Source organism: Anser anser (assembly GCF_964211835.1).
Source record: "Anser anser genome assembly, chromosome: 4".
Lineage (NCBI taxonomy): Eukaryota > Metazoa > Chordata > Aves > Anseriformes > Anatidae > Anser > Anser anser.
The window spans coordinates 24163335-24282405 of NC_139724.1; the positions used below are offsets into that span (position 1 = coordinate 24163335).

At 37.2% G+C, this 119071-nt stretch overlaps 1 protein-coding gene and 2 long non-coding RNA genes across 5 annotated transcripts; 1 reads left to right on the forward strand and 2 right to left on the reverse strand.

The window, feature by feature from the left end:
* Window positions 1-21171: 21171 nt before the first annotated feature.
* LOC310899204 lies at window positions 21172-31628 on the reverse strand. The gene is made up of 3 exons (XR_014584067.1): window positions 31482-31628; window positions 28374-30646; window positions 21172-21238 (listed from the first exon to the last, which is right to left on the reverse strand). It is a non-coding gene; the product is annotated as an uncharacterized lncRNA (long non-coding RNA).
* On the forward strand, window positions 31439-113114 carry VEGFC (vascular endothelial growth factor C). Its single transcript, XM_083835343.1, is given in 9 exon segments — window positions 31439-31544; window positions 31547-31621; window positions 31624-31895; window positions 85637-85850; window positions 87173-87363; window positions 103602-103753; window positions 107501-107610; window positions 108042-108372; window positions 112594-113114. Coding segments are annotated over 9 exon segments (1551 nt in total). The 5' UTR covers window positions 31439-31453; the 3' UTR covers window positions 112709-113114.
* LOC310899201 lies at window positions 85621-103589 on the reverse strand. 3 transcript variants are annotated; one of them, XR_014584061.1, is made up of 5 exons: window positions 96718-103589; window positions 95276-95455; window positions 92438-92544; window positions 91938-92186; window positions 85621-85843 (listed from the first exon to the last, which is right to left on the reverse strand). It is a non-coding gene; the product is annotated as an uncharacterized lncRNA (long non-coding RNA). The 3 variants fall into 3 exon arrangements; XR_014584062.1 differs by having other exon boundaries at window positions 95398-95455; window positions 96718-103582; XR_014584063.1 differs by lacking the exon at window positions 95276-95455 and having other exon boundaries at window positions 96718-103576.
* Window positions 113115-119071: the final 5957 nt, after the last annotated feature.

The window sequence follows — 119071 nt, forward strand, 5'->3', positions numbered from 1 at the left end:
TCTGTAAGAGTAATTACAGTGCAAAAAATGGTTTATATTTGTGTCATTTTTAAATTAAAATGAAGCCTGAATGTATAAGTTAACCTTGGAAAAAAAGTTTATTTTTTCCCTAAAGGAACTTGTTATTCCTGCAGTCATTAAATCAAATTGTACTTAATCTGTTCTAGATTTGTCCCCAAAATGACTGAGACACTTAACTATAAGGGTAATATTATTTAATGTGATAAACAAATGTTGATTAATAGACAATAAGATTTCTGCTGTGTAACATGTGGGAAAGGAGTTTAGAAAAGCTTAAAAGGAATTAGTCCATATGTTATTAAGGGAGTACATGCCTGCGTGAACATTTAGGACCTGATATTATTATACTCATAGGCAAAGATCTTATTTCAGTAGAAATATGTCTGGTGACGTGAGTAGTTTAATAAATATTTGTGTTCTCATTTAAGTGCTTTGTTTACTTCTTTAGGTAGGGAGTAGGGAAATAGCATAAAATAGAAAGAATGGAGGAAAAAGTAATGTAAGATCATGAACAAGAAATATGCTTATGTGGAAAAAGTATAATGAAACATTTCTGGATTAATGTTTCTGTGATGTGAAACTAGATCAACAGAAGTGAATATATAAATTATGTCATAACAATTTGCAAGCAAAATCAGTACATCTCATGTTAAGACAAATGTGCTATTTTACAGATTGGCCTACATTTTCTTTCCCTACACTAGTGAAATCAATCAAGCTTATTACCTTGCTCTGTAAAATTATGTTCTAGCTAGACAGCTGTTTCTGAAAACACTTCGGTGAATGTCTTCTTACTATGTCTAACGCTGCACAACTTACTACTGGTGACTTTTTTTTTCTTACAGTAATATAATTTACAAATGGAAAACCGTTTATAGTAGGTGCTATCTAGGGACTTTCAAAGCAATTTTTGCCCTTCCTTCCAATATCTTTTTAATTAGCGAATGTATTTCTGGAATTAGTAGGTAAACAGAATGAGAAACAGAGCCATTTCAGGAGCTGTGTGAAGGTATGTTAATCCTTTGGGATTCACTGATTGGGTCAACACACAGGCAATCATAGTACTCTGATACAGTTTCCTTTAAAAGAATTTTCAATAGATGTATCAGATGTATTATAATGCAATTTGAGTGGCCCAGGTCATTTAAAAAAAAAAAAAGGTGGGGGGGGACTGAAGTTGAATGGTCAAATGAAAGAAATTAAACCTCAGTTGATAATTGGTAACTGGAGGAAAACTAATGGAGTAACTTAAGAGAAAAAATCAAATGAAATGAGATCTTCCTGTGAAAAAATGCTATTCTTTCTTCTCAGACTGAAAATATGGTCATTAGAAAGGTGTTTTTCTTACTTCAGATTTTAGTGTTTGTACCTGTTTTACACTGTTGTCAGGTTTTTTACTCTTATTAACACTTTAGGACATGAAAGTCTAAGAAACTACTGTACTGTGTCCTGCTCAGTGGATTTGGGCAAATTAATACAAAGCATACCATGAAAAGGCAACTTTAGATGTGCAAAATGTGCTATTTTGTAATCTGTAATTTGACTCTATCCTTCATGGTGAGCAATTAAAGTTCAGACATGGATAACAAATGCATAAAAAGCAGTAAGCTTATTATTTTATTTTATTTTTTCTCCTCATATTTGCAGATATGGCAGGTTAACATCTAATTAACAAATACCATCATGCCTAAACAGATAATTATTTTTAATTCCTGAAAAGTTCAGTGGAAGAGATCAAGAAAAACAAAATGTAATTTCTTATTTTTTCAGGCTTAGTGCTATTTTTATTAACTCCTATGCAGCCTCACAGTGCGGGATGATTGTGTGCAGAGAGAATTTTGATCAAAAAGACTAAGCAGAAAAAAGGATGAAATAGAAAGGGGACTAGAACATCTAGGAAGATATTTTTCTAAAATGTTTCATTTAGAATCTTCTACCTTGATTCTTAATTTGCCATGTCTGTGGTTTTTTGGGTTTTGTTTTTTCTTTTTTTTTTAAAAAGAGCAGCTGGAAATATCTAACATCCCCCCTTCTCATTGACTTACACAACATGTTATCACGCTTCTCAGGAATGATGCTGAAACAGTTGGTCTGAATGTACTTGCATTTTCAGTAAGAAAGGACATGGTGTTAAATAAAATAAAGAGAGGTTGCTTCTGAATTTTAAAATGTTGTTACTTCATTAAACAAGTATTATGAACTAAAAAACCCAACCCTAGTTACTTAACAACACTACAAACTTTTGATGGGAATACATGCAGTGAATCTGTGGGACATTTGGGATCTGGAGAGGGAATCTAGTATTCCCTAACTGATAATCTGAATTATTTTTGGTTGAAGAGACATCCTTACCTCAGTTCATTTTTGGATATGCTGATCCTGAATCAGATAAAAAGAATGCCTCTTAAGCTAATAGTCTTGTCACATTAATTCTGTGTTGTCCTTGCAGGTGCTCATGTTGCTGTTGTTAAAGTACTTCAGGTGATATTAATCTAGGAGCAAAAGACCAAAGATTCAGATTGTATTTTGCTGATACTCTGTTGGTATGCATTTGTGCCATCTCTATCATCATGTACATCATGGAAAACATGTGTTTAAGTCCCTTATTAAAATATCAAATTTTCAGTAATTTTTAGTTAATAAGGTAATAACACAAGTTATGTAGAGTTTAGAGGTATCAGAATACTTACATGCTAGAAAAATACAAAATTTGTCAGTCTGAAGGTTTTTGTGGCTCATTCATTATTGCAGTAACAAGTAAATGTGTGACAATGCACTTGAAATACAATGCTTTTTTTACCACCTAAAAAATTAATTACTTAGCACTCAAAAGGTCACAATACCTATCCTGTCCTCAAACAAAAATATCATCTATCATAAGCCTCTAGCAGCTCTACATAGACAGAGAGACTGTCGCAATACTGAACTTCTATAATCACTGCAGGAAGACTTTACTATTAAAAAAAAAATCATTTTGTGTAAACTTTCTTCATGGGTTTTTACGTGGTCAGTTAGGTGACTTTAAGACAATCAATAAGAAAAAGGTAATCTCTTTGTCATGTAGGGTTTGTCCAACCTTATTCCTGAAGTCTCCTAGATAAGCCTATGCTTTTTTCAGTATTTAATGGAAAGGCAAAACAGAGAAATTCAGAAAGCCTGAACTGGATAACGGATCTAAAATGTAACATGGCTAGTAAATGGCTGAAATAAATGGCTTAGGAACTGTATTTTAAAACTGAAATCTTGTAAAATGTTTAAACGCTTCATATATGGACTGTGTAACTTATGGGAAATGAAACATAATAGCCTATAGTAATGATATAAAAAAAAAGATAAATAGAGTAATACTATGTTCTGTATACTGTGGAATAAATTACTCATTCTTAGTTAAACCTTCTTCATTTTATCTATGAAAAGTCCCCCTGATTATAGTTATTTTAGGCAATATGTGAGAAGTTTGAGGTCAGTTAATATAGTCCTGAGCACTCAGACTAACTACCCTATGACATTGCTAACTGTACCTGTAACATTCCTAACCAACGTTTGTCTAGCAGTGTTCTAAAATCATCTAGTGTCAAAGACTTCACAACTTTTCAAAGTAATGTTCTGATGCTGAGGTTTATTTTTTTTGTTTTGTTTTAAGAAGAAGTTTAGTCTGAATCTTCCTTTCTGCAATGTAAGACTATTTCATCTTGTCTTATTCCTGAGAGCAAAGACTGGCCTCTTCTTTTCATATTTGCAACAGCTTTTGGATGCAAACATGTCTTCCTCCTGTTATCTCTTCTGTTTGCTGTACAGTTTTCATTTATTCAATTTTTCCTTAGAGGTCAATGAAGCAAAGAGAACTTGGTTTGGGGTGTGGGAAGTACTTACGTACTCTTCAAGATGTTACATGCTCAGAAATATTTATACCAGAATGGACTGTTTCAGAGATATTATTAACAAAATTCATCAGTGACATTCACTTGAAAATAGGATCTTAAGACTATGTACACTCTAAGTATAACCTGTGAAATAGGTTTTGTAAATTGTTATTTAGCCTAGGTTTACCTAAAGGGATGCTCTTTGCGACTGGGATACCTCTTATTACAACATCTAATTTTGTTACATCTGTTTAACTTTCTTTTCTAGCATAATGCTGTTGACCTTACTGTTTTGTGCATACAATGAAAAGACATACTCAGAAACCAGGTATCACTTAAGTTCTTAGGCTATTAGATTTCTTAGTGTTGTTTTGAATACCACAGTTAAATTAGTGTTCAAAAAAGTTAAAACTTTATAAAGCTTATCTGACTTGGTAGACTCCTATTATGTTTAGTCAGAAATATAGAAAGAATTGAAAGTCACAAATTGATCAGCCATGTGGATTTCCTTTAATTTTCCCTTTTCTTAAGGGAAGATAAGCAACAAAATTATAGAACAACATTTTGATGTTTGAACTAGATAGTAGAATAGGGACCAAGTAGTACCAAGCACTCAAGAAACAGTTGCTACTTTGAAAATAACTGTAAAAAATACCGAATTATTTTTTGTGGTGATTTAGAAATACTTAAAAATAAGATTTATCTTTCTGTTGCAAGAATTCCATTACGTAATCTCTCTCTCTCTGATAAGCCCTCATTTTTTTCTTTTACATATGGCTGGACTTATTTATTTTTTAACATAATTTTCAGCATCTGACATAGAAGAAAAAACATTCTTAAATTAAGGACAGGAAAAAGACAGTTTTTAATGTCATAATAGCACTACCAGATGTTTAGGAAACATTCATTAAAATAGGAAATTATTTTCAAAATATCAGCATTAAGCTTTGTGCAAATTATTCAAAAAATAAGCATTTAACTTTTGCATTACCTACCCAAGGAGTAAACATGATTTCTGTTGCATAAACCTTGGGGTTGAGGGGAGGATGATTTCAGTCTCTGGACTCCCAACAAGTTCCCCATTCCCAATAATGAGTACTGGATATGGACATATCTATTAATTGTTGGTGATTTAATTATGGTTTGCAAAGGCACTGAACTGAAGGAAAAATGAATGAGATTTAATGGAATTTAAGAGGGAATGATTCCAGCAAGAACTAACTCATTTCTGACTTTATCATCTACTGAAATACGGCAAGGTTATATATGCATATCATTAGATGGAAAAAAGTGAAATAGTAACTATTCCTTTCTACTGGTGAAAGTGTGAGCTTCTTTTTACCCCCTAAAATGCAAGTTACCTTATTTTAGGTTGTTGTATGCATAAAATTAACATGCTTCTGAACTCAGTAGCAATATAAATTAGACACCTAGACAAGCTGCTATTCTAACCTGCATTTTTTTTTCCTGATTCTACATTAGATTTTAAGTATTTATTAATGACCGCATACAAAGTGAAATACTGAATTCAGCTAAATCAAAAATCACTCTACTAAATTAGGGATGGAGAGCTGATGGCTTCCTTTTCATCTGCTATGTAATATTTCTAACAAATAAACAAACTCGAATTAAATGTTTATGGTAACTCAGACCAGCTACATTTCTGAAACAAAGCAGCATCACCATTACAATTCGAAAACTAAATCGTCATGCCATTGCACAGGCGTTATTTAAAAGGCTTAAGCAGACTTCCCAGGGAGGCTCATTTCCATCCAAATCAAATCTATCCCAAATGTAACCCTACTCTATTTGTAGTGCCTGGTGGGACACTTAGGGCTTCTGTTGTTTATGAAGTATTGCAGTGTAAGTAATTTGCCTGCATAAGAGATCTATAGCTTGAAGGTCAAAGGTCTTGATCGCCTGTGACCCAGAAACAAGAAATGTTTAGCCTTTTTGTGTATATATAGTATGGCCACTTCAAAACCTTTTGAATGTGCCTGTGCTGTGCTCCTGCAGCTTTATGTGAGCCTTCTCTCAACACTAATTGTTTTAAAAATTCCTTTAAAAGTAGTACTTCCAGGGACTGCTTGGCCTCCTAGAATGTGAACGGAAAAATTCACTTTCACAGTTAAGCTCTCAGAAGTGAATGATATACTTGCCTAGTAATTTGTTCCTAATTAATAATTCATTTGTTACCCAAAGCAGCAGCCTACAGTGATTTCAGCGATAGAAGTGAAACAGTGATTTCACAGATAGCATTTATCTTCATAGTTTTAATGATCTGTGCAACTTGGGATATGCCTTAGTGTTTTTTCCATATTCCTTAAAATCTCAGCTCATCTTAATGCAGTATATATGAATAACTTGCGCATCTTACCTGAGAAAAGGAACAAATTTGGTTAACTTCAGGTATTTCTCAGATGCAAGAAAGGATTTTGCCAAACAATCTGGAATTTATCACTGCAGCTGCTGGATCAAGGAGCAAGGAAAATAATCCAAAAATATGCTAAAAATCTGAACACAAACAGGGATTTTAATGCAGTCTCCTACCCAGTCTTGAGTATGATCTGAGCAACATTTTAACACTTTTTACTTAAAGTATGCTAAACACCGTAAGATGGTCTTTCAAGACTCTTGGCAATGAGATTTTAAGGGATATTTAAATCTCTTCCTTGCCTTGGGTTCCATGTTAGTACTAGTAATAGTCTTTTTTTTTTTTTCCAAAGTATCACTATTTTAAGAGCTGTATTAATACATATATGTACATATATCCTAGATCAATAGTAGGTAAGAATGGTCACGCAAATTTATTTAGGTATCCAGTTTGTAGATTAACTTCTTATACCTACTGATGAAGAGTCTGGTAGAAGAGCAGGATCCTAAGAGTGCAAAAATCAACAACAGGGAAAAAAAAAAAAAGATTATGTTGTAGAACTAGCAAATGGTGGGTTAATGGAGAGAGGGTGGTTTTTGTCCATCACTTAAAGGTACAAATTTATTTTGATTTGTAAGGAAAAGCCCACCTTGACATTGCTACAGCAAAGAGCTTCTCTTACACAGCTCTGCTGGTCTCTTTCCCTATATATTGCTGAAAGTGCATGAGGTACAGTAGGCAAGTCATGGTGAAGTATGATTAGGATGAGAGTTTATACCTGGGACCTTGCATCAATTCTAGAAGTCATCCAGACTTGTTTAATGGACACTCCATTTCTGCAGAATGTCACTGTTTTTCCAGTTGTATGTTTATTTAGCTTTTTTAGTGTATAAGCCAAATATATTATTTGACTTATGTTTTTATATGGGCCAGATCTCTGAGCTTTTTTCTCAGACTCTTTGCAAGCATTTCCTTTTTGCCACCTTTTCTTATGGAAATGGGGACTAAAAAAGAAGAGTATATTGTGACTCTGAAAGATTTAATATCTTAATTTGTAATTAATTTAATTTCCTTTTTAAATATACTTACATATTTTATCTCAAGGGTTAAGGCAGGGATAAGAGAAGAAATGTGACTAAATAATTAGTAGTCAAGTAAAGCAGTACTCTCATTTCATTAGTCTACTTCACTGAAAATCATTTATTTTTATCATTATTTATATGAAAATCATGTTTCAGTTCTTAACTTTGCTCCAGTTATCTCAAGTAAACTTCAGAAAAATATTTTCATGAATGAGATTACACTAAATATTTGCTTATATTATACAAAGCCCTGTGACTGAGAAAGCTTGCGTGTAGTTGAACAACAATCCTGAACAGTGGGGTTGAACGTACATACTTAGTGTTTTAAAAGGTCTCTGCTGCCTTGAAGCTTTTTGTTATATCCCAGTTGAGCAAAAGTAGAATGACAACTGACAAACCTAGACAGAAAGAAAAACTAGTATCACAATAGCGACCAGGAGCGACTTCTTCTGTGTGGTGTGTACATTATTCACATTGCTATTTTATTTATTTTAGTGATATTGCTAACTTGCTGTAAGAAATTACAGCTGTTAAGAAAAATGCTTTAACTTGGAATATAATGTGTTTTTCTAACTGCAGCTTATTTACACAGCATAACATTCTTTAGCAGTAGATACAACTGTAGTCTTGCATGGAAAATGTAAAATGAAGAGCAAATACTTAAGATAACCAGTTTAATTGTAATTCTGAGATGGATGTGGCACGCCTGTGTTTACTGATTGTCACAGCTTAACTTTAATTGTCACGGCTGACAATGTTTTATCTCTCTTATACATGGCTCATAGTTCTTCATAGATTAGATCCAACTATTAATTTCCCTTGAAGGGATGGGCACTTGCAGGTCAGAGTGCTCACTTTTAAAATACTATTTAGTTTCACAGAAAGTTGAGTAGCCTATTGATCATGTGGGCTGCTTCTCACTTTGGAAGATACCCATAATTGTAATGCTATTTGTCATTTCATGAGTTGGAATATGATCCAAGTTCCTAGGCCCACATACCAACACTCATACCTCCTGGGAGTAGTTCTGCTAGCCTACTGCTAACTTTGGCTCATTATACCAAGATCATTGAATGTTTAGTCCTTTTGATGTACTATGCATGTGATATATGAGAATGAGTAAGTGGGTGTTGCTTGGAAATGTCCTCTGTTCATCTGTAATATAAACAGGCCATACTTACTAGTCCCTAGGTAACTAGTTTCTGGCTCAGTGTTTAATCTGCAGTCTTCTGGAAAGATCATATTTTGGACCTCATTCTGTTTGTATTAGAAAATTATCTAGAGTTTGTAGAAATTATGATTTACTGTCCAGGATTATACAATAATATATATAACCTAAATTGAATGCCCTGATAATTCCTTTACGCTATGTATCATAGACACTTAAGCAATAAATCATTCTAATCTTTGGGTTAGGCAGTATACAGCAGACCCCTACAAAATCTTTTCTTTGTATTTTAGAGGCTATATCCAGTAGACTGAAGTTTGTTAACACATGAGCTAACTGTGCTGTACTTTGTTGCTTTTTCCTAACTGCTTGCTCTGTAATGCTGTTACAATTACGTGCTTTTATTTATATAATAAAATTTATTAACTATTTATATACAGTAAATCACCTTATGATAGTAATTTAAAAACATTCATTCTTGCTTTCAATTCTGCTATTCCAGACTCTTAGAATTAGAAAACCGGAAGCTGACAGGGAGGAGTTTGTGTTCCATCAATTGTGTTTTTTCTCATGATGCTCTTAGTGTGTACTTGTATTGCATTTACCACCTCTTGTACTGATAGCATGACTTCATACTAGCTGTTCTACCTTGTCTCCAAATGATAAATGATCTCTCTTCTCAATACTGTGAAAAATTACACTTTACACTTTCTTTTCCAACTAGAGTTTGGAAAATGTGGTCAGATGCCTAGTTAGGAGAAACAGATTCCTATCCTTCTGTATTTGCAGAAGGAGAAGATTTTCAAGGTGGGTTTTTAGGTCTTCCATCTTATGAATGCTTTAAGATCTCTGAAATGTCTTCATCTGTGAAGTCCTGCTAAATGGTGCATGGTTAATGTTCCAGCATGTGCTACTGTATGCAGATGACTTCAGAGTCTTAATCACGCTTGTTTGTTGTCTCTTCTATTTTGTTCAATTTGGATTCTATGCTATCCATCTGTTATGATGGTTATTAAACAAATAAAAAAACTTCTTTCTACTATGGAATGAAACATCTGTAGAGTGCTAGTTGCTTTGCTCCTTTGAGATTGCTAAAAAGTATTTTTTGGTAGCTTCATCTGACAATGTTTCCTTACTTTAAGCAGGAATGAATGCCTCCTCCTTTCTCTGTATTCCCTCCCTTCTTGAGCACAAACTACCAGCCTATACCCCCTAGTTTCTGTGTACTGTTTTTCCTTATTGCTTTCAGACATGGGAAAGAAAAATCATTGGCACCCAAATCTGTTTATTCAAGTCTTCGTTTTCTCATATGCTGTAATGCTTACAAACTATGCATCTTTTGTATACACTAGCCTGCACTTCATACATGGGGAAGATGTCCTTTTATTCAAAAGCAAGGAAATGATTATGCATCTGGAGTAGCTAAAAACATTTTCTCCCTTGTCTTCTCCACACCTGTCGCCTAGCGTAAAGAGAGAGAGAGTTTACTGCAAGGAATCATTCTTCCATTCCAGCATCTCCTCAAATGGTCATCAAATTGTCCTCTCCAGCAAATTATACATAAGATTTTGCTGCTTAGCAGCTTGCCACAGAATGGTCAGTCCTTCAGTCCTCTGAGGACTGGATTTAAGGAAAAAAAACAACAACAAAAAAAACTTCCCTTGACAGTTTGTTTCATAAGCTATGCAGCACAAAGGCGAAACACAACAACCTAGATGTTACTCCCTGTGACACAGTATTTTAGGGTAAATACTACTGTAAAATACAACTGTAAAAACCAAGCAAGAACTCTTCTCCCCACCCCCTGCAAAAAAAATGCACCCAGTCTTCTAGCAATACCTATTTAATTAGCAAAGGCTTGTCAACAGCTATGTCTTTCTGACACCTGTGTTCCTCTGTAACAGCACAGCTTTAAACGTGTGGGCAGAACGCAATGCAATATACAGTAATCTCAACCAAGGGAATTGGTTGTGAAATGAATTTTTGGAAAACCACATTACTCAAGCATTTTGTCTGAAAAATGTGGCAGCTGTTAATTACTGTTAATTAGCTGTTAATAAATATACAGGCTATATTACAATGAATGGAAAAGCCTTCATGAATTTCACCTAAGACTGCAGATACTATTGCCATCAGAAAAAAAAAAAATACACACTGGTCGAGCTGTAGCTTAAAAAATTCTGGACTTTTGCTAGAGCTTTTACTTGGAGTTGTTAAACACTCACAGCACTTTCTTTCCTTCCCTTTTTAACTGCTGGGGAGGAGTTAGCTATTAGACTCTCCTTCTAGTATAACTCTTGGTGAATTCACTTGTTATGCAATGTGCCATGTATCTTTTCTCAGATAGCCCTCCTATACTGACTTAGTGTACATAGAAGGGAGGACAAGGAAAGTCTTATCACCAAAGAGGATAGTTTGTCTTATTCTTAAGTGACAATAGTAAGTTGCTTGCAAGTCCAACTAAAAAGGTATAAATGAAAGCAATCATAAAATCCTCTTGTTTAAAACTGAAGGCTCTTCTGGTTAAAAATAAATCACTTCAGGTGAAGTAACTCATACTGAAATACAAGAAAACTACATTTCTGTGTTTCAGTGAGAGAGAAAGCATAACCTGCTAATCTTTCAAATATATATATATATATATATGATTTTGATCTTCCAAATAATCAGAAAGGAAATTCAAAGGAAACCTTTCATAATTTATAGCTTGACATGTTTAAATATATTGCTATTTTATATTGCATGATTCCATAAAGGTAATAGAAACTCTTGATGGTTCTCTTTAATTATATTCTACTTCTATGAAGTTCTGTTTCGGTATTAACTTCAAAAGTCTTCTTGTTAGGTAGGGTTTCAGAGGTGCTACAAATACTAGTCAAGAAGTAAAGCATGTCAGAGATGGAGCTTATTACCCACTTGTTCACTACTCACTTGAGCAAATTAATTTGCTAGTTTAACCCTTAGCACATACGGATCAATTTCATAGAATCAGTGGCTCGGGTTGGAAGGGACCTTAAAGATCACCTAGTTCCCACACCCCAACCCCTAACAATGGGCAGGGATGCCACTCACTAGATCAGGTTGCCCAGGGCATGTCCAACGTGGTCTTGAACACCTCCAGGGCTGGAGCATCCACAGCTTCTCTGGGCAACCTGTGCCAGTGCCTCACCACCATTGGAGGGAAGAATTTTCCCCTAACCTCTAATCTAAATCTCCCCTCTTTTAGTTTAAAAGCATTTTAAAACCATTCCCCCTTGTCCTGTTGATATCTGACTAAGCAAAACGTTGCTCTGCATCTTTTTTTATAAGCCCCCTTTAAGTATTGAGAAGCTTAAATGAGGTCACACTGGAGCCTTCTCTTCTCCAGGCTGAACAGCCCCAGATCTCTCAGCCTTTGTTCACAGGAGAGGTGTTCCAGCCCTATGATCAACTTCACTGCCCTCCTCTGGACCTGTTCTAACATCATCTCTTTCTTGTACTGGGGGCCCTGGACCTGGACGCAGCACTCCAGGTGGGGCTTCAGAAGGGCAGAGCAGAGGGGGACAATCACCTCCCTCACCCTGCTGGCCACCCCTCTGTTGGTGCAGCCCAGTCTGTACATGTCTGGGATTGCCCCAAGCCAGGTGCAGCACCTTGCACTTAGACTTGTTGAACCTCATTAGGTTCACATGGGCCCACTCCTCAAGCTTGTCAAGGTCCGTTGGGATGGCATCCCTTCCTTCTGCTGTACCAACTGCACCACTCAGCTTGGTGTCATCTGCAAGCTTGCTGAGGGTGCACTCAATCCCACTGCCTGTGTCGTTGATAAAGATATTAAATAGTACTTATTTCTGTCACTTACTCTGTGTTTGCTTAAGTTTTCCATGATGGGCAGATGAAAAGGAGAAACAGAAAAGTAGTGAGAACAGGAAGCTACAACTGGCAGCTTGGCAATTAATGTAGCTGGAGCTTTTATCTGAAAATCGCACAGCTTGTAAGGTGACAATTGAAACCATACTGAAATTTCTGAGTCCATATTACTCACAAGCATGAGTGATTGTGGGCTTAAACAGTAATGAATATTTTCTGTTTTATCTCCTTTTTTGCTGAATATATTGGTGCCAAAATACATTAAATAGAGCATGTTCACACCTATGGATTCTGAAAGAAAGATAACGTACCTTTCAGGCCATTACCATGCACTTTGTATTTTCTCAGCAATAAGAGCAAGACCATCTGATTAAAAATACTGATAGCACTAATATTTTATCTTCCTGGGAAGCTTTCTCTGGGGGATGGGTGAAATGAATCCTATGCTCCCAGATTTGAGTCTGATCAGGCAAACATAACAGAGCATATAAGAAGTTGTTACCTTGTTAGCCTAGAGTATGTATTCAAAAGTGTCCACATCTGACTGGAAGATCTGTAGGGGTAGTTTGTTTCAGTGAGTGTCTCGCCAATTACAAACAGATGATTTATTTTCTTTAGCACTTGCTTTGGTTTTCAGAGTGTTGTTGGTGTTATATTTCTACTAGATAAAATTCTAATTTCTTGACTTCCATTGTTTCGAGGATTTATCTTGCTTGTTTTGAGCTTTTCAAAGCTAAATGCTCAAAGCAAAGGCAACACTATGTTTGCAGCAAGCCTGAATATGTATCCTACATTGTACTTGATCAGTTAAGTTTTTCTGTTCTTTGGCAAACCCTAAAAGCCAAAGCAAGAGTGCTTAAAATTATCTTTTATGATAATACATAACTCAAACTGAAAACTATAAATCTTCTGAGAGCTGGCAGCCACAAACGACCTCTTACCACAAACCTAACTGAACACTTTATCTTACAATTGCACATTTTTGTTAATGAATGTAATTTCCCAGAAATGACCGTCAGTTGAATGACTTTGACAGATGTCACTGTCAGTTGCTGGTCAGGCAAAGCCTCCTCTGATACGCTGATCAGTACATCACCTTCAGCCTTTACAGAAGGTGAATGTGCCTCTGCAAATGTATGTAGTACACTTGGATCTTACAGGTGTTTACTATAAGTTACTGTCCATTACATAGCAAAAGGCTTCTAGTCCAGCAAGGTAACCTGGGGAAAGAAGAGATGGGAATGGTAGCAACTATTCTGATTCTACCAGCGAGAGTATTGATAGCTCCCTTCGCGTGTTATAATGCAGTTTTGAGTCTTATCAGTAGAGTAGAAGCCTAAATTATTAATATGAACATGAGCTTCTTAAGAAATGAAGATATAAGACATTTCTGGATGGCCTGTATGAATAAGATACGATTTCAGGAGAAAAAAAGATGTTGCACCATGACAATGCAATACTGAAAATGCTAAAATCTAGGAAGAACAGGTTTTGCAATATATCAAATAATGTTTGGAGGGTCTTTTGGTTATTTTTTTTCCCATCAGACGCTTCGTAAAAGACCATCTAAAATCTTTGTTTAAATGCTAAAAAATAGTCAAGTGTTATGTCTCTGTAAGGTTACAGACGCTATGGCTTAACATAGAAAGTAGGCATAGTGTGATATGTAATTAGCAATACAACCTATGGTAGTACAGAAGAAATAAAGCCAATTTTCCTCCTTTGTATGTTCTCCCAAGAATACGTACTTGCATTTGAAATTCACTAAATAAAAATCACTTATTCTTAGAAAACAAAGCAGATATTTTCTTACAATTTGTAGGATAAGTTGCATGTTGTAACCTGTCATGACCAAGTAACCTTAGCCTGACTCTGTTGATTCTGTTTCACCAGTTCCTGTTGCAGGTCTTTAAAAATGCACAAGAAGTAGAAACAATCCAACCCTTTGGTATTACCTAAATAAACAGTTCTTGCAGTATATTCACAGTAAATTAATTCTTGCATGCTGTAATAAACAGAAGTGTTTTATCACCTTTTTCAGTAAAATATTTCAACAAACAAGGATAGCAGTTTACAAATCTAGTAATGTCAACTTATGAAAATGTACCTTTCTGTAAAGAGATTGCATCTTAAAAGAAGGAGGACATTAAAAGATCTCATGTATGTTCAATCAATGAATTCAGTATATGTTTCTCTTCCTTGAACCCTAGATAGTATCAGCATGTATAATTTTAAAATCTCTTTAACTTTCTCTTATTTGTACAACAGAAATAGATATTGTTTTTTTAAACTTATAAATTTTCTTTTTAACGTAAATTCTGCAGAGTTTTTCATGGTCATATGCTTCACCTGAAGACCTATAATTTTTCATCTTTATTCAGCTTTCAAATGTCTTAGAAAGAAAAGAAAAAACAACTATCTTTTCTCAGATGTCTGTACACAATTGAATTTTGAATCCATATCTAAGTAAAATTCCTTTGTCCCACACCATGTGGTTGGTTGCATGTGATCTTGAGTTCTGTAAAGGTTTTGGTTGCTATGCATGAATTTACACTGGGAATGACAGAGATTAGAAGTACTAAATAATTACCACATCCAGTCAGTACTCTCATGTAAAATTAGTTTCTGCTTTGTGCCATTAGTAGTTGAATATAATGTCTTTCATAGTCATAGACTAACTCTCCACCACTGACCCCTGAAACGGAGACATTGTTTAGCGTCACTAAAGAGAGACTTTTATCTAGGAACTGACACCTAAAAGGTACCATTTCCTCCAAAAATTTCTGCAGTGAGAGAAATTGCAGAGATGGTGCTCAGTCCCCTTTTGTACTATATTAAACATTCTGATTGTGTTGCCCAAATCTTATATGGTACATATGAAGAGGTACAGCATGTAAAATACACATGGAAACATCTGTGATTTCAAGTCAAACTACCATTAACTTCAAGGTTGCTTAATTTGAAGTTTGCTTAATTTTCTCAAATACATGTTAATGGAAATTTTCTAAGCAGTAATAAATATCAATACCACTTTGAGACAGAAGTTCTTCTAAGGCTATTTTGAGATAGCCTTAATGTTAATTTGACACTTCTTGTTTTATTATTTTTGGTTGAGTGTGTGTGTACAATGATGGGTACCTTTCAGTACATGTGATGTTAACTGACTTGTCTCTAGATAAATCCTGGAGCTCTACAAAGTTTCCTGGTTGGGGGAGTCTCAGCACTGCAAGCCAACAGGACTCTTTGTAAAGTAATAGGTTCAGTTATGGAAAGCTCATTATGGGAATAAAGAAACAAGTATGGGATTTTAACAGTATGATATTACAATACTTCACTTCCCTCCCCACACACACACCTGAAATAAATGTTTGTATCAGATTAGGGACTGCATGCCTGAATTTATCAAGTATCCTGAAAAGACACAAAAACTAGTCAAGGAGTTCTAGATAATATAGCCTACTTGAATAGTCAACAGGGTGCCTCACCCAAGGCACTTAAACTAAACATCCTTTTAATAAAAAAGACAAGAAAGAGAGGGAAGTGGTCAGTTTTCATGCAGAAAAGAAAAACTTTGGTGTTCTTCAGCAGGGGTCTGTATGGTGATCCATCACTCTCCAGCATGGTCACAAAAGACCTGGAGCGGAGGAAAAAAATAACAAGATTATTAAGTTAGTTAAGGATTTATTGAGGTTTATAGAGCTCAGACCAATTTTGAAGAAGGGCGGGAGAACAGAAGAATGAATACATGATACATTGAATTTCATGTGTTAAATGAATGAAAAATATTTTATACTGAGGAAAACTTCTAACATTCTTGATAAAATGATAGTCTTTTAGGTCATCAGGAGCATATCCTTTTGTATAAGGAATTGTCCTTGACTCAATATTTTTTAATAATGAAAGAAAGCAACCAATGTTAAGAATTACTAGGAATGTAATATATGAATTAAATAGAAAACACCACTGTGGGATGCTTTAAATCTCCAGCAAACATACAAGAACCATGTGCAGGTCTCATTTGATGAAAAAGGGTTTAGAGAATGATGACACAAATGTACAAAACTATCTTTTGCATGAAGAGAAAGTATACTACTAGGAACTTCCACAGTTTAAAAAAAAAAAAAAGTGAGAGGAAAAAGTGGGTATGTGGAAGGAAAAAGTGGGTATGTGGAAAGAATTTTATGAAGTCAAATTACAGAGGAGAAGGTAGACAGGAATTGATTTTGATTCCTATTCCACCATAACAAAGAGAGGCATGAAATAAAATTAGTAATACTCAGAACTAGCCAAGGAATATGGTTTACACAACATATAGTGAAAATTTTCACTATTTCAAAGGGTGGCAGTTCGACCTTCTGGAAGAAAAAAAAGAAACTTAAATGTTACTTTTTAAAAATATAAGTTTTTCTGCTCATAAAGGTTTTGAGCTACATCTTGCTAATGTCTAGAAAAGTATTATGGAGAAGTACATTCACATGATTACCTTCATCTCCCCCAGGCACCTGCTATTGATTGCTATAAGAGTCAAGATAGCAGGCTGGAGAGACATTCTTTTGCCACTGTAATCAGTTTTTATTTTCACTTAGCATACAACCTGCATCTCTTACAGAGATATTTGAGGTTGCTTAACTGGAAAATAGAAAGTAGTATATCATTTTGTGTATTATGTCAGAATTTACCCCGGGTGGGGGGAGGGGGGAATTATCTGAGGAAAAAAACACTACTTTGAGGTGATAGCTTTCAGAAAAAGAGTTCAGTGTTTGTTGCTTCTCAGTCGCTTCAGGTCCAAACAGTCTGTTTTGTTTTGCCGGGGGAAGGGGACAGACAGGAAGGGCAGCAGGCTATTGTGTGTTCTGATAACCATTAAGTTAGGCTGGTAAAGGTAGGCATAAGATTTGGGTTTATTAGTATGACTGATACAAGTACTGTTAGGTATTTCTCATGTTAGGTATTTCTCACTGCACAAGCTATATTAGCTACAAAGGTAATTATATGTTGATTGCTCTGCTAGTTTTTCAATGACTAATATATTGCACCAAATGTATTTTTGCTCTTTCTAATGTGCTCAGATTCTCTCAGATCTTTATTGGTTTCTTTGTGAACATTTCATATAATTTTCAAAGTTGAACGACAATATATTTTGTATTCACCGAAAAAAAAAGTTCTATTAGTGTCCATTACATATGAGCAAAATAACTCATCTGTTACATGCTGCCTGAGATACTACTATAATTGTCATGTTCTCTCTTTAACATAAGTTAAAATACTGTGGCCATAAGGGAGATGGAATAGTTGCTTTATTTCCTTTAATTAAATCTTTCAATCTGTCATATGCTGTTTTTTTAATTATTTTTGTCTTAACTGAGATTACTTTATTAATCATTTTTCTTACTAGCTTTCTAATTCTCTTATTTTATTCTGCCCTAATTCTTTTTTCCTTTTATTTTTCCTACTTTTCAGAGCAAGAAAGTTTCTGTACAGAATCCCAATTCATTTCAGAGAATTTCTTTTAAGAATCCACACAAAACATTTCCCAGTTGTAGGATTAAATTTTGACAGCACTGAACTATGCACTTCACATTTTTCCTCTGTCTAATCAAATTAATTTCATTAGAATGGCTTAATGTACAATGTTACAACTAAGTGCACTATCTTAAAAACTCCTGGACCTTAAGCTTGGGAGCCTTAAGCTTGTGGACAGTCCATTACCTTTGAAAATAAGACTTCTCCTTTTCAATTCATATTTATTACATGCTTTGTCATGTAACAGTACCTACTATTTCAATACCTTATTTCTATTGATAGAAATAAGAGGCAATTTTTTGTGACCTTAGAAAATAGGACCAGATTATACAAGAGACGAAGTTTCAAATAAAAATTACATTTTACGTGATACTAAGTAAAAGAAACTTCGTAATATGTGGTTTTGGTTTCAGGTTTCTGTTCTGTAGCGGCTTGCTGCTGGTTTCTGATAGTCATTTGTCACTGTATTGCTCGAGAAATACAGAGGCTTGTATGGTTTCACTGCATCTGATGAAGTTTTATGGCTTTGGAAACACTACAATATTACCCTTACTTAGCATTTTAACAAGTGCATAATAAGTTAAAAGAAATTTATTAATTCCTCTTTGAAAAGGGGAAAAAAAAAAAAGTAGTAGTATAGGAAGTGTTGGGTATCTGAAGAGAAAACTTGCGGTTTTGGAGCCACTTTCCTGTATTATAAACTGTTTGCTTATTACTGTTCTTCTTCTTCAATGTTGCGAGATAAAGTACCATGCTACTTATTTTATTTGGGGGAGGAAGAATTTTGTTCCTTTGATTTTCTTTATATCAGTAATGAAGTATAAGTATATCCAGAAGCTTAGAGTCGTATATCATGTTGTTTCCCTCCTCCATCAGCCATTGTGTTGGGGTGGGGGAAAGTCCTGCTTTAACAGAGGGAAATGAACCATTTTAACCTTGTCCTTGCTTCCTGAATGCATGCACCTACCATAGTTTAAGATGAATATTTCTGTGAGAGCTGTTTCTTAGAATGGCATTACATGCCTAGAATCTTTTCTTTCATTGTTCTATTCTAAATAAATAGTATTTTTTAAATAGGGAAGAAAACACTTTTGTCATGATAGAATCAGCTTACTGTAAGCCTCATCTTGTCCTTAAATTACATTTTCATTTCTATAGAATGAAGAAATAGAAAGTTATGTAGCTGAGTATGCCAAGCTAAAAGAGGAACACTTCCCTTGCTTCCAATACAGGACTGAACTTGATGGAGAATCAGAGATTGTTTTTGCAACACAAAATGCTGTCAATTTTGTCTTGCCAAGACCAAGGTATTTGGAAATCTATAGATTTCTTCATATAGTGTTCTGCCTAGTGTTCTGAGGAATTAAATTTCTCAGTGAGGATAGTAGAAAACTGTTAATATTATTGTTAGGTAAACTGGCTTTTACTAGCAATAGTATTGGAAAACCTTTTTTTTTTTTTTTCTTTTTTCTTCCTAAGCAATAATGAAAACAGGATTCTAAACCATAACACTGATCGGAATCAAATTCACAGATAAAACTTGGTAAGTGTTTTTACTACTTAAGTATAAAATTGATTCATATTTCATTTTAACACTTTGGTCTTTGAACACAAATCAAAGCCTCACTGAAGGGAAACCATGGCATGGAGAGAACTGGGGAAGTGGAGAAAGCAAATTTTAAACCAGAACAAAACAGATCTTTCCTAGGTAAATATCAGATGTCAAAGGGAAAACAGATATTTGTTTAAATCTCTTAATTTTAAATTGGATTTAAATTTATATATTATAAATAGTGTGCAGGGTGGTGTTTTTTTTGTCTGTTTGTTTTTTTCCCTCCCCACCCCTGTGGGTTAAGCAACATTTTAGTAAGTGCCAGTTACCAAAACACATGGCTACATGTTTCATTAATTCGATGTTACGTATTCTAGTAGCGTGTGTATGACTGAGCAGCAGGATGTCTTTCATGTACAAAATACTCTCCAAATATTAATAAAACTGCACTCCTGTCAATCTTGAACGTAAGCCAAAAAACTTTTAGGCCCTAGAAGATCTAATAAAGGTTTGTTGCTTTCTACTTCTGCTGGATGATTAGAAGTCTGTGAGGATATCAAGTTGAAAATTTCTGACATGTAAGTGTAAACAAATAATTTCATGAAGTATGAATGTACTGTACACGTATTAGTGACATATTTTCTACTTCCTGTAGATGCATTATGACATTGTGTCTAATCTTTGGAAACCATAACTGTGACACTGATGTATTCAGTGCTATTGTGCCTGTTGTATTAAAGAAAAAGGAGGAAAAAAAAAAAAGAAAACAACACTTGGAATAAGATATTCTGTTTGACACTTTTTGGACGAGCCAGGGGGTAAATCTGCCTGGGAAAATGGGATTTAAGTGTCTAGAAAACAAGATTAGCCTTTTCCATTTGATCTTTGGTGAAATCATGTTGAACTGAGATGTTTCAGAGCTGACAGCTCCTAGTGAAATCACTTTTTCTTCATTTTACTGAATTGGAGAGCAGAGGCCACAGGCCCTGCTGCCCTTTTATTGTCTCCTAGCTCTGTTGAGTCAATTCTCATGCAAGAACTTCTGCTGCATGTATTGAGTAGCTAAGGCTTCACTAATAGTATCCGACGTTATAATAGCTTTCCAGCCAAAATTCTCGAGAAAGATTAGATAGACTCAAATCTCTGTGATTAATAGTATATGTTACTTCATGCAACTTTTTGCTTCTTTGAAGTAAGAATACATAATGAATGCCGTAATGTAATTATAGTCTGTGACCTTCTAGAATTACTACCTCATATAGGTGGAAAAAAAAAAAGTAAATAACAATCTCTTCCTTGTTCTAATAAAAATCGAGTATAAGCCTCTGTAGTGGATGTAAAAAGAAAGTTATGTGCTTCTCATTACTTAATTGTGTAATGATTAAGGCCATATACATGGTATAATTTAAAAGGGAATGAAAAGAAATATTAGCACAGCTGTGGAATTTATTTTGTGTCAGACCAACTAAATTCAGGAGAACAGAATGTCTTCAGTAGAATTATTGTCTGTTCATAATTTTGTAACAGAAATTCAGCGTCCTAAATGGAGATTAAAAGTACAATGCCTTGGAGGAACAAATCTCTCACATGGAAGTTATATCTCAGTTGGCTCTCTCTTTCTTCTCTGTTATTCAGTTGAGCGGTTTGCATTTATTGCACAAGAAACTTAGCATGGATAATTGTAGAATTTCTTCATCCATAGGTAGGCATGTTCTGTTTGCAATAAGAACTTCTCTTCAGACATGTCCAAAAATCATGAGATCTGTCATCCCTTTCTTTTTTTGATGTTGTTCAGTAAACTCTTAGCTAAAAAAGAATGAACAAGAAATAACTCTAAAATGAAGGCTTGAAGTCAATCAGTTGAGAAACATTCCTATTTGATCAAATATGCCATTATTACCTTTGCTCCATTTTGAAAATCAAATTACCAACTTAGAGACTGATTCCATGGATTTAATTATGTGCCTTAATTATATTCCTGCCTTTCCTCCATATATTTCTTTGACTTCCCCTTATAATGTGGGGGCTTCCCAAGGACAGGATGCAGATTCTCCATGTGAGACTTCTCTTCTGTAACTTTAGGTATCTCAAAGTTAGGTATATAGTGTAAGTTATGCCACCCCTCACCCTCTTACTACTAACTGAGAACGAATAAATTTTAGCACGTCCTAAAATAAATGCCAAAGAAAGGGATAATGAGTTCCCCTCTGGAAAGGGCCTATTGCTCTTCATTGACCAGACATTTGGCTTTAGGCTAGAACCTTAACTCTGAAATGACAGCAGAGAGGTAGGATCCTCTTCCCTGTGTTTTACTTTTCCCAGGTGTGGTTAGTTTTGTTGAAAATGTGCCCACACATGACTACTGTTGAGAACAATTGTAATTCTGCTTTTGGATTTCACATTCTTTGGCCCTGTGTGAGTTAGTGAATGCTGGCGTGATGTAAGAGGAATGTGGAATAAGGCAATGGTGCCCTGGAGGCATACTGGCATTTGCATGAATTTGGGGACCTCTGTGTATTGTACAGTTCAAGTGATGAACTGAAGAAAAGCTCAAGCAAACAAAAACTTTTTTTTTTTAATATTTGCAGAAATGTTAGAAAATATCTTTTTTTTTTAATTTATCTTTTTAGTGAAATAAAGTGTTAAATATGCATCAAAATGTCAGCTTGACGTATTTTTTGTTAAAATCAAATGGTTTAGCTTTGCATCTTGGGGTTGGGGGGGGGGGGTAGAAGAAAGGAGTTTGCTTATAAGGTCAAGTGTTCAAGCCAACCTGAATGAATGAGTACTGTTATAATTACTCCCAGTGCTGTGCAAACATGAAGCTGACTGAAATGAGCCTTCTTAATTATCAGCTTTGATATTGTATATTTAGGGTAACCTTTTGAAAACTCACAGAGTTTTGTCCCATCTCTTTTTCAACTTGACTGCAAATAGATTGAATTCAAGAAGTTGTTTTATTCCTGCTGGCACTGAGAATTATTACTTAATGAGGCATCTGCTACAGTTAAACTAAACATGTCACACAATAAATATGAAAAAAAAAACACCTCAGCTGCTATAGTGTGACGTCTAGTTCTGACTGGGGGGAGGGGAAGAGAACATGCTTTTCCTCTGTATTTTTAAAACTTAAATTTTCAAGACCTCCTGTGTACGTGTACAGACTTGCTGTTAATATCAATATATGAATACATCTCTTTCCCAACTGAGTGGGAAAGAATCTTATCCTTTTCAGATAGTCAACATGCTTGGATAAGGAAAATCACTTTTAAAAATTAGATATGATTTGAAAGAAGCCTATTACAATTTAAAATGATATAATTACAATTAAGAGCTGCTCCTAATCCCCACTGACTGCTTTTGAACATTTTGGTGCAAAACCTGTAGACTATAGATGTTAGGCAATCAGGTGAACAATACTCATCTCAGAATTGTGTGGAAACAAATGTGCTTTTGACTACTTTAACTTCTATATAACTTTGCCAACTAGAATATTAAGACTCCAAAGATCCACCAGAAAACGTCTACTTTATTTATAAAAGCAGAGTGATTTACTAGGAGTAACCTGAGAGCAAAAAGTGTGTGGTATGGCCCTCTGTGTACGCTCCCTCTGTGTGCGCTCCCTCATTAGCCTAAAAAGATTTTTAAAACTATGGTGTAGCTCATATCATCTCTTGAGTAGCTGCTTTTGTAGCTGGCAGCAGCAGCATGTAGTTAGGGACCAGGCTCACTGACAGTCTGACCTTCTCCATAACCCTGCAGCTGAGGCAGCTCAGAAGCCATGACCACATTCCCTGACCACTTATTGCTTCAGTGGTGAAGAAAAATGAGATGGATGTATGAGCAGGGCTTTTCTCTATCCTGTTTAGGTGAGGTAGCTATGAGTGGCCCTGTAAGTTATACAAATGGACAGGAACACAATTATGACTAACCTTCTGGTGTTATTAGGGAGGAAAAATAAAATCTGGCTCTAAAACCAGTGATGACTAAGCAGGCTCTTCTGATCATTCAGAGTGGTTTTTTTTATTTTTTAAAGTGAATTCTGTACATCTCTGAAAATTATTTTAATATAATAATTTATATTTTGGAACCTATCCTCTTATATAGAATATCTGCACATTTATTTTTTTTAATACATATATCTACCCGTTCTTTTTACCTCCTCCTTCCGCATCGCCTGGTTGCCCTGGGAAGATGCCATCGCTGCAGGGAGTCTTACTAAGAGGCTGGAGTTGTTTTGAGTTTTGAATACACTCAGGCTTATATTCATTATCAATAGAGAAGATTAGGTTGAGTTCCACAGCTGGAACCTGCTACTGAAAATGGTCTGTTGCTCTACCCTTTGCACTCAAGAGTTTTATGCTGGGACAGATTAGTTGAAGTGGCCCTGTGGAGTATAGCTGTAGGTTTGTGATGGGATAGGAATTTTTAAAATAGATTAGGCCCAGCATGCTACCCGCTTTTTAGATCAGTAGTAGCTGCTTAAATTCAGGTTACAAAGAGATAAGCAAGCAGAAGGACGATGGATGTCCTGTACTGAAGACTGCTTTGCTCAGTAGTGAGCTGGTTCCATGTTATATGCATCAGCTGCTTCGTCTAGCCTCAAGTATTGAAAGTCAACAAGAGGCTAAAGGAATCAAAGAATCGTTATGGTTGGAAAAGATCGCAAAGATATTAACAGGCTGTGCAGAAACAGTTGAGAACTGGTCTAACAATGTCTCACATTAAATAAGTTAATTAATGATGAGGGGTGAAATTAGCACAGCTTTTGCCATATTGCAGGGAATTAGGATCTGTATCGCTCAGTGTTAATGTTGTGTGATTAGGAAGACAAAATTTCCTGACTAGATGGTGAAGGAGGGAATTGTTTGTGGCCTCTGATGCAATCTGCATATCAATGCACCTTTGTTCTTTAATTCTTTGTCATCACGTTTGTTTTATTTTATTTTTTTAGTAGATTTTGGAAAATTAAAAGGTTGGGGACTTAATTTTGAGTTCTCACACATGGTGGATCCTCATCCTCTGGTCTTGAGCCCAGAATATATCCTTAGGTCTGATAGCAACAATAACACTCTTGATTCAGTACAAAACACAGCTTTTTGAAAGAAACATGTTATGTTTTTTATTAAGCAATTGTTTAGCAGAGAACAAAACCTTCATAGTGACCAAGTTAAGCATGGGGCCAATTCAAACTATTAGTAATGGTAACTTCCTCATCAAAAATGGTGTGTGTGTATATATATATTTCTTTTTAAGATGGAATGATAAAATCTATTTTTCATTGTGATGGCAATAGCACTTGTTATTAATTTCATTTTGGATTATAAAGAATATATTACAGATTGGATTTCCTGTGCACTTGCTTCCAACCCTATCTGTTGGACTGACTTCTGCTGCAATACTGATGTGTAAAAATAAGTGTTTTTGTTATGACTAAGTGTACGTGGTCTGAACATGAGACTGAAAGACAAGAACAAATTTACTTTGTGGTTTGGACCTGAATCAATGAGGAATTGATTCAGTTTCCCTCAAAATATAAGAAATGCCCTATTGGCTCAGAAAAATTGTCTGTCTAGACGGTCTATCTAGTTTTCTGTCTCCAACAGTTGCAATTGGAAATGTTATTTAGGGAGAGCACACAAGACTGTCTGCTTTCTGCAGTCCACTTCCCTCATATTCTTCCAGCATCTTCATCCACTGAATTAGGGATGCATGGTGGTAGTCTTCCACTCCTACATTATTTATTTATTTATTTATTTACTTATTCTTAGTACCTATTTATTGTCCTGATTTCCATTATTTTTTCTGATCTTTTTAACCTTTGTGATTGTGTGTGCCTACACAGCTTCTCACAGTATCAAATTTCAGAACTTTCTACCTGGTGTTTCAAACAAAAAACACACATCTCCGCCACCCCTCCACCCCCCCCCCCCCCAAAAAAAAAGTAAAGAAAAAAAAAAAACACAGCAAACCAAAACAGAACCCCCACAAACCTCCCTTTCATCATTTTTAAACTAATCTCTAACTACTTTCAACTAATTTCCTCGTGAAAAATGAAGAAGCAAGAGTCTTGGATCTGCATGTCTCCTGTTCTGTGTTTCACACTTCTGAATCAGTAAGATGGGCTGAAGTAAAATCCGAAGTCTGAACCAGTACGTGAAAAGGAAATTTTAGAACTTCAGCCAAACCTTGCAATATATCGCTAACAATGCTATTACTGACCCTAAGGAATGAAGGGCGACATAGGTGGAATATACTATTAGTTTGTTATATTTACAGAAAAGATCTAGCTAGCAGGAACGGCACAGACAGGTAGGCTTAAAATTGGAAATCATTTTCATAAAGTCAAGAAATGGCTGGAAGAAATGGGAGATAATGGACACCATTCTGTTGGGAAATGTGAATGCTCCACTTGCTTTGAAAGAGTCAGATCTACAACTGCAGGAAAGGGAACATCTAGCTGGGTAGAAATTCCTCAAAAAAAAAAAGGGAAAAAAAGAAAAATCCAGAAGCTCCATCTGACAACAACCTGAATATGAATCTGCCAAATATGCAAGTACCATATAGGAACGTATAGGCAGAAGAATGTTTTATTACTGTATTATTATCATCACTTTGTTTTGCTCAGTACAGGAGAGTTTTGAAGTACCCTTTTCCAGTGTTGGGCATCATCTTTCAAATGATGTCTGGATCAATTAAAGAGTATTCCAAGGACAATTATAAGGATGAGTAGAACTTCAAAAAATGAAAATCTGTGCAGAAATTTTGGAAAAACTGATATTATTTTGCCTAAAACAAGATGGCTTAGTAGAGAGAGAGGAAATGTTCAAATACATAAAAGGCTTTTATAAAAAGGGTAAGAGAAGAATTAACTTTGGTAAGGAACCTATTAAATAATAAGGAAAAAATGTAGATCATAACAAATAAGAACACATTGCACTGTTCTGAGCTTGGAAATGAATTCATCTCGATACTGCTTGATAATTTTTTTTGGTGAAAGACTGAATACTTCAGCAATTTGTAGTTGAAGGGTTCATCATATTCTTAACTCCCAGAACTGCCAAAATATTGAACAGAAGGCTTTAAGCGATGAATAAAAAAGTGGAGAATGCAGCAGAAGATATTCTAGTGGAGAAACAGTTAATGGAAACTGCATCTCTTTACAGAAATAATTAGTTGTGGCATTGTTTTAACAACTATAGAAAAAGGGGGGAATTGTCTTATTAGGTTGTCAGTTGGAAGGCTACTGCTGGAATGTTTGTAACATTGCAAGAGTTTGTGTGTGTAGTGGTCATATGGTGTTGAGTCCTAATATGTTTTGTTGAATCTAATTTTATTTATATAGTGACGTGGCTTAAGTTATACACAATTTAGTTTATGCACAGCTTTCAGCTAAGAGGTAACATAAGCTTACAATCTGTCATTTTATTGTTTATAGCCAGAGATTACAACTACAAACAACATCACTACATGGAGAGATTAATTTACAGGAAGTTGATGTTCTCTGCATGCCTGCTCATGTGTAAGACCTTAAACACAAGAGCAAAGAGACACTGTGGTAAAGAGAGAGATTCTAATGTAAGATGGCTGAATAAAATGCATGTGAGGGCCTTTTCCATTCTAATTGAGAGCAACTTCCAAGATATGTAACTTGGCTCGGGGAATTCAAACACTTTCCTTTCCTTGAGATGCTGCCTTGTGCTGCACCTTTTTGCATCATAACATCCCCTTAATATGGCCAGGTTTGATAGGGTTTTATGCTATTGCAGATGGCCAGTCAATAGCATAAAGAAATTCTAATGTTAAATGCCAATAGTCTTGATTTTAAGAGTTTAGAAAGAGGATCCCTGAGAACAAAGAAATCCTAATAATCCTGTAATCCATGAATATCAACGAGTGTCAAAGGGCTGAAGATAAAATATTCCTGTCTTGTCAGTTAATTTTCAAGAGGGATGAACACTTATACCAAAAGAAAGAGACATTTCCAGATGATGACAATGATTAAATAAATAAAAAATACCAGAAATAATAAAAATCCAGAAAATGAAAAGCACTAGGCCAAGCAAAGCATCACAGAAAATGACTTTGCAGATGTGCCATCTCTCATTAAATTAAAGCTATTCATCCTGTCAATATTTCTGGTTAAAGTTACATTTCAGAGTCCCTAGTTGGGGGTTTTGTGTAGAACAGTACCCCATGGGTTAAGTTGTACAGTAAGGATGCCTGATTAAAGTCAAGGAAAGATTTCGGTTACTTCTCGTGATCTTTAAGCCCCCACTCTTTAAATCCTTTTCTAGGATCGTATAAGGAAATACTAATTGAGGGCCTGTACAAATTATTTCTTTAAATCTGCTTGTGAGGAATGAGGAAGGCCATTATGCACACAAACAATGAAATTTCAGTACTCCAAAATGTTTTCAGTAAATCATATGTTTTATATAAACAAGAGGATTTGTGGCAGAGAAGTGGACTACAGCCTGAAATCCACTGCATTGTCTCTTTCAGTAGCTAAATGTTTCCTTGCATAGAACTAGTTACACACAGCAGATAAGTAATAGGATAAGAAATGTGTAATAAGACTTGGGGCTGAAAGATTCAATTGTCAGAAAATTCATTACTGATCAGCTGTTCTGATAGTTTGATGCTGAACCCTAAGTGCCTTCTCCCCTCCCTCCCCCCTCATACGTTAGGCTTATTTACAGTATTTTACATAGGACTTTGCTAGTTAAGGTACTAATTAACATCCAATTTTTTCTTCCATACTTTTGAGCACTGGAGGAACAACGGGAGAGTCATATCTGTAGGGGAATTAAGGACTAAGTTTACAACTGCACCTTCATTCTTTCGAATTACTCCATAATAGCACTTCAAGTTGCTGAGCTTGGGAAAAATATCTCTGTCTTTGAGATTTACATTAAATACAGATTCCACCAAAACTCACCAGTAAATATGTGTGTGTTGAAACAAAAGCAAACCTGCTGTTTTAACTCCCGGGTATGTTTCTGTCTATCTAAGAACAGAGCGCAAGAGAGATTGATTCAAACCAAATGCAAGGCTTTAAGTATAAGGAGAATGGAAATGACATTCTGTGAAAGGAAAACATTCAACAGCTTGTTTTTCAGTCCTGAAGGATCTAAAATAAGCAAACTCTATAGTAAGCAAACAGACTAAATTACAACAGCATGCTACTGATTTTTGTTGCTGCTATTGACACTTTTCTGTTCCCCATTCTTGGCTCACATTTCCTACGGTGGTTCATCTCTGACTTTGCTATCTCCATTCATTAGCAGTATGAAAGCAAGTATCGAAATATATCTGCCAAATATATTGGAGAGGAGTGTTAACAGGTACGTCTAGATACTGTAGAAGAATGTGTTTCATAGATATATGTTACACCAACTTCAGCATCAGAATGAGGCCTGGATATATTTTAAAGCAATTTTAAAACAAGACCAAGAGAATTCATTTGAAGGAATTTTATACCTGACATGAAAAATTTCCTTTCTTTGCCAATAGTAGCTATTACCACTGTTAAAGCATAACATGGCAAGAGCTAGAACTATATTTCTACACTACTGGAGATATCTCTTTAGTCATTTGTGTTTATAAGGTCAGTTCACTGCCAAGACTATTAAGAGCTGCTTAAAATTAATTAAATTGTCCTGTAGGCCTTGCAAGGATATTTTCATATAACTGAAAATGATTAAATAAACTCTGCATTGTAATTTGAAAATAAGAGGAAGGATATCTATCACTAGCTGATTGGGGAAACGGGAGAAGACTTTAAATCAGCAAACCTTTAAATTATCCCATCTTTTAGGGGGCTGAAAGAAATACGTCCTGAATTGACAGAAATCTGTAAAATGACTCCAAGCCAATGTAGTATGCATTTACTTGTAAACCAAAGATAGTTGAAATTTATGATACTTTTATTTTAGAACCCTTAAGCTTAGACTGTGACTTGAGGTGTTATGTGACTGTGATTACAAGCTTTCCATCATGGCAGCTTAAACTCGCTACACAGAGCAGTTGGTGGAAATGCTCTCTTGTGTAAAAGTATTTCATGCCATGAAGGATGTTCTGTGAATCAAGGGAAAAGGGGACAGAGTAAGAGTGCTGGTGAAGTGGGAAAATAGATGAGGAAGCCAGCTGATGTAGTGGTAGCATAGCATAAGCATTATGTTCCATTTCTTGTGATTTAACAATGAAGAGATGCTCCTTGCATGACACTCCATTGAAATATCTGTGCATGATTTTGTCATTTTCTGCAGCAATAGGATGTTTCTGAGAGACTTTGGAGTGTTTAAAACTCAACCAAGTAATGCTGTGTTTCTGTTTAGATGGGTTTTGCACGCTGGAGTATGCTTACTGGCTTTAATCCTGTGCTTTGATCTGTAGCACTGTAAGGGTCTATTGAAGAACAACAGGCTTTGTAAATTACTTATACTATTTGGTATCTTCATAGGGCTTTACTCAACTTCTACCACTGTCATCTATTCATTGCTTCACTGTGTCCTGGAGATATTAAATTGTTAGTGCTTCAATAACTTTGTAGTAACTATGAAAACTGTTTTAAAACATCTCTCTATCCAAACTCGAGATTTCCTTCTGACTGCAAGTGAAGTGATTGCTTCCTAGCATCAAAACAATTCCTTTGTGCAGCAGCAAGCTGCAAAATGCCATTTTGAGAAGGGTAAGGAATGACATAAAGACCAGAAGGTGCCTACAGGCCTGCTAGAGCCCCCCATGCGTAAGCCCTGGGATGGCGCTACCTGCAGAGTCACATACTGGGGCTCCCAAGGAGAGGAGCAGTGTAACATGAGCAGGGTGCCAGCAGCCAGCCAAGGCAGTCCGGGATCTGCCCACACAGCACATTCCCATACAGTCTTGTATCCAGAAGATGTTTACGAGGGATGCGGAACCGTTTGAAAAGCTTTTTAAACATTTATGTGTTTCAATAACGCTCTTACACCAAGCAATGGTAGAACAGGGAATATAACTTCTTCCGTTTGCATAGCAGAGGTTTGGGCAGGCTGTTCTCTATTATTTCATTATCACTGTGCAATTTGCTTTGGTTTAACGTTTGACTTTTTATTTTCTTGTAAGCTTTGATCAGTGTCACTGTAGCACAGCATCCGTGTTGTTTTACTTAGGGCTCTGAACGGGGTGGCACTTCTGTTCCGAGGTGGCTCTGAGCTGTCATTGATAGGGAGGCTACAAATAAGTAAGAAATACTCTGTGGGGTATTCGGTTTTTCACTTGACAAATGTTTTCTCTCCAGCCAAAAAAGCTGCATGTCTGCTACGCTCTCTCAAAGGGAGCTGCCAACGCCGCTCAACAAGTAGCTGGTTAGGATTAAAGGCAAATCTTGCAAAACTTCACACGGGCTCAGAGTGCATTGTAACCAACTTCATCCAGCGGTTTCGGGGCTGAACGCAGCTAGTGGGGAACTTTGATTCCGCATCGGGGCTGGGACCTAGAGCGGGCATTTTTTTTCTTTTTTTCTTTTTGGCGGGGGCTCAAGGCTTGGGGCTAGACAAGCCGGGCTCGGCCACCCGCATCTCCTGGGGCTCTCCCTCCTCTCCTCCGCTCTCCGGCGGAGCGGGGCCGCCTCTCCCGCTCTGCGCTCCGCTCCGGGGCCGCCGGCGGCAGGCGGCGCACCAGTAGCAGCGGCAAGAGGAGGAGGAGGAGGAGGAGGAAGGCCGGCCCCCTCTCTCCGCCCGGAGGTGCAGGCAGAGGGCGCTTTCGCCATGCGCGGCCCCAGGCGCCACGCACCCCCCTGCCGCGCCGCCGCTGACAGGCGTCGGACGAACGCTGCGCGGAGCCGCGCGGAGCCCGGCGGGCGGGGCCGGGCTGGGCCCCGCGGGAGGGCGCGCAGGGGCCGCGCCGCCAAGGGGGAGCTGCCGGCTGTGGGCGGCTGCTCCATGCTGCTCTCCTTCCTTCCCTCCCTCCCTCCTTCCTTCCCTCCTCCTCCTCTCTGCGCTTTCCACCTCCCCTGCTCCTGAGTGAGCGCGGCCTCGGATGTCCGGTTTCCTGGTGGGTTTTTTACCTGGCAAACTCCGGATAACTTCGGTGAGAATTCGCAAAGCGGCCGGGAAAGTTGGGAACTCCCCTGCAGGCGTCTAGGAGCTGCTGCTGCTGCTGCTACCGCATCTTCTCCATCCCGCGGATTTTACTGTCTTGGATATTGCCGGGGCGGGGGGGGGGGGACAGGACAGCGAAAGCCGGGGTGGGGAGAGAGAGGACGAGAAGGAGCCCCGCAGCTCTGCCCGCATTCCTTCGCCCGCCCCGCGGCCCCCCGCCCTGCCATCTTAGCACAATGCACTTGCTGGAGGTGCTCTCCCTCGGCTGCTGCCTCGCTGCCGGCGCCCTGCTCCTGGGACCCCGGCAGCCGGCCGCCGCCGCCGCCTACGAGTCCGGCCAGGGTTACTACGAGGAGGAGCCCGACACCGGGGAGCCGAAGGTAAGGCCGTGCCCCGCGGAGGATGCCAAGCTTGCCCGTCGGGGCGCCGGGCTCCGAGCCCCTTCGGGTGCGCCGCTCGCAAGTCCTACCGGCGAGGAAAAGAGTCCTGGGAGAAGGGGAGGAAGGGAAGGGTTGTTTTAGGAGGGAGGGAAAAGAGAAAAAAAGAAGGCTGCACAGCGAACAGCCGCGTTCCCAAAGAAACGCGAAGCACCTGATGGGCAGCCCAGAGGCCGCGCGTCCCGGGCATGGGGATGGGGCCGTGCCCGGCAGCCGCAGCTTTCCCTTGGCCGGCAAAGCTCGGGGCTTCTCCGCTGAGGGCAAAGCTGGGGGGTCCCGGCAGCGCCGGCGGCTCCCTGCGGTGGGCTGAGGTGTGAAGAGCCCGGTGCTGCTGGAGGAAGGGTTGCGAGAAGCAGCTGGGCGCAGGGATGGAGCAGCGAGGGAAACGTGGGGGACGGTGACAGCAGAAACAGAGACTTTCCACTTGTCGAAAAGTCTCTCTTGGAGCTATTGACACTTTGGATGACTTAGTACTGCGTGACAGCATGTACAGAAGGTGTGACGTGACACACCAATCTGAACCTTGCCCAGGTGTGCGGATTGGGACCTGCTTAAATCCTCCAGTTTCAATCACAGATACTTGCAGGGCTGCCTTAACTTCTATTTGCATAGGAAATTTTGTAACTTAGTGTTTGAGTACCTCTCAGCAGTCATTGTGGTTTTGCAGTTCTTGGTATGCTGATGCATAAAAATGATGCATAGAATGTGATTGTATAAGCATGTGACATTATTAGATAGACATCTGAAGTCTGAGCTTTATAACAGCTCTTCCCCTCATCTCATTGTTTTGAAGACTTGTGTCATGCTTTTGGAAAGCAATCAGGACCCAGTTCATTCGTTATTCACTTGGCGGGGGGAGTGTGTGGATTACAAGCTGAGCTGGTATTCTGACTTTTTTTTCTAGGTTTGCAGCAATAGTTTTGATCTGGTTGAAGAAATAAATGTAATGTAACAGTGCTGTTTGTTTTACTGAGCGGGAGTTTTTACAGTAGCTACATGGGAAGTCAAGTTTTGACGGTGTACATGTTAGCTGTACACTTATTTTGGATATCCAAACTGTTGCAGACCATATGTTGTTAACAGGCTTCGTGCATTTCAAGTAATATTCTATATGGAGAAGGTTGCTGAATATGCTGTAGTCTCCCTCCAGATATTTCAATTACAGATGAATGTTATCAATTTTAATGTTCTAAATGCTAGTATGCTGTCAGCTTTCATATTACTTAAATGTTTATTAGGTACTCTTCAAATCTAAGTATTAAAAAATAGGAACACAAAATAAAGCCAGCTGGTCACTTATCACTTAGGCTATTTATTTTAAAAAAATGTGAAACTTAAAAAAGTGTAAAAATACCTCAACTCTCTCCAGCCTGTGACTGACTGTAAGCCAGTGAACAGAGTGAAACTGATGCTTGAGGTGTAAACCCTCAGACTATCTTGTACTGGAAAGAAAAAATCAAAACCGGAGCATGGCGCATGCTTTGCACACTGAAGTGGCTGAGATCGAACAGCTGATTGTGAAGAAATGCCCCTGAGCGATGCCATGTGTTTTCATGCACGTGTTGTAGGCAGTCACTGTGTTTCTTAAAGAAACTTCAAAGTCTTTCGGAGCTGCCGCTGTAGAGCACTGTGCAGAAGTGCAAGCACTCCCTGGAAAGAAGGGAACCGTGAGCAAACCAAAGGAAGAAAGGTCAAGAGACGGGGAAGTGAGTGGGATAGCGTGTGTTAAGCAATTACATTAACAGAAAAGTGTTTTTGTGCCTGGCTACTGGTGAGTAGCAGAGAGTGAGAGAGACTGTGCATCCCAGCGGGCTTAGTCACGTTGGGAGACACTAGCTGGGAGTTTGTTGCTTCTGATGGAACTGTTGGAGTGAGTGAGTATTGTGCATAGTTGTTGCTGTGACGAGAGAATGTGGGATGACTGTCTCAAGTAATTAGAAAGGATTAAATAAGTAAACTCTATGTAATTGTTTCAAGGAAAATATGATTATATTGTCAGTAAAAAGACATTTGCTTGAACTTTCTGAACTTGAATGAAAAATGCATGATCACTTCTGTTTGTAGATACTACGCTTCCTCTGGTTTAACTTTCCACCCCATGCTGCTGCATTTTATACTGATGCCTAAGTGCAGGTTATACAGCCTTTTGGGTTGACTCTTTTATGACTTTTTTTATTCCTCTTTGCTTCCTATTTTAAGAAGGTCAGCCTTAGAAACGTTTTTTTAGAGTGTGGGTGAAGTTGAGGGTCCTCCAACACAAGAGGCAGAAAATAGCATTGTGTTTTTATGCAGGTGAGTGTTATATATTAGTTATATTATTTTTTTTCCTGGAGATGTGCAGCAACTTGGAAGCATTACAGATAAAAATAGTAGCGCTTCTTCATATATAGCTCTTGCAAGGGCATGCTCTGCTGCAACTGGGCACTGATAAGCTTGTGCAACACTGCCTCCTCTCCCCTCCCCCCTTTTTTTTTTCCTTCAGCCGTAGGGCAGTGCTCATTATTTGGCAAGATTACAGGGCCCAGATTAAGACTTCTCAGATGAACTGTCTGATCAGTGGATGGGGAGCGACCCCTGCCCGTAAATCATCTCCTTTGGATTTCCTGCACGGCCAGGGAGTTCCTCCAGCGTGCAGAACCTCATGCAGCTGGCTCTGCCACCTCGCCCCCTGGCACGCAGCCGTGCCCCCAGCGCTTTGTGCCTTTGGCACGTCTTTGAGTCAGCAATGTGCAGCAAATACGTGCTGTCTACCCAGGAGCTCAAAGTGTACTTAATAATAATACCTTATTGTTTGCTGAAAGCTTAAAAATGAGCTGGAGGGGCTATGTGGGCATTTTGGGTATGAACTAAAATTCTGAAGTTACTGAAATGAAGGCGTGACAGTGGCATGTACCTAGACTGAATTAATGGGAGTGTGGTAACAATAGCAGGAATAGGTTATTATGGTAACAATAATGGTAACAGTAGCACGGTAACAATAGTGGGAAAAATGCTAGTGACACAGCTAGGAAGGCTTTTTGAAGTCGCACCTTCGTCTTGCTACCTAGTCAAACTTTTAGGATTATGTGGCAATGCAAAAGTAGTATTGATCGATCGTTCCACATCAGTTTAGGAGGTTTGAAACTATAAATACCCAAGAATTCTTAGTTTTGCATTAAAATATGAATAACAACTGAAAATTTGAATTTATTTGACTGTTTTTAGGTGTGTCCCTGAAAGTGGCAATGGGGCCTCTCTGTGCAGACAGCTATACAGAACAGTCTTTGTGCTTTGATTTTGTGGATTTTTTTTTCTTTTTCTCACCCTCGTGAAAATAGGTGCCCTTACATGAGCTCCCTTTATCTTGGATGCTATCTCAGCTGAGACATACCTTTATCATCTTAATTATATTTTAAATCTGACCTAATCATAACATGCTGCTAGTTGATGGCTAATGGTATTTAAATACCATTCATGTGGGAGTGGGAGGAAAGCAGTCTGTCAGTTTCTGAGATTTCTTCCTTTCCCTACATCCTGATGGTGTAATCTCTAATCTACCGTGTCATAGCCAGCTCTAAGTTTATGAAGTATGCCTTACTCTGTGCCTTGATGCTTGCTACGCACACTGGTAAGAGATGAGGCTGGATTTTCCATGCTGCTGGAGCACTGCTACTTTTCATAAACCTCATGCCCAGTAGTCAATTAGTGCTAAAATGAGTAGGCAGAGAGAAGGTTTTTTTTTTAATGCTGTTACTATTTTGTCTCCAGCAACTTTCCTTTTTATAAAAGTGGCCACTCTCTTTTTGGATGAACATGCAAAGATGCTGTCTTTTTGGGAGGCATGACTTGGATCAAATGCAACTAGATGAACCTGAGGAATGTAATAGGACCTATTGTGAAGACTAAGTACAGCTTCTGCAAGTGGAATTGTTAAACCTTTGCCTAGCTTTTTCTGTGAGGAGAGTACAATACTAAGCTCCAAGAGCTCGTGGCACTTCCTAGTTCTTGGTGTAAGTACGTGCATTCCTGGGTATCTTGTGTAAGCACACTTATGTGTCTGTGAGGGATTTCACAGGATTGCTGCTGACAAATAACTGCATTTCTGAAGGCTCTAAAAAAAACCTGAGGATTAACTAACTGCAGTATTTGAAGGCTTACAGAAACATCCCTTCAAAAATATTATTTTTAAGCTCATTTAGGTTCAATGTCTTTTAAGCTTCTGCATGTTCTTCAAGGGTGTGTGTTCACTTATTTTAGAAAAAATAAACCATGACTTGCTGTTCTTGCTGTTGCAGCTAGAGTGGTGGTAATAACCATCTCCCATTGATACTCTGCATCCAGAATAGGAAGTCTGCCTAGAACCTCATGTTCAGCTGCTGCTTTTTTGAATGTGGTCAGTGATTCATTAAAACAAAATGCTTGGAACAAAAGAAATCCATATGAAGTCAGACTGGTATCCTATCAAGTTTAATATCCTTGTTTAATGTAAAAAATGTGCTACAGCTGTTTGTAGAATGAATTATAAGAAATTCCAAGTAAGGTTGTTATTTGAAAGATGTAAGCTCCTTCAGAGTTGCATAAGAGTTAAATATCTTATAAAGTCTTGAATTTAGTTTAGTAACTGGGATAAGTATAATTGTTTCATTGACTATTATAAATATTCAATAGCTGTACTTTGGGAGGAGGGGATTTCCATCCTGATTTTTAACCTGAGTGATGTGTAAGTACCATGCATATATAAGGATCTGCATCAAAGACAGTAATGGCTGCATAAATTGCAACAGAGTTTTAATTTAAAACATTGATAGCTTAGAGGAATCATGAAGGGGCTGTCTGAATTCTTATTTTATATGAATTTGTCAGCTTTTTTTTCATAGTATTAAAAAATTGTTTTCTGTTTATGTCACCAGAAGTTTTTCTGATGACTCAATAATAATGCATTGCTCTATTTTCTCTCCCTTGTTGCATTTCAGAATTTAGTTATGAAGTAGCTAAATCATAAGTCATTTACTCTTCTGTTCTTATGTTGTCATCATTGTAAATCAATCTATCTCTTTCGTATTTTTTTTTGAATTTTCTTGATTTTCTTTAGCCATCTTTCTAAGACGGCTAAAACTCCTTGCAGATATTTAGAGACTTTATTTGCTGGTGGAGTGAATGAGTATTTTGGTAAGGTGCTCCAGTTAGCAAAGTAACCAAGAGGAATGCAGTTCATTCAGAAGGAAAATAAAAAGCACAAGAAAAAACACCTGACAACTGGAGAAAAAAAATCTAATAGTAGTAGTTAGTAGATTTTGGCTAGGCTGTAGTTCTCCCCAGGTATGGGTGACTTCTGTTTTTGTCATCTTCTTACAGGATGGGTTGTCTTCCTAGGAGTGGTTACTGAGTATTACAGAAGTAGTAGTTTATCTTTTGTATGGAATTCTTGGTTCCTTGATTGGGGTTAACTTCAATGAAAATTGGCTGTGGAAGTTAATGACACAAATTATCTGATATCTCCGTCACCCTGAACCGTGTTGAAAGTGTTTCAAATCCTGTTCCTCATAAAAGAAAGCAAGGCTTTTTGTCCTGGGTAAGGGGGAAAAAAATATTGGCAAAGAGTTTGGAGAACTCTTGGAAGACACCAGATGGCTGCAGGGGGCAGTGGTGTTTGTGTCTGGTGTCACAGATGTTGCATCCCCTATGTTACCCTTGCATGCTTGTGGCTGTGTTGTGACATAAGTAATTTCAACAATGAGATGTCATCTGCCTGTGTCATTCAGAGCGAAGTCCTTTATACCATAAAATGTTTTCGTTCTTTGACTTATCCAAGAGCTGTGCTAAGTTGCCAGAGAAGAGAGAACAATTCAGCAGAGGGGATTACTTCTTTGCACAGTAGTAGTGCTTGATAATTTCCTCAGTCTTTTTCCAAAGGAGATCCCTAGCACAGCCACCGTCCCCCCCCCCCCCCATGTGAAAATTTCCAGGACTTCGTAAAGATGTAAAACTGTAGATTTCCTACTAGAGGTTATTCAGAAGAAGCAAAAGTAGTCCCTAGCTGCCCTTCAACTTTCTTTGACTGCAGAATTTGTCAGACCAGAATGTATTTGTGGTGGACTGCTCCAGCTGTCTAGAGTGTACTTGCCGCATCACGCTATTTAGAGCCAAGTTGCAATACTTAGAGCCAAGAGAAAAACTGGCCAAGTGAAACTTCACACGTTAGCTGCTGTCTACTTACTCATGTTTGTGATTTGGGGGTTTTATGGGTGTGGTTTTTGGTTTTCCAAATTGGCCAAGAGAGATGCAGCTAGTAATAACTTCTGCAGTCTGCTGAAAAGAACACATTCTCATCAGATAAACAAGGAAAAGCAATTGTAGAAGTTGAGGTATTACTTCCAGGTCAAACATTAGTTTTGGCAGAGCTTTTGTAATTCTGATACAAGAGCCATTCCCTCCTTTTCCAAATAGGTGGCTTAATGTTTGTTACCTCCAAGTATCCGTATACACAGCCATGTGAAGAAAGTTGATGGTTGTGTGAGATGTGCTGCCAACAGATGTTGAGATCCAAGTTCCTGCTCCACTGACTCTAATCCCAATTTTGTGTGATTCCCGCTGGTGAAGTGGTTGAGGGCAGCTTGCAGAGATTCCCTTTCATGAGCCCCCTGGGAGCCAAAGCCAGCCCAAGCTGACAATGCTGTGAACCTGTTTTCATTCTCAAGGAGCTCATAAGCATCAAGACTGGGAGCTGTGGACTTTTTTCACAGAATCACAGAATCGTCTAGGTTGGAAGAGACTTCCAAGATCACCTAGTCCAATCTCTGACCTAACACTAACAAGTCCTCCACTAAACCATATCACTAAGTTCAACATCTAAATGTCTCTTAAAGACCTCCAGGGATGGCGACTCAACCACTTCCCTGGGCAGCCCGTTCCAATGCCTAACAACCCTTTCAATAAAGAAGTTCTTCCTAATATCCAACCTAAACCTCCCCTGGCGCAACTTTCGCCCATTCCCCCTCGTCCTGTCACCAGGCACGTGGGAGAATAGACCAACCCCCACCTCTCTACAGCTTCCTTTAAGGTACCTGTAGAGAGCGATAAGGTTGCCCCTGAGCCTCCTCTTCTCCAGGCTGAACAAGCCCAGCTCCCTCAGCCGCTCCTCGTAAGACTTGTTCTCCAGACCCCTCACCAGCCTCGCTGCCCTTCTCTGGACTCTCTCGAGCACCTCCATGTCCTTCTTGTAGTGAGGGGCCCAAAACTGAACCCAGTACTCGAGGTGCGACCTCACCAGGGCCGAGTACAAGGGGACAATCACTTCCCTAGACCTGCTGGCCACGCTGCTTCTTATGCAAGCCAGGATGCTGTTGGCCTTCTTGGCCACCTGAGCACACTGCTGGCTCATATTCAGCCGACTGTCAACCAATACTCCCAGGTCCTTCTCTGCCAGGCAGCTTTCCAACCACTCATCTCCCAGCCTGTAGCTCTGCTTGGGGTTGTTGTGTCCTAGGTACAGGACCCGGCACTTGGCCTTGTTGAACTTCATGCAGTTGACCTCAGCCCATCGGTCCAGCCTATCCAGATCCTTCTGCAGAGCCTTCCTACCCTCGAGCAGATCGACACACGCACCTAATTTGGTGTCATCTGCAAACTTACTGAGGGTGCACTCAATCCCCTCATCCAGATCATCGATAAAGATATTAAAGAGGACTGGCCCTAATACTGAGCCCTGGGGGACTCCACTAGTGACCGGCCTCCAACTGGATTTGACTCCTTTCACCACAACTCTTTGGGCCCGGCTATCCAGCCAGTTTTTAACCCAATGAAGCGTATGCCATTCCAAGCCACGAGCAGCCAGTTTCTTGAGGAGAATGTTGTGGGAAACGGTGTCAAAGGTAGACCACATCCACAGCCTTTCCCTCATCCACTAACTGTGTCACTTTGTCATAGAAGGAGATCGGGTTCGTCAAACTTGGTTTCACACTTATTTGCACTTAAAAGTGCTCTAAAAATTGGACTCCAGGAACTGCCTTGTCCAGGTGTTCTCACTTTGAGCTGTATACATATTAGAGAAACTTAACATGGAGAAAGAAAAATTTCTGAATAGCTTAAAACATAAGGAGAGCCTAAACCAAAGAAAACTTTAAGGGGAAATGTGCTTGAACGGCTTTGCTTTCATTTATTCATTTGTGGGTGGGATGGGAGGAGAAGTATTTCCACAATTCTTGGATATTATTTTGGTATGTTTTAAAAGTAAAAATCAGAATTTCTCTGGAAATCTTGCCTGTAGAGCTCTGAGAACTCACCACAGACTTGATCTGTCACTCTTCTTGACCAACATCTGCTAAGTATTGCAAACTGCGGCAGCGTTGTATTTTCTGTAATCTGGAGACTAAGATGACACCATGACACTGGAAGTCAAAAAAAAAAAAAAAAGGCATTTGCTTTTCTTATCCCTAAAATGGTAGTTTATTTGATGTAATACTGATGACAAAAATCTCTGCTTGCTTCCAGTCTCTCTGTTACTTGGAGAACACCACTCCTACTGTTTCTCTTTATTTCTAATGCAGAAAAGGCAAATTATGTAACATCAGTTGTTCCGTTTATGGATGTTTGTATCTGGCAGCAGATAAACTTGATAGAAAAAAACATTGCCTGTGAATGTAATAGTGCCAAGACTCTTGATAGAGACAGTGTGTATCCCTTTTGTAGAATTCCTATTTACGGTTAGATTGACAGAGTAATTAACTAAGGAAAGTAAGAGATGCGCTTGTGAGGTAGCGGCTTACTGACATTTATCTCTTGCCTAGGGACAGATGTTTCCAAATAAAAGCAGAGCCTATGACTTCCTCTTCTCCCCATCCGCTCCCCAACAAATCTTGCATAACAGGCAGAATGCTGCTGTGGTACAAACATGACCATTTACTTTTTTTTTTTTTTATTCATGGATGTCAAGGCACTCTTGTTAACATTTCAATATTTCTTTTTGGTAAGGATTTTTTTTTTTTAATTTTCTTTATATCTTCAGTATTGAATATTCTGTTATTTGGAAGAAGTCAGATAACCTTGCTAATAATCAGCAGGTTGCTATTGTTGAATCACTGTAGGTTCAGTAAAGATGGAGAAGTGTTTTTTCCAGGAAGAAAGATAGCAATGGGCAATTATTTTGTCCTTCCACTTGGGTGTGTTTCTGGCTGGCTAGAGAGGAACAAAATGTCAGTTTCATTTTAAAATACCAAGAATCATGACATACAGGCTGCTGGGCACACCTTGTAGGAGAACATTAACAGTGACATGACTGCATATCATGACTGTTGGGCTGTGTCCTTTCTAAAGTTTCATATCCTTTCACAGAGGTTTCATCTAAACTGTCAGGCAGCAGAAGCCAAGAAGTTAGGCTCAAAATCAAATTCCCAGGGGATCTCCTTGCTGGACCATTAGTGGTGCTGAATCTGGGGCTTCTGCCTTGTGTTCCCAGGTGTACCTATGGCATGAGAACATACTTTATTGCACATACAATTCAGAAAGGTCTGCTCACTTGCTGCTCAGCCAGTGACGCCATAGCGCTGGGCATGTGAAATGGTTTGGACCCTGCTTAGGAGGGAATTTGCTGTGGTTGTGCTGGGGAAGGTGAGTTTGATAACAGTTTGGGCTCAGGTGAAGATCAGGCTGTCTCCGAATAGCAGATTGGGTTATATAGTGGTGTCTTTGCAGATACAGTTCCTTCCCAGGACCGTGGCACTCAAAAAGACTAAATGCAGCCTGTGCAACTGAAAGGGGTGGAAAGTGATGGGTGGAAAAAATGCTTGCTTTTTATGTTGTTTTTTCTCCTTACCCAGTAAGAGCCTACCTATTTAGCCCTGATCATCAACTGTGAAGAATGATCAGGATCCTTAAGATTAATGAGAACCCTGCTTCTTTTCTTCTCTGTGTGGCTGGGTCAGTGAGTGATCAAATCGCTAGAAACAAATGAAAAGAGTAAAGCCCTGGAGAGGAATTCTGAGTACTTTCTTTTTCCAAATAGCAGTGGAAGGACTGATAAGGCAGTAAAAGCATATTGAACTGCAATCTTGCAGCAGGAAGTAGGTGAGGGAAGTAGCAGGGAAGGATTTTCAGAAGCCGGGACCACATTCTTCAAAGGGAGGGAGAATTCGGCTGCTTTATTGGATGAGGTAGAACCAAAGAGTTAAGCAAACTCTGAACAGTCATTATTAATCTGGATTAATAGCATTAAAAAGGTCTTTGTAGTAATGAAACTCTTTGAATATCTGAGCATAGCTAACAGTTTCAGAAAATTAATGAAACTTTCAAATCCTCATCTCTTATGACAGATGGATGATCTGTGTTTTTCTCCTGAGCCTTTAAGTAGCTGCTTTACTCCATGATTAGTTGGCTTGTGTATGTATTTTGAGTATTGAAGTGACATAAGAGTAGAAGAACGGTGGCTGTACCTGGTCAGACAAAATGCCTGGTTAGCCCTTTACGCTTTTCAATAGTATCCAACGTGGGTGACTTCACTGCGCAGCCCCTGCTGCACACCCACTAAGCCCCGCTGAAGTGACACGGGATGACTTGGAGAGCGACGACATTCTTGTCAGAGACCTTGTGCGTGGCACATGATGAGGAGCAGTCTGTCATGCTCCCCTCTTCTCCCCCAGTTTGTTCCACCTGTAGCCATGGGCACGTCTCTTCCTGCAGGAAGACATTTCCCACTGAGTCCTGATCCCCCAAAATTTCTTTTCTAACCTCTATCTGGTGAGCTGCCCTGCTGCCCCCCTGCGCATAGCATCCAGCTGGTTTGTCCCCAAGTCATTCCCTAGAAACAGCCCAGCGGGTTCATGAGCTGTTTGCTTTGTTTCTTCTCCTTTGTGTCCTGCAGAGCGATCTCACGGGAATGTCTGCGGCCCTGGTGCATGAGCATGTACTTGCTGCTGGTTCCATGGCCAACTGGGGACTTAAGCTGGAAAATTTTGACAGCAGGCATTGGCAGGGGCAGTGGAGAGAGATGTTCACAGAGTCCTGGACTCATGATGTTTCTTGGAGTGAGAGGGCAACCATGGCAACATGCACCTGGCTGCAGTCACTCTGCTGGCCCCTCCAGTACCTCTTAGGTTGTTTTTTTGGCTGGGCTTTTTCTTTCCTTTTTTTATTTATGCCCTTACCATCCAAGGCCTTGCCAAATTACAGGACCTACTTGACAACCTCCTTCTGAGCACAAGAAATGGGAAGTGTCACTACATGCTTACAGACTGCTGGCAGCAGGGCAGCCTGTGGGCTTCTTCCCCTTAAATGATGGGGAGAGGTATTTTTCTAATGTTTCACTTGACTTTTCTCCTGTGTGTTCTCCTGTGTGTTATCCCACACAGAGGCTTTTGACATCAACACCTTTTTGTATTAAGAAGTTTAGTTTTGCGTGGCTGTTCTGCTTGTTCATATGTACGTATAAATGTTTTATATATATATATAATGTATATAATAAATATATAAATATATGTATATTATATGTATATATATTGTATATATGTATACATATATAAATATATGTATATGATAAATAAATGTTATATATATATGTGTATAAAACAACAATGAAACTGAAAGAAGTTTGTCTTGAGTCTGACACTTGTGAGTTATGTATGAATCTTCCCTAGTCCTTATCCTAGACAGAGCAGGGAGCAATTCTGTCCATGCCACTTGTGATTTTACTGAGTTCTCTCCTTAGTAGTTCTTTTCCTGGGTAACAGTCCTTCATTTATATAACCTGGTTTTGGTAATGAAGCTGTTCCTTACCTTTGATCATCTGACTTCATACGTTTCCTAATTCTCTGTAAGATGGCAGAACAAGGAGAGGGGAAAGCCAGGAGTGCCTGCGGTATTCTGGATGTGGGACACCATGGATGTGTGTAGGAACACAATGATGTTTTGTTCTTTTCCCTAATAATTCCACTTATTTTAAGTCTCTTGATTGGAGAGTATTTCATAACATGTCCAACACAAGTATGATTAAAGTGCCTCTTCTAAAGAAGTTTTAAAAGTATTTATATTGAAGAATTGGATGGGGGAAGACATTTTGTAGTTATTTACTTCCTCAAAATTCTCATAAAAGCTGTTCTTAGAGGCCTGTGTTAAGACAATGTATGGTTATTTAACCTATGTGTTCATAATGCTGTGAGTTTTTCTGCCTGCCACGTGCACACGAGAGAGGTTTAGTGGGACTAGCTATCTTCAGAGTTATAAACCATGAGTTGTATATTTAATGTTTCTAATGACTTTTTTTTTTTTTTAAGAAATGAGGTGTGTTCTCAAAATAATCTGTGAAATATACCAGCAACCTTGTAAAGGTTGTCTATACCAGTTAGCAATAAAATGTGACTCTCAGGCAATAAGTATGAGAGCTTGGTTATATGCACTAACTAGGTGCATATGACTAAGCAAATTTATCTTGAACCTACCCCTCCATGCTTGCAAATTTTTAGCTTTCTGCCAAGCCTGGCCTAAAGCATCAAATGTACAAAATGCCCTTCTGAGGCAGACTAATGGTCTGGCTAGACAAGTGTTTTGCCTTTAACAGTCTCAGCAGAGCGTGCTGTTTAGGGAGAACACTTGGGCTTAATCTCTTTCTGCAAGTCACTCATACCCTCCTAACATTCATAGTTGTTGGACTAAGAATATTAGAGGATACATCCCTGCCCCTTCTCTTTAGTATCTGTTTATGGATATCTTGTCCATGGATTTGTCTAGGTTCATACTGAAGACAACACAAATGGTTAGTAGATTTAGAGCTACTTCATGCCACGACTGTGACAGGAGTGTCTCTGATTTTGATGACTGGCAATATTTGTAAAGAGTTGTGGTTTTTCAGTTTGTTTTCTGAAGTTTATATTCTCTGTTGTTTTATTTATTTATTATTATTATTCCTTTAAATCTTGTGTATCACAAGAATCAAACACAAAAGTAATTTTCAGTAGTGAGAGAATAAAATTGTTTGTTTGGGGATCTGGGATATGTGTATTGAGATTTTCAAAGTCTAAAGAAGAAACATAAGTGTTATTTGATTCTTTCAAAAATACTTCAATCAAATACAGATGTATTTTGGCCAGTCACAGGGATTAGGGCCAACGTCAAATTGCTGCCTCCCACCCCTCACAACCGCTTTCATTGAGAAGCCACTTTTACTTTAATCTTTAGACATTTATTACATGCACAATGTCTTTTCAGTTCCTTTCTGCCTGGGGTTTTGACAACTTTGTGCAGAACTTTTCCAAAGGACTACAGTACTTTCCCAGAGCACTATAGGTCAGAATCAAAATCTGGGCCTCTTTAGAGATGCTTTGTTGATGGGAACTTTTATTATGGGATTTGTTTGTAGGAACTTCCACGTTCCAAATGTCACTTGGTGAGCACAACTGCCGTACACTGAGTATAGGGGTAAACAGAGGATCCTATCTTGGTCTTGATGCCCTACTTCATTTAAAAATATAGGAAGAGTTGCAGGGATATTTAGAGAAGGAAAGTGAAGGAGTTGGATCGTCCACACTTGAGTCCCAAATTTCTGTTCATTCCCCCTATCTCCTTTTCCAGGAGGAAGGAAAAGATAAGGGAATTAAGGGAAACCTTTCAGGTAAGGGTTATATAATATGAACTTCAGAGGGTATGCAGCATTACCTCTTTAGAAACATCCGTATTATCCCAAAGAAGATTCTTAGTTCATCTAGGCTTTTTCTTTATGGTGGATATCTTTCTTTTCCCTCAGTAGAGAAGTAAAATTTGCTCCTCTGAGGAAATTGTGCATTTTGTTAAGCATCCCCAAGGCATATATGTTTAAATCCATATGATCATCTTTGAGATGTTGTCTGGCAAGTGATACAGTGAATAAAATGGAAGTTAGTCTTTTCTGAATAATCCTCAACTTCTTATTCTAAGTCTCTGTTCCATGTTTGTGCTAACCTATTGCATTTTGCTATTGTTCTACATATTCTTTTTTAGAACTCTGAAAACTGTATTTGGAAAGACTGACTACATTTGTAAAGACTTACATTTTTGTAATCACTGTATATTTAACTTTTCAACTGCCTGATGAGGAAGCTATAAAATTGAAAGTTTATTCTGAGCCAGAGTGGGGTGTGTTCATTAGCTAACTGGTTTCATTAGAATGGGAATTTCCTTTCTGTTTTATGTGTTACAGTGCGGTGTTGAGAGATTTAAAGTCAAGGCAAAGTCTTGCTAAGATATGGAATTGCTTATCTTATCGTAAAACTTGCACTGATATCTGAGTAGTAATCTTAAAATAAAAATGGAATTAGTAAACACTGCTTTTGGTAATCATTAAAGTGACTGAATTTCATACAAAAACTATTCTTATCCACTGCTTCCAATCCGATGTCCTTCTATAAAATTAGAATTATTTTGCAACCAGTGTCCCGATACTCAGAAATGGAAATACTTTAGCTGGACCAAAATATTGGCTTCAAAGTCTTCTGGAAGAGTGAAAGAAAAACAAACAAATTCTACAACCAGTCTGGCTCTACTCAATGATGATCATAACAGAGAAATTTCTACCACTCATTTTGGGGGCAATTTCTCTATTTTATTCCAAACTTTGGCAGAGCTGTACCTGGGAAAGACAACTCTAGAATTCTAGAATGTATATATATATATAATTTTATTTATTTGTTGTTGTTACTGAAATTTTGCTTTTTTGAGTAAAATAGGTTTTTATTTGGCAGCAAAATTACCTGTTGAACGTTTTATATTTTTTATGTGTAAGAGGTTACAATATATGAAGTAAAAGATGAAGGCAGAACTTTACGTAGTAGTTCTTTTCTTAGTATAACATGATCTGATCTTCACTTTATATTTACCACTTTTTTCTTATATATGTATAAAGTTTAGTGATATTGCAGTGAAGGGCTGGTAATACTGGACCACATTGCTAATTTAACTAGATTTAGCTAGTCATCCATGCTTCCTGGAGAAGGTGGCCCAGGATCAGGGAGAACCAGGGAGGTAACGTTAAAGAAGTTTGTAAACAGGTTAAGTACTGCAATAACATTAATTCTGCTCCTGAGCAGCTAAAATTATCCTGATAGTTTGCACAGCCATCCCATCCCTTGGTTGGTTATTATGTGTTCATGTCGAATGGTGGCAGTTGTCCAAAATGCTTTTCGTAGAAGTACTCTAAATAACATGTGATCTATATTAAACTGAGGAAGAACATATAAGCAAGTACTTGCTTCCCTTCTACTTTGTACCCAGGCTGTCAGTGACATGAGTTCAGCATCTGGAAACCTTTCTCTTGCTATACTGAAGATTTAGGGTTGCTATTTTGCTGTCATTCCACGTGGATAATGTGCCACCCTAAAGCCAAGATAAATCTACCTATATAATAGTACTGATGGACACTGCAACTGTAAATATATGTATTATATGAAAATATATACTAGTTTGCTATTTCAATAAAAATCGAGCATTCAGAAGTTAGAAAATGCCAGAATTAAAACTGATGTTAGAATTAAAACTTTAAAATTAAAGTTTTTATTTATTTTTTCAATGTTATGTTAACACTTTGGAGTTGAGTAATTTCCAGGGACTTTGAAAAGACTACCAAAAATGCTCCCAGTTGTATCATCTGTACCTGATACTGTGTTTTCAGTGGGCATGGGCCTGTGCGACCAGCTTCCAGGAGTGTTGGGAGCTCTGTCCTCCTTTCCCTGGTGCCATCCCACATCCCATCTGGTTCCACCCACCATATTCAGCCTGTTCCTCTGTCTGGCACAATGGGGCTTGGGGTTAGGAGGTGTTAAACCACACCAGCCTAGCTGCTTCCACCTCCTTCACCACAACACATTAGCTGTGCTGAATGTAATATGGGAGCTGTGAATTTGTAAGGAAACTGATCCATCTGAAGAGATGGAAGCCCATGTCTTAAGAACCTTTGTGTCTGGACCCCTTTCCCCCACAACATATACTCTCCAAGGCAGCACTGTGTAAATCCTAAAGCAGCTGAGGGGGGCAGCAAGCTGTAGCTTTAGGCTTCTGTCTTTCACCTCTGCCATTGAGCAGCTCCTGTGTTTTAAATCTTGTGCCAATTCCATGCTGCTTCCTTGACTACTTGTTTCTGTTCTTCAAACCGTGGTTTAAGCTGATCACTCCCTTTCCCTCCCTGCCTGTACCTAACCCTCTAACCTTTAATTACCTTTTTTCATGCAGATAGATGCCAACTAAACTGCACCAGGCTGACGCAGCTCTTCTCTGATCCCTTCGGCTCTGTATCTGCATGTAGCAAATTCATTCCCAAGTCAGGTCGCTGCTCAGTGCCCCTATCTCCCTCACTAGCTTCAAATCACAGCACTTTTTTCCGACTTCCCTGGCTCTTTCCTCTGACATCCAGTTGCAAACTCTAGTTCCCTTCCCTCTCCCGGTGTCCTTCCTTTTTTACCATCTTCCTCTCAGGGCAGACTGAGCCTTTTTCTGCTTTCTATTCCCTTACACTCAGGTTTCCCCCATTTATCTGCCTGCTCTGGAATTGCCCAAGAGAGAAAAATCTCACTGCTGTCATCTTATAACCAGCTGCAGGCCAGAGCTCTACACATACAGGAAGACTTCTTTCAGCAGCTTCAGGGAGAGCCTACTGGTCCTTGGTTCAAGCTTTCTTGTTTTAGCAGAGCAATCTGCCAAAGGCTCTGTTGGAAATTTGTGAGCTGCAATGGTTAGAAAACTTATTTGTTGTGCAAGTTTTGCTAAAGATAATAAAGCATGCCCCTAAGGCACCCTCTGTTTCTTTCTCTTCTCTATCACTCCAGATCATACTTCTCTGTCAGTTTAAGATGCTACAAATCTCCAGAGAGGAGGCTGCGCAGTTTTAATGTGGACAAAAAGCAGGCTTTAGGACAGATCCACACTGGAAAAAATTGAGCTTCAGGTTAAAGTCTGTCAAAATCTTTGAATAAACAACTAGAAACAAGGTCTTGTAAGTGGAAAAATGGGACCAGGTCCAGCTGAAATTAACAGCTTAACCCAGTGTTGTTTGGTACTGCTAGCCAAAACAGCATTCCTGTTGCCCACCTGCTTATTTGTCCCTGCTGGAGAGCCAATGTAAGCCTGTTGGGCCACGTTTTCAGTCTGTTTTACCTCTTGACTTCATGTGTGCACAAGGACATGGAGGGGGTGCAGGAATAAGTGGCTGGGAGCAGATGGAGCAGAGCATTGCTTGTGGCGTTAGCCCAGGGTGTTTGTTGAGCAATAACTTCAGATCACAGCGGTACAACTAACTCTGTCACGAGGGCCTATTTTCTTTTTATTTTGCAATGCACTATGAAAAAATAGGCTTAGAGCAGAAAATATCTTGAAGGAGGCAGTAATCCTTTGAAAAACACCTGTGGTTATTGGCTGGATTTATCTCACTTTATCTGCCTAGCGGTTAAGTAACTGATTCATGCTGTCTGGACTCCTGTATAACTAGAAGACAGGGAAAGGCACCTGTGAGGAATGCAGGACACTATCTCATCAGCCACTGTTTCAAGTTGTTTTCTAATTTTCAGGTTTCAGAAGTTACCACTTTGAAGTGGGCATACTGATTGGGGGGCATTAAATGAAATAATTAACGTGCACACATGCACCTGTTTCTCACGTAACCAGAGCAGGTATTTTCTGCTCCATCCCCTATTGTCCGTGTCCTCTTTGCTGAAGTTGGTGAAGTTAGATGCAGTGCTGAAGTTTTGCTTGCAGTTTAAATCCCGTCGGTTGGTGCTGAGTTATAAATAGCAAGTGGCTGAAGGAGAGGGTGACAGGGATAAAGAAAAGCAGCAGCAGAGGAGAGAGGAGGAAAGAGAAGGGAAACGGCCATGCAATTATTCCCTGAGCTCCAGCAATATGTAGCTAGAAACTGAAGCTAATAGGAACACTATACAAGATATTCTATGCTGAGAGAGTCTAAAAGTATATTTAAAATCAATAAATAAACTGTGACTTAGATCAATACATCTGATACCTAACACCAACTGTTGTCTTTATTCTTGTTCAATGCTAATACAGTGGTATTAAAGGGGAGATAATTTTAGTATGGTATTTCCTGAGGTCATATACTTTTATATAAAGTATTGTTCTGTATCCGGATGCTGTTGCTTAATTTAACTCTAACTGTAGAATAAAATGATGCTGTTCCCACCCTTATATGTATAGGCACACATGCACGCACACACAAAATGTATATATATCCATATATACACATAGGTATGTGTAGACATATCTATACATATAGATTCTTTTAAATATTATTTTCATTATATTTAATGCTTACTTAAAACTGTCAGATAACAATACTGCTATAGTTGAAGTAAAATTACTCAATTTTTTTCCATAAAATAGTGTCTTGTAATTTTATGGGTTTGTTTCTAGTAGGTCAGCCACAATTTGCAAAATTCAGTATCATAGGGAAAATCATTTAAAAATTGAAATAGTCTTTAGAAAGGTATATATTGGAAAAAAAAATACTTGTTTATTTTATACACCGCCTGAAGCTTTCTTGTCAACTCTGGTAAATGTGGACAGAGAGACCGATAGCAGGCAGACAAGTTGTTCAGGAGCTGCTTATTATGTTTGTTACAGAGTTGATAAGATGTTATACTGACACTTGTTAAGAGTACGGGATATTTACTTCTTTTTTATTAATATTTTATAAATATCAAGTTTTTAAGTCTATATATTCTTATGTTAATATACTATCAAAATCTAGTATAATGCAGTGCAGCAAGTGTGCATTATCAGGAGGAGAATTGTTTTTATTTACAGCAGACATCTTCAAGCCAAAACTGTCTTCATGCAGAGAAGCTTTTCTGTCTATTAGAAGACTGACTCTCACTCAAATCAGCGTCAGCTCTATCTGATGTGAATGACTAATAGGCTGTGTTGAGCTAACTTTGGATCCTCTCACTTAAATGTTGTCTTATGTTGTTTCATAGTTGTAAAAGTTGATAAAGATATGCATGAGACAGAAGTGATGAAGTTAATAACCTTGTTTTTATTAATCTGATGCCTTCAAACAGTTTTGTAGGTCTTTATGTCCTGATCTGCACAGACAGCAGTTCATGAACGATTATAGCTCGTTCCATAGTTCCTTCCATGATAAATGTGACTGTTCACACATGTACCTTTAAATACACTCAGAGATCTTTGTAGCAGTGCCAATGAACTGATTGCCTACACTCTGCTAACTTAGATGCCAAACATGTTTTCTCTTTCACTCCTGCTCCTAACCCACTTGCCCTCGTTTTCATCCTCCTTTAATTTTTTTTTTTTTTGAGTGGAAAAATGAGACTTGTGTCATTCTCTCACAGTTATTCATTTAAGTCAGAAGTGATTCACAGTGACCTTATTTGTTTCCCATATTTGCCCCCAAACTGTGAAGTGCAACAGAATGCATCTCCCTGCTTTAAATAGAAAGAAAGATGCTTTAAGTAGGCCATGATTAAAAAAATAGTCAATTTGTACTTTGTACTTGAAGTGTAGTTCTCTACACTAGCACTCCAAATGGTAATTTCATAGAAAATATGACAAATGAGGAACACTGAATGCAACTCCCTGTATTTCCCACTCATGGTGTGGTTTTGTTTTTGTTTTTAAATGGGAAAAGGCTGTTCAACTTCATTAGAGAGGAAATTGGAAATGAATCAATTAAAACCCTTACTTTAATCCAGTGGAGTGCCCTAATTTTTCAGCATGATAATGCTGACCCTGTCAGGCCTCTTTGTTATGACTGGCAATGAGCATTGGCAGAAACAAAGTATTAGATGATAAAATGTCTTCTTGAAAGCATGGAAACTTTATCTTAAAAAATAGTTCAACTGATTTACTGTGCCAGCTTGAATGGCCTTAGTAATAAATCGCAATTGTGTTTTATATGGCCTATAAAATGACAACCTATAAAGATAGGCAGAGTAAAAAACAAACATACGTTACTGTTGCAAAAGTATTTCCTATGTTATCTGCTACATCCCATACAAACAGTTCCCATTCCATTTTTAGTGTAAGCCCAAGGTGAACAGAGTATTAGTTAAGAGGATCTCTAAAGATTCTGTTTTGTTTTCACCCTGCTCTTTTAAAATGCATTAGAATGGAGTCCTGCATGTGGAAAAAAACAGGCAAAACAAAATAAAGAGACTTTAAACTGATGAGACCTAAAACAAAACTGTGATTTAGGTTGCGTGGGTTTTCCTTCAGGTGTTTAAAGTTGAGTATACTTGGTAGATAGGTAGACTCTATTATGGCAAGTAGTACTAGAAGAAAGACTTAAGGACACAGGAAATATTATTTATATTTGATCCTTCATTAGAGTGTTGTCACTGGAAAAGTGTCATAAGAACCTAATGCATGTAGAAGGGGAAGAAGTGAGCTGCACCAGGGAGGTACCCTCCTCCCCTCATCTTGATGGCTGTGGATCAGCCTGCCCTGGAAAAGAGGGATGGGGGAAAGAGAAATATAACTATAGAAGGAGAGAGGGAGAGGAAAATAGCTTCTAGGGAGAATCTTAAATAAATGCAGATCAAAAGGTGACTGGGAAAAGCATGCAGATATCTTTGGTAAACAGAAAATTTAAAGTGACAAAGTGCATAACAAAATTAAAAGCTGAAGTCAGAAACGTTGGTACTTTTTTTTTTTTTTTTCTTCTGAGCCATGAGAGTGACTAAACTTTGGAATAAACTGACAAGAAAAATGGTGACTTCTTGACAATCTCTTCTGATTGTCAAGTCTAGATGCCTCTCAGGTTAAGAGGTTTAAAATTTACAGGGTGTTAGATTCAGTGCTGAGATATGGAAATGGCCATTGCACAGGAATTTGAAGTAGGTGGTCTATTTCTGTGGTACCTGACTCTTCAAGCACCATACCATCCTTGTACAGGCACATGTAGCATGGCATGCCAAATCCTCTTCAGTCTGACTACAAGTACAAAAAAGCTTAAGACATCAGTCAGGGTTGGTATTTCATCAGACTGCATTGTGAATACTGAGATCTTGAAGGACTGTGTTTGGAGAGATGATTCCTGCCGCCTCTCACCCCAGCTTTATCCTTTGGCTTTATCTTTGCAGTGACTCCAGTCTATCACATTTATTATCCGCTCATCCCCACAGGTTTGCTTAATTCCTGTGTTAGAGCTGTTTTATAGCCCTGGCCTCCACAGCATTACATGGCAAGAAACTTGTGTTGCACAACCAGCTTGAGTCTTGGTGGGGAGGTGGAACTCAAACTCATTTTTCTTTGTTTTCAACCTGTTGTTTGGCTGTTTCTTTAGATTTCTATCAGATTTTGTTCTGTGGGAACTTGTGATTTTATAATTCTCATCCAGAAAGAGCTTGACTTTGTGGGTTGCCGTTCTTGTGTTTGTGCCTTTGCATTTTGAGATGGGGTGATCTGGTTATGATATGATGTAAGAGTACATGGAAAATATTTGAAATATAATCATACATGACCAAAATGCAATTATGTCCTGTCAAATCAACAGCTAATAGAAGCCTGTTTTATTCAAGTGTCTTCATCCCAAGATGCTAGTTAACAAATAACATAGAGGTGCCCATCTTTATTGTAATGAATATATATTTCATCACGTGACTGGAGATTGTGTGCTGCCTCTTACCTGTCCTTACATATCCTCTCACAAGCACACATTCTTCTTTTATATGATGGACAAATGTTTCCTTACATATCAGTAAGCTAGAGCAGCTATCATCATGATGTGCCTGTTTGTAGTTAAGTAAAGAGAGAGAAGCTGTGATCTTCCCATAAACGATATGGTAGGGAGCAAGCTGTAAGAAAATTCAGGCAGCCTCAGCTTGCCCATATTCATATATAGCAGTATCTGAAAAAGACGACAGGAGGGAGAGAAAGCTGTAGCTATGCGCAGAAGGAATTATTCTAGTGAGCCAAATCCAGTCAGTAATTTGGGCACTTCAGTCCAAATGACCTTACTGGCTTTGGAAGAAGTATCACATTTTTTAGAGTTTTTTGTTCTTGCTATGTTGTGGGCTGCTTTTTTTGTTGTTGTTGTTTCATTTTTTTGTTTTGTTTTTTAATAGCATATGTGAAAGTTTGAACTGTGATTGCCTCCAGAAGTTTTAAGTAAAACAGTAAAGGCCATGTTAGAAGATGAAAATAAGATTTGGCAATATTGCTAAAAGAAAAAAGAAATCTTTCATGCACTGTTTTGCTTTAGATAATTTGTTTTATAATTAAACGTGAACACACCACTTTTCTGAAACTAAGCATGCCAAGCAACTGAGAATACAATTTATATATTAAAATATATAAATTGTTCTGATTTAACTATGGTTCTAATTTGTTAAGGAGTTTAAAAGCCATAAACTGAGAGTTTTTTGGCTTATTTTCTCTTATTTACTCAGTTGTATATCTCAAATCTATTAAGCCAGTTGTTACTATGAGTTTGCACTAACATGTAAACAGAACTTGACCCATATTGTTGTCATAAAATGCAGACCTACGTGCAGATTCATGTGTAGAAAGAAACAAAATATGTAGCCAATGTCCCTAGTACAAATCTCATGCCTTTTTTACCCAAAACTATAACCAAGAATAGATGAAGGATCTGATCATTAGTAAGAAGGGGGAAAAAGAGGAAAACCTGCTAAGGGCCAGACTGTGTGGCCCTGCACTCAGGATATCATAGCTAACCTCTAGGCACTGAACAGATAGGGAGGGGGGAGAAACCCTGAGCAACAGCCTGTTGTGGAGCAAGACAACATGCTGAATTAGGGACTTGGTAAAAATCCCTTGGTGCTTTTGAATTTCTGATAGAAACAGTCCTGAAATACTGGATTCACATTTCTTAGGTAAACTATTAGAATGTATTTTTTTCTTGTCTTCTGAGAAGCACAAAGAAAGTGTAAGTGAGTACAGGATGATGCTTAATTTCCTTAATTTTCCTTACTGCATTATGAATGCAGTCAAGCTGTTTTCCATCTCTAACCTGTCATTTCAAAATATGGAGAGTGACTTTTTATTCGGGCAGATAACATTAGGACAAGGGAGAATGGTTTAAAACAAAAAGGAAGACATATTTAGATTAGATGTTAGGAGGAAATTCTTCACTCCAAGGGTGGTGAGGCACTGGCACAAGCTGCCCAGAGAAGCTGTGGATGCCCCATCCCCGGAGGTGTTCAAGGCAGGCTGGATGGGGCTTTGGGCAACCTGGTCTGGTGGGAGGTGTCCCTGCCCATGGCAGGGGATTGGAAGTAGAAGATCTTTAAGGTCCTTTCTAACCCAAGCTGTTCTATGAAAATCAAAACAATGATATCAGAGGAGAGTTTAGAAAGGAGTGTGTATGCCAAGCAAATGTCTGCAAACAGGAGATATGGATCACGCATTTTAGTTGACACAAATTTGTTTTCTTACTATCAAAGCTTTCCTTTCTGCTTAGTCATAACTTCTGAGTTATGTTTTTATGAGTGCAGCGAATAGAAAGGAAAATACCTGTTGCTTAGCTATTGTAGTATGCATCTTGAAAGGAGAATAGTTAGAATGTGTAAGCACTGTGTTCTGGGAAATCCTGGAGTTTTACACTGTTAAAGGTTTCTACTTGTGTATTTTGCTTCTTAGCACATCACGTCTGGCATGGTTGAAAAACTATCCAAGTTAGTGGATCCTTACTTTAAAAAAGAAAAAAGTGCATTTTTGTTGTATGCATTAGTGCTCATGTAGCAATATTATTGCAGGGATATTGCAATAGTGTTAACATTGTTATGTGTTACTTAGGTCTTTCAGTGTGATCGATCTTATTGCTCTACATCTTGCAATAGCAGGGGAAGAACCCTGCCTCAAAAGGCTTTAAAAAAAAAAAGAAACAGAAGAGACAGAAAAAGCTACACTGCTCTTAGGTTCATTTAGTAGTTCTGTGTGGATCCTTACCTACTTCACAACTGGAACAATTTGTGGTCTATCATCAAGAATAAAATATGGGCATTGATATGTAGCTGTAAAATTAATGTACTTATTTTTTGGTGTTGACCAAATTTTTTTTGACAATAAGTCAGGTATTTTTTACAATGGAGTTTCTCAAACGCAGAAATTTAGGTCAGTCTTTAGATCTTCAACTTTTCACGTATTTAAAAATCAGCTAGTGTTAGGATTCAATATGGAACTGTTTCAGAGAGCATTTTGAAGCATGTAGTTAAGAGTTTGATTTTTCATTTTTTCATTTTTTGCAAGTGCTTTAAATTAAAACTGAATTATATTAAAAGCAGGGCTAGTATTTTTAAAATTATTTTATTTTCTCTAAAAACTAGAGTGAGATGGTATAAAATAGCAAAACACACGAGCTCAGTTACCTTAGTCAGGACTTCAGTGATAGCATCTGTATTATAGGGAAGAATTCTTTTTCAAAAGCAGATATTACTTAATTAGTATGAAAGATGCTTGCTGTAAGTTTAAATTGTCATGCAACTCAAATAGACTGACGATTTGATTTTCACAGTTGCCCAGATTAAAGCCGCAATGTGACACTTAATATATTTTGATGTGATTAATTCATACCTATATCAATTTTAGAACTTAAGAACACTTCTGCTGATTAGAAAATCATAGTTTTAAAAAGGCACCTTATTTAAATGCAACATTTAGTTTCCTGTCTGATTCACTTTCCAACTCTTGAAATACAGTTGAGGTGCTTCTGGTATTATGATTTAAGCCCCTACTGTAGTTAAATACTGAAGTGCTTTAAAGCATCATTTGGAAAGTGAAAGAAAGCTGTTATGTTCTAATTGCTCATTTTTAAGAATTCTTATCTGTCTTGTGTTAGTCATAGTTAATTTGCTTTTGCTTAAATTTTTTTCTTACTGTGATGATATGTAAGAAAGATAAATTGTAGCCACGCACATAAACTAAGTGTAAATACCAATTATCACTACATTATGGGCTTATTTAAACAAAGAGGGTCTATGGCAAAGGCTTCTTTAAGTGCTCCTGTAAACTCCCTTGAGGAGATGACTAACTGTGGACTAGCCTGTATGAATTATTGCAAACGGCAGTGAGACTGAATGAGTTTGGTTAATGCCCCTTGTTATTTCCTCTTCTTACATCTTCCGCTTCAGATCACTTTCTGTGTAATCCACAGGCTGAAGATTTTGGGGGTTATGAAGGCAGTACTAATTCTTACAGAGTCTCAAATCTCGTTCTATAGATTCAAGCACCCCATGTGTTTGGTTCATCTTCTATCAAAACCGGTGGATGTTCCACTACTGATAGCAGTGGGGGTTGGACCAAGCGTGTGTATTTGCGTAGCAAATGTCTCTTTCATTGAAAGCCGGTATCTGAATTAGAAGCTTTACTTGTCCAAGTGTGATTTGCAGACTTCTGCATTGTTTTGTGTCACATACAAGTTTGTTTTCTTTTTAAGAGAAGGAAGTATGATTTCTGTTTTGCTGTCCTTCTACTGCCTTACATTATTTGAAAGTAAGATAACGCTTTATATTATATCACTTTATATTATAATTTACTTTGTATTTCATCAAGCTAATGAAATTCAAGATTTTTCATTACTTGAGGTACATTATTATGACAAAACATTTTATTTAAACAAAAGGGCAAAATAAAGTTAGAAAATTATGCCATAATTACTTTTAATTATAGTAAAAAACTATTTAGTAATGTATCATCAGTCTGAATGCAAAGCTTTTAATTCAGAAAGATCCCTAATGTTATGTGTACAAGCCTTAGACACAAGTGTTGGTGAGGAGGTGCATGTATTATGAACAGATCATTTTAAGACTACATTTCCTTCTTTTAAAGAACTTAAGATTGTTGTAGTGGGTCAATAAATCAAGCAACTGTGAGTGTTTGTTACACACAGAGCTGGCTTCTGCTGAATGTCTGTGTGATGCAATTTAGAATGGAGGGTCATCCTGTGGCTAAGCCAGAGATCAGATTTTTATGTAGACCCAGCACAGGGATGGGTGGCTTATGTTTGAATTCATGAATGGAAAAAGTAGCCAGACAGCAATATAAGTGTGTATTGCTGACTGAAAGGTTACATTTCACTGCTGTGGTGCTCTTGTATTTTATTTACTTAAAGTCTAAGTACATTTCTACCCGTTCTCATATTCACTTTTATATATGCCTATATATGTTGCATTACGTGGTTGGAAAGGACTTTGTAGTCTGAGAGTTGTCATAAATTCTGCAGACGTCAAAAAAACAGAACTACATATTAAATTGTATTTATACTCCTTGTGAGAGTGATACTGCTTCTAAAACAAGCATTTGGAATTGTTTCATTAGTCATAAGAAGATCTGTTTACCTTTCATTCTCTCTCCTTACCCTCACCCTCTTAAAGTACCAGGTGGCAATATGTTAGACAGAGTCTTGATTTTGGAACAGACGTCCAAACAACATTTATTAGGCCATTTTTTTTAACTGCAGCACAAAATAATAGTGTAGAAGGACTTCATATATTTTCAGAAAGAGATTTTGTCAGTTGATTATGTAAAACAGATTTATTGAAAGCCAATATACTGAATCATTTTGGCTGAATTTTTAAAGCAGTTTTACTTTCCTTCAAATATATATATATATGTACATACATACACTTAACACACACGCTTAAGACCACTTTTTTTATGGAATTAAACTCCACTTGTTAGGATCAGGTATCCTGTAGCTTCCCATATAGAGCTGTCTGTACTAATTTTGAAGAAATATTTGGTCTAGTTGAAGCCAGAACAAATGAAATTATGAATTAACATGTCCTTATTTTGTTATATATACTGAAATATTAGTTTGTAATAATTTTTAATAGGATATGCTGGTCTATTTTCATTAAAGAAATTTGTCTTGATTGCTTACTCCAATTTCATCTGTGGTGGTACAGTTTTACCATAAGACTGACAGAAAAACAAGATACTGGCTTGATTAAAAGCTGTGAAGATGTGATAGGCTCTTCATATGGGAAAGTAAAAGGAAGACTGGTATGAGAGAAATAGTAAACTTTATGTACTTTCCTGTACAGATCTCTAGAAAAGGGGATTATTCAACAATACTCTTTTACCTAACATCCAATGTGAATGTTCTTTGCTGTAAATTTAGGTCAATTACTATTTGTCCTGGCTAATATGGACAAGCAGAATGGCTTATTTCCTTCTCCTTAGTTCTTAGCCTTTATTTCCCTCAGACTTCTCTTCTGTAGACTAAACAATGCTGGTTGCTTCAGTTTGTTCCTTGTGGATGTTAACTAGTGTTCAGCTTGTGACTCATAGATCACTGTTTTGGAGGGCAGAGTACAAAGCTGGAATTTCTTCAACTAGTATTTGTCCAATTGAATATTCCTTCTGGAAGGACAGAGCTTAAAAGATCCTGACGATTGGATATGTCCTAATGAACTTACCATCTTTATTTTTCTCTGAGTATTTCTCTTGTCTGCCAAGTTCCGATCCTGTCCTCCTGTTTTTACAGCCTATCACAAAGGAGTTGGCTGCATATTTTGTAAGCATCTATCTCTTCCACCACCCAAATCTATAAAGAATACGTTCAGTAGCACAGCACCATGAGTACATCTGTGTTTGCTTTGACAGTTAACCACTGATAAACAGTGTAGGATACAGTTTTCCAAAGGATTTGCTTCTGTCTTTGTAGTAATTTCCTCTATACCAAATTTCCTGCACCTTTAGAATATCAAGGAAAAGGTCATACTCAAGTCAAAATAAATTAGAGAGTGGACAAAATGAGGCTTCTAATTCACACTGAGATCACAAGCTTTCCAAGAAAAGTAGGGTCAGGCATCTGAGCTAGCAGAAAAAAATGATACTGATTTTTCTCAAGAATAATTGTTAAGAGGAAGTGCAGCTCCATGGCAACTGTTTCTGTTTCATTTAGTCCCTAGCCAGTGCAACACATGGGAGAAAGTGCGATGTTTGCTTATCAGTATCTTTTAGTGGGTCCCTTTGACCCATGGGGCCTCACAAAATCATGCACAGGGTAGGACTGTAAAGGGAAATAAAAGTCTCTGTTATACGAGTGCTTGATGTGCAGCTATTGCAGTTTTGGGCTGAAAGCTTTAATTATGCTGAGGGTTTAAAAAGCATCTATGGTAAATCTAGAAGCACAAGGTGTCTGGATCTGACTAGTCTGCATTTCCATCCAGGGACGGTAGAAGGTTGGGAGAAGGGTGCTGGGAGCAATGAGTCTGGGCTGCTGGCTTGCAAAGAGAAAGTGTGGCTCTTCCCCAGAGGTAAATCTTAGAGTGCTGCTTACCTTCCAGAGGTTTTATCCTAACTCATCTCATTCATATTGCTTCTTCCTTATCAGCGTGACCCACTTCCCTGTCATAAAAGGAAAAGATAATGATACTCGATTGACATAATTTGTGTGTTATACGCAGCCATGCCAGATGTTTACAATCTCTTGAGGGGGCAGGGGGCAAGGATTCTTTTCCCACTCCCCAAGAACTTGCAAATAGCTTGTTTGTTTATCGTTTGTTCCTGTGTTTGTGCAATTGGAGTTGAGCTTTGGAATTTTGCTTTCTTTTTCCAGTCTTCTGAAACCACCAATCCTCCAGAAGGTCTCCAAGACAGCAACTAATAGCTCTGCAGTTGCTTCTGTCAAATCTGAAAGTATCTTAGGGATAACTAGACAAAGGCATTTGGTTTTGAAGCATTCAGATTAACATGTTGGAGAACACATAGTGCTTTCCCAGTTTTAGTTGAAGTTCTTTGTCAGTGTGTTAATTATGTCAGCTGTCTAATTTCAAATGAGCTTTTTTTTAAAAAAAAAAAGTGTGAAAAGAGACTGAAAAGTCTGTCTTCTCAGATTAATTTGTCAATAAACTTCTGTCCATTAGGTAGATCATATGCTTTTTTTTTTTTGAAGTTTAATGGACACTTCAGTCAAAAACTCTATTTCCTTCTTCACATTCTGGACTACGTTCTGCCTTAAAGTTTGACTCAAATTTCAAAACATTTGCTCTCTGCTTGTTTTCTCTATCTTCTCTGTCAAAAAAAAATGTTGTAAGCATGTAACAGAAACTTGCTGGACAGTCTGTTCTGCTTCATTTTTTTCTCTGCAGATGGGCAAGTTAAAGCGCAGTTCCCTGTACTAATATGTCCTGCATATTGGTTGGTCAGATCACAAGAAGCTGCATCCTACTCACCTTCCTGTGGCTAACATCCTTACTACCACCTTTATTCTTTCCATTCTTGTTGTTATCCAGCTGCAATAGATGTCTGTTTATAAACAGCATGTGCTGTAGTAGATACGTGCAAATGGCATCTGTTGTAATTGCAACTTTGACCAAAGTCAGTCATACTTACTTATGGTCTTTCATACCAGTCCTGTTTATCCTGCTAGTATGTTCTGTTCAGAACTCAATTGCTTGGGGGGGGGGGTGTAAAAGTTAAACTAGATAAATTTGTGCCTTGTAAATCATTTGAACTGATCAGAAGAGAGAGGGCTGGATTTTGAGCTTTACCCTTTTACATAAGCTAACAATCTGTTCTAGGAAAAACAGCTTTGTATTTGTAGGGACATAAGGTAGATTTATCAGAGTTTATGTGTTGTTGGTGATTGATGTAGTACATAGACATAATAAATGCCAGCTGTTCCTCCCCCATAAATCAGAAACAATAATATTTCTTTTTATTTTGGTTTGAACTGTGTGAGTTGGTTGAATTCCTTTTTTGAATTCAAAGGCCTTTTTATTTACAGTTACAAAATAGCAATTTATCTACACTAACAAGTTAGGAACATTATAATATAACATTATAATGAAACCTGAAAGCAGCATCACAAATACTTTCATATTACTAGGAATTGCTATGCTTCATGAGGTATGCAAAAAACATTTTTCCTTTTTTTTTTTTTTTTTCACAGTTTACAAATATGTAATTCTGTCTTTCTCCATTAAAGTTGATTTGCTTGGGGCTGCCCACATCACTCAGTGTTCTAGCTATATTTGGAAGCATCATGTTTTGTGTTGTTAACTGGATTGAAACAGATTTGACTGTCTTATTCCTTTTGATCTCCACTTTCAAAGTACATGCTTTGTCAGCAACTGTTAAATAAGGGAATTGTATACTTAGCATGAAAAAATCCAGATGTTTGATGAAGTAAACATATAAATCCAGTGATCTACATACTGCAAGTAGCTGTATGAAAATCATGATTGATCTGTCCTCTTTAGGCTTAAGGAGGTTGCATTTCATTACTATATCTTTTCAATTTTCTGTAACCAATAGGTGTGTTGGTAAATATCATGTGTTATGTAATAGGGTCTAAAAAAATTGTTACATATTTGCATCATGTGAGTGGCTGTGGAGTATGCAAAATGGAATCAAGTGAAGTTGAATTAAAACACTTGTTGAATATGCATAGTCATGTAATGCGACAAGCACGTTACTGCAGCTCGTTAATAAATTCAATAAATGAGAGTTATCAACAGCTGGTATCTGCTTTTATAGTTATCCAAACAAACAACTGGTGCATGGTGACCTTTGATAATTTATTTTAATTTTATTTTAGTGGCTATTTAGAGTTCTCAGACAGGTTTAGTTAATAAAAATTCTGCATGCCGGCATTCTCATAGATATTGCATGTCTTGCACTGTTTCTTGACCTTCAAGTTATATGGACTTAGGCCTTTTTAAAATGAAAATGCACTGCTGCTTGTAAAAGAAGGCAGGACTGCTCTGTTCATGTATATGATAAATGGCACCTGTTCACTTAAAAGTCTTGTTTGGTTCCAATGACATTTAATTTCTAGGCCCCAATCCTGCTAAATTATATAGTGCAGTATATAATGCAAGTTTTACTGAATTCCTGACTCCAGACTGAAATAGGTTACAGATAACACAAAATACTTTTTGTTTGATTTTTTTTTATTATTTATTTTAAAATATATTTTAAAAGTCTGACTTTTGTGTTGTGTGGCTTTCTCATGTTCTGCATTTAAATGAAAATTAATTAAAGCATTTTCTGATTTATGAAAACTCGCAAAACTACAAGTTGACTTTAAATGTGAAGTTCTGTCATTTCTTCTGTATTTTGTTTTGTCATTTCAATCCATATACTCTTTTAAAAGATAATTAGAAGAAATAAGACAGCTTAATAAGACATGCTACTGCTTAAAAGTGTAAACTGAAGCTTTATTATTTCGGGAGTTGTGCTTTTCAGAAATATGTTTCTCTAATTTGACCCTCAGTAACCCTTGAGAGACATAAGCACAAGTTGCAAACTAATTACATGAATTGCTTTACTGGAACTTGTTAGGCATTTTCTGTTTATACATTAATGTAATATAAATATAGCTTAGGCAACAAAAGCCCTTGGGGCAAATTTATGTCCTGAGTAACCCTGTTCTAGTGACCTCAACAGAATTACTCAAAGTCAAGATAGAATTTAAATTGGAAGACCAGATCTTCAGCAGCTGAAAATAGTGAAACTCAGCTAAAATCAATGTAGTTATGTTCACAACTGCTGTAAAGACAGAATTGTGCCTTCAACTATATTTTGATTGGGTTTCTTGATCTGCAGGCACTTCTAGCAAAGGGGTTGCCTTCCCCCCCCCCCGGTTAAAACTGAGCAGAACATTTAGAAACAATTCTGGTGTTAGGCTAGAGTTTTTATGTTATGCAACCTGCTTTTGTGTGCATTTTGAAAAGGGGCTTCAGTGGAGTGATGAGGAACTTAGTATCTTTCGATCTTGCACGTTTGTTTTTTTTTCTATTCCATGCTACGATCTAGTTTCTTAGAAACTTTCTCTATCAAGCAATACAAAGAAAATTATACTCAGTGCTTATACAGTCTTGCTTAAGAGTCTGTACACATAGGGACAGTCACCAGATGATGCTCATGTGTGCTTCCTTAACAGCTTTGTTTCAAAAATAAATTTTAAAAATAGGTAGTTTGTACTCTAGTCCTACAAACATGTAGTGCTTTACTTTAACCTTGGTGATTATCTCCTTCCTTAATTGGAAAAAAATGGTCAAAATGGTCTCAGTGCTAAGTCTGGATGCAGTTGGTTTCACCACTGGAAATGTGGATTGAGAGTATTTGGTTTATGAGGAGCCATAAATGATCTGCAATTTTTCCAATACTGTAGCAATAGCCCACCAATGGGAGTTATCCAATAAATGTTTTTCCATTCAGTATCAACATTAATACTGATTTTTCAGCATGATGAGTTGTGCGTCTGTCCCTCTTCTCAGAGATTCCCTGAGCTATAACTAAAAGGGTTAATAACATCTCCATTCACTGCACAAATACTAAGTGACTATCAGTCAGTTGATTTTGATGGAAGAGAAACAGCATAAATTTCTAATAAATGAATCTTCTTCCCCATCATTCTCTGAACCTGTCTTGCCAGCTTGGCCAAGGAAGTGGAAACGTAGTTCAAGATGTAGGGCTGGCGTTCTTGACTGTTGCTCATTGTTTCCATGTCTAGCTGGGCAATAGCCTCTGCAGAAGTGAGACCCTGCTGATATTCTGGCATAAGACATGTTTTGAGCTCTGTTGCTTTGTGCTCTGAAGCATGGTAGCATAAGTGCTGCAAGCCATTTTATGCCTCTCAAAAAAGTTAAAGCAGCCACTCTTTCTGCATTTTTGTGGAAGAGCAACACAAAGTCACCTTCCCCAAGAATGTCCTGCTTGTAGAATGGTTTTAGACTGGCTTTTCACAAGCAGTTCAGCTTCAAAGGAATAGCTCCAGTTACTTTGAAATGCTGGTCTGTGTCCTGGTCCAGAGAGTATCCCCCACAAAACAATGAAGTTGAGCAATCTCAGCATCGCAATGCGTAAAAACGCATAGGGTAACTGTTAAGGGCAGTAGTTGGAGTACCGGTGCAGGATAGCTGTATTTATATGTCTCCAGTCAATCTAATATATTATTTTCGGTTTGCTGTGACAGTCTTTAAAATCACCGTGTTAGAACAGACTTAAGCCATGCTTGGGGTTTTGTCTGGTAGACTTTCTTTCCACTGTCTGCATATATAGTACTGAAAGCTGTAATACATAGACTTCTACAGCTTTTTCATCATTTTGATTTACTACAGTACAGCTTTCCCAAAAGTAGTAATGCTAATTTGAAAATGTGATAGCTGCCAGGCAAACTGCTACTGTGTCAGTTTGTCTATACACACTTTTTAATTAATGTTTTCATATCGGAATGGAGAGCAATAGAAACAGAGAGAAGGAAAAAAATGTTGGGAGAAAAGAATCCAGAATTTGGATGACAGACAGAAAAGTATTATCAGCAGATGGTCAAATCTGAAGAAAAAGCTCACATAAATCTTCTGGTTTATAGAATGTCAGGGAATAATTGCCTGCACAGAGATGCACACAACCCAGGAATCAAATAAGAGGATGCATGCAGATGCATCACTAAGGCATTGTTGGAACAACTGTGATGGATGGATATAGGAAGACATGGAGGGAACAAAGAGATAAAGGCTTCCCTTTACAGGGTGAAGCAGTTCAAGTGGATGGGCTGATGACAGGGTTGGTTGAATGTTTGTGGATTAGAGGAGGGGCTGGTGTGGGTGACATTAGTGAGCGTATGTCACAGATCATTAAGTCAGTATGAGGAAGAAGGCAGTTATACTTAAGCAACTCAGAGACCCTTGTTCATAGGGGAGACTCTAGCCTCCCTGATGCCTGCTGAAAGGACAAGTCAGTGGCTTATAAGCAACCCAAGAGATTTCTGGGGACTGCTAAGGGACTGTAATGTACATGCAGCATGCAGTCAACCTGGGTCCTTCACAAATAAAGAAGAACTGATCGAGGAGGTAATAATCAATAGCATCCTTGGCTTTTAGCAGCTGCAGATTAATGGAGCTTAACATCATGAAGGAGGCAAGTAGCAGAGTCTGCATTTTAAACTGAGAGAGTAAACTTTGGTTTATTTACGGAACTGGTAGATGGGATTCTTCCGGAGGCAGCGTGGTTATAAGGGTAAATCATGCTTGACTAATTTCATCACCATCTATAATTAAATTAATCAATCTATGGAAGAGGGCAGTGGATATCATCTAGCTTGACTTTAGCAAGTCTTTTGATGGTGTGTTTCACAGTATTGTATTCGAGTTAGGATGTTTGGTCTGGGTGGGTGGAAAAACAGATGAGAGAGTTGGTTGGAAGACTGTGTTCCACGAGGTTGTTGAAGTTTCATACTCTGTTTGGAGCCCAGTTACAAGTATCTTTTCTCAGGGGCCTCTCCTGAGACCTATCCTGTTTTATATCTTTATCAATAACAGAAGAGGGTACATTCTGGAGGAGACAGGGTGCACCTGTATAAATTTTGTGAATGACACCAACCTGGAGCTGTGAAGGTGGCATAGCTGACAGATTTTAGTACAGGGTTGCCATTCAGGGGGGCTTAGGCAGGCTGGAGAAATGGCCTGACAGGAATCCGATTAAATTCAGTAAAGACAAATGTGACATCTTTAACCTGGGAAGACAGAGCTCCTTGCAGAGGATGGGGCTGGCTGGCTGGGGAGCAGCTCTGCAGAAAAGGACTTGGGGGGTCTGGTAGATGACAAGTTGAATATGAGCCAGCAATGTGCCCTACTAGCAATGCAGGCTTATGGCATCTTTGGCTTTATTTAGAGGAGTGTACAGCCAGCAGATTGAGCAAAGCAATTATCCCCCTCTATTTGACTTAAAACTGCCAAGTGTGGAGTACTGTATCCAGTTTTGGGGTTTGAGGAGGCAGATAGGGGGAAAAGAAAAGAACAAGTACAAAAAAGAGTACAAGACATTGATAAACTTGAGTGATTCTAATAGCAGGACACCAAAATGGGCTGGAGCAGATGCCCTATAAGAAGGATCTGAATGCGGGAACTAATAGCAGTCTTCCAACACTTGAGGGGATACTGAGCAAATAGAGAGAGTCTCTTCACTGAAATACACAAGATTATGAGATGCACAAGAGACAATGGTCATAAACTGAAAGAGGAAAAGCTCCAAGAGTAAATCAGGAAAATGAGTTAGTGTTGGGATTGTTTGTTTGTTTTCCTAGAAGTATAATTAAGCATTAGAACGAATTGCTGAGAGAGGTTGTGGATTGCTATCCTTGGAGGTTTGATGAGCAGTTTGGACTAGATGTCTTTTGGAGGACCTTTCTAACCTAAATGATTCAATGATTATAAAAGGAATAGAGAGTGTAACCACCGCTGGCCAACATTAAACAAACAAACAAAACAACCCTTAAACCTTCTTCTGTTCAGATGTTTTTGCCAAACCCAAATAACAATTGCTAACAGCATTGGTTTATGCAAACTATTATTTGGTAATAGGGGGTGGCGTATGAGACACAAAGAGAAACACATGTATTCCTATTTTCAGAAACCATGGAATTCACTCTCATATTCCAGTGGGGAACACACAGATGTCAAAAAAAAAAAAAAGTCAACACCTTGAAAGTTGCTTTAAAACGGAGTTATTGTTCTCCAGGCTCTAGTTTTTATATTTGGGCTTGATAAGGATATATTTTCTACTGACATTAATCCTTTAATCCTTTCAGTATGGACATAGGAGTTCCAGTTTCCTTGATGATATCCAAGAGGGGTGAAACACTGCTCTTGAGTCAATACTAAACGAAAGAAGATGAAATACCAGAGAAATTGAATTTAAAATTGCAGATCCAGGAGAAGAATAGGGAGGGGTAGTAAGGAAGATTTTTTGAAAGGAGTCCCCTGACACAAACTCCAAAACAATGCAAGAGACAGAATGGGAGAGTTGTCTGGGTTGTGTCATTTCTTTAGAAATAAAATGCAATTCAGTGGTTTTCTTTTTTTGTTTATTTGTTTTCATTTGTTGAATGGCTGTGGTAGAGTTCATCTGTCTTTCAAGATAAAGTAAGTCTTTCCTGGGGTGAAATTTTCTAGATATTAGCTTTCTCAGTCTAATCTTAACATCTCTTCTTCAAATACAGATGACTTGTTCAATATAATTAATAATTTGCATTATATTCTGTATGTTGGTATTTTACACACAAATGCATATCAAGAGAAAGAACGTATTCCTGTCACAAACTTTAACAAATTTTGTTCTTTAAAAGAACAAATGACGACAACAGAAATCTCCTTTTAGATGCAGCAATTTTTGATATTCAATTCAACTATTAAGGTGTTAAACATGTTCTGTTCCTTGGGCTTTCTTCTGGGGTATTGTATTCTGGATGCTTACTGCATTACTGTAGTATTACATAACTAGAAGTCAGGAGTCAGGTATAAAATACAAACATTTGATTTATTTTCTATTTTGATGTGTGGTTCTGTTCCTTTAAGGTTTGGTTTGTAAAATTTTTGCCCACTATCAGAAACATAGTATATTTCAAAGCCATAGTTTGTTTGTTTTGTTTGTTTGTTTTTTGTAACTTCATGTGTCCAGAATCTGACTTCTAATAAAAGCTACAAATATTGGCTAAGTCGTACGTTTGGCTTGTAAATCTGCATCTTTGTGCCACACTAAATATTTTTCAGAGGAGCTAAACTTTTTTATATTTGCAAATTATCCTTTTGTAATGCAGTCTGATACATGAATAAAAATAAGCAATAGCCATGCAAATTTCAGGTGTTAGGCTATATTTACCTATTTAATTACATTTGGGAGATATTTTAAATTAAAATTATATTTCCCAGTTCTTTAACTTTTCCCTTACATTGTCTATGTTTATGAGTCAAAAATGTTTCCTAGGTTGTGATTCACTGTTATAAATCTCCACAAATCTCATAAATCTCCAATTATGAAGCAGCACATACATAACTGTATATTTGTTCATGCTGTTTATGCTATTACTGGATTTGACAATATTGCATTATTTAATATTCCTTTGCAGAAAATTGTAAGCAAACTACTTATTTAGAATCTTGTGCCATATATTATGTCTGAGTGTACACTTTTTGACATTACCTACTTTTATCTAGGGTAGCTCATGCTTTCTGAAGAGCAGATTAAGTATAAATCCTAAGTAATTTTAAATATAATGACACATCAATGTCTATGTAATATGCTATATCTCCTGATCCAGGATTTGATAACAAGGGTAACTTCTACATAACTTTTATTAACAGATGTAAAACCTTCTATCGGAAATATAAATTTAGTCAGTTACACGGTGTTTATTTGATTTTCATAGAAATCCTGTTGCTACAAGTTTGGGTTATATTAACAAATAGCTATAATTCTGCATGCCAGTGATGTTTGCCTGTCATGGCTATCTCAAAGCATTGAGAAAGAGTTTTATTGGATGTAGTATTTTGTATTGCCTCCAGGCAAAGCTGTAGGAACTGAAGGCATGGGTATTTCTCCTTTTGCACATATACCCTGCAGTTACTATTTGAATACTAAATTTGTATACAGATAGTGTCATGAAATATTACTGTTTGTGTGAGAAATGTCTATGTGGTCTCCAACACTACCTTCAAGAATGGGCAGGCTCAATTAGCACTGCTGTACAGGCAGTCCATGCTGAGACACTTCAATGCACGTGTTATTTTGTCTTAAAGTCTGTTTAGAAGGGTTGTATGCATCTTATATAAGTAATGACCTGAGGGAACATTGGAATTAAGCTCAAGGAGCTAATCATGTAGGGGACAGGAGTCCGTAAATGACAAGTACTTGTTAAATATTTGAAAAAAACTAAGAATGGAAAAGATGTTTCCAGGTATTTCAGAGAGGATGTATTTTCTGTTCTGTACACAGGCTACAAACTACCATGGCTTAGTGGAAGCTTTACTAACGGGTCAAAAAATAAGCCAAACAAAAATTTGGATTCATGGAAAAGATGCAGATTTGAGTTCAGTTTAAAAATGTGCACTTATTTGGCAGGGCTAGTTACTTTCCATAAATTGGGTTGTGCATTTTTGCTTCACGTCCAGCATGTTTGTGCTTTAAGTGGCTTACAGACAGAATGGCAATTACAGTAACCTAGCCTTTGAACTGAATCAAACTGCCAGTTCTTGTTGTCTGATGTCCCTTGTTGGATGTGACCAAATACCATGATACTGAAGATTGAAGGAGAGCTAGAAGTTCTCATGCAGAGCCAGAAAGCATCTGGTGAGCAGGGTATCATCTGACAACTAGCTGTATACTCTGCTGCTACTGCGTATGCTGAGGGGGATGAGTACAGCAGTCAGGCTGGTCCTTGAAGCCCGGCAATCACAACTGCTGCTCCTGCACGTGGGCAAGACCTGGCTGTGCCTGCTGACTGTAGACGTGTGGCAGTCTCAAACTTGGCACTGAGTTTGTGTCCTATATTTTTTGTTAGGAGTTAAGTGTTTTATTGTGTGTGTTTATAAAGTAAATAGATGATAAAATCTCTTGACTAGCATGTGCTTTTCGAGCATGAAAAATACAGGTGCATACATCGACTGTTTCACACCATATTGGAACATAATGTAACCTTGAAAGTCAACCAGATTAAATTGTATTCAGATTACTCACAAAGAGATATCAGAGAAACTAGGAAATCTCGAGCAGTGATTATAGATATTCTGTTGCTTGGTGGCTTCTAACTAAACGGATATGCTTTATCCAGTGTGTCATTGTAGTTAATGCTGCTCATTCTTCATCCTTCATCTACTGCTCAAAAAATCTTGTTCAGATAAAATTATACTGCAATGCATGTACACCAGATGAAGGAAAATAACTACAGTTATGTGCTTAACTGTAACAATGTAATAAGGGAATGTGATTTTTCTCCTCTTTGAAAATTCTGTAATTCAGTTGTACAGAAGAGAGGCTGTACTAATAAAAACATATTAGAGTATTGGCCTCTCACAAGACAAAAATCAGTCTGTTAACGCCCAGCTTCAGTCTGTGGTGCACAGTTAATGTGTTGCTCACAAATCAGAAATGGATAGTTAAAACTGAGGCCAACAAAAATGTGTGATGCTGTCCAAGGACCAGCATAAGCTGAAGACCCCGGGCCTACATAGAAACAAAGTATCTAGGAGAGATTGTCAGACACGATATTTAAAAGCATTTAAGAATAGTGGGGGGGGAAAAAAGTTTTAAAATCTAGATGCTTAATATAGTAATCAAATTGTTCAGTGTTCTCCAGTGCATCTTTCTAATTGACTTAATAATTACATTTCTTCTTGAAAATCCATTTTGGGGTCCATGTAGTCCCCTAACACATTTTGATTTTCTATATTTATGTCAAAGTGTACTGCTACAACAGCAGAGAACTGAGAACATTATTTTAGTATAGACAGTAGGGAGCTGAGATAGAATGAGCAGCATGAAGGGAGTTCAGAGGATGTGGGACAGGCAAGTAACATTTTCCTGCAGTAAGACCAGTAAGTACTTGGCCTTCTACCTAGACAACCCCGTCTGGGTTATTCTTGGTGTTTTGCTTGAAATTCTTGCAGTAGCACAGTCTGTGATGTGTAAAGTCTTTCACCGTTAACACTTCTCAGTTTAATCCAGCAGAAAGTTTCGAATATAACTGGTTAGGGAGTTTGAGGTAGCTACATTTTCACTAAAGCTCTGCCTCCATGGGGAATACTGTGTAAAAGCCCACCATTTCCTATAAATTTATCTGGGAAGTACCTTGAAAAACACAACAGACAATTAATATGGATCAATACAGTTATTAAACTAAGCTGCTGCTTGGCTTCAACCTGCATGGGGAGTTACTGCGTTGTAAATCATATGCATCATTTCCTAACTTCCTTGATCTGTTCCCACTTTTCAGGAAGGCCTTGTGCCAGGCCTTACTTTGTGAGGCATGAGGGGTTAACCAAGATTTTGCAAAAGGTCACACCATGTGTATCTCTCATGTACGGTCTTTCTTAAAGAGGAGACTGTCTAGGCTGTCCTCGTGGACTGTAGCAGAGAGCAAAACAGTGGCCCCCAGATCTCTTGGGTCAACTGTTGTCACTGCTGCTGGAGCTTAATATTGCATGATGGAGCAGGCTGCCCACATGCACTTGGCCTAGCAGTTTATATGGGTCTCTTGGGCCCTATGTAACGTCTCTGAAGCATAGTTAATTTTGTTGTTTCTTTACGGAGTTGTTCTGTTCAGAGGGATTTTTTTGATTGCCTTTTTTTTTTTTGGGGGGGGGGGGGGGTGGCAGTGCCAGCCAGCTGGAAAGGCGTTTGTACTGTGAAATGCTGCGAGTGCCTGTTGCGTGCTCTGGGAAGTGGCAGGAGGGTTTATGAGGGTGCCAGACCAGCTGGGATACAGTGGAGCCTGACTTGTGGCATTTTGTATTTGTGCTGTTTGAAGCAGGTCCTTGAGTGAACTGTCTTGTCAACTGTGTCTGGCTTTCCTCATGTATTTGGTTTGGATGAGGAAGAGACCAACAGGCCTGAGCTGACAACACAGAAACACCCTTGCCTTTGAGAAGTACAGCTGGTCTGATAAAAAATAATAGCATGCACTTTGTCTAGATTGTAGTGTTTGCATAATAATGAAAAAATGCTTTATGAACATATGTTGTGGGGTAAACTAAGGAAGGACTGCAGGCGACCTGATGTAAACATCTCAAAAAAAAAAAATAATGGAATTGGGAATTAATCACACAAACATGCTGTGACAGGCAAAAACGGTTAGAGAAGTCAACAAAAGCTATTATGGGCATTGGTCAGATCATCTAAAAATCAGCAGACTGCTTTAATAAGGAGCTGAAGTGTAACCAAGAATTTAAGAAAAAGACTGGGGTAGGAAAAATACTGTCTTTGTGTTTTATCAGAATGACTTACAATAGTTAGGTAAATAAAACTTAAAGTAGTTAAAACTTACAGTAGTTAGGTAAATAGGTTTTCAAAGCAATTAGCATGTTTGAAATGAAAAATATAGCAGCAATGAGACAAACATTGGCTGCCAGGTAACTGGTTGAAAGAGTCCAATAATGTTGAAATAGGAAATGAAAGTTAAGTATAACAAAAATAATCTGTTTTAAGGCTTTTGGAGGGGCAAAGACTTCTAAAAGTTCAATGCGATACTTAGGGCTAGTAAAGTTACAGCTATTGTGACCATAGGGACTGAAACATGCTACACATAGCGATGTATAGATGCAATACTTAAATAAGCTAGGAGGCCAAATCCTGTAATCCTTACTAAACAAAAATCCCATTGAAGTCAGAAGAAGATTTGGGTGAACAAGGAATGTATAACTGGGCAATTAGAGACAAACTTGCAGCCTGACCTTGACTGGGTCTTTGTGCCTGTGATTAGCTGTACCCACAGCATCTGGGCACATTTGTTTAAAGGCATAGATAATTTTAAAGAAATCTCCAAAAAATACAATTATGCCATAGTGAAATTTCTGGTTGATCTAAATGACAAATGCGAATAATCACATAGACATGAATAAAGGCCGCACTTGTCAAATCTAAGTCTTATGGAATGGCAGAATTCTTCATTCTTTGTTCATTTCCTGCTCAGGCAAAGCAGGAATTTTATAGTGTTCTAGTTTTGTCCCTAATAATATAGGGAGACAGTTAAGTGACTTTTCAGAAATGGAAGACAGATTATTGTGTAGGATGTCAGAAATAATATCTGGGTAAATTAATAAAAGCATACAGCAACATCTGCCCTACATCCTTTTAAAAGCTGTATTAATAATTGCTCTTGTTATTGTTCTAAAACTATTTCAGAATGAAACAAAACATTCCTGAGGTTCATTCGTTTACTTTTTTTTTTTCCCTCTCTTGCCATCTAAGTTAAAATAAAATTGTAAATAAACAAAACACTTTCTTTTGAACTAAAATTTAATTACACTAGAAGTGTCATTCTCACTGCCAGTTACTGTAGTGGGACGTGTGTTCCATGGGTCTGAATCTGCTTTGTTTGAAAAGAGCTGCTGTCTCAAAGCATTGAGGAAATTGCAGTTCTCAGTAAAAGAAATCCTAGAAACATGCACAGGAACAGACAGAAATTGTTTCACGGTCTGTTCCTGTAAAGGGTAACCTCAGTGACTACAGTGGGCTCTTGATATTAACAAATATATGCTGCAAATTCCGATTTCCAGGACTGTGGTTCTGTAAAAACTTGTGTGTGCCTCATGGTACATACAATAAGTTGCTAGGGAAAAAAGTCAAAGGAATCCTTCTACTACATTAACTTCGTACGCACATATTTCTATTACGGTTTTATATGCAAATGATTATAAATAATCTCTGCAAATTGACTTTAGGAGATGGTTTCATATGCTTAAAAAAGCCCTTCCTTAAGGGTTGCTGGTTGTGCTAGAAAATTTCAAATATCTCTTCTGCATAAATTCTACTGCTTTGACACTTCCTCCTGCTAAAATCTTAAAAATAAAAAAGGATACTTTTATTTTGAGAAAGCTGAGAAGTGTGTTAGGATCTATTTTATTCAGAAAGTCCAGACCTGTTTACTTATTTAATTTCTTCCTCTTGTATTAGAATATAAAACTGTGATTAGAGGCCATCTGCACTTTCAAGTCCATCTGTCCCATCAAGATGCGTACCTTTACTTCTGAATAAAATCTCAGGGTTCTCAGAGCCTGAGATTGGGTGTTAGGGTGTACTGTCCTGGTACTAACCAACGTTTACTCTTTCATCTCTTTTCCATCCTTACCCCCATTTTCCTTGGTAAGCGGATTTGTGCATTTAAAGTTCTTCTGTCCAAGATAGTGTGACCAGGTGAATACAAAATGCAGTGATCCAAAACAGGTTTATTTCACAAAAAAAATATTTTATTTCTTAAAACAGATAAAAAGCTTAACATAGGAAAATAATTTAACAGGAAGATCTGGCATGTGCTTAGCTTAATTTTAAACATCTTCCTTATATCTTTCCACAGACTTTGAAAAACTAGAACCTCTGCTCCCCTTTCTTCTGCTCTCTGTATGCCTCCTTTTAATATATATAATCCCTATAAATCCGTTTTCTTTTTCATTAGTTTCTAGGCCTGGGTAAGAATGCTGGCAACTCAGCAAGGTATTATAGGGAAAGTTTCAACTAATGCCACTATTGTGGATGTTAAGGCGCTGTATTATAACTTTTATTAGAGCTTATATATATTCTTGCAATCCAGTGGATTGTTCAGGGCATACTTTGTAAACGTAAAAACTTCGTTCTGTAGTCAAGACCTCTTCGAAAAGTCTTCCATGTTCAGCACTGGATTACTTTTTGTCCTGTCAGTATAAATTAGGGTCTTGTTGAATAGTGCTGATGTTCCCTGACCTTTCTTAAGTGACATTACAGTACAATACACTATTCAGAATAATTTAAGCCAAAAATAATGGACAACGTATATTTGTCCTGATTTGGTTGCCTGAAAGTGAATTGTGAGCAAGTCTCAGTCTGGTTCTTGGATCTGCTGGTCTTGAGGATTCTTTTACCTTTCCCCATCTCTCATGCCTTGATGACAAACCCCTTACTACCTGTCCGTTTTTACACGGTACAGCAAGCTTTCTCTTTCAATGATACACAAGTGTTCTCTTGTTCTGTTTAAAAAAAAAATATGTTTTTTATTTTTCCTCCCCCTAGTATGGAAGGGATGGGACAGCTTCACAGAACTACTGGTCTTTTACACTGTAGTTGCAATAAAGTTATCCCATCAGAGAAAGCATAAGTGGGTGTGCCTGGTGTCTTTCTTACCTCTTCTGCAGAGAGGAATACATGAGCTGATTGCCATCTCTGGAAGTGTGAATCTGGTACAGGCTATTTAAACATAAGAGGAACACAATGGTGTCCTCCCATGCCAGACTACTGTAGTTCTTAAATATTAAAGTGTTGAAGTGCTGTATTTACTTGTGTTTAAATAATTTGCTCTTAATGGAACAATATGGCTTTGTGTGTGGGTGAAGGCTTTTGTTGTTGTCTTTTGTTTTTAAACTGCTTTCAATGTAATGTTGTACTTAAAGGCTTGAGAATAAATCTTCTTCTCTTTGTACTGTTCTAATCCATTTGGAATTTTGGGATTAAGATTGGATAGTGCTTTCCTCTGTTGTCTGGCTATTTTTTTATGCACCATCAAAGCATGAGCATAAAAAAATACGGGCTCAGTGTCTAAACAAGTGCTTTTGTTTCTGTATAATTTCTCTGTAACAGATGTCAAATGGTGATCCAAAAAATGTTCCACACAGAATTTAGGATGGAACAAATTTCAAACCAGATTACCAGAATGGGCACAAGTAGGCGATGGATAGCAAGTCCTTTGTATTCTGTGCCTACCTACCTCAGGGTAATGAAATTCAGATGATCTCTTTATTTTGCATACATTAGCAAAGAACATTTATATAAAATATTTGAGTAAGGGTTTGACAACAAAAATAAAAGCAGCTTACAGAATTATGTGTATTAACGAAATCTCAGAATGTAATAGCTTAGTTAACAAAGACTTAGCTGTGTGGTTTGTTAGTCTGGCGTGTTACTTTGAGTTACTAAATATCCTTTTTTTATGACTTTTGTAAAATGAACTGAAGAAACATGACACTAAATAAAAGAATCAGATGTTAACATAATCTTAATGGAATACACTTAGAAACCTGTGCATTTTACTGAATTTGAGAGTTTCCAAGAACCTTTGTTTCTTTTTTCATTTATGCAAAATTTGCCCAGAATAATTTAAAACAAAGATTTTGCAACTGGAATTAGTATGTTGTAAATTGCTTATTATTCTTTTAACTTTTTTTGTTGAGCTTTGAGGTTTATATTATGTTTATAATGGGCATATTTGTTAAAATAGGCAATGTAACAAGGTAGGTGGTCTCCTAATTAATATTTCTGTACAGATCTGTAAACTGTGTAAGGCTTGTTTAACAATACAGAAATCATGTCCTGTTAGATTAAGACATTTGTTTAGGAATAAAGTTCAGCTTTTTCTTTGAAATCCAATTGATCTTGTTTCATGGCCTGTGAAATTATTTATTTTAAGAACTGCTTTAAAAGTATAATTAATTCAAGAAATTTCTGTGACCTGTTGCTAAATATTTAGACTGTGGATTAATTATGTTTGCTCGGAGCTTTAAATAGTGATTTAAAAACTTGGCGAAAAGGAAAGTTACTTAGCAGTGAAAGAAATTATACAATAATGATAAGAGGTGACGTGTTCGTGTAATCCTTCTGTCCTATAAATGGCCACATTGTTAAAAATTCAAGAATAAACAAGAGAGTTGAATTTAAAACTAAATACTGTCATCATGGTGAGAAAGTCCCAGATGATGTAGCCATATGCGTTAATTCAGAAATGTTCATAGGAATGTGCAGTTTCTTATTCCAGCTGTTAGCAAACCTTCTCGTATGCACTATTGATCTGTAGAATGGAAAGTATTACATGAAAATCTATACCAACTGCCTTTTCAAAGTCCAACACTTGATACGTGGCCAGAATTCTCACCTCTTTCTAGGGTCTAGGATGTTTTCACACTGTGTGTGACCTGTACTCAAGTACTGTCACAGAGTGGGCTGGCATTTAGATTAAAATAAAGGGGTTGTGCCTTACCTTTCAGTCTAGTAAATCTCTGCTTGATGATTAAAAAGCCTTGAAATATCACTGCCAGTATTACATCTGCCGAAGTGATGACAGATAACTGCAGTGTTACAATGTTAATAGTTTTCTTCAAAAACCATCTCTATATTTGTTTGCTTTTACTGACAAAGCTAATGGCAGTTGCTAATAAAAGTCATGATAATACCAATGAAAGCTCACTAAAGACTGAAAATAAACAATCTTGTTATAAAGTCATGGTAGTTTATTCTTGTGTACTGATTTTAATGAGATATGTCTGACTGTTGGAAGGAAGACAAAAGGTTGCAGGGCATTTAAAACAGCCATATTCAAAAAATAAAAGAAAATTAAAAAAAAAAAAAAACAAAAAACAACACCCAACAAACATACTTGTAACAGGCATTTTACCATTTTCCAAGATAATAAGGTCTTATAACCAGAGTTTTTAGTCAAAGTTCAGTTTCTATTCAGTTTCAAAGTACTTTATTCTTCAGAATTGAATGCTTCACTTTCCCCCTTAATGTTAATTTAAAATTGCTTATTTGGACTTGATTCTTCAAAATGAACATTATATTCCTTCATATAAGTCATATATATGTTATAAAAGTCATATATATGACTTAAACTGACAGTCTGCAGTGATTACATTGCAGGGAACACAAGCCTTCTTGTTTTGCTATCCGTCTCCTTTCTGGTAGATGGTGTTGTCTGTTAGCCACCTTAATAACGCAGCAGTCATCACAATGTTTTCCTTTATTTTTAGTTTTCAAATGTGTTCCCCTTTCTTCTGATCATGCACCTAGTCCCAGTGATCCTTGCCATTTATCACCACTGATCACTGTATGTGAAGATGACCAAGAAAATGCATGTATCTCTTCTGCTACAGAATGTGCTGCCTGATGTCTCCAAGATTTAATCAGGTGTAAACTTTTCAGCAGCAATAATCCAAATCCTTATTGATTCCCAATCTATTTGTAATGTTAGTGGAAGCCCTGGTATGAATCTTTCAATCAGTTAAAGAATCTAGATGCAGCTGCACTTACACAACAAATGGTTATCCCACAAATTTCCATGACTGCAGTACAGCCTTTGACCTTTAATTTGTATGCTCATCTAGTGCAAGCTCCTGAATAGTGAATCGAGTCTATTGAAAACAGGCATGATTTTCATAATTTATTTTGTAATTACTACTTGGTGTATCCCTAGAAGTAGCCAGTAGGGTTTTGCTAACCACAAGTCGAAGGCTATTGCTGTGGAACAAGGCAAATTTTCAAAGACCAGGCTGAAGTGCATGGGAACAAAACCTTTTCTGTTGTTATAATCTAGTTGTGAAATTGCTTCAGAAAAGGTCATAAATATTCAGCGTCTGTCTATGGTGCTACCACCCTCTTTCTCAGAATTACTTTCCATTCCTTCAGGAATGGTGTTTAATACCTTTTCTTTTCTCTTCTCATGTCTACTAACACAATCATGTATATTCAAAAACAAAGGTCTATGTCTTACAGATTTCTTTCACAGCACTGTGGCATTATGATCTCTACTTGTATCAGATACCATGTCACCTACAATAGTGTCTTAATTGCCTAGGCTCATGGAAACGTGGGAGAATTGGCCACCTAAGACGAGCTTCTAAAGAAACCACTGAGCAGAGCGGGGAGTTGCTCTAGAAAGAGGGGAATGATCTTTCTCTCTCTCTGCTTCCCGGGGAAATCAGACTTAGATTAAAAAGTGGTATTTTCATAAGTAATTACCATTGATTGGATGAAAGTACTGCCGTTTTATTAGGGAATGTTGAGAACCATTCAGGAATGCATGTACTTGAGGAATGAGTACAAGCCAAGAAGTGTGTTTCAGAACCACAGGAGCACTGAAATGTTGACTGAAGGACGAAGCATAAATGCCTATGTGCAAATATACAATCTTAGAATATTTTTCAACATTTTTCTAAGAATATTAAGATAAAATATTTACTGAAAAATGTTGATGCATATAAAAATGGGGTTTCTCGCAATGTGGAAATTGTACGCTAAATGTTTGTACACTTAAATGCTTGTACTCATAAACAGAAGAATACTAATGGAATCCTGGGATGATTTTCTAATAGTTTATCCTCACCAAAAATGTTCTGAACAACATAAGATGTGTGATTTATGGTACAGGAGTGAAACTTATGTAGTTTTAAGGTTGTCCTCATAGCTAATGTAATTTTTAGTTTATTTTTAACAAAGTCCATCTTCCACATTTCTCCTCAAACTCATTTATTTTTCCTTCCCCATCCATTTTACATATTTTACTTTTGTTTGTTTTGCCTGGCGTTATTCTTGGAATTTAAAATGCCAGAATGAATAAAAGTAATTTAAAGTGTAAAGTAGTTCATACCATTTTATTCATTTTCTACTTTCTATTTATTTTATACTTCCATTCTTATTTGCTATGTTTGTCCAATGCATTTTGTAAGCTCTTTTGGAGCAGAGACTGATCTTTTTGATCAGAGAGATCTCTTTGCTGTTATTATGATGTTCTGATTTAGTTCAAATTAGCTGCACTGGTGTTACTACTTCTTTAATCTGAAATAAAAAAAAAAAAGTGCTCAGTGTTAACATTTAATTTCAGTAAAGCACTGTTTTGTAACTGTATCCAACAGGAACTTTGAAGTTTGCAATTCTGGACAGTCATTCAATTTTGCTAGTACCAAATCAGTGCATAGGAGATCAAAATCAGGGCTATTCTGGCACTACTGTAGAGGGCAAACAAACAAACAAAAAGTTTATTTTAATTCTTAAGTATGGCTAAGACATTTTCTCTAATTAACGTATTTTCTTTTTTTTTTCACTCATATAGACTTCCAAAAAATAGTGCTGAAATACATGAAGACTGCAATAAAATATTATGCAAGTGAAATGTTTATACATACTTTTGCAATATTTCCATTTGCTTGCACACTGTTTCAACATTGTAATTTAACTACTTGATTTTTACCGCATTTCAGTCAGTCAGGAAATACAGTATATAAGCATATTAAAATGGAGGGGTTTATAGGCAGAATTTTCTTATTAAGATTTGTCAACAAAATCCTTGAAAATGTAGTGAGCTGACAACTATTATTGGAACAGATGCATAAACTACCATTATAGCACATTGCACCATCAATTATGTGTCATGTATTCTGCCAAATATTAAGTGTTCTGACCTTTGTTATTAATAATAGAGGCAGACACTGGGGACATGAAAGACAACGTAATGCGTGGAAAATCTATTATAGATCTGATTTTGTTAATGGTTATGGAGTCTACTTTGTGTCCTGCCTCTCCTTTTGTTAGCTATAATTTTATGAAAAACTGGACATTCCATGTAGTGGAAATCCACATTGTGAAAAACATATTTTGGTAGAATAAAGCGTTCCTAAGTTAAATATTTTTTAATGAAAGAAATCTTGTCAGCAAGCTTTATTACTTTATTTGAAATACATTTATTTCTCATGTTCCCCTGTTCCTTAGTAAATAATGTGGAAGAAGTGGAATGAAGCAAGCTTGTTTTTACTGTGTTCTTGTATTTTTTATTTATTTATTATTGTTATTTTTCTCAATATTGTCTGTCACCTTGTAGAGTAAAAGGTTTCGACAAAGCCTTTTGCTAGATTATAACTTCTGGTATTTTTAGGTGATCGTGCAGGACAAAATTGATAATATGTTTAAAAAGAAGGCAAAACAAAAACAGTAGAAAGACCAACGAAAGGGCGGAGATAAAGACTTCTAAAGTCAGTGATTCTGCTTAAAAAACAAAAGGGGAAAAAAATGAAAAGCCCTCAACTGACTTGAAAAAGAGCAAAGAAATAGAAAACATGAGACAGAGAAAACTCCTTTCCTCTTTAGCCACTGATTTCCAGTTTCCTTCTCAGTGTAGGACATACAGCCCAGAATGGCTTTCCAGTAAAACTTTTAGCAGTTGGTCCAGGATTTCATGTGGAGTGCACTGCAACTGCTTCATATGAAAATCAATGGACTGTGGACATTCAGAAGAAAGCATACTTTGGTCCTAAAAGTTTTAGAACTGCTCTTACCAAAACACTTGTTAAGGATGTGTTACTTTTAGACAATAGAGTAATTGTTTAGTATTCTTTATTCTTTAGTATTCTATTTATTTATTTATTTAAGATTACATTGGGGAATAACAAGCTTGTTGACAGTAACTGTGTATAAAATAATATTTATTTCTAAAATTCACCAATATGATCTCACATGAAAAATAAGAGCTCCTATGGAGAACACTTTTAGTATTGTTACTTTCTTTGTGTCTTGTCATAAATTCTAAATAAGTATCGAAGCCTGGATTACCATTGCATTTTGAGGTTTAAAATATTTTTTTGTGTGTGTCTTATGCTAAAAGCCTACTCATAACTTAAGAAAGAGGAAATCATTTGGAATGAAAGACAGGTATATAGAGTCAGCATGTTTTATGAAATTAACCAAAATTTGGACAAAATAGGAAATGTTGCCGGGCAAATCTTACATTCAGAAAAGCAGTTGCATTCAATTCTTAAATAATTAGAATCTCTTTTTAACAGTTCTTAATGATCTGGTGTTTTTGCTATATGTAGCACACACTCTTCTAATCAACCAAAATTTAACATTTAGCTTGATGTTCATGTCAACAATAAATTTTGACTGTCATGCAAAAAATAAATCCCTCTAAAAGCTCCTTACGCTTATGTTCCTCTGAGCAGTTTGACACAGCTGAGAGTAATTTGACACAGTTCAAAAATACATGCCTTTCATAGACTTGCAGTGAATACACCAAACAGAAACCATTGAGCTGTGTGTCAAGGTAATATTGGAAACATATTCAAAAATGACATTCATATATATGTACAATCCAGAACACTGTATATACCGCAATTAGTATACATGCATGGTTTTCCTTCTCCTTTTCTTGCTAAATCTGAAGAGTAGAGAGAACAAAAGCCTTCTAGTCAATGAGCTGGTTTTCTATAGAGTATTCATAAGTTTGAATTGAAGTTATCTTTACAAGCAAATGGTTTTATAAAACTCAGCAGAAAATAATTCCAATGCAATAATTACGATTCACGTAAAAAATAAATAAATAAAATGCATACCCATATATTCACACCAGATTGTAGGCCATCTTGTAGGCAGATTGTTATTCTCTATCTTTCACATAGCTCTGAGGCCCATGGAACGTTTAGGAAGAAATGCATTTGGAGACAATACTTCATTAAATTACATTCAGTACTTTATTAAAGCCACTTATTTCTTCATGCTTTCTTTTATTCACACGTGTTTAACCCATGTATACTGAATTTGCTGTCCAGCTGGAAAGATATGACTTGATTTCCTCACCAAAAAGAATTTCATCAGCACAAATTATTTGTAGTAAATACCTCTTTTCTGCTCCATACCATGTTGTCTTTTCAACTAAGTCATTTTGAGTTTCAGTACTTACTTTTCTGATGATTTAGGCCTGTACCTTGAATAACTGAAACAGCACTAGTTAGCATTTTGTCTCCAGTGGCCCATATTGTTTTTAGAAAGTCATCAAAGTGTGGAAGGTGCCAATTCCCTTTCTACTTCCATGTCACCTCTATTTTCAGCTAGGATGCAGCTACTAGATGACTAACAGTTTCCATCTCTATGCCTTCTGTGCAATGAACTGGCATTCAGCCTTGTGACAGGATATATAAGGAGCCTCCATGCTGTGACCTCCCATGACACATATATTACCATCACATGTCACTTACTACAGTACAGTGTTTCAACAACTTGTTTCTGGTTACTCAAGGGGCATGTGCTGCAGAATGCGTGGGAAGCTACCTGACGGGAATGAGGCTACTCAAAAACCGTTCTCTTTTCATGGAATCATAGAATGGCATGGGTTGGAAGGGCCCTTAGAGATCATCCAGTTCCAATGCCCCTGCTACGGGAAGGCACACCTCCCATTAGATCTGGTTGCTAAGGGCCCCATCCAACCGGGCCTTGAATACCTCCAGGGACAGGGCATCCATAGCTTCTCTGGGCAACCTGTGCCAGTACCTCACCACCCTCAGAGTGACAGGACACCCTTGTCCTGTCATTGTCTGCCCAAGCAAAAAGTTGCTCTCCATCTTTTTTATAAGCCCGTGTTAAGTATTGAAAGGCTGCAATGAGGTCTTTCTGGAGCCTTCTCTTATTCAGGCTGAACATCCCCAGCTCTCTCAGCCTTTCTGTATAGGAGAGGTGCTCCAGACTCATGTCTTTAGAGAGATGAAAGCAAGCAGACAGTGGCTGAAGTAGTTGTTTCTTAAGATTGGATTTTTGCCTGTGGCCCATGGATTGAGAACCTGTGTGGTGTCCTGCAAGGAGAGCAGGAGTGATGGGAGCACAAGATGCTCTGTGTTGCCAACTACGTTGAAGACAATGCCCAAGATACTGCTTGCTGCATGGCTTGGGCCAAAGAAGGCCCTTCCTAGGGAGGCAAGGAAAGAGGTGAAGTCCTGAATGTGTGTTTCTGAGACTGATAGCTTGATTGTGAAAATCGCTGAGGACAAAGTAGTCTGTCATGGCATTGAGGTTAGCAGGGCTTTAGTGATTTATTAATTTATTTTTTTATTTTATTTAACCTGCAATACTTTGACATATGAAATGATTTTGTAGTCTGCTTTAGTTCCGGCTTCTGTGGTTATGGAAGTGAGTTCTGTGAGCCTGTCTTACTGAGGCATTTCTCCTGGATTTGGTACCTGGTAAGAAAGTAGATGCTACACTGTGTGCCATTTTGTACTTTTCTAGTTGTTTGTGAGTAGTAGTTTGGTAGTTTTGGTTTGTGTGAGCTAGTTCAGAACTGGTTGCTTTACTTGGGAGCATTACTTGTTAGCTAATGAAAGCTAATTGGGCAATTCATCACTGAAGAACTGAATCACTGAATTGAGAAAATTTCTTAATAGTGGAGTTTGATAAGGAATCTTGAATTTCAATTTCTATAGTTTTATGTTTCTGGTTTTAGACGTACATTTTATTTACATTGTGTTTCTTAGACCAACAAAACAATTTTTGTAGTAGTATACACAAAATGTACAGCTAAACACTTTACTAAGCATACCTCTATATTTCATGTCTCATACTGCCATCTAAGGGCAATGTAAGCTGAGAAGGCGGCTAAAGGGTTCTTTAATATTTTCTGCTTCTCTTCCCTTGAGGAATTCAGCAATCTATGGGTGAGAGGGTGGGCAAGGAATCACAGCTGTCCCTTGATATTGTTTCAGCTAAGGGGATAGAGGAATTTTCTAGGAATCTTGAGTAAATGAGAAATTAAAATGTAAATCCTAGTCACAGTCTTTTAAGAAAATGCCATTGCAATGAGTTTGTGTAAAAGCCAGCAAAGAAACTGAGATTACCAGATTTGAGGCTTCTCTGAAAATAATATGTTATCAAGCATAGTACTCATAGAATCATAGAAGGGTTTGGGTTGGAAAGGACCTTAAGGATCACCTACCTCTAAGACCCCTGCCATGGGCAGGGACACCTCCCACTAGATCAGGTTGCCCAAAGCCCCATCCAACCTGGCCTTGAATACCTCCAGGAATGAGGCTTCTCTCGGCAACCTGTTCCAGTGCCTCACCACCCCCATAGTAAAGAAATTATTTGTAATATCTAATCTAATTCTACTATTTTTTTAGTTTTAAGGTGTTATGCCTTGTCCTTAGTCCTGAAGAGTTTCAGTTGAAAGTCTTACTAGTAAGGGAGTATGCAGTTCAGATTCTTAAAGGTATCAAAATCCTTGACTCATACAAATTTAAGGATTAATCCTTTATAATGAGAATTTTCTCACTAGGGTTTTCCATAAAAGGATACAAAATCACATTATTTTCTTATTTTTCTAATTTAACTTTCACCCTTTTTGTATTCCTGGATGTTTTAATTTTCCTGGACTTTTGGAAAATGAAAAAATAATGTTAAATAATGTGAGCATCATATCAATATTTTTGGATTTAAGCATTCCAAATTGTATTATGAAAACTTTTGTTTCCAGGAAAAAAATGCTTTGTTTTGTTGTGTTTTAATCTGCAAATTGTACTTGGATAGGCATAATTCTACAGCTTCTTTCTCACACAGGTGTTTTGAACTACGTGATAAAGAATTACTGTCACAAGCAAAACATTTCAGTATATGTCAATATAGTGTTATGTTGACATTGACAAAAGTAGGTTTTGTAATGAGGACCCCTTTGAGCAAAACTTTACAATACATGAGTTGTTTTTCAGGCTAGTTTCCAGCAAACCTTGTGTAACAGAGAAAGTAATTAATCTTACATGTTACTTTGACAGGCTCATGCAAGCAAAGACCTGGAAGAACAGTTGCGATCTGTGTCCAGTGTGGATGAACTCATGACAGTACTTTACCCCGAATACTGGAAAATGTTCAAATGTCAGTTGAGGAAAGGAGGCTGGCAACACAACAGGGAATACTCTAGCTTTGACACGAGATCAGATGATTCACTGAAATTTGCTGCAGCACACTATAACGCAGAGATCCTGAAAAGTAAGTACAAGTTATAAAATAGGTTATAACATCATAAAATCTGAAGACTTGTCAGTTACATGAAAAATATGTTAAAAGCTCAGCATCATTAGTAAACCACTCTCAGCAGTTTGGTTTGATGTAATGGTTATAAAAAAATCCTTCATCGTCAACTTTCCGTAGTGAAATGAATTGCTCCACAGAAGTACTTTTGTTATGTATATCCATTCTCAGAAAGCTATAGACTGCTTTCTCAGCTCAGTAAATGTAGGAAATTGTTTCTCTTAAGGTATAAGGAATACTGATTTGTAGAGGCTATTAAAAATTTGTAAAAAGCAAAGAAGGCACTAATAGTTCAATTCAGTAACTGATTCTGCTCATTTTCTACAATTAAGTCATGGCTGATAATGTTTTCTTTTCTTATGTGTTATTGCTGTAGGAGGCCAAACTATCCACTTGTAACTTTTTCCTTTTACAAGAGGGCAGTTGACTTATATTCAAACAAGAAAAAAACAGCTTTCAAACAAATATGTCAGTACCCCCTTAATATTTTACGTGACCTGAAGCTTACAATTTAGCAAGTGCTTACAGGCAGAGGAACACAGGATTTATAGCAGTAATTTCTGACATGATATTGGAAACCACGTACCTTAATGGAGCCCATTTTCTCTGAGTTGCCTACCAAAAACTGGCTCCATCAGAGAATAAAGGGCCTGTACAACTGCAAGTCTCATGGCTGTTTAGTGTAACTCTGCATTTGGCAAAGGCTGTATAACACTATGTGAAATATTGGCTGAAATTTGTGTGGATGATTTAAATGTATATACCACCATTCAGGTTAAATCACGTGGTGTGCATGATAGCTAAATAATAGCCTTTTGCTTTAAATTACACTCTTGTAGTTAACAAAGTGAATGTATTCAAATTAATTTCATGTTAAATGTGGAGACAGCAAATTTATTGTTTTTAATGTATAGTATGATCCAAATGAAGTACAGTGTTGGGACCATTAAAAGTTAATTTTCAGAAATGTGCAGTACTTCTCTAGACATCGCTTACAGTGGGACTTAACCCAAGCAAAGAAGGAACCCATGCAGCTTCAGCATCTACAGCTCCATTGTAAATATGCCTCTGCTCCATGGCACATGCCTTTGAAGAGAAAATTAGCTAGAAGTTAACACTGAACAATGTGTATTTCATTGAATAAAGGGTGGGTGGGACTCTTGCAATGCATATTCTGTTTCTAACCATAAATAAAAAAAAAATGCTACTTATTTACTGCAGAAGAGTACTGTTTTTAAGCAGCTGCTTTATAACATATGAAATTCCCTGTATTTTGGCAGGTATTGATACTGAATGGAGAAAAACTCAGTGCATGCCACGTGAAGTGTGCATAGATGTGGGAAAAGAGTTTGGAGCAACTACAAACACCTTCTTTAAGCCCCCATGTGTATCCATCTACAGATGTGGAGGTTGCTGCAATAGTGAAGGACTCCAGTGCATGAATATCAGCACAAATTACATCAGCAAGACAGTAAGTTCTCACTCTTATTACAATCCAAGTGCTCCTTGCAAATTGGTCATGCATACTTAAAATCTATTTATTGCCACTATGGGGAAAGAAAAAAATAAATTTTAGAATACATAGGAAAAACAGCTGAAGATACTACTGCCATGAAGAAAATACTTAACACACTCTTTCCCCAAATATATTTGGTTTAAAAAAAAAAAAAAAAAAGATTATGATGTCCAGTTTTGTTATGACATTTTCTATTAAACTTAATTTTATTCTGTTTGCATGCTGTATTTAGCCTGTAATTTTATTAGTGAAGACTGTATTAGGACACGTGCAGACAGGATTCACATTGCAAAGAGAGCCTTTTAGGAGCTGAACCTTGGCATATTAAGAGATACTAGTGTAAAGCAGCTTTTTGTTGTGTTTTCATGCAACTTCCTCAGGTATATGTCCAGTTTTTATTCTTCAGGACTAGGTCAAGGCTAGTGAACAGGTAAGAGTGTGCAGGGATTGTGCGTTGAGCCTGTGAGCTTCCGTTAAAGGAAAAATATACATGCATTATTCTATTTTAGGTAACTATAACAATTATTACATCTTCTTAAAACAGTGTTTTCTACAAAATTTGTGTAAAAATGGTCACGCTTCAAAATGTTTGCTAGGGTATTTTGCTCTTGTTACAATATTTGGTGTTTTTTGTTGGTTGTGGGCTTTTTTTTAACTCTTCTTTCTAATGCTTTGAAGAAAACTAATTTTAGAGTAAATCTAGCTTCCTTTTTCAACTAGATTCTTCTAGCTGAAGACATCTGTATGTATATATAAGAATGGTATGTAACTGCGTAGACAATGATTAAATGGTAACCCATGGAAATATCATTCCCTTGTCATGATAATTCTTATTGCTCTGAGCCTTCTTGAGAGAAGATTAGGAAAAGTGAAGAAAACAAAAACAAATTTTTTTTTTAAATACATCTTCTGTCTTCATTTCTCACCAAACCTGTCTATGTGAAATGGTGTATTCTACCAAAAATTTTTAATCCTAATTGTGAACTAGTGCTAGACAGTCACACAGCACAGGGATAATGCAACTCAAATAGCTTAAACAAGGAAAACTACAACACTGATACCATTCAGCTCCATAGATATTCCACAGAATCACAGAATCGTCTAGGTTGGAAGAGACCTCCAAGATCATCTAGTCCAGCCTCTGCCCTAACACTAACAAGTCCTCCACTAAACCATATCACTAAGGGCTACATCTAAACGTCTTTTAAAGACCTCCAGGGATGGCGACTCAACCACCTCCCTGGGCAGCCCATTCCAATGCCTAACAACCCTTTCAGTAAAGAAGTTCTTCCTAATATCCAACCTAAACCTCCCCTGGCGCAACTTTAGCCCATTCCCCCTCGTCCTGTCACCAGGCACGTGGGAGAATAAACCAACCCCCACCTCTCTACAGCCTCCTTTAAGGTACCTATAGAGAGCGATGAGGTCTCCCCTGAGCCTCCTCTTCTCCAGGCTAAACAACCCCAGCTCCCTCAACCGCTCCTCGTAAGACTTGTTCTCCAGACCCCTCACCAGCTTCGTTGCCCTTCTCTGGACTCTCTCGAGCACCTCCATGCCCTTCTTGTAGCGAGGGGCCCAAAACTGAACACAGTACTCAAGGTGCGGCCTTACCAGAGCCGAGTACAGGGGGACAATCACCTCCTTAGACCTGCTGGCCACACTGCTTCTTATGCAAGCCAGGATGCTGTTGGCCTTCTTGGCCACTTGAGCACACTGCTGGCTCATATTCAGCCGACTATCAACCAGTACTCCCAGGTCCTTCTCTGCCAGGCAGCTTTCCAGCCACTCATCTCCCAGCCTGTAGCGCTGCTTGGGGTTGTTATGCCGCAGATGCAGAACCCGGCACTTGGCCTTGTTGAACTTCATGCAGTTGACCTCAGCCCATCGGTCCAGCCTATCCAGATCCTCCTGCAGAGCCTTCCTACCCTCGAGCAGATCGACACACGCACCTAATTTGGTGTCATCTGCAAACTTACTGAGGGTGCACTCAATCCCCTCATCCAGGTCATCGATAAAGATATTAACGAGGACCGGCCCCAGCACTGAGCCCTGGGGGACTCCACTAGTGACCGGCCTCCAACTGGATTTGGCTCCATTCACCACAACTCTTTGGGCCCAGCCATCCAGCCAGTTTTTAACCCAACAAAGCGTACGCCAGTCCAAGCCACGAGCAGCCAGTTTCTCGAGGAGAATGTTGTGGGAAACGGTGTCAAAAGCCTTACTGAAGTCAAGGTAGACCACATCCACAGCCTTCCCCTCATCCACCAAGCGCGTCACTTGGTCATAGAAGGAGATCAGGTTCGTCAAGCAGGACCTACCTTTCATAAACCCATGCTGACTGGGCCTGATCGCCTGGTTGCCCTGCAAGTGCCGTGTGATGACACTCAAGATAATCTGCTCCATGAGCTTCCCTGGCACTGAGGTCAAACTAACAGGCCTATAGTTCCCCGGGTCTACCCTCCGGCCCTTCTTGTAGATGGGCATCACGTTTGCTAGCCGCCAGTCGACTGGAACCTCCCCTGATAGCCAGGACTGCCGATAAATAACGGAAAGCGGCTTGGCCAGCTCCTCCGCCAGTTCGCTCAGTACCCTCGGGTGCATCCCATCCGGCCCCATCGACTTGTGTACATCCAAGTGTCGTAGCAGGTCGCCAACCATTTCCTCATGGATAGCGAGGGCCACATCCTGCTCCCCATCCCCTTCCACCAGCTCAGGGTACCAGGTATCCAGAGAACAACCGGTCTTGCCGCTAAAGACTGAGGCAAAGAAAGCATTGAGCACCTCAGCCTTTTCCTCATCTTTTGTAACTAAGTTTCCCCCCGCATCCAGTAAAGGATGGAGATTCTCCTTAGTCCTCCTTTTTGCGTTGATGTATTTGTAAAAACGTTTTTTGTTATCTTTAACGGCAGTAGCCAGATTGAGTTCCAGATGAGCTTTGGCCTTTCTATAATTTTGTCCCTGCACAATATCCTTATAGTCCTCCTGAGTAGCCTGCCCTCTTTTCCAAAGCTTATAAACCCTCCTTTTTCTCCTAAGCTCAAGCCACAACTCTCTGCTCAGCCAGGCCGGTCTAGTTCCGCGTCAGCTCGTCTTTGGGCATGTGGGGACAGACCGCTCCTGAGCCGTTAAGATTTCCTTCTTGAGGAGTGCCCAGCCTTCCTGGACTCCTTTGCCCTTCAGAACCTCCTCCCAAGGGACTCTGCCAACCAGTGTCCTGAACAGCTCAAAGTCAGCCCTCCGGAAGTCCAAGACAGCGGTTTTACTGGTCCCCTTCCTGACTTCGCCAAGAATAGAGAACTGAACCATTTCGTGGTCACTCTGCCCAAGACAGCTCCCGACCACCACATCTCCCACCAGTCTGTCACTGTTCGTGAACAGAAGGTCTAGCGGGGCACCTCCCCTGGTAGGCTCTCTAACCAGCTGCATCAGGAAGCTATCTTCCACGCTCTCCAGAAACCTCCTAGACTGCTTTCTCCTGGGCTGTGTTGTGCTTCCAGGATATGTCTGGGAAGTTGAAGTCCCCCACAAGAACAAGCGCTGACGATTTCGCGGCTTCTGCCAGCTGCCTGTAGAACTCCTCATCAGTCTCCTCATCCTGGTTTGGCGGCCTATAACAGACCCCCACCAGGATGCTTGCCTTGTTGGCCTTCCCTCTGATCCTAACCCATAGGGACTCAACCTTATCATTCCCAGCCTCAAGTTCCTCAACATCTAAACACTCTCTAATATAGAGAGCCACACCACCACCCCTTCTGTGCTGCCTGTCCCTTCTGAAGAGCCTATAGCCAGACACTGCAGCACTCCAGTCATGAGAGTGGTCCCACCACGTTTCCGTGATGGCAACCAAGTCATAGCCTTCCCGCTGCACGATGGCTTCCAGCTCCTCCTGTTTGTTGCCCATGCTGCGTGCATTAGTGTAGATGCACTTCAGATGGGCCATTGCCATCTTCCCCGGCTCTGCCATTGTTCCCCCCGGCACAGCTCCAACAGGCCTTCTTTCAGCCCCGTCCCCCTTCTTTCCTAGTTTAAAGCCCTCTCAACAAGCCCTGCTAGCTCCTGGGCTAGGATCTGTTTTCCCCTTAGAGATAGGGACCCGTCTGCGGCCATCAGGCCGGGTGCCGAGTAAAGCGCCCCATGGTCAAAAAAACCAAAATTTCTGTGTTGGCACCAGCCTCTGAGCCACGTGTTAATCAGGTGGGCTTTCCGTGTCCTCTCGGTACCCCTCCCTGCTACTGCAGGGATAGATGAAAACACCACCTGTATTCCCGCTCCAGCCACTAACCGTCCCAGTCCCCTAAAGTCCCGTTTGATAGCCTTCAGGCTTCTCTCATCAATATCATCACTGCCAGCCTGGACTATCAAAAGAGGGTGGTAGTGGACTATCAAAAGAGGGTAGTAGTCATTCCCCTAACAACTGTCCTAATTCCAGTAGCTTGAAGGATGCAAATCCATTTTTCATGTTACAAACCAAGAAATATGGCCAGATTATTATTATTATTATTATCTGGCATATATGAAGTTTAGCTTACCTGAAGAAAGGATGATCTAGTTGGAGACAGTTGTTGCATTTTGCACAGATTTCCTGGTCTTGGAATACATTGTAAGCTTTGGGTAAATAATCCCGTTCGATTCATTTTTCTTTTCATACCTGTTGAGTGAAGTCCTTAGTCATTTTTTTGCCTAGCATAAAATGTTTAGACTGGTACTGAGTTTCTTTCTAAGTTCGTGATGTCATTGGTAATGATGTGATACAGGCGGAGTTAAAGATTTGAGAGACTCTGAAAAGGAAAATGTTACAAGGCTTGTCAGAAAGAAGAGACAACAGCATTGTGTTTTCTTACCAATTTTGTAAAAGCAAGCAATATAATCTCAGAGTTTTCTGTCTTGCTTCTGCTTTCCAGTTTTATCTGGTCCTTGACAGAATGCAGTTTAAAAAAAAAAAAAACTTATAAAAGGAAGAGAGCAATAGCTATATCTCTTCATCTGTCATCATCTCAAATCTTTTTAAAGTTACGTGACCACAGCTTACCCTATATCAGATGAGCATTAGGAAGAAAAAAGTATTGGATTCAAGACCGTTCTGTGGAATTCAGGTACCCTGCACACCTATCTTTACTACTGTTTTCCTTTTCTTTCCTGAATGAAATGAAAACAAATGGTTAGTAAGCAGGCCTCTCCTGTTTCTTTTCATAAGTCACCATTTTTTGTAGCCTTATTTTTTGATATATAAACTCCATAAGACAAGCCTTACACTGTTCACCTTGCAGAAAAAGTGTTTAATGGGAAATGAACTTTTCAGCTGGAGATCTTACTGTGACGGCAAACCGTAGCATTGGTTAAAGACATTAAAATCTAAAGAAAATGGACATCGGCTTTAATCGTAATTAATTAAAAAGAAGAGAGCTAAGCATAGAAATTACTTTTATGGGGCGCAAATCATTGATTGGCAGGAGAATAGACTAGGTCAGATATTCCCAGATTGGCTTGTGGAACACTGTGGAGGTCCAGAGAGAGTTCAACAGTTCTCCGGTGCTGGCTGTGCTTCTCCTTTCTAGCTACTTAACTTAATTAAGAGAAAAATAGAAAAATATTCAGCTTTGCTTTTAATACCAATTGCTTCAACAAAAACTGTTTTTGTAATTGCTAAGGGGTGTTTATACAATCACGATTGGGATATGAGACAGTTTCTTAAGATGTGGTACAAGGTCTACGAAAACATTTGAAGATCCCGTTAGGGTAATTCATAATACGCAGTAGGTCATTTTCTTCTCCTTTATCCATGACATTGCAATAGCCCAGGTTTGTAAGTGGTGGCTTATCTAATAAAGGTCTGTGAGGAAGGTGGTTGGATGGGTTTTGATTGTATTTTTTTTTTAGATGGTGTTTTTTTGTTTGGTCAGTTTGGGTGGTGGCATTTTTTTTTCCTAAATTGTTATTGGTCGTATATCCATTCTCTGTTTCTATGACACTAGTAATTCAACAGCAGTTACAAAGATTGGAACTACCTGATGCAACAATAGCCTGTCCCTGAGCTGTATTTTTTGTATGCCCCACCTAGAAGTACTTGTTTATAGGGTGAAGGGAAGCAGTGAGGAGATGTCAAAAATGAGCCATCTCATTCCATTCTTCCTCTTGGCTGGCAGGGTGGACAGTTTTTTGGCTTCTTTCACATTATTTGATGTAAAGATCCTAAATCTTTTTTCATAGTTAGAGTAATAATCCCTCAAGGGAAAACATCTTTCCAAACAGTTTGAGATGAGATTTAGAGGAGCTTTTCTCACAGGAAACAAGTTAGCAGCTTGACATTGTTTGCCATATTTGAGATGTACATGACATTCCTTTATACAATTTGGAGATGCACGTGTCACAAGAATTTTCAGTCATTTTGAACTTTACCATTTATGTCTTTTCCCATGCATTTTTCTATATTAGACTGGTGATTGTAACGATAGAGTATCCACTATTAATAGTGGGAGATAAATCAATATAAATTCCAAATGTTTTTTTGTTAAAATTTATTGGAAGAAAATTGATTCAAATATAAGAAGATAGAATAAGGAACCCTAGCTACTAAACATTTATGAAATGTATTGTTTTAAATAAGTTACCTGTTATTTTATCTGACATAAGCCTTGAAATACTGTGTGTTGGTGGTGTTTTTTTCAAAAAAGATAGTAAAATAAATAATGATATTATATGATTTCTCACATAACCTATTTTCATTCTTTCCAGCGTAGAGATGTTTAGAGTTTTGACATCAAACAGCCTTCTATCCTTGGCTTGAAAATCTCTCTTGACACATTGTGCTCTGTTATGTCGGTTATATTTGGCTAGCCTTACTAACAGTTTAGGAAGTACAAAGATCACAATTGATAGAAACTGAAAGTCAATCAATCTAAGGGAAACTTGCCAAAATAAACCACAGTCCATCAGGAAAATATAATGTGGTTAATGTAAATCTGGAAAAAAATCATACATAAATCCTATATTGTAAAAATATCTAGAATGATAAGTAAGCTTCCTTCATTGATATGAAAAAATTTTTTGATTATTTTATATTTCAGAAGTCACTGGTGATAATTTCATGTGTGCTGATACAATGACACATATTATGATACTTCTGAATAAATTAATTTAGCCACCAAAGCAAAGAAATACTTTGTACAGAAATCAACAGTTGTTTTTTTTCTGGAAAGTATGGCATGAACTCCTGCTAATCTGAAGAAAGGAAGTATCAATGCAGTGAATAAAAACTACATGCTTTCCTAATGATTAGTGAGGATGAATATATGGAAATATTTGTTTGACTGGAAAGCTGATGGCTTTTTTGATCAAGCATTGGGAGATTCATGTCTGCTGTTGGATTATTTTTTTTTTAATTATTATTATTATTTTATTTTTTAATGTTAAAATCGTTCTGAGCTCCAAGTTGCCCCACCCTTGTTTCTGTTCTCCACTCCAGCTCTGTAAATGGCTACAGGAAGAACTGTGACAGTGTGGAAGCTGGAAAGAGTCTTCTACGTGGTGGTCTGCAGTACCACACAGTTCTGGCCTGGAAGCTCTTGCAAGAGGAGTAAAGAAATAATGAGGTTGAAAAGAAAAGGGGACTGATGCATTTGGCATCACAGTAATTGCAGAGTGCCAAAGGCCATTTGGGTTGGATGGAACAAGTCAGGGCCACCTTTGCTTCTCACTCGAGAAGTACAGCACAGAACATATGCGCTGAACTTCAAGGATTTTAAAAAATTACAAGTAAAAAAATGAAAATTCAGGAAAAAATGGTTTAATAATTGCATGTGTGATTCTAGAAGGGATCTAATTATCCTCTTACCTTTGTATTAGTCTGAAAAGTTCTTTAATTACATACCTGTCTGTACTAGGAGGCAGAAAATACAAGCATAAGCAGCTGACATTCAGGTCTGTAGGACAAGTCTTTTAGTTTTGGCTGGTGCAGTGGAATGAAGGATAACTATTTAACCTAAAATATACCTGATTACAGGTTGTGTCTGAGGTAGAGAAATTTGCCATTGAAATTACAGGTCTTCTCCTGTGGGAGGAGAAAAAATCAAAACAGCCTTTTCAAACCTTTTAAAGTGTATGTAGTGCATGTATTTTAGTGTTGTGCTTTGTGAATAAAATGCAGCTTAATATTACACATATTCTATAATTAAGACATTATGAATTCAAGATGACCAGATATCTCTTGTTGATATTGAAAAGTTACAAGAAATATATTAAGAAATGTATTAGATAGTGAACTAACTACTTGACTTTTTTGCTTCAAATCAGTCCTATGGAGAATAAAAAGTAATTAAATGCCCAGAGATTTGTAAAAACATTTACGGACTATAGCTATAGACTCTGAGTCTGTAGTCCAAATGTACAAAGAAAAATTACCTTTCCTTGTTTTTGAAGATGAGTATTTCACGTTTGGCTAGATTGAAAGATTTATGATGGGGAAGATAGTATATTCAAAGTATTATCTGTAGATAGATTTGTGTATACTCATTTATGAGAAAGGTTATCATTTTCTCTTTCTGTTCCTGTTTTTCGTTTAGTGTTGTGCTCAGATGAATTTAGTCAAAAAATCAGTCTTGTAAGATGATCTTTAGATTCTGTTTTTATTAATGCAAAATGATAGCTGTAGAAGTCTGTAAAAATATAGTACATAAAAATCTTTTCTATAAATATAAATATCCAGTGATAAATTTGTAAATGTCTTGCAGGGATAACAAAATCAGTCACAACTGGTGAATTTAGCTGACCTCATAGAAGATGTACCAGGTTTTGGTCTAAATGTAATGACTATTCCTTGTTTGTTTGTGGTTTTTTGTTTGTTTGTTTTAATTAACATGAGAAAGCCAGCATTAATAAAAGTACAGAACCTGTTTATTTGTTCCTACACAGAAAAAAATAATCTAAATTGCAAAAACAGGTGCATATGGTTACTGAGGGAAACTATTGTACAGAAATTTGCCTACAAATATTTATAGAATCAAGTTCTGTAAAGTGTGCATTATCGTGTGTCAGGGTGAGAGAGATGGACCTGTTTAGCTTGGAAAAGAGAAGACCGAGGGGAGACCCCATCAATGTGTATAAATATCTGAGGGGAGGGTGTCAAAGGATGGAGACAGTCTCTTTTGAGTTGTGCCCAGTGAGAGAACGAGAGGCAATGGGCACAAACTGAAGCACAGGAAGTTCTGGCTGAATATGAGAGGACACTTCTTTACTGTGAGGCTGACAGAGCATTGGGACAGGATGCCCGGAAAGGTTGTGGAGTCTCCTTCTTTGGAGATATTCAAAACCCACCTGGATGCCATGCTGTTCAATGTGCTCTAGGTGATCCTGCTCAGCAGGGGGTTGGACTAAATGACCTTCAGAGGTCCCTTCCAACCATGGCCATTCTGTGATTCTGTAGAAAGCAAAGCATTTTTTTTCAATATAAAACGACAGTCTCGTAGCTGACTTTCACAGTAGCCTATCTGATAATTAACACTTCTATTATTAAACAAAGTCATAATGCTTTGAAAAATAAATGTAAAAATAACCATTAGTATCTGAAGAGACTTTGATAAAAAGATGGTACCTGAAGAAGAATCAGCTTTAAGATCTAGAGTATATTTAGCAGATACATAAGATTTGATGATAACTTAACATGTGATGTTGATCAATAATTAAATCACATTTTCTTATACTGTAGACATGGAAAAAGTTGTGATGGAAAGGAAATATAAATCTCTCATTCTATATATAGGATATATTTTTTCTATTCTGTATGTATGTTCTGTACAAGGAGAAAGGATATCAAGTCATCTTGATAATGGTCAGTAGAACCTACAGAAAATACATATTCTTTAAAAGAAGTCCTGCAACCAAAGCTTTTTGAAAATCCACATAGTATCAATTACTGCGATGATTTTGGCACAAAATTCTTGCTTTAATATCACTATAGTTTTTACTCAGAAGTGGATGATTTTGTTGCAATTTACTGTACAAGGCTCTTCAATCTTTTTGTGACAAAAAAAAGAAAAAGGAAAAAAACATCATTTATAGTCGCACACTATCATGTTCAATGGTAAACAATTATAGTTTAAGCAGCCTAGTGTTAGGAGTACCCAGTTTACCCCATTGGGTAATTACTCTATTGTCATTCTCAGCCTAACTTTCCTGTTCTTTAATAATAGGTGATGTCTGTGCCAGACACCTGACTCAGCTTGATGTGTTGTTTTTACTTTCTTGTTTTTTTGCTTTAAAACTTCAGCCAAAGTTGTGGTTCTGCTGCTTCTTAGACCAGAATGAGAGAGAATCATAGAATCATTCAGGTTGGAAAAGACCTCAAAGATCATCTAGTCCAACCTTTAACCTAGTGCTAAAGTCCACTGTTAAACCATGCTACTATGTTGTACATCTACACATTTCTTGAAGACCTTGAGGTACGGTAACTGAACTGCTTCCCTGGGCAGCCTATTCCAATGCCGCACAACTCTTTCAGTAAAGAAATTTCCCTAATATCCGACCCAAACCTCCCCTGATGCAACTTGAGGCCATTTTCCCTCATCTTATCACTTGGTGCTTGGAAGAAGAGCCTGATCCCCCACCTCACTACAACCTCCTTTAAGGTAGTTTCAAAGTACTCATAGGACCTGTTTTCTAGATCCTTCACCAGCTTCATTGCCCTTCTTTGGACACACTCCAGCACCTCGATGTCCTTCTTGTAGTGAGGGGTCAGCATAAAATGATACTTAAAGAAAATTAAAGGGGCCAACAAAAACAATATTAGATTTTTTTCTTCTCTGAAAAAGTTGTAATGTTTCCTGGTTTTAGGCAAAGTATATGACGCTTGTTCATTTGTATTAGGAATATGTGTTTTGTTATCTTCAGGACAATCTGCATGCTCTTAGGCCTGAAAAAATACTTTTTTTTTTTTTTTTAAGACCTAGGAGATGCATGAAACTGGAGAGTTGGAATTATTTGTGACTAGAGCACTTTATAACTTAGAGTTGAACAACTATGCAGTTTCAGATATAGACACCTAAATCGTATTTTTTTTAGGGAGAACCTGTCATTAATACATCTATCTTTATCATGGTGGGAGGGAAGGAACCTGGCTGATTCAGAAGGAGGTGGGACAAGATTTGCGTGTGCTAGGAATTACGTGAAGGAGCCCAAAAACAGGGAAGGGAATTGAGCTTTGCAGGCTGGCTGGCTGAAAGAAAAGCTATGTTTGGGCTGAAGTGACGGGAGACTGGCATGGAGAATCATACTGGGTTTAGACCTAAGGAAACAAGGGCTGAACATAGTGCTTTGTAGAGGAATACTGGGAGGGGTGAGAAAGACTGGAAGACCTGCAGGCTAGTTGTCTGTTACAAAACAGCCTTAGACTGGCTGAATGGAATGTGTTCAGTTCCTGTGAAATGCATTAACCCCATATGTTTTATAGCTGTTCTTCAGTTGTGTAGAGATTCCATTAGTATTTGTGATATATTGATATATACAGTATGTTATTGATATATGTTGACAGTATTAGCTAATGTGGAAGAGGCTGGAACAGAGCTTTAACTGTAATTATTTTTTTCATGTTATATGTATATAATACTCTTTAGTTATCACATATTGCTGTGGTGGTTGTTTTCCATCGGTTTCCTGACCTTAATGTAGTGTTGGTAGCATGTAAATACAGAACAGCATGGGCAAGTTGAGTCTAATTTTTTCTTTTAAATTTTGAATATTTGCCTCTAACTCTAGTAATACTTATTGCATGTACTTTAATTTGCTGTTTAATGTACTATAATTATTCACATTTTCTCAAAACTTTGAGCCATAAAAGCTCTCCACCTTGGGGAAAAAAAAAAAAAACCCTACCCGAATACCTCCTACTGTCAGATTTCATGTTCTTCAGGAGATTGAAGCTCATTCTTTGCAGCCTTTCATCCTGAGTATCTGTCTTTATGCAATAGCCCCTGAAGAACTGACCTGATGGAAATGTCTTTCCCCTTATTGTCTGTAGCATGAATTAGCCTAATTTTTACTATCATTTGAAGCTGAGAAGGAAGGGCAGATTTGTGAGCATTTAAGAATACGGTGAAACCAATCATTTACTGAATGGGGGAATCAGACAGCAATATTAACCATCTGCTCTCTTGAGAGGAGGTACCCACAGGAACAGTAGCCACCCAGCAATGGTGCCAGAAAAGAAGGCAGTCAAGAACCAGCGTCCTGCTCAGATGCTGTGGTGCATTTCTTATACAACAGTCCTTTCTGGATATTGACATTTGGCTGTTAGGTATTGTTATGTATGCCCTGTAGTGACAACAGATGTTAAACGTATTGCTCTATTGGATGAAGAAGATTAGCAAGAAATAAATTAGAGATACTAACAAAACCAGAAAGCATTACAGAACGTCAGATCTTACCTAACTTGAAGTGATTTATTGAGATAATAATTCAAACTCAGTTTATGTATATTCACTTTCACTTAAATAACTTAATTGGATTTAGAGATGCTGCTATCAGTTGAGAGCAATGCCTTTTTTTTTTCAGAATGGATCCTATTTCAAAATGCCAGAGATTATTTAAGCAGAATTATTCGGAGTTATATATTTTCTGTAGCAGATTACTTTTCAAGAATGTATTTCTTGTGAAATCTCTTCTTGATATATTTTTCATTATCAGAAGAGAAGAATAAATATCTCCTTTTCCAGAATGCATCAGAATATAGTATCCTAATAGCATGTGCAGACATGCTAAAATATGAAGGAAGAACAAATCAATAATTCCAATCCCAGTGCTTTATCATTTTCATTAAGGATTTTTTTGTTTTCAAAATGCTAGTCCACGTATCATCTTCAGCACTTTCTGAAAGTGAGGCCCATAAATATAATACTAAATATAATATGTTATAATCTCTAACATAAATAGGTGGGCTTGGGTTATTGGCTTTATTTGTGAGCAGTAGCTGCAAGCAGGTGATGTAAAATATGCTGTTAACAGAATTTTATTGAACAAATTGAAGGTTATTCTATGAGAATAAGGAAGCTAGTTTACTTTCCATTGCTTAAGTAGGGTCTTTTGTATTTACCACTGAATGGTAACAGTTGTTAGCAATATTCACATCTAAACTGATACCTTTCACAGTTTAAATGGAAGGATAAATGTAGATGAAGAAAATTCATGCCCACCCTCTTTTCAGCTCACAATTGGGAAGTCTGAGGATTTTAAATTAAATTTCTCTTAGTGTACTCCAGAAGCCCAACAGGTGCTTCGGGATTGTAGCAGCGGTCCTACGCTGCCATCTCCAGTGGTCTGGAGTCTGTTACACTTTGCAGCATGGCAGACTGATGTATTCCTAGAGCAAAGGAAGAATAGACCATGCTCTTTTTTCAAGAAGCTGCAGTTTGGTCCATGCAAACAATCACTCTTATCTTCAGCTACTAAATTTTATTAGTTAGAACTAGTGGGTTTTAGTGGATTTTTACTTCAGCTTTGAAAAAGCAAATTCATGTTGTCATAGGAGAGCAGAAAAAGCAGAAGATTCTCTTTTTATGTGTAATATTGTGATAAAGTGCATATTCTTTGTCCAGCCCTAGTGTTTGATCTGCCCTTCGGTTCATATATGTGTATTAAGAATCTTTTTTACAAGATATTTAATGCATTATAAAGTCCTTTGATTCTATAAATTCGTAGATGGCCAATTTTTTAAAGAAGTCTTAATGGCTGTACTGTCCTTCCAAAAGCACAACTTGTTTAAAAAAACTAAAATAAAATGGAATTCTTGCATACACAGATGACTTTGACTTTTGCCATCTCTTTAGAGATCAGGATTTAAAGAACAGCCAAAAACCTCAGCATGTATTTTCTCAAATGTGTACTGTATGTAGAAGTGAAAGCTATTTTTCACAAATGTGGTCCTTTCTGTCTCTTTACACCCTCCTCTCCGATTTCTTGTTTGTGTGTTATACCAAACCTATGATGATCTTCAAATAGGTGGATATTTTTAAGAGAAATGAATAGGTACCTAAATTTATTTTCATATTAAAAATATTAGTATGAAAAGGATAGCTCTGTGTTATGATTATTGCTCTTTTTGGATGAGACGTTGGTGAGAATGCCTTTTGTGATTAATTTAAAAATATTTATAACAGATGAGGGTAAAGGAGCCAATATTGATTTGTAAGCCAAGAAGGATTATAAGAATAATAAAAAGTTGATATAATTTCTCTTTCCAGAAGTCTATATTGAACTTAGTGAAAAGCCTGGAAGTTTGCCTGGTGATAGTTATGTTTAAGGGAGGCAGGCACTGATTTTGCATTCATTTTATTAGTACCAAACTTTAAACTACGAGTGGACTTGTGCCTTTATAATGACCCCAAAATTTAATAAGGGTTATTTATTTTGCAACGGGAACAGGAATCTAAATGTTAATATTCTTTGTTGACAAGGCTCTCTGTCAAGATAAACTCTTTTCATGGTAGCTCCATAGATGGATAGCTTTTTTCCAACAGTACATGGAAGATGCAGGAAACTATCTTCTGTTTGGTTTTTCCTTCTAAAGAAGCAAAGATATATAATTTTGCATTTTTAGATTCTATTGGAAAAAAAAAAACTAATATAAGGGATGTAGTACTTCTTGCAGGAAAGCTAATAGCATTATAATCCTCTGTAACAGAATAAAATGCAAATATAGTACTTCTGCCAAATCAGTTCTTTTATGACACAACATTAAACTTTTTTAAAGATACAGTCACTCAATACTTCCAAAATTCATTTTGTAAAATCGATATTTGTCAGAGTTGAAAGCCCTTTACAAAGTTTAGGTTTAAATTGCCTAATTTAGGTATGGCAATGATATGAACTTTATCGTGGGCTGTACAAGCACCTCTTTACCTTGTGGGTCCTTGGTGAATACACCCCATACAGCTGTACCTGCATGCTTATTAGCACCCAGGCTCACTTGTGTACTCCTACGTAAGATTTTCTGTTCAAGACATCCTGAAGATGTACTTTGCATTTTGAGTAATTTAAAATGATCAGTGTTTTCATTACATTTGCAAGCTGCCTATATGCCATACTATAAAGTTACTGACAGTAAAAAAAAAAAAAAAGCATAAAATATATTATAAAAAAGCATTGCAGATTCGAGCTAAAAATTAATGTGTTGCTACACAATCTTATCAACTGAAACTGGAAAAATAACTAATTTCCATATTTTTGAAGGCCCCAGACTATTCAGAAATATTCTTAAATGTATTTGGAAATGTGACTGCACACCTAAAAGGCAACAGTGTACTATTGTATTAAAAATACCACCAAAAATAGTTTTTAAGACTTTGACCTAATGTATCTGTCCTAACTTTTTGGTAGACTATTGAGATTTTAGTTTTGTAATGACATTTTCTTAATTTCTTAAAATTAGATGACCCAAATTAAATAGTGAAATGTGTCTTGGTGGTTTTCTGTTATCCCACGTTGAGTTTTTCCAGAAGACATCACTGACGTTATCTTCTTTGACTCACTGAATTACATTTCCCACTAAAATTAGGCTTTTGTTATTTTGCATTTCATTAAAATATATTATTTCTTAATATTCTGGAAATATATTCATAGTTCAAGATGCGTTCTATTAGGGTGACCATATAATTTTCACTGATATAAATACTAGAAAGTCAAAAATATGGTATGTGTATCTCAAAACTCATTTATATGAAAGTGTTTTGATCTAAATCTGATATGTTGCTGTTTTATACAAGCTCTGTAATTTTGCAACTGATGTATTATGTTGTAGTTGATCCCCTTTTTAAATTATTCTTGTTTTCCAAATTTTTGAAGAGTCTTTCAAATACTATATTTTGGATATTACAAAGACTGCCAATTTGAAGTAATTTCCTCTAGAAGAATGAGTTCTTCATAAATTTTCATCTTTTAACATCTTTGATTCTAATGTCATAGTAAGCAAACTGGCATATAACAGGATTTAACACTATAAATGTTAATTGTTATAACGTAGATATTGTTTTTTTTTTTTTTTTACTTAGTAATTATTTAGCAGTATCATTGAATATTGAACTGAATGATAGTAGAGAACAAAAACCCAAGCTTAACTTCCCTATTGGTGTTTGTCTATGTCATTATATTATCTTTAGCTGTACTGTTACTGGTCTATAAAAAAGTTCTTTTCTTTGCTTTCCCTTCTGTAGTTGTTTGAAATTACAGTGCCTCTTTCTCATGGCCCCAAACCTGTAACCGTCAGTTTTGCCAATCACACGTCCTGCCGATGCATGTCTAAGTTGGATGTTTACAGACAAGTTCATTCTATCATAAGACGTTCCTTGCCAGCAACACAAACCCAGTAAGTATGAGACTTGTCTTTCCTTTCACCTTACAAGCAGGCATATGTAATTAAATTTAAAATATTGCTGGAAGCTTCCACAGTTAACATAGGTGAACTTGTATACATTAGTAGTAGCAGAATGCATTTTGCAAAGGAGCTAATGGTGGTTTACATGGAAAGAATGTTAGTAAAGTAATTAACACAGTATCTTTTTACCCAGTGGGTAAACTGGGGATAGGTCGCTATAAAAAATAAATAAAGAAAAGAAAAGAAAAAAGAATACTAATGAGTTGGTTTGTTTGTTTTCCCTCCATGGAAACAGCAAAAATGCAATTGAGGCCCCCAAAAAATCAACTTCTTAAAAATAAATAAAAGCTATCAAAAATAGTGACTTTACAAATAAGGAGTAGATAATATGCTCCCCTCAAAACTGTATTTTCCTGTTAAAATAATAATAATATTTTTTAAAAAGCTGTTAAAAGAAAAATCCTGTTCTTAGGGAATATTTGACAAAAAATCTTTTTGGATGTTTTCACATGCCAGAAATGAAAACAAAATAAAGTGGGAAGGGGAAGCACACTGTTAATGGGCAGTCCACAGAATTGACATATGAATTTGAGTAGTTCATAGTCGTGGTGATTTTGAAAGAAAAAACTCACAAAAGTATTTTAGCACTGAAGTAATTGTCATTAAAACATTTGAAGGACTCACTCCCGTTATTTCACAGGACTGAGTGGTGATTTCATGGTGTATACATACTTAGTAGAACAAACATACCTAAGAGGCTACCAGTTGCTTTATAGAAGACCAATGACTAAAAGCTGAACTGGAATTAATTACATATATTTTTAATAAGATGAGTGAATAGTTTAAAACACCCATAGAAGCAAGCTAGGTCTTCCTCTTTGCATTTGTTCAATCAGTTAAAATCTGGATGTTAAATTTGTGTATCAAAATGTGGATCATAAACTGTGGATTAGAAAAATACTAGGGAATAAATCTATTTATAGTTTGATTGCATAATTAACAGATTATAAAAAGTCAAAATCTGTGAGTCAATAATGAAGTAAAATTATGCTGACTGTTGGCAGCTTCCAGAGTAAGAACGATTATAATTACTATTACAGGAGCTTATTCTATGCATGAAAGAGCTACCTATAGTTAAAGGGAAGTAAGCATAGACTTTGGCCAGCTGACTGTCCTGTAGATCAGAACACACACAGGCCTTGTCTACTGTTAAATATTATCTTTACTTTCATTTCCAGACTCTTGAAGCACTCGGGCTCCTTGGGTTTTGTGGTTATTTTTTTTCCCTATTTTCATTTTAGAAATCATTGTTTTTAAACTTAAAGCCATTTACATGTTGCTGATGAGTGCCTGTATTCTTTTCAGAATCCCACTGTTTTCTGTGTGTTGTTGTTGTTTTTAATTTACATTCTTGTCACAGTGGCAGATCTGCAAGTGTGCATGTATTTCTGTACCTCTCATTTTAACAGAAGTATAATAATAACATGCATATGTATTATTGGAAAGAAAAGCCTAAGAGTGTAAATTCTGCTTTTAGGCTAGTAAACTTGGCATCTAGTAGGAATTGAAGGCTGGTCTGTGCCATGATGCACATGTTAGAAAGAGAAAAATGACTTGTAAGACAGATTATAAATAGTTGCTCTTTTTTTGTATGAAATAGGTTTTCTGCACAACTTCATCATGCGAATTAAGGTCCAGGTCTTTGCCTGTTCTCCCACTTTGTTCTGTTTATTTCCTCTTAATAAGTAGTAGCTACCACTACATACCTGTGGGGCTGAGGCATGTCAGTTCATGCTAACCAATGTTTCTGAATACCTTCTGGATTAATGGCATCTTAATCTGTACCCTTCTCTGTACAGAATTTCATCAAGATGTGCAACTCAGTTAGAAAATTGTCACTTTTTTGGTGATTTTGGCAGGGCAGGAAGTGGAGCAGGAGAGGAGGGCATGGTCTTCAATATATATCATTCAGCTCCAAGTCTCTATGATGACCATTTTTTCCCATGGTAGTGTAAATAGGTACTTACAGAGCAGACAGGCGTATTTTAGATGTGGTTTGTTGTACACATTAAATGTTTCTCCCTCCTGTGCATCATCTGTCTTGACAATGACAGGTAATGCCTTAGCATGCTTTTTTATTTTATTTTATTATTTTATTTTGAGTTGATAATGGTTAGGAAAGAAGGTAGTGATTTTTTTTTCCAAAGTGTTTTTCCTCTGATTTTTAAGCCCTCTTAACTTTCCTAAAAGGTTACAATAAGATTTTAAAATTTCAGCTATGTCCCCCAGTAATTTTCTGTCCTAGCAGCCAAACAATTTCTAAGGAAAGTAGTTGCAGTTTCTTTTGCTAGTTGTTTCCAATCTTGATGTTAAAATACGTATGGTTCTCTTCAAGTTCTTAGTTTTCGTATCAGCATCATCTTATTATGGTTCATGTGTTCTTGGTGTTTTCTCACAGTGTTACCCTTCTGACAATTGCCTTCCATATAAAGTTTTAAACATGCCTGGCTATGGCCAGGCTGCTCCAGGTGCAATTTGGGGGGTGGGTGTTTAACAGAATACAATTACATGCCTATAAATTCTCAAGCTGCAACAGGAGACAGGCAAAAAGGCATGTATGCCAAGTGAGGGAGCAAGAATGAGATCATTAGCAGAATGAAATCAGAAAACACCAGCTTGATAAAACAGGAAGTGTTACAGGGTGATGTTAAACTACAGGCAAAGAGTTGTTTAATGTGGTTGAATGATAATCAAGGAAGAATGTCCTAGCACCTGCATTTTTGAATGTGTGAGTAATGCTGCTGCTCTCAGGAAAATGAGAAAGTGCTTAAAATGGGTAGTGTATGTGCTGTCTTAACAGATGAGAATTTTAGAAATACTCTAGAAACAATGAATTAACAACACAGCCTGGATGGGTGAAGTTAGGCAGGATGCGTTAAAAGTTGTAATGGGCATCTGTGGTGATAAAGAAATTGCAAACAAGGAAGATCAGATAGATAATACATATAAATATTCTGATGTGGTGGACCTACTAGCTGTTTCACATCCCTTAAAGAGATTAGCTACTGTTAGGATTTTTTTGCTTTCTTTGGCACCACTATGTTGGCTACAAAACTCTAGCAGGTACAGAGCACTAAACTGTTAAATTGTGTATTTTATTTCATTTCTAAAGTGACTTCATCACTGCTGAGGTCCAACTCTTTAGAGTCAAGAAAGCTGGCCAAGATTTGAGAGGCTGATGAGAAATAATCAGTTAATGACACACAACTATCATGTAAAGGGGAAGAGAATCTGAGAATCTGGTTACATTTTAGAAAATTGAGTTTAGTCTACACCATTGATTCAGAAACTATTATCAACTGTCATGTCCTGCTAAAAAGCAACGTAGAAAATTATTCCAGTTCCCACCTATGTGGTATTTGACATGCAAATACTTCTTATACTGCTCTATTTTATATATAAGGCTTACATTCAAGGGTTAGAAAGTACAAGTATCAGTTCCTAGAAGTTAAAGCTAAAAATTGAAATGTGAGAAGGTATCTTCAGCAAATGGTTGAAGATTCCCCTACTGGGGGGAACCTTAACTAGTAGCAGACTTGATAGGAGTTAAAAATAAGATTATGAATGAACCTTTGAAAGGCATTTTGTAACGGAGGGAAACAAATGCAATCAGCACCTAAAATCAATTTCGTCTTGATTTGTTATGGTAGCAAACCAACTGTATATTTCATTCCATAGGTGTCACGTGGCAAACAAGACCTGTCCAAAAAATCATATCTGGAATAATCAAATTTGCAGATGTTTGGCACAGCACGATTTTGGTTTCTCTTCTCACCTTGGCGATTCTGGTAGGTAGTTTTGCTTAGCAGATTAAATGTAGTTCCATTGTTTGATTTACCTAAAGAAGGTAAAGAAATTAAGAGTTGAGAACTAAATCATAGAATGGCTTGGGTTGGAAAGGGACCTTAAAGACCATCTAGTTCCAACCCCCCTGCCATAAGCAGGGATGCCACGCACTAGATCAGGTTGCCTAGGGCCCCATCCAGCCTGGCTTTGAACACCTCCAGGGATGGGGCATCCACAACTTCTCTGGCAACCTAAATAGATTAATATTTTTCTTTATTGATACTGTTACATAATGTTGCCTGTCTTTTGATTTATGTTTGTTTTCCAGACACCTTGAAAGGTAAGAATTTACTACCATTTCTCCACTTAAAAATATGGGAATAGGACGAAACAAAATTCTGATACTCGTGTAACTTCTCTGTTGTATTTCCAGACACATCTGATGGATTCCATATTTGTGGACCAAACAAAGAGCTGGATGAAGAAACCTGTCAATGTGTCTGCAAAGGAGGCATGCGGCCCTCAAGCTGTGGACCTCACAAAGAATTAGACAGAGCATCGTGTGAGTGCATGTGCAAAAACAAACTTCTCCCTGCTTCCTGTGGACCCAACAAAGAATTTGATGAAGATAAGTGCCAGTGTGTATGTAAAAAGACCTGTCCCAAACATCAGCCACTAAATCCTGCAAAATGCATCTGTGAATGTATAGAATCTCCCAATAAATGCTTCTTAAAAGGAAAAAGATTCCATCATCAGACATGCAGGTAAAACATCAGTCTTCATCTCTTTCGCTGTGCCTAAGGTATAAAATTTGGGGTTGTGTTATTAGCTGTTTTGCTGAATCATTTTGTAGCCATAAATTGTAAGCCTCTCTTCAGTTTTATCTTCTATAACTTTTATATCTCAGAGGAAACTACTAGGCAGAATAAATATTTTACAGCATGCTTGGTTTCTTATACTCTCTCTTACTAGTACTTCATGTTAATCTCTTTTCTTTTGATGAAAATTAAGTAACATTAAAAAAAAAAGATTAAAGTACCACTTATTTTATTTCCAGGAACAAAATTATTCTTAATTAGATTTCAGAAGTGAGTTCTGGAGATATAATCATTTGTTTTGTTTTCTACAATTCTGCATATCCTTCACTTCACTCAATTGATGCTAAAGATTTATGAGTACATAAAAAGTCTCTTAGCTCTGGGTGATTTCTGTGAAAAGGCATATATATATAACTTTACAGTTATATGTACACATTCATCCTTTAAAATGGAATTTGGCCAGGCAAGAAACTCTGAAATTTATTTATATATCACAGGAGCTTTTCCTTCCATGACTGCTACATCAATAGAGGTAGCAGTCTATATACATAAATATTTAAATGACTTTAGGTTCTAAGAAACAAACAATATTATTTCTGCCTTATATAATTTTGTTGAGGTAAGTTTTTCTGTAAAGTTAATTTGTTAAAACATAGACTATGCTATTTGGAGGAGAAGGATCACTTCTATTTATTAATATATCATAATTATTTCTATTGTATTAATTTCATTTAACATTTCCAGAAATGTTTATTCATTGGAAATGGAAAATAGGGAGATTTAAATATCTCTGGTTATTTGTAGCTTATCAAAAGTAAGCCATATGCATTGTTTTCATAAAACATGTAATTGACAGTTATGTCCACGTTAGTTTATCGTGAAATTAAGACAACATGTCTAATATCAGGAATGAGAGCTGTGCTGAAGAAAGGGGGGAAAAAAAGATTGTTAACAACTGGCGTTATTTGTTTTTCTCTCTTGTGGTTGATATAATAAAGTTTGAATCTCTTTCTTACTTTCAAATACAATATGATATAAGAAACAGCTATAAGTATCCTATTTATAACTTCTACTTCTTTGTGTGGAGAAAGATTTGCTTAAAGTGTAACTCTATAGGTCTACAATCAATAGCTCTGTAAACAGTAGCACTGTCAAGGGAAATAGAAGATTTGATCTCTCCTCCTTCCTAATAAAGAACTTAGAGTATTCGCATTTTAGCTCTGTCCACAATCCACAACCTTTTGTAAAAAAGGAAAATACCTACAACATTGTTTGTCTTTTGCAAGAAAGATCCCTTCCTGTTATGAGACCAAGTAAATGGAGGTGCTGCTCTATAACTTTGTGATTAATAATAATTTCTTATAATAATAATATATACATATATATATATAATAAGATTTCTAATAAGATTAATAATAAGATTTCTAAGACCTAGAAGACCTAGGCAGCTGTCCTAGACAGCTCCCTGTGCAGAGAGAGAGGGGTGTTACAGATTCTGGTTTGGAAGCACCTAAATGTTTAGAGGCAGAGGTGTTTTAGGTACAATACATAATGTTAGAGTATGCTCCAGAGGACAGGGATAAAAACCCATTTACAAAGCACAGGATAGGAGGGAAAAATAAAATAACACTAAAACTTACTGACTGTCAAGGTGCTCGTTACTGTCATTAAAAGTAGCATTTTTACTTCAGTTGCATTTGTGGAGATGTTAGACTCTCCAAAATCTCAAACCTGGATTGGATTTTTTATTTTTCTTTTGGTAGCAAAAAATCACAATTACTGACCAAAAATAAAAAGTTGCCACTGACTCACCGCAACAGTATACATACGGGTGGCACACTCCAGCATGCTCAGATTGTTCTCATCAAAACAGACATCAGCCACATAAGAGCGCCCATATAATAACTGAATAAACAATATTCAGTCTAAATCTTTGAAATACCCGGTTTGTTGTTCAGCAGTTTCCTAAGAAAGTCACGTTTATATAGTTACAATGATCGTGCTACTACTCACCCTGTACCATCACATTAAAATTGATTTTGGCCAGTTATGGTGTGGCCAGATGACTAGGTACCTTATCTGCAAAGGATTTTAGAGGGAGGAGAGGAGGGGGAGTTTTTTGCTCTGTTGAAGTGTCCCAAACAAGGATAAGACTGCAAGTAACTGGTGTGTGACTGCTGCCAGAACTGAGACACTCACTTGGGAGAGATGCTTTATAGCATCTCTCAACTGCAAGTTGAGTTGAAGTTGACAGTTCACTAGCAGGCATGATGCCTAAACAAAGCAGACACCACATATTTAATGATGACATGACTGCTTTTTATTTTGTGCAGTGTGTCATAGGGGAGTTTGACTTTGTCTATCATCTTTTCTTTTTTCTTATTTCATTGTACTATCACTCAGTACATTAAATAGTCTGCCTGTCTCTGCCATGAAAGTTAAAAAGACAAACGAGCTCAGTGTTTCATCCATTGCATCACTAAGGAATATCTTTTTCCCAGTATAAGCCTCTGGCTGATTTGCAGAGAGTATTAGATCCTTTGGCAAACATAACAGTAAAGTTTACTTGCTCCCTTGTTTTCTCTCTCTCTCAAGTGACAATAAGATTTTCGTGCCTTTTACCACTGTTTCCAAACTTGATTGGTCAGTAGGGCTCTGACGGGTTCCTGTGAGCTGTTAGGCTGATCTCAAGTATCTATGACTTAGACTTAGATTAGCACAAAGTAAAGTTACTCTCTTAATTACAGAGACCACACTGGTGAAATAATCTATGATTAATGACACTGAAAACACTGAACAAGACGTGACTAGTTAATAAATGCCATGTTTGCAGCCTTCCTTGTTCCTTATTGCTTTCTTCGTAGCCAAGTTCATTGTTTGAACTAACTGGCTTGAATTAACATAACTGTAATCCAGACCTCATATCATAAACAAATTATTGCAAAGTGGTAATTTGGTATCCAAAACAAGCATGCAACATACTAACTTATCTGCGACAATAATAAGAGTACCCTCAAGCCTGAAGCAAAAAGTGCCTAGGGAAAAGGATACTGAAATTGCCTTAGTGTAGTGTACTGTAATGTCTTTAAACTGAAGTTAGCAATATCACTATTTCACAAACAAGCACACATTATTTAAATATAAGTTTTAAGTATAACTCTGTTGAAATTTGAAACATATACTTTTGTCTTTTGACTCATTGCCAGTGTCTGAAAACAAAACAAAATAAAAAAACAGGCTTGTACTTTGTCTTCATTATACACCAGAAAGTATTTAGCATTGTTATTGCAAGGTTATTTTAGGTCAAGTTCTTGTTTTAAAAGAATAAAAAAATAAAAAAGGAAAAGGAAGAGGAGTTCAGGGACAACCACAGATATTATCTTTGTATAAGTTCTATTTTTCAGTCAAGGAAAAATTTTCCTGCTTTTTAGATACTCGGGCATTATTTTTGTTGAAATTATTTTAAACTAAAAGAGGCTATTTCTGCTCTTTTTCCTGTCAGATTTGTCATAAGTATGAAGGCTCTGACCTTACTTTAGAATCCACATAGATGCAATATGAGGTATAGATAGATATAACACTACTGAACTCAGAGAGTGGTATAGGAGTTTGCAGCCTGAAGAAAGTATGTTCTCTTTTTGAAGATCAGAGTCACAGAATAACAAACATATACAAATCTCTTAGGCCCACTGCATTAAGGTAAGAAGCAGTCCTGGGTAGGAAAATGGTACATTTGACTATCAAAGGACTCTAGGTTGCCACCTCAGACTGGCAGGATACAGTATGCAAGCTCATCACAAACCAATTTAAATGCAGAAAACATTACTGTATTTTCAAAATTGAAAGGGAAAAAAAAAGATGTGATACTCAAGGTTAGAATGCAGTTACAACCAGGCAATACTTTAAAAATATTCTTGGTTATTTCTTGCAATGAAACTATTTCTCTTCAATAACATTAATGATTCTTGCCACTGTCTTTTGGAATTGTCTTGGAAGAATAGGCCAATTAAAAGTGGTCCCCAGAACACAGACAGAAGTCAAAGGATATGTATTAATGGGAATAAAACTTCCCATTGAGCAATGGCAATGTAAATGCACACAGATTTATACTCCAGGTTAATATAAATGATCATGTTTTATTAATGCCCACTTTTTTCATTTCTTTAGTTGTTACAGACCGCCATGTACAGTTCGAACGAAACGCTGTGATGCTGGATTTTATTTTAGTGAAGAAGTATGCCGCTGTGTACCCACATATTGGAAAAGACCACTTATGAATTAGTGAAGAGACCACTACTTGCTATTTTGGTGTACATTTTTCCACTAGAACAAAAGAACGACAGAAACTTTGCAAATATTTGGAATTAAATGTTCACCAGAGACCCTGTGGGGCTTTCAGAGACAGATACATTGTGCTTTTCTGAAGATGTGGAAAGCAAATGTAGAAAATAACTGGGGTTCAAGTTTTGTAAAGAACTCAGTAAGGACTTATTTTCTGCCAATGACCAAACAGCCTAGGTTCTCCTTCTTGTGATTTTTTTAAAGAGATAATGACTATATAATTTATTTCCACTAAAACCATTGTGCAGCATTTCTGTTTATAACAGTAACAATTGTTAAAGTTCACTGTGATCAATATTTTTATATCATGCAAAGTATGTTTAAAATAAAATGGAAATTGTATTATATAATGCTGAGAACGTTTGATCATCTACCTATAGAAAGGAACTACATTTCAGCTATGTTACTGAAGTCCTAAAAATGAGGAGAAATATGTTAAGAGAAAGTACTTCTAAGAGAAGAAGACTGCAGGCATTTTCTTGAATCTGTTGTATATGTCATTTGAAATACAAGGAGTTATACTTAGTGTTTCATAATCCAGTGGTATACTTGTCTTCAGAAGGAAACTAGCAAAGCAAATATAGTTAATAACTAATGAAAACACTGGAGATCCTGTACCTTGCGCAAGGATAAGGACAGCAGTAACTGTTCACATTCCACTATGTACACCCTTTATTTCATTTCTTGTTAGTATTCCTAAAGAATAATATAAAACAATGATCTGTTGAAGGTTATTAGTATGAAAGTAGAAACACCAACTATGCTTTTTATATAACGTTACAGGCTGTATACTACTAAATAATTCAGAATGCTTTGATGCACTTTAAGCCTTTCATATAGTCAGTTATCTTGGTCAAAAATCTGCGTGTGCAAAAATACTTTGAAGGGAAATAGTACATTTCACATTCCACTGGGAACGTGAGAGGACTTCCATGAATCCAGTATGAAATGACATCTACTCTACATAAAAAAATAGTCAGAACTACTCTGAGTTAAAGAGAACGCAAAATCAAACATCTTCAACTCTAAAGATAAATAAATAAATAAAGGTAAGATTTTTTAATTTGCATAGGAAGAGCAATGTGCATAGACAATCTATTCAAAATTGAAATATTTCAGAATTTCCAAGGAAGATGTTAAATTCTGCACCCAATAAGGTTTGCATAAATAGAACAATCAAATCTTAAAAGCAAGATTTTTATAATGGGTAGATCTACAAAAATAGTTTTAGTTGTCATTATTACTTCTCAACCAAGTGCTGCGTAGCAATTCTTAGAATAGAGTAAAACAGTATTATTTCTAATTTGCCCTAGAAAGTTTCCTGGAAGTGGGGCTTGCTTTTCTAGGTTTTTGCACATTTAGCTATCAGAGCTCCTTAAAATGAGTAAAGGCTATTTTTAATTACTATTTCCATTGTGAGTTGAGATAGGTCTAATAAGTGGGCAGGATGGAAAGTAGTTTGAGAGGTCAGAAATTTCATTGTACATCTGCTGTCTTCACAGTTCTTTCTATAAGGCCAACTATTTAATAGCTAAATAGGATGAAGTTTAGTCATACAAGTACTGAGAAATGTCTTTATTAGTATATTGCAACAGCAACTAAATGCAGGTAGAACTCTGGCTGACAATTTAGCATCTAAATACAGCTTTATACTAATACAACCACGCACAACTTCCCATTGGTTAGTTTATTAGCCATGCAACTCATCGGTGTCTAAATTGTTGGCTATGAAAATCTCATATCAAGAGGTTAATAGCCAAAACTTCATCCAGTATTACTAAAGATCCAGACATCTACTTTCATATATGCCAGCTGCTTGAAAGAAGCATAAAATATTTTAAGAAATCAATTAAGGAGCAAACTTTAATGGAGTCTTGAGAAAACAAACTGTAGGTGAAGCTTCTAAAATAAGTTTCCTGGTATCTACCCATGTCCAATACAGGAGAGAGGCAGTGGTGGACAGAAAAACCAAATCTGAAACCAGGACTAGAAGCCAAGCAAGTCAGTATAAAATAATATGTAGCTGTGGTTAAAAAGGAGGAGGGCACAAGCAGGGACAAAGCAAAACTGCATTCCAGAAAGTACATAGATTATAAAAAGTGAATGTTATAGTACTGTATAAATAAAACTACTAAACAGAGCAACGCTCACATTGTCTAAACAATTTGAAATGCATTCATTAAAATAACAGAGCTAATTAAAGTCATTCTGCTTAAACAGATATTTGGATTTCTACCAAAATCTACACTCAAAAACTACGCTCCAAAATCATAAAATCCGGCAGTGTGGGGAAGAGCAGTCAGGCAGTTTAGAAATGACAGCACTGAACAGGCAGGTTAACTGTATTACAACCAGCAGCAATTGATAGAAATGACTTTTTTGAATGTACCTTCTTCAGTCTCTTAACTTTCCAGATATAGAGACATTTAGACATAAAAAATTAAAAAAAAAAATGTAAATCACTAAGTAAAACTAAGTTATACAGAAACTAAAGACCTGAATTCTAAAAGTTACCACAAATGAGGCTTATGCCTGTGCAAGAGACTGGCCAGGCATTCGCAGTTAAGTAGATAATATATGCAAGTAGTTGATTGCATTTTCTGGTAATCACACTTTCCAGTTCTGCTTTACAGCAAAATAGCTTCCTTTTTTTAAAAAAAATACATTATGCATAAGAAGAAAATATATTACAACTATTATTAGTATTAGGCTACAGATTTCCCACCCTATGTGATAAAATGTGATTGTTTATCTCAGTATAGTCACAAAATCAGTCATCTATATTTAAGCAAGTGTTTATCTGTAGAAAAAAATAATTTAGTGGAGGCATAACAGGTGGTCTTCTATGCATCAAGCATACAGAGTATCCAATAGATTTACACCATTTTCAGTTTGAGGTGTTATTTCATTATAATTCCCTTGCAATTTTCATCTTAATTTCTAACTCATTAAAGATATAAAAAAAATTAGAAGATACAGCCTAAAAGATCTAAACATACAGGTGATAGTCCTATATACTATTCTATGCCAGCTCTGGAATAAAAAGTTTATATTGCCATTTTTGTAAAAACTGTGCACCTTCTAGAAAAAAAAATACAGGGAGAAGAAAAAAAGAGAGAAATAGCAGTTAATCATGTTTAATAGTAAACGTTTAGATTTATGCTTGCATTTCATCGGGAATTTACAGCCGTTCCTGCATTCTCTCAATTATGATACTTTAGAGAGACCATAAATTATGCAAAGCAGTCCCTCTCTACCTTTATTAACAAAAGGAGATAAAATTTACAGTATGAGTGTTAGTCTGCTGACATGTTTAATTCGTATTGAACAAGTAAACCAATTCTCTTAAATCAATTTGAAAGACCAGCACAAAATCTTGAATATGTACTGTATCATTTTGAAAGGCTTAGCATTAGGATTACTTTTGATATTCTTATTTACTATCCTCAGATCTCAATGATAAGTATGGATGCCCTTGAATTTTAACATCATTCTCTCTGATTTTCTGCAGTGATAATAAGCTATCACATCTATGCCAATAGCTAGGAATGGACTAATTTACGCAGCCACTAAGCGCATCAACAGATTAGCCTGAGTAACAGAACATATTCTTTGAAATATATACTGCATTATTTGAGGGTACAAAAAAGTTGCACTCAAGTAGAAAAGTTTCAACGTGATGAACTCAGAATTTTCAACTTCTGTAATTTAGTCATTATAATATAGTCATAATTTATAATATCAATTTTACTTTATTGCAAAAAGTGAAAATTATATTTGATGATGTATTTCATAGAATACTTTTGTTCTCTTTCTCTTTTCCTTTCCCATTTCAGATAAAAACTTCTGTGAAAGAATGCAGGACAACCTTCTGACTGAGTGACAAAATGCCAAAATCAAATAAACCAGGTATTTATTTATTTATTTATTTTATGTAATAAATATGAACAAAGAACTAAGTAAATTAGTCCAGTTTAATTCAGGCTAAAGAGTCCAGACTACACTAGAGGCTTACACTTGAAAGGCTCTAGGTAGATCAATACATTTTTATAATCATAATATATCAGGAACCATCTGAACAGTAACAAGCACCAACGTTACAATAGCATACTTTCTAACATTTCAATAACTTAACATTATAAAAATGTACATTTTATCTGTATTCTGCAACTAGGAATCAGGAAACCATTCTTAGGAATAGATTGGATCACAAAAAACAGCACATTCCAGAAAAAAATTAATCACAATACTTTGCTCTTTGCCATTTGTATGAGTATTGCCATTTGTTGGCAAACCAGTGTGGAAATCTCTGAAAATTGTGTATTACCATTTATTCCTTTTTCTACTCAGCAAAACTCTGTAATAAAAATCACACTTTGTAGCTTCAGCTATTTTTCCTGGGTAAGCGGTCTGAATCTGTTCGTGACAGACACTGACCTTTCATCTGAGTTTCAGCAAACTCTGTATCCATTCTCTACATTTGTATCAGCTAAACGTGGTCCTTGAACTCTTCCCCTCTGCCCCCTTTTTCAACTTAAATTACTTCTCTTAGATTTCTGGACCATATCTCGGTCTCCCCATAAGAATAAATGAACTTCCCTTTCAGCCTTTCTCACGTATCATTGTTAACTCCAACCCTTCAATTTGCCTTTTATGTCTTATCTCCCACTAAAAATGTAATTGTTTTCCTCTGTATTACCATTAAAACCTCTTTCTACTATATATTTTAGATAATCATCCAAACAAGAGGATTAATCCATTTTGAATGCCTAGTGATACTTTTAACTATACATACATGAAAGAACAAGTTTCAAAAAGAAGTCTGAAAGTGAATGACCTGAAATTTCGCATTCTAAGACTACAAATCCCATCTGCCCAAGATAAATAATAATAAAAATGATTATGCAATTGAGAGCCTCCCAAAGCAAACTTGCATATAAAAATAACGTATAAAATATAAAATAACGTATAAAAATAACACCTACAGAAACCACTCTAACAAATTACAGTTGAAACATAAAACGCAATTTATATCATCCTTGCTGTACAAAATACCACCTTTAAATCTGCTGTACAGAACACTGCTGGACACTCTCTCCAGTCTAACATTGCACTCATACAGTCCTCAGCCACATCCAAAACAGCAGTTTGGCCTTGTAAAATTGAGTTTATGTTCACCTCTCATTCACACTTGCTTGGAAAAAACCCAGGGCTTATGGGCAGGTAAGGTGACTTTTGGAACATACCACAAAAACCTGTAGCTCTTTGCTCTTCCTTATCACAGAATTACCCACCTCTGTGTTTAAAATCACTGTGAAGAGAGATGAAATGTGGTCACAGATTCCTTCCCAGAAGGGTAATGTTATTTTTAGGGATAGGTAGTACTGGTAAGCTTGTGGTAGTATTGGTAAGCTGCCTTCATAAGGAGAATGTGTTTTTCACCAGCTTATGCCCTGTCCACAACTAGTAGTTTGGATGCAGAAAGCTGCCAAGTCACAGAACACTTTAGGTTCAACTTAGTCCATGGGTTAGCATCAAGGTAGATACAGCTATATTGGTTTCAGTTGCTCCAATCAGTTTTTAATAAACCATTTAAGAGATACTTATTTTACAATATAGCATATAACCTGTTACCAAAGACATGTTGGATTTGTATTGCTTTCAGATAATAAATAAATAAAAATCTAAATATATGCGTAGGTATGCTGCCTGAAAGCCTATCTAGAATTAAACTCAACTAAAATTAAGATAAGTTCAGAGAAGCAAATGCTGAAATATTTTTTTCTGAAACAAAATCAAGTCAGTTACACCTATTAGAGGAAGATGTAGTACTAACGTTTACTTTCGTTTCCAACCTATGAAATATATATATGCTTTACGTAGAGATTGTTTATCAAAGATAATTTCCAAAAATAAGAGAATGAGTTTTTAAATACATATTAGGTACATATTTGTCATCTCTGTAGGAATCATAAACTGACAGATTTTCACATTTATGTGCAAGAACAGACAGTGAGTAATAAAAAGAATTTTAATGTTTCTGCAAGTATATTTATATAAATCAGTATTTTGTTCTTTTGTATGATTAATAATCAATGATTGATTATGCTTTAGTGAATCAAAGCACTAAAAGTTCATCTAGTCTTTCAGTACATTACTGCATTTTTGTTAAGTTTACAAACATTCAGATTTTACAAATCATTACAATCACAAGTCTTTGGCTATTGAAAATCTACCAGTTATCATTTCCCTTTATTATTTACTGCTCATTGTTCTTTAAAACATGCAGGAAGTATGCCTTATA